The sequence below is a fragment of the Coregonus lavaretus genome (genome assembly GCF_964263955.1).
Source record: "Coregonus lavaretus genome assembly, chromosome: 14".
NCBI classification, from domain to species: Eukaryota; Metazoa; Chordata; class Actinopteri; order Salmoniformes; family Salmonidae; genus Coregonus; species Coregonus lavaretus.
Window position 1 is genome coordinate 16173715 of NC_140001.1, and position 105927 is coordinate 16279641.

The 105927-nt window shown below is 43.4% G+C and overlaps 4 protein-coding genes across 11 annotated transcripts; 2 read left to right on the plus strand and 2 right to left on the minus strand.

Annotated features, from left to right (window-relative positions):
• Positions 1-27546: 27546 nt before the first annotated feature.
• On the plus strand, positions 27547-34227 carry zfand5a (zinc finger, AN1-type domain 5a). 4 transcript variants are annotated; one of them, XM_084177249.1, is made up of 6 exons: positions 27547-27760; positions 30538-30705; positions 30899-30995; positions 31097-31182; positions 31833-31952; positions 32377-34227. In XM_084177249.1, exons 1-6 carry the CDS (start codon positions 27751-27753, stop codon positions 32523-32525), a joined length of 630 nt encoding a protein of 209 aa, XP_084033375.1. In that variant the 5' UTR covers positions 27547-27750; the 3' UTR covers positions 32526-34227. The 4 variants fall into 4 exon arrangements, with proteins under 4 accessions (XP_084033375.1, XP_084033376.1, XP_084033377.1 ...); XM_084177250.1 differs by having other exon boundaries at positions 27548-27760; positions 30541-30705; XM_084177251.1 differs by having other exon boundaries at positions 27551-27659; positions 30541-30705.
• Positions 34228-39441: 5214 nt separating this feature from the next.
• LOC311141790 (guanine deaminase-like) lies at positions 39442-67524 on the minus strand. The gene is made up of 14 exons (XM_084177248.1): positions 67315-67524; positions 64950-65038; positions 64664-64835; positions 61016-61103; positions 59434-59539; positions 51649-51676; positions 51328-51435; positions 51084-51191; positions 49104-49201; positions 48567-48634; positions 42835-42981; positions 42114-42235; positions 41860-41887; positions 39442-41616 (listed from the first exon to the last, which is right to left on the minus strand). Exons 1-14 carry the CDS (start codon positions 67441-67443, stop codon positions 41546-41548), a joined length of 1362 nt encoding a protein of 453 aa, XP_084033374.1. The 5' UTR covers positions 67444-67524; the 3' UTR covers positions 39442-41545.
• Positions 67525-71232: 3708 nt separating this feature from the next.
• Positions 71233-79070, minus strand: LOC311141167 (uncharacterized protein C9orf85 homolog). Of its 2 annotated transcripts, XR_014614202.1 has the most exons (5): positions 78896-79070; positions 78575-78681; positions 78159-78272; positions 72834-73409; positions 71233-71332 (listed from the first exon to the last, which is right to left on the minus strand). XR_014614202.1 is itself a non-coding variant. In XM_084176418.1 (4 exons), exons 1-4 carry the CDS (start codon positions 78995-78997, stop codon positions 73199-73201), a joined length of 534 nt encoding a protein of 177 aa, XP_084032544.1. In that variant the 5' UTR covers positions 78998-79070; the 3' UTR covers positions 71233-73198. The 2 variants fall into 2 exon arrangements, 1 of the variants encoding a protein (XP_084032544.1); XM_084176418.1 differs by having other exon boundaries at positions 71233-73409.
• Positions 79071-79376: 306 nt separating this feature from the next.
• Positions 79377-98216, plus strand: LOC311141379 (alpha/beta hydrolase domain-containing protein 17B-like). 4 transcript variants are annotated; one of them, XM_084176684.1, is made up of 5 exons: positions 79377-79774; positions 84832-85307; positions 95438-95617; positions 96378-96635; positions 96833-98216. In XM_084176684.1, exons 2-4 carry the CDS (start codon positions 84841-84843, stop codon positions 96601-96603), a joined length of 873 nt encoding a protein of 290 aa, XP_084032810.1. In that variant the 5' UTR covers positions 79377-79774; positions 84832-84840; the 3' UTR covers positions 96604-96635; positions 96833-98216. The 4 variants fall into 4 exon arrangements, with proteins under 4 accessions (XP_084032810.1, XP_084032811.1, XP_084032808.1 ...); XM_084176685.1 differs by having other exon boundaries at positions 79412-79774; positions 84829-85307; positions 96836-98216; XM_084176682.1 differs by having other exon boundaries at positions 79418-79774; positions 84829-85307.
• Positions 98217-105927: the final 7711 nt, after the last annotated feature.

Consider the following 105927-nt stretch of genomic DNA (forward strand, 5'->3'; position numbering starts at 1 on the left):
AATAAATAGATTAAAGTACTTTAAATAATGACAGAATATTGGAAACACTAACACAAAACACAACTCCTCAAAAGAGCCTACTTCCACAGGAGAGGAAGGAATAGAGAGTTGCAAGGGGAGGGGCTGGAGACAGGAGAGAGAAGGGGGGTGATTTAGGTTGATACAAACAATTATTGAGGGGGTTAGGACTGGGGATATCTGTATCATGTTTTGTGTGTACTAACATTTTAATGGTATTACTATTACCCATTTCATTACTATTACCTATTTCAGTTTTTAAACTAAAAATAATAAACCATTAACATTAAAAGCACTTTTTATACAAAATATTGGAGTCAGTAAGGTTTTAAATTACAATTAAGAATAAATAATAAAGTTCTTAAAACAAAAGTATAGATACAACAACATTGGCAAAAATGACAGATAAAGTAATTAAAGTGTTGAAATCCACCCTCGAGATAAATGGGGGAAAAGACGGGAAGGAATGGAAGAGGAGAGGAGAAAAGTTATACAAAGAATGGATAGCAGATGGATGGATAATGGCAATGAATGGAATCCCAGGGGAAGGAGAACCGAGGACAATACTGACAGCCCTGAAGAAGAGAACAGAGAAGGCAGTAAGTGAGTGGAAAGAGGAAGGAGAGCCCCTCAAAGGGAAGTCCAAAGACGCGATGGAGAAAGCCAGGTTAAAGGAGCGGATTGGTTTGGCTATGTTGGAGAAACTGAAGAAAATGTGGGAAGACAAAGCATCACCCAAGATAACAAATCGGTTGTATCCAGCCCTGCCATCGGCCCCACCACCGTATGAAAACCCTCCAAAAACAATGGCACCAGTGTTGGAACTGACTGGGCAGGTACAGTATCAGCAGAAAGACGGCGTGCTGCAGGATACATGGGTGGGTGAAGAAGAGGTGAATAGACGAAGAAGTGACATCGAACAGATGTTGAAAACCGCACGAGAGCTGAAAGAACAGATTTCTCAGCTGAGTAGACTGGAAAAAGAGGAAGAAGACTCAGAGAGAAGTACAGAGTACCGGGACTTGTGTCGAACCGGAGCAAGTGAGAGAGAGAATGAGGAAATAGGAGGTAGAAGTACTGCCAGTTCAACCATCTATGACAACAATGCCGAATTAAGAAAGGAACTGAAAGTACTGGAAAAGCAGGTGAGAGAAGACAGAAAGGAGCTGGCACTCACATCACTGCAAAGAACACCAGAGCCAAGGGGGGGCCATTGTATTGATTTGGGAGAAGAAGAGGAAGAGTATGAAGACGTAAAGCAGACAAAAATGCTCTATGGAGCTTTTCAAGGAGATATTTGGGATGAGGAAGGGCCTGCACAACGCACACGGGCCAAAACTCAAGGGAGAGGGGGTAACTGTGGGGGTCAGTACCCTCTGAGAGAAACAACAGGGGGAGCTTCAGTATACAAACCCTGGCCACACAGGGATGTGCAAACTCTGGTTGACAGTTTACCCCAGCCTGAAGAATCAGGACACAGGTGGGTGAAGGCTTTTGAGAGCCTTACTGCAGCAGATGAACTCACCATAGGGGATATGGTGGCAGTGATGAACAGGTGCATGGGAGATCATGAATGCAAAGAGATACTCATACAAGCAGGCCTGAGAGGAATAGTAGGAGCAGCAACTGGTTTTGATCGATACCGAACTGTCATATGGGATGCAGTTAGAAGGAAGTATCCCACTCAGGCAAGGCCAGATCTCATGAGAACACTGACGCTGAATGATGATGAAACCATACCAGCCTACATGAAGAGGGCAAAGTGCCTCTGGAGACAAGCATGGAATGAAGAGCCCACCAAAAATACAATGAGTCACCTCTTCCTTGCAAACTGCCTGGGGGGACTCCCAGACCAGGCCCGGGTAGAGTGTGAAAAGGTTGTGGCACTCACAGCAAAATCCATCCCAGAGTTCACAGAGATAGCCCAACATCATGTGGAGCGATGGAGGGAAGGCAAGAGGAAGGAGGAAGATGAACTAAAACAGCTACAGAAGAAAGTTTTGAAAAAACAACTAGCTGAAGACAAAACAGGCAAACAGATGGTTGTGACCAGTACCCCGAATCCACAGGGTGTGCCAGGTGTTGATCCAGCTGCAGCCGCGGCTGCTGCAGTAGTACAGGCAATGGCTGGGATGATGGCACCCCAGATGATGGCTCCTGTGGGGCCAAATGGGTATTTCTCTGTCGGGATGTACACAGAACCAGATTTACCCCAACATCCTGGCTACGTACCCCGTCACAGGAGGTGTTTCAACTGTGGCAAGGACGGACACATGGCTAGAGACTGTCGGTCACAACCCTCAAACTTCAAACAACCAAGAGGACGAGGTTATGGAGGACAGCAAGAAGTGGGTGGGCCCAGATACCCAGGTCAAAGGCCAACCTGGCAAGGCGCCCAACAATTCCAACCACGACACTTCCAACCAGCACCCCAATATCCTGGAGGGTCAAATATCCAGCCACAGCAACTACCCAACCCTGAAATGCTGCCAAGTATGTCATGGATGGGAATGCAACACCCCAACCAGGACCCCCAATGAAGCTGCCCAGAAACCCAATATAACCACACCACCAACATCTACTCATTTCCACCAGGGTTAGAACCGGTAGTGTTATGTTTAATTGGAGGAAGCTATTTGTGGTTGTTGTTTTTCAAATTGGGTTTTTCAAACAAAAAACAACACACCTAGTATGATGTTTATAAAGCCTTGTTGTTTCAATTTTGGGGGGTTTTCAGCAGGTCAAGGGTGATAGGTAGGATTAAATAATAACTACATATGAAGGAGAGGACAAAATACTTTTAAAAAAAAGATTAGAAATTGAGAGCTGAACATGTATGTGTGAAGATAATTTATTAACCACACCTGTATGTCAGAGGTTTTGTGCCCCACAGGTGAACTAAAGGAGAAGGTGACCCACTCTATCTAACCAGGAGACTGAAGCAGGCCTGGCGGGAAGGGCCCTACCAAGTACTGCCTTTGCCAGCAGAATAGCTGAGAGATCCATCTGGGTGCATGTCACTCACTGCAAAAAGGTAAACCCAGCTACACCTGACGAACAAACACAGAGTTAGGAGAAAGAACCGATCACCACTAGGGCTCGGGGTTGGCTCCTTAACGAAGATTCCCTTACCCTGTCTGATCATCCCTGTGTGAGTTCGATAGAAGATGAAGCAATGGGTTGGCCTCTGGCGTCTGACATGTTCTCAGGGCGAGGGTGGGGATTCACAGGTCTCCCGACGGTAGGTAGCTGTCTGATTGTGGGGGCCATATTCCTAACACACAGACCCTCCTGATCAGCCAGAAGTAGTAGGGAAAGGGGAAGTACTAGGGACTTTAGGGAAGGACATCACCATATGTATGTCACCATGTACATCCTGGGACTATGTAGTTGCTTATACCAAGCGGGGGGGGGGGGATATGTCAATCTCCATACACAGTTTAGGGACAGGTGTAGTATTGTGAAAGTAGGGAATTATCAGAAATGGCAGTGCGACCCATATAAGGGTAGGTACTGTTTGAAAGTCTGAATTATGCTAAAACAGATTACAGACCTGACAAGTGAGATATCCTCTTCAACTGGGGCACCCTATAGAGTAAACCTCTCTGAGGGAGGTAGTGAGACAGTGCAAACTATAGACCTGAAGGAAGTAGTACAGATGGAGACGGAGTAAATAGATTTTAACCTGTGGTTGGAATGGATTCAGTATACGGTCTAAAGAGGACTGTTGTACCTGTAGGACAGCCAAACCAGGGTTAACAACTACTCCGTTCCCCTTGACAGGCTTTAACTCTCTGTCAGGTTTATCCTCCATGCAAACCACCTGGGAATGTGGTGAAAGAGTCTTGTAGTAACTTGCACTATCTGTATCCCCCGATAGCAAAGTCATCCCGACCTGGGTTGCCTCAGTTTGAAATCACAGGGGATTCTAATTGTTTTTCTAGGACTAGTAAGATAGGATACAGGGTAGGGCCTCTTAGCTCCTGCTCCCACACAGAGAATATCACAACTAAAAGAGACCATGACTAATCTCTCCTCTTTGTTGCAGCCAGAGGATTTTAGGAACCAAAACCAGGCCCGTGCTGACATCTGATGGATGTGTGGTGATAACTGATTGTGAACTCACCTACATATGTAAACAATCAAACGTGTCAGAGACTGGTGAGTTGTCACGTAGAAAGTAGGACCTCCTCCCGGGATCCTTTGATGAAAGAATATATATATATTGATGGGATAGGAGTACCTCGAGGGGTTCCAGAACAATTCAAAGCTAGGAATCAGATCGCAGCTGGGTTTGAATCAAGTATTTTCTGGTGGTCAACAATTAATAAAAATGTAGATTGGATAAATTATATTTAATATAACTAGCAAAAGATTTATAAACCACACTCGTGATGCAATAAAGGGATTAGCTGAGCAGACAGCGGCAACTAGCTTAATGACATGGCAGAATAGAATAGCTTTAGATATGCTTTTGGCTGAGTGGGACGGGGTTTGTGTTCTGTTTGGATATATGTGCTGTACTTTCATCTCCAACAACACAGCACCGGACGGGTCCGTGACCAAAGCGCTTGAGGGACTCACCACGCTGGCGAACGAACTGGCTGAGAACTCTGGTATTGATAGCTCCATAAACGGTTGGTTTGATAACATATCTAGTAAATGGAAAACTATTGTTGTAACAATTCTGGGTGAAGTTATAGCTTCTATGGGTATACTTGTTCTTTGTGGATGTTGTCTTATTTCCTGTGTCTGAGGGTTGGTGAGAAAAGGAGATGGAGAAGATGGTTTCCAAACAGATGGTGAGATACGGCCCAATCCCGGACTCCGACCTAAGGAATGAAGGATATGACCTACCAGACTTGGAGGAGTGACACCCTAGAGGGTGTCTAAAGGGGGCCAAAATTTACTTCCCTGTTGGTGTTTTATGTTTTAATAATCTTATGTTTTGTGTTCTATTAATCCTGTGTTTTATGCTTTATTAATCAAGTTAACCATTGGGAATGTTTGTCTTTCCTTATGTGAAGGTTTGAAGTGCCTGGGTGACTTGTAGCCAACCGTTTGCAAGTTGGGTGTAGATGGAAGGACTGAGGGTTTTTATTTTTTAGTATCATTATGGCCTCTTAATAAAAGTGTGATTATTTTTGTTTGTATTGTATTTTAATGAGTGACACCCTAGAGGGTGTCAAAAGGGGGATTGTTGGGTTCTATTTTTCTCATAATTGGATCTGTATGTGATGAATAACTTAGAAGGAATGCATTAATGAGGAGCATAGGTTTGTACTATACTGATATAAATTGTTTCACATAACAGGCTGTGATTCATGTAAGGAACGTTAGGGGAAGGATAGATAAGACTTGTATTTCTCACAGATACGAACACTGCTTCTTTGTGATCTGTGAACCTTCCAAGGACATGGGTACTGCAAAATAAGTGCTGACTCTACAGGTTCAACTTATGCCTGGGAACGGTGGAGCGCCAAGGGGTGGAGCGCCAAGGGGTTAGGACTAACCCGTGCGCCAACGGATTGGCTGAGTAAAGTCTAAACCACACTCAGTCCTTTACTCTGATTGGCCAACAGAAGAGGTGGGAACTCTCTGTCAGAGTATTTGAGAAAGTACCTGTAAACAATGGTTTAGTTCTCTGTCTGCCCTGCGTGGTTTTTCAGTGAGCCCGTATACAAACCTTCATACTTATCATACATACATTTTGCATATAATAAATTTAGCTTGGATTGAATATCTCTTGATTATGTTTTCTCTTATTCCAATACCAGATTTGAATTACGCAATTTCTAACAGTACACATACATGTTATTCAATCATTGCACGTCAGCGAGCGTCTGCGTGGCCAGGAGCTAAAATAGGACTCGGTTCTATTTGTGACGCTTGACGCGCTGCAAGTCCTGCCTCTCCCATCTCCTCATTGGTTTTTAGGAGCATATCCCCACGTGGGTGATTGAAAGATGAACTGAGGTCCAGTTGGTGGTGGTAATGCATCTTAAAGTTGGTTGCCAACCGACATATAAAGTCCAAAGAAGAAGAAGAAGCCTGAAGGAAGCCTGAACTTGGTTTACTGTTTTATCTGTGGATTAATTGTTGGAGTTGAGGACCTTGTGCATTTCAGGTAAAATAACAACCCAATGTTTATATCCCAGGACAAATTAGTTAGCAACAGCTAGCTAGCTAGCTAAATTGCCATAAATGTTTAATGCTTTTCGACCTGTCCCCAAGTTAATATAGTTGGTTCAGAGTTCGTTTTGATATTTCAACCTGCGTGTCCTGATCTTGTCTGGTGTGGGAGGAAAAAATCGACATACGCGCTTGCGGTCTGGTCAGCATGTGAGGCCAATGGTGACTTTAAAACAGTTAGAGTTTAATGGCTTTGATAGGAGAAAACTGAGGATGGATAAACAACATTGTAGTTACTCCACAATACTAACCTAATTGACAGTGTGAAAAGAAGGAAGCCTGTACAAGGCACAAATACTGCAAACATTTTTGGCAAAGCAATTCACTTTTTTTCTTGAATACAAAGTGTTATGTTTGGGGCAAATCCAATACAACACATTACTGAGTACCACTCTCCATATTTTCAAGCATAGTGGTGGCTGCGTCATGTTATGGGTATGCTTGTAATCGTTAAGGATTGGGGAGTTTTTCAGGATAAAAAATTAATTGAATGGAGCTAAGCACAGGCAAAATCCTAGAGGAAAACCTGGTTCAGTCTGCTTTCCATCAGACACCGGGAGATGAATTCACCTATCAATAACCTAAAACACAAGGCTAAATCTACACTGGAGTTGCTTACCAAGAAGACAGTGAATGTTTCTGAGTGGCGAGTTACAGTTTTGACTTAAATTTGCTTGAAAATCTATGGAAAGACCTGAAAATGGTTGTCTAGCAATGATCAACAATCAATTTGACAGAGCTTGAAGAATTTTGAAAAGAATAATGGGCAAATGTTGCACAATCCAGGTGTGGAAAGCTCTTAGAGACTTACCCTGAAAGACCCACAGCTATAATCACTGCCAAAGGTATTTCGAACATGTATTGAATACTTATGTAAATGCATATTCAATAAATTTGCAAAAAAAACTACAAATATGTTTTCATTTTGTCATTATGGGGTAGGTATTGCGTGTAGATGGGTGACAACAAAATGGCTGTAACACAACCAAATGTGGAATAAGTCAAGGGGTATGAATACTTTCTGAAGGCACTGTATCTGATACTGTCTGGCCAAAAAGAGTATGGCATGTCAAACTATTTTTTGTCCAGACAGCATCAGGTACATGGGCTATATATAGTAAGACAGAGGGGCGCTGTTTCACTCGTTCGGATGCTTTCTCCAGTGAGATAGTTTCAGCCACTTGTGAATTGAAGGAAAGTTGGCGGGTGCACTGTTCGGATGCTGGAATTATTTTGATGAGCGTGTGAAGGTAACCTACTTTTTGAAGTGATTTGTTTGACAATCAGATGAAAACAGACTGGCCTCTGCCTGAGGCCTCCAAATCACTAAGTCTGCCCCTGACCATGTTCACCTGAGAGGCATTAACACATATAAAGTACAGTATACTGTATGAAAAATGTATGCACTCACTAACTGTAAGTCGCTCTGGATAAGAGCGTCTGCTAAATGACTCAAATGTAAATGTATACTTTCATTTACACCTATCAGACCTGGGTTCAAATACTATTTCAAATATCTCACATACATTCGAAGTAAGTCGTCAGATATATTTTATTTGAAAAGTTAAGTAGTGGCCTCCCGAGTGGCGCAGCGGTGTTCGATCCCAGGCTGTGTCACAGCCGGCCGTGACTGGGAGACCCATGAGGCGGCGTACAATTGGCCCAGCGTTGTCTGGGTTAGGGGAGTTTCCTTGTCCCATCGCGCTTTAGCGACTCCTTGTGGCAGGCCGGGCGCCTGCAAGCTGATTTCGGTCACCAGTTGTACGGTGTTTCCTCTGACACATTGGTGCGGCTGGCTTCCGGGTTAAGCGAGCAGTGTGTCAAGAAGCAGTGCGGCTTGGCAGGGTCGTGTGTCGGAGGACGCATGGCTCTCGACCTTTGCCTCTCCTGAGTCCGTACGGGAGTTGCAGTGATGGGACAAGACTGTAACTACCAATTGGGGAGAAAAAGGGTAACAAAAAAAAGAGAAGACAAGTAGTTTAATAATTGAATGTACAGTTGAAGTCGGAAGTTTACATACACTTAGGTTGGAATCATTAAAACTCGTTTTTTAACCACTCTACCAATTTCTTGTTAACAAGCTATAGTTTTGGCAAGATGGTTAGGACATCTACTCTGTGCATGACACAAGTAATTTTTCCAACAACTGTTTACAGACAGATTATTTCACTTAATTCACTGTATCACAATTCCAGTGGGTCAGAAGTTTACATACACTAAATTGACTGTGCCTTTAAACAGCTTGGAAAATTCCAGAAAATGATGTCATGGCTTTAGAAGCTTCTGATAGGCTAATTGACATAATTTGAGTCAATTGGAGGTGTACCTGTGGATGTATTTCAAGGCCTACCTTCAAACTCAGTGCCTCTTTGCTTGACATCATGGGAAAATCAAAAGAAATCAGCCAAGACCTCAGAAAAAAAATGGTAAACCTCCACAAGTCTGGTTCATCCTTGGGAGCAATTTCCAAATGCCTGAAGGTACCACGTTCATCTGTACAAACAATAGTAGGCAAGTATAAACACCATGGGACCACGCAGCCGTCATAGCGCTCAGGAAGGAGACGCGTTCTGTCTCCTAGAAATGAACGTACTTTGGTGCGAAAAGTGCAAATCAATCCCAGAACAACAGCAAAGGACCTTGTGAAAATGCTGTAGGAAACAGGTACAAAAGTATCTATATCCACAGTAAAACGAGTCCTATATCGACATAACCTGAAAGGCCGCTCAGCAAAGAAGAAGCCACTGCTCCAAAACCGCCATAAAAAAGCCAGACTACGGTTTGCAACTGCACATGGGGACAAAGATCGTACTTTTTGGAGAAATGTCCTCTGGTCTGATGAAACACAAATAGAACTGTTTGGCCATAATGACCATCGTTATGTTTGGCGGAAAAAGGGGGTGGCTTGCAAGCCGAAGAACACCATCCCAACCATGAAGCACGGGGGTGGCAGCATCATGCTGTGGGGGTGTTTTGCTGCAGGAGGGACTGGTGCACTTCACAAAATAGATGGCATCATGAGGAAGGAAAATTATGTGGATATATTGAAGCAACATCTCAAGATATCGCAATGGGTCTTCCAAACGGACAATGACCCCAAGCGTACTTCCAAAGTTGTGGCAAAATGGTTTAAGAACAACAAAGTCAAGGTATTGGAGTGGCCATCACAAAGCCCTGACTTCAATCCTATAGAAGATTTGTGGGCAGAACTGAAAAAGCGTGTGCAAACAAGAAGGCCTGCAAACCTGACTCAGTTACACCAGCTCTGTCAGGAGGAATGGGCCAAAAATCACCCAACTTATTGTGGGAAGCTTGTGGAAGGCTACCCGAAACGTTTGACCCAAGTTGAACAATTTAAAGGCAATGCTACCAAATACTAATTGAGTGTATGTAAACTTCTGACCCACTGGGAATGTGATGAAAGAAATAAAAGCTTAAATAAATCATTCCCTCTACTATTATTCTGACATTTCACATTCTTAAAATAAAGTGGTGATCCTAACTGACCTAAGACAGGGAATGTTTACTAGGATTAAATGTCAGGAATTGTGAAAAACGTGTTTAAAAGTATTTGGCTAAGGTGTATGTAAACTTCCGACTTCAACTGTATTTGAAATACTCAAATGCATTGAGTCAAGTACACTCTCATGCATTTAACCCAGGTATTTGACAATGCTGTCAAATACAATTTGGCAGACTATTTGGATTTTACAAATGACCATTCAAATACTTGTTTTGGGCTGTGTACTTGAAAATATTGAAATACACAGACATTTTTTTAAATACCAGATACTCAAATACACATGTATTTTAACCCAGGTCTGACACCTATAGAGCTCACCAGCTTGTAGTCCTAAAACCTGGAAATAAGTTGCCTCTGGTTCGTTCAGCCATTCCTATAGGAGAAATTAATGGGGAAAGAAAAGGGTTTTGGGATATACGCCGAAAATAAGGTCTGAGGTAAACACAGGCTTAGGAGATCTTACACAGTGAGGGAAAAAAGTATTTGATCCCCTGCTGATTTTGTACATTTGCCCACTGACAAAGAAATGATCAGTCTATAATTTTAATGGTAGGTTTATTTGAACAGTGAGAGACAGAATAACAACAACAAAATCCAGAAAAAAACGCATGTCAATAATGTTATAAATTGATTTGCATTTTAATGAGGGAAATAAGTATTTGACCCCTCTGCAAAACATGACTTAGTACTTGGTGGCAAAACCCTTGTTGGCAATCACAGAGGTCAGACGTTTCTTGTACTTGGCCACCAGGTTTGCACACATCTCAGGAGGGATTTTGTCACACTCCTCTTTGCAGATCTTTTCCAAGTCATTAAGGTTTCGAGGCTGACGTTTGGCAACTCGAACCTTCAGCTCCCTCCACAGATTTTCTATGGGATTAAGGTCTGGAGACTGGCTAGGCCACTCCAGGACCTTAATGTGCTTCTTCTTGAGCCACTCCTTTGTTGCCTTGGCCGTGTGTTTTGGGTCATTGTCATGCTGTAATACCCATCCACAACCCATTTTTCAATGCCCTGGCTGAGGGAAGGAGGTTCTCACCCAAGATTTGATGGTACATGGCCCCGTCCCTTTGATGCAGTGAAGTTGTCCTGTCCCCTTAGCAGAAAAACACCCCCAAAGCATAATGTTTCCACCTCCATGTTTGACGGTGGGGATGGTGTTCTTGGGGTTGTAGGCAGCATTCCTCCTCCTCCAAACACGGCGAGTTGAGTTGATGCCAAAGAGCTCGATTTTGGTCTCATCTGACCACAATACTTTCACCCAGTTCTTCTCTGAATTATTCAGATGTTCATTGGCAAACTTCAGACAGGCATGTATATGTACTTTCTTGAGCAGGGGGACCTTGCGGGCGCTGCAGGATTTCAGTCCTTCACGGCATAGTGTGTTACCAATTGTTTTCTTGAGATCATTGACAATATCCTCCCGTGTAGTTCTGGGCTGATTCCTCACCGTTCTCATGATCATTGCAACTCCACGAGGTGAGATCTTGCATGGAGCCCCAGGCCGAGGGAGATTGACAGTTATTTTGTGTTTCTTCCATTTGCGAATAATCGCACCAACTGTTGTCACCTTCTCACCAAGCTACTTGGCGATGGTCTTGTAGCCCATTCCAGCCTTGTGTAGGTCTACAATCTTGTCCCTGACATCCTTGGAGAGCTCTTTGGTATTGGCCATGGTGGAGAGTTTGGAATCTGATTGATTGATTGCTTCTGTGGACAGGTGTCTTTTATACAGGTAACAAGCTGAGATTAGGAGCACTCCCTTTAAGAGTGTGCTCCTAATCTCAGCTTGTTACCTGTATAACAGACACCTGGGAGCCAGAAATCTTTCTGATTGAGAGGGGGTCAAATACTTATTTCCCTCATTAAAATGCAAAACAATTTATAAATTTTTGACATGCGTTTTTCTTGATTTTGTTGTTGTTATTCTGTCTCTCCCTGTTCAAATAAACCTACCATTAAAATTATAGACTGATCATTTCTTTGTCAGTGGGCAAACTTACAAAATCAGCAGGGGATCAAATACTTTTTTCCCTCACTGTACGTTTTGTTCTATGAGATAATATCAGTCAGTTAACATGACCTTTACGAATTATGAAGCCTTTTTGTGATTTATGTGCTTTTTTTAATGACATAAATGCTTCAAAATGCACAAAAAGTGACGTTAGCTGATTCAAATGATCTCATAGCACAAAATGTATAATATCTCCTAAGCCTGTGTTTACCATAGACCTTATTTTTGGAATTTATCCAAAAACCCTAAAAAAACTCCATTCATTTTCCCATAGGCTTTGTCCAACAAACCATGGGGGAGTTAGTGCCTACAAAAATACACTATTGCTCTCTATACATGAATAAATTAATATACACTCAAACACAGAGACAAGCAGGAACATTTTGCATTAATAATTCAAATGGAACTGTAAACAGGCATTACCCAGGGATTATCACGAACAACTACCGGCTATAAACCAATCAGCATCCAGGATCCAAACAACCCGTTTTATAATTAGGCTAATTGTTTGCCAACATTTAATACAATGATTAACGACATGTTTTCATTAAAAACATTATTTTAATGAGTAAATATGTTTTATTTTTGAGGACCACTTTTAGGACCAATGAGAGTAGTAATCATACAGGTACTCAAGTCCTTATCACTACCATGTAGCTGTAGGCCACAGTTCCCATGGCAACCAGGAAGTAGGAGAGGGGCATGCAGAACTTGAGCCATCCAATGGCGCGCTGGCTTTTGAATTAGCCATAGAAGAGTACAGAATACTGGGCGTAGCCCTGGGACACACAAATATGATTCAGATTTCAATTAGTAGTAACAACTTCTCGACAACTTAAAAAACAAAGCACGCACACTGTGTGGCGCACACACACGAAGAGTCATGTTAGTGGTAACGTTTCACAGTGAACACATTACACAAGTGAAACATTTTTTGAATGACCCCCAAAGTCCCATAAGACAGCAAAGTATATGGCTTTGGCTTCCTCCGCTCTAGTGACAGTCTTTCTGGGCATGCTACCATACAGCCTGCCTATCAGAGACAGAAATAAATAAAGTTACAGTTACAGTATCTGTAGGTCCTTGAGGTGCTGCAAGAGCCTGGGGCCTCATTTATAAATAAATACAAAATATTAGTTTTTATACTAAATGTATGTGTATGATCAAATATGAGGAAATTTGGTTTATATCATGTCTACACCCAAGTGGTCCTCTGTACCTCAATTGGTAGAGCATGGCGCTTGTAATGCCAGGGTAGTGGGTTCGATCCCCGGGACCACCCATACGTAAAAATGTATGCACACATGACTAAGTTGCTTTGGATAAAAGTGTCTGCTAAATGGCATATTATTATAAGTCACACAAAAAACTGGCCCCAATTCTGAGTTGAAGATGAAGTGTGCTCTTACCTCTGGGACCAGGCCAAATGTCAGCTTCTTACCTGTGGCACCATGACCAGGCCAAATGTCAGCTTCTTACCTGTGGCACCATGACCAGGCCAAATGTCAGCTTCTTACCTGTGGCACCATGACCAGGCCAAACGTCAGCCCAAACAGGATAATGTTGATGCCATACATCCACCTCAGGAATATGAAGTAGGAGGCAACCGAGGAGCCAAAATGGCCTGTAGGTGGCACAAAAACACAGTCATGGTACTGTGTTTCTTCACACTGAGGAGAATGAGTTAAAGCAGGGGTTCACAGAGTGACTTACAAAGACTCCAAGGAGGTCGGCAAGAGGATTCTCAACAGTGATACCCAAATTAGGAGGGTGAAACAGGGGATAAATTAGGAGGGAAGTTGCAACAAAATGACATTCAGGGAGCCCAAACAAAACCTTGCAGGGACACCAAAGACAGGGAGAGGTAAGAGACATACTTACTCTCAATCTCTTTGATTTTCATCTCCCATGGAATGCAAGCAGTTTTTACGTTTTCAAAGTTACTGTTACCGGTACTGGTACTACTCAAATAACCATAATTATTTTTGCACCATACACCATGCTCTGGATTACTCTGTGCATCTCCAACATCCTAAACAAGCTCCCTGGTCCCTTCTTTTTCTCATATTTTTTCCTCTTCCCCTCGGCATCCCCATCCTCCTCTCCTACAACCTCAAAGAAAATCAAATCAAAGAAAATCAAACCTCCATCTCTTCTTGCGCCAGTTTTCTGGTCCTTTCATTCCTGGAATTCTTTGGATTTCTGCCAACCGTGTCATTCTTTACTTCATCCTACCTCTCATCCTCTCCTCCTCTCATCATCTCATCATCTCATCCTCTCAATCTCATCCTCTCATAATCTCATCCTCTCATCATCTCATCATCTTATCATCTCATCATCTAATTCTCTCATCCTCTTTCCCTTTCCTCTCCTTATCCTTCTTTTCTTCCTCTCCTCTCTTTCTGGTCTGTCCTCCAATTCCTTTCATTCTCTTCCTGCACTGGAAGCTCTTCTTGCTCCATTTCTTATTTTATTTTCTTTCTCTCCTTATCTTTTGCCCTCTCCTGCCTCTCATCATAGTCAATAACTGTGTCCTCTTCATAAAAACAGAGATCTGGCAGTCGTCTTTATAATATTATAATCAAACAATAATATTATAATCAAACAATAATATGAAATCAAACAATAGAAAACAGGAAACAAATTAATTGGTATCTCCTGCCACCTGGAGTTTCATTGAAAATAAATTCACTGCAGGAATAAGATGAAAGAGAGGGAAAAGTAGGACACATGATCCTAATGGGACAGTAGGCAAGATAGAGATGCCAGTAGGTGACAGATATCTACTGCGACTCCTGTCCATGTTGGTTACTTTACTTTATCCCTTCACATACCACGCACCCTAGCTCTCTCCCTCCCTTTCTTCCCTCCCTCCCTCTCTCTCTATCTTCTCCTCCCTACCTCCATTCCTCCCTACCTCTCTCTTTCTCCCTCCCTCTCTCTCAGATGCAGGCTGCTGTCAGATATAGTCTGGTGGTAATTGGGGACACAGGTCGTGAGAGGTGGACCGAGGAGTGCACAGTGTAGTGTGACAAGGGTTAGGCAATAAGAGTGGACAGCAGAGATGAGTGTTTCCTGACTTGGACACAATGCCACATGTCAACACCTTCAGCAGCCCCTCTCTAGTATTCCCTAGCCAACCCAGCCCCTGATAAAAGCTTGCATACATAGAAATAGAATGACTAGAAATGTATACGTTTGTGTAAACCAGAGGGATTGACATCTTTGCCAAATCAGGTGACCTTCACTGGTTCAGAAGAGGAGAGACTGGTTGGAATTCATTCGCAGTGTATCTTCATTACGACCAACACATCTCCCTGCACAGTGTTTCGTATTGAACTCCTGAGTGGCGCAGTGGTCTAAGGCACTGCATTGCAGTGCTAACTGTGCCACTAGAGATCCTGGTTCAAATCCAGGCTCTGTCGCAGCCGGCCGCGACCGGGAGACTCATGGGCGGAGCACAATTGGCCCAGCGTTGTCCAGGGTAGGGGAGGGAATGGCCGGCAGGGATGTAGCTCAGTTGATAGAGCATGGCGTTTGCAACGCCAGGGTTGTGTCACGGTTTCGGCCGAGGCTGCTCCTCCTCCTGGTTTGGGCAGGCTTCGGCGGTCGTCGTCCCCGGAGTACTAGCTGCCACCGATCTATGTTTCATGTTCGTTTGGTTTTGTCTTGATGTTGTACACCTGTGTCTTGTTAGTCCTCGTTAGTGTCCTATTTAGTTCTCGTTGTGTGTGTTTGTCTTTGTGTGTGATTGCTCTTCTGTTTCGTGTTGGAGCTACGTACTTCCCTCCAGTGTTTTGGAGAGGTTTTTCGCATCTGTTAGTGCGCCGTTTGATTTGACGCCTGTGTGCGCCGTTATTTCGCCTTCGGGCTTATTGTGCTTATTTTCTACGTGAATATTGCACTAAAGTCTTTTGGACTGAGCTTCTGCGTCCTGCGCTTGATTCATGCACCACACCCACCTTCAGCACCCCTTGACAGAATCACACACCAAAATGGAATCAGCAGGATCTGCAGTTACGCCTGAGTCGCTCGAGGAGCATGTTCGCGGCCAAGATGACCAGATACGACAACTGGGGACCGCTCTACAGGACGTCATCAACACCCTGCACCGATGGGAGGCCAGCGGGGTACCCACACCTCCACCTACCCTGCCAACCCCATCGGCCGGTCCACCAGTCCCAGGTCCGGAACCCAGGGGGATTCAGCTCTCGCTCCCGAGAGCGTATGACAGAACAGCTGCCGGGTGTCAGGGGTTCCTCCTGCAGGTGGAGCTCTACCTGGCCACTGTACACCCGGTGCCCTCGGGACACGAGAGCGTTTCCGCCCTCATCTCCTGTCTCACGGGCAAGGCGTTGGAGTGGGCTAACACCGAGTGGAGGAAGATGGACGCCAACACCATCTCCTACGCCGAGTTCCCCCGCAAAGCGGCGGGGGAGCGTCTAGTCCACCTGAGACAGGGGAGGAGGAGCGCACAGGCGTTTGCTCTAGAGTTCCGGACTCTAGCGGCGGACGCAGGGTGGAATGAACGGGCCCTCATCGACCATTTTCGATGTAGCCTACGGGAGGACGTTCAACGTGAGTTGGCCTGCAGGGATACCCATCTCACCTTCGACCAGTTGGTCGATATGTCCATCCGTCTGGACACCCTGCTGGCCACCCGTGGACGTCCCGAGGGGGGTCCGTCCATTCCGCCCTCCGGCACCTCCGAGCCGAGCCCTATGGAGCTCGGGGGTGCCGGCGCTAGAGAAAGGAGGAGGAGGAGCCCGAGGGGGCCTGTCTCCTGCACCAAGTGCGGTCGTGGAGGGCACACTGCGGCCAGGTGCTGGGGAGGGTTCTCCGGGGGAGAAGACAACAGGCCACGCACTGGGAGGGCCTCCCAGGTGAGTAGACGTCCCACTTACCCAGAGCTTTCTGTTGCGCACTTTTGTATACCTGTGTGTTTTCCACAGGTTGCACCTCATTCCCAGCATAAGGCGCTAGTAGATTCAGGCGCAGCTGGGAATTTTGTTGATCGGAAGTTTTGTTTAGATTTAGGGATCCCTCTCCTACCTGTTGACAAATCTTTTCCCGTTCATGCCTTAGATAGCCGCCCGTTGGGGTCGGGGTTGATTAGGGAGATCACAGCACCACTTAGGATGTGTGCGCAGGGGGGTCATGAAGAGACTATACAGCTGTATCTGATCGACTCTCCTGCGTACCCAGTGGTGCTGGGAATTCCCTGGTTAAGCACCCATAACCCTGCTATTTCGTGGCAACAGAGGGCTCTCGATGGGTGGTCTGCTCAGTGCGAGGGGCGATGTCTGGGTGTTTCCGTGGGGGCGACTTCGGTGGAAAGTCCAAACCAAGTGCCCGCACTGCACATTCCGCCTGAATATGGGGATTTAGCTCTTGTGTTTAGTAAAACTAGGGCGACGCAGTTGCCTCCTCATAGACAGGGGGATTGTGCGATTGATCTCCAGGCAGGAGCAGCGCTCCCACGGAGCCACGTGTATCCTTTGTCTCAAGAGGAGAGAAAAGCTATGGAGACTTACATAGCCGAATCTTTGAGACAGGGATACATTCGGCCCTCCACTTCTCCCGCCTCCTCGAGTTTCTTTTTTGTGAAGAAGAAAGATGGAGGGTTGCGCCCGTGCATTGATTACCGTGGTCTCAATCAGATTACTGTGAAATACAGTTATCCACTCCCTCTGATTGCGACCATGACAGAGTCATTGCATGGAGCACGGTTTTTCACAAAATTGGATCTCAGGAGCGCGTATAACTTGGTGCGCATTAGGGAGGGCGATGAATGGAAGACAGCGTTTAGTACCACGTCAGGTCATTTCGAATATCTCGTCATGCCATATGGGTTGATGAATGCTCCATCAGTCTTCCAATCCTTCGTAGATGACATTTTCCGGGATATGCAGGGACAAGGGGTGGTCGTGTACATTGATGACATTCTGGTGTACTCGTCTACCCGAGCCGAGCATATAACCCTGGTGCGTCGTGTATTGAGGAGGCTGTTGGAGCACGACCTATATGTCAAGGCAGAGAAATGTCTGTTTTTCCAGGAGTCGGTCTCCTTTTTGGGTTATCGGTTGTCCGCGTCAGGGGTGAGAATGGAGGTGGATCGTGTGTCCGCTGTGCGTAATTGGCAAACTCCAACCACTGTAAAAGAGGTGCAGCAGTTCTTGGGCTTTGCGAATTACTACCGGAGGTTTATCCGGGGTTTTGGACAGGTGGCAGCTCCCATCACGTCCCTTCTGAAAGGGGGTCCGGTGCGCCTGCAGTGGTCAGCTGATGCGGACAGGGCCTTTAGGAGACTGAAGGACCTGTTTACGTCGGCTCCGGTGCTGGCGCATCCGGATCCCGCATTACCCTTTCAGGTTGAGGCTGGTATAGGGGCCGTTCTCTCTCAACGGTCCGGCACGCCACCTAAACTCCGCCCCTGTGCTTTTTACTCAAAAAAGCTCAGCCCGGCGGAGCGTAACTATGACGTTGGGGACAGAGAGCTGTTAGCTGTAGTTCAAGCCCTTAAGGTGTGGAGGCATTGGCTTGAGGGGGCTCAACACCCTTTCCTCATTTTGACTGACCATCGGAACCTGGAGTACATCCGGGCAGCGAGGAGACTGAACCCTCGCCAGGCTCGATGGAGTATGTTTCTCACCAGGTTCGTATTTAAAATCACGTACATCCCTGGGTCCCAGAATGGTAAGGCAGATGCGCTGTCCCGGCGGTATGACACGGAGGAGAGGTCCGTTGAGCCTACTCCCATACTACCGGAGTCTTGCCTTGTGGCACCGGTGGTGTGGGAGGTCGATGCCGAAATCGTTCGAGCGTTGCGTACCGACCCCAGCCCTCCACAGTGTCCTGAGGGTCGGAAGTACGTTCCGCTCGAGATTCGGGATCGACTCATTTACTGGGCTCACACGTCACCCTCCTCTGGACATCCGGGTATTGGCCGGACAGTGCATTGCCTTAGCACTAAATACTGGTGGCCCACTTTGGCTAGGGATGTGAGGGTTTATGTCTCCTCCTGCTCGGTGTGCGCCCAGTGTAAGGCGCCCCGACATCTGCCCAGGGGTAAGTTACAACCCCTGCCCGTTCCACAACGACCATGGTCCCACCTCTCGGTGGATTTTGTGACAGACCTTCCCCTCTCTCAGGGGAATACCACCATCCTGGTCGTTGTGGACCGGTTCTCTAAGGCCTGTCGTCTTCTCCCTATGTCAGGTCTTCCTACTGCCCTACAGACCGCTGAGGCCCTATTTACCCACGTCTTCCGGCATTACGGGGTACCCGAGGATATAGTGTCTGATTGAGGCCCCCAGTTTACCTCCCGTGTTTGGAGAGCGTTCATGGAGCGTTTGGGGGTCTCGGTTAGCCTTACCTCAGGGTACCACCCGGAGAGTAACGGGCAGGTAGAACGTGTCAACCAGGATGTGGGTAGGTTTCTGAGGTCGTATTGCCAGGGCCGGCCGGAGGAGTGGGCACGGTACATTCCCTGGGCCGAGATGGCCCAGAACTCTCTCCGCCACTCCTCTACCAACCTAACCCCCTTCCAATGTATGTTAGGTTACCAGCCGGTTCTGGCACCTTGGCAGCAGAGCCAGATCGAGGCCCCTGCGGTGGATGATTGGATGAGGCGCTCGGAAGAGACGTGGAACGCTGCCCACGTCCACCTGCAGCGGGCCGTCCTTCGTCACAAGGCGAGCGCCGATCTCCACCGCAGTGAGGGGCCGGTGTACGCACCCGGAGATCGAGTCTGGCTCTCTACCAGAAACCTACCCCTCCGCCTGCCCTGCCGGAAGCTGGGTCGGCGGTTTGTGGGGCCCTTTAAAGTCCTGAGAAGATTGAACGAGGTGTGTTATAGGTTACATCTACCTGTTGAGTATAAGAATATTAACCCCTCGTTCCATGTGTCTCTTCTCAGGCCGGTGTTAGCTGGTCCACTCCAGGACAATGAGATAGGAGAGACTCCTCCGCCCCCACTGGACATCGAGGGGGCTCCGGCGTACACCGTTCGGTCCATCTTGGACTCAAGACGCCGGATGGGGGGTCTCCAGTATCTCGTGGAGTGGGAGGGGTACGGCCCGGAGGAGCGGTGCTGGGTGCCGCGGAGGGACATCCTAGACCCATCTCTCCTGTCGGAGTTCCACCGGGACCATCCCGCGCGCCCTGCTCCGCGTCCTCCTGGTCGTCCCCGAGGCCGGGGTCGGCGCACGGCTGGAGCCGCGCGTCAAGGGGGGGGTACTGTCACGATTTCGGCCGAGGCTGCTCCTCCTCCTGGTTCGGGCAGGCTTCGGCGGTCGTCGTCCCCGGAGTACTAGCTGCCACCGATCTATGTTTCATGTTCGTTTGGTTTTGTCTTGATGTTGTACACCTGTGTCTTGTTAGTCCTCGTTAGTGTCCTATTTAGTTCTCGTTGTGTGTGTTTGTCTTTGTGTGTGATTGCTCTTCTGTTTCGTGTTGGAGCTACGTACTTCCCTCCAGTGTTTTGGAGAGGTTTTTCGCACCTGTTAGTGCGCCGTTTGATTTGACGCCTGTGTGCGCCGTTATTTCGCCTTTGGGCTTATTGTGCTTATTTTCTACGTGAATATTGCACTAAAGTCTTTTGGACTGAGCTTCTGCGTCCTGCGCTTGATTCATGCACCACACCCACCTTCAGCACCCCTTGACAGGTTGTGGGTTTGATTCCCACGGGGGGCTAGTATAAAAAGATATGTATTCACTAACTGTAAGTCGCTCTGGATAAGAGCGTCTGCTAAATGACTAAAATGTAAATGTAAATGTATTGCATCCCTGTCCGTGACATCTCTGCAGACATTTTCAATTAAACAGTTGTACAGGGCAGGTAAGTCATTTTGTAGGCTTGAAGGATCCACTCACCTGCATCCTCCAAGCCAATGCTAACTGGGTTGAAGAGAAAAAGTGATTCAAAACCATTGTGTATTTCATGTGATATATTCATGGACATAAAGACGAGAATATATTTAAACAACTGAATCCATTGATAACATTACACCATTGCGTCCAGTCACATGTGCAGTGCTCCCAAAATTGACCTGTATCATTTTACCTGTCGCTTATTAATGACCTCAATAGGGGACAGGTAAAGTGAGGGCGGGGAGACAACATGAGGACCTCAAAGAAAGTAAACTAGAGGAGACGACTCAGGCCTGTATTCATAAAACATCTCAGAGTATAGGACCATCAGTAAATTACAAAATGTACATGGGACAATATCTTAAAAAGGTCAATAGCTCCAATTGTCAATGACTTAAAAACTTCAAATCAACTATAAATTGTAGAAATTCATATACAAATATTGAGACAAATAAAATATATATAAATATTGTCCTATTTGCATTGTGTAATTTATAGATGGCCCCTAACTATCCCCAGAGATAGGCCATCCAAAGTCAAACCAACTTTGCCACGGTTGCACACCAGACAGCTGAAGTTATTGGCTAAATAATTTGGCTAACTCTTCCTACCTGCGAACACACACAAAAGACACCCACACAAACCACACCCCCAAAACTAAGTCACGTTTGAATTCAGTCATGGCAGCTAGCATTTCTTAATGAACCAAATCCAAAACGAGGCCAAATCAGGAAGTGCAGTCACCCTTTAATACAGTATAAGTGAATTTGTCCAAATACTTATGAATTCTTCTAATGGGGGGACTAGATACATAAAGTACTTTGATTTCTAAACGGTAGAACAGATATGTATGAAAATATTCTCAAATAAAAGGTGACATGTAGTATCGCCTCATATGAAACATTTTTTTTTTATACTGGAGTATAGAGACACATTTAACATTTTAGCTTCACTGTCCAAATACCTATTGTGTTGAGTGTAGATATGATAGAACAAAGATCCTATCCTTGCACTTTGTATGTAACCTACTGTTTTGTGCTTTGTAAAATACACCTCTGGACCGTACTATGATGTTGCATGAGTATGTAGGCTAAATAGTTTGATGTATATTACTCTGGGTGGAGAGATTGTGTGCAGCTGAATTTAGCTACAAACATGGGGGAATCCATGTCAAGAGAGGTGAGCGAGGTCCTCAATGCAACCTGAGCCCTTTAACCCACAAAAAAAACCACGACCTGAGCCAAATACAAAACACACATACATACATGAACAAATATGAACAAATAGACTCATCATGATATGGATTGTGTGTGTGTGTGTGTGTGTGTGTGTGTGTTTGTGTGTGTGTAAGCGAGGGAGTGAAAAATGGTGAATCATTAGATCATATAAGCGGGTTTAGGAGGTAATGATCACTGCATAATGAATGTGGTAACTGACTCAAACAACATATTTCACACAGATTAACTGTCTGTTATCCGCATATATCTCATGACATGGGTCACAGTGGCAATAGAATCCATCACAAAGACAGAGAGTCAATACAAACCTGTCTGTTAAGTTTGAACATTGCACCTTAGTGAGATCAATTGAAAAACAAGATGCAGTCATCAGTGGACTGATTCAAAGTGTCAACAGATCTCTTACAGGGAACAGTTTGCCCTGTAGGCATTTTCCTAAACAGACACTGAAGTGTTTGTTGAGGAGATAACTCTCTTGGTTGGATTACAACCAGTCTAGTGTTTCTGAAAAATACATATCGATTCCTTAGTGGAGGGAAGAAAATGTTCCCATGTGCACAACTTTGAATTATCTTACTGACTTCCTCTTTCTTGAATAAACTTAAACAGAAAAAGGTGGTGTGAGGTATATACAGATTAAAAGAAAACAGGTTGGTGTTCATTAGGGCACACAACTGAAAACTTTGGAAACATTTTGCCATGGAAAATAAATGAGCATCCTCTTGGATATGTTAAGATTGTCCCTCCCTGTTTCTGTCCATTTTCTTCCTTTTGCTGCCTTTAAAGGAAAGTGTCGGGGCTGCTGCGTGAGTCTGTGTGTATGCCTGTGTTTCTTTGCGTGTTAGGGACCTCATAACCAGTGACCTTTCACTGTGGAATGCAGTGCTAAAGAGTTGTTGACACTAAACATGAAGACGCAGGGAGGGTTTCAGCCTGAGGCCAAACAAACTCTGCTGTTTGTTTCGGGACTTGTGATTTCACAAGAGAGAGAGAACGAGACATGTTAGTGTGTGGTGAGTAAGGCAGCGTCACAGGCGTAAGGGACAGGAACCGATAGTAAGAGGGCGGGATTAGAGATTGAGGGCTCTGATTGACAGCTCACACCCCGATGGAGGCGGAGCAGTACTCAGCAGACACAGACGCATGTGGCCAGCTCCATCTGCACGAGGAAGCAGCAACAAAGACCAGCCAGTCTGGAGAACAGAGGACATCTGCTGCACTCACAGATGCACACGCGTACACACACGCATACTCACTCCATAAGAATTCACTCAAATAAACATGTGAATACATGTAGCCTACCTGCACAATACCACACACAAAAAAGAGACACTATAATACTCTCACTTCATTTCACATGACTTTTATTATATTTCACTGAAATATACCTCAAATTACGGTGAACAAGCACACTCATATACCCAGTGCTGCTCCGTTGCTGGTCTTCCCCAAACTTGCCCCAGTGTAATATGATCATCGTTATTCCCCCAAACCTCCAGTCCTGGTGGTGAGTGTATGGGAGGGATGAGAGAAGGAACAGTAGGCAGTAGGCAGAAAGACTGAGGCTTTGGACCTTCTTGAAAACACCAGATAAACAATTTGATGAGTCACACTGATAAGTGGTGCCGAGTCAGCAATTCACATTCAGATACCATTTTATCTCTCTCTCTCCCCCTCCCTCCCTCCCTCTCTCTCTCTTTACTCCTCTCTCTTTCACAAGCACATGTACTCACTGGCTATCTCTCTCTCTCTCTCTCACTCTTACAAGCGCTCTCTTCTTTTCTATTGTCATAACAAGGAATGTCTCTTTTATTTTGTGCAAGAATAAAATAACTTGAATGGAAAATGCACTGGAGAACTCCTTAGCAGTGGTGGAAAAAGTACCCAATTGTCATACTTGAGTAAAAGTAAAGATACCTTAAAAGAAAATGACTCAAGTAAAAGTGAAAGTCACCCAGTAAAATTCTACATGAGTAAAAGTCTAAAAGTATTTGGTTTTGAAATGATTTATACTTTTACTTTTGATACTTAAGTATATTTTAGCGATTACATTTACTTTTGATACTTAAGTATCAAAAGTAAAAGTATAAATCATTTCAAATTCCTTATTTTAAGCAACCAAGACGGCACGATTTTCTTGTTTTTTAAATTTACGGATAGCCAGGGGCACACTTCAACAGTCAGACATGATTTACAAACTAAGCATTTGTGTTTAGTGAGTCTGCCAGATCTGCCAGGCAGTAGGGATGACCAGGGATGTTCTCTTGATAAGTGTGTGAATTAGACAATGTTCCTGTCCTGCTAAGCATTCAAAATGTAACGAGTATTTTGGGTGTCAGGGAAAATGTAAGGAGTAAAAAGTACATTATTTTCTTTAGGAATGTAGTGGACTAAAAGTAAAAGTTGTCAAAAATATAAATAGTAAAGTAAAGTACAGATACCCAAAAAAACTACTTAAGTAGAACTTTAAAGTATTTTTACTTAAGTACTTTACACCACTGCTCCTTAGTTATAAAAACCAAGCTCTCCCTCATAAGGCCAATGATCAAATGAACAGACCCCCTCTGTAATCTCATTAAACATATTGAACCCTGTCTGCACCTCCTTTAGTGTCCCCCCACCACCCATAATGCCTCTCAGACTGAGGCTACATAGTTTGTCTTGCGCAGTAAAGAGCTTACCGTGCACAACACAGCTTATGTAAATGGTTAAACTGCCATTTCACCAACCCCTTGATCAACAGTGTTATACACTGACGCTAGACACACAAGCAGTGTGTGTTTCAAATCAAATCAAATCAAATTTTATTGGTCACATGCGCCGAATACAACAGGTGCAGACATCACAGTGAAATGCTTACTTACAGCCCTTAACCAACAGTGCATTTATTTTTAACAAAAAAAGTAAAAATAAAACAACAACAAAAAAAGTGTTGAGAAAAAAAAGAGCAGAAGTAAAATAAAATAACAGTAGGGAGGCTATATATACAGGGGGGTACCGTTGCAGAGTCAATGTGCGGGGGCACCGGCTAGTTGAGGTAATATGTACATGTGGGTAGAGTTAAAGTGACTGTGTTTGTCTCCCTCTCTGTGTGTGTGAATAGAATAGAACTTGTATGTGTATTTTTAACATCATGCACTGAAAAACAGTAGGCCTATCACACTGTATACATAAACACATAGAGGACATTGACACACTCATTCATAGGACCACTGCTCTTCTCCTTTTCCCTTTTCCCCCTCTGTGTGTGTGTGTCTCTCTCTTTCTTTCCATCTATGTGTGTGTGTGTGTGTATTCCTATCTTAGCCCAGGGGCTGTACAGGCAGGCAGTTCCAGATACTGTACAAACACACACACAGACACACCTGTATGTTGCTGTTGTCATGGCAATGTTGTCAACCCACAGATTCTCACATGCCCCTGTCAAAATTGGGGGGATGGGATAGGATATTCTATACCTTACCCATTAACCTTCACATACAAAACCCCTCATAAATCACTTTTGAGGGTAAAAATATGTTCCTGCTTTCGCACTCTCAGGACTGAGCAAACGCAGATCTCACACCACAGGTGGCCCGGTGGTACCTTAATTGGGGAGGACGCGCTCTTAGAAAAGGCTGGAACGGAATTAACAGAATGGTATCGAACACATCGAGCACATGGTTTCCATGTGTTTGATACCATTCCATTGACTCCATTCCAGTCATTATTATGAGCCGTCCTCCCCTCAGCAGTCTCCTGTGTCTCACATGTACTGTATGTCCCAGGCACACACATAAACAGGGCTTGAGCACAAACATATTTTGTTTCATTGTCAGGGAATGGGAGACTCAGTGTACGGCACACAACATCACAACTGTATGATAAAGGCACATTATCAGTCTCCGTATTGGACCCAGTGGCACTTGAAAGGCTCTGTTGTGCCAAAAGCCAGAGAGGCAAAGTTTGTTTTTGTTTCCTAAACATGTTTTTTTTAAACTGTGTTGTCCCACAATATTGTTCATCTGATGTTCCTCGGCGTCTTGAAGCCCTCTCTCCTCTAGTAATGAGCAAATGAGCTCAGGCTGCAAATGAGCTATAGCAGTCCTTCCCAAGTTAATTGTTTCATGATGCAAATGACTTGTAAATACACCCAACTACTTACTGTTTACAGGGAGAATAAACTGTCAAATTCGGCTTTATACTTTACAATATGGCCAGGATGGTGCTTGTGTTTTTTTTTTTTTGTCTGTTCCCCTATTTATGCTGTTGGGTGGGGGTCTATTTGTGCTGATTCATCTATCAGTGTTTGTGTGTGTGTAACAGCTTGTGTGATGATAAGTCCTGGGAGAACACACTCCCCTCACCACAAATCTAGGAGTTCCAGCAAAGAGCACCTAACACAAACACACACACTCACACATGATATCCCACCCCAATGTTTATCTTCAGCCCAGGACGTTCTGTATGGTGAGAGAAGGAGTGAAGTTACGGACAAGGAGGGTGTGTAGCTCGCAGGTATACCCACAGGGCAAACACACTGACCCCATGTAGTCCCCTGTAGCTCAGTTGGTAGAGCATGGCGCTTGCAACGCCAGGGTTGTGGGTTCGTTTCCCACGGGGGGCCAGTATGAAAATGTATGCACTCACTAACTGTAAGAGCGACTGCTAAATGACTAAAATGTCAAATGTAATGTTCAAATACACATCCACTGAAACCACAAAAATGTTTTCAACATAAGGAGCAGAGTGGTAGGCCATGTAGTGTGTCTAATGCTGTTTTTGGTTTCTTTTTGTGTGCAGACTATAGGAACTTGATCTCCTTGTCAACATTATCTCACTCCACAATTACGTTTACTGTTACAACAGCACATACCAGACAAGTTTCTCATGAAAGAGCAGAGTCAGTAACTCCCGACAAACAGATGTGTGTGTGTCTGATGGGTATGTCACCCCTTGCCTTGTTTTGCTGTTCTTGATTCTTGACTGGGGTGTGGAGAGGAAACGATCCCATATTGCAACACAAACACACCTAGTGACGTTACGTCTGATACCGGAGTTCCGAGGAATGCTTCGAACTGGCTAAACTGTGTCGACTACTGCGAAGCAGTGTGTCGATGCCGGTATCACTTTATCAGAAGCACGTGATCAATGACGTCCGAAGCTTAGTTTTGTCGAACAACCATCTGATTGGTTTGGTATTGGTTTCCGTAGAAGACAAAAAAACAAGCTCCGGCATGTAGGACGTCATCTATAATAATTTGGCTTCTCTAAATTATTTTGACCAGCGTGTGCCACTAGCATACACTATGTTGACCAAAGCCTCGAGAATATAACCTATTTTCGACACAATTAGCTGGATAGCCTCAATGCTTCAGGAAGCTGTCTGTGGTGGACAAATAAATATGTGATATTCTCACAGAATAAACACACATATTTTATCACAAGCCTGTCAGCATTATGTTAATTACTCATTTAGACACATTCATTAATTAAGTTCATGGTATGGCTCGATAACCCACCCCCATAGACTGTCAGTTGGTGGATGACGAATGAATGTGCAATATACTCACCCCATGATGCTAGCCTAAGGCCAACCCTTTGTGAGACACGCGCGCCAGGGCTTCTCCGGTAGCCAATCACAGTACATTCTTTTCCCCGTGACGTCGAGAAAGCCACTAGAGGGTGGAGCGAGAGAAAGAAAGAGAAGGCATATCCTCGGTCAGTGAAAAGAGTGAGAAATACATTTTGGAGACAGGATTTGTTTCAAAAACGACTGCTCAACCAGACCATACATCTGTGTGATTCCGATCAAATTGTGCAGGTGAGAATCGAGATTTGAAACGGTGGGTTGTCGTGGTGTATGGTTGAAGACAGAAAAGGGACACCGACAATTGGATCAACATCAACGTAATATGGAATTTCGTAAGGATTTTTTTTTTATCGAATCAATTAACTTTATAAATGTGTGTATTGTGGAGGAGAGGGCCTATTTTATCATTGGTCGTTATCCTCTGTGCCTGGTAAACAAGGTCTAGCGAGCTAAAGTTGTCACCACCTCTTCACAAAAAATATCACAAGCCTTCGAACGTGATCAGTCTAGCTGGGCCAGGGGGGGAATAAGACCTGGGGGGTCGCTACAGTAGTAATCGAACGTTGTGATATCGGTTTTCTAGATTTGTTTTAAAAGTGTAAACTAGCGATATAATTTAAGCAAATGTTTCGTAGTTGTGCTTTGTCTAAAAATCGTTTACAATAATACGTTAACAGCTAGCTACCTAGCTAATTGCAATTACTAACCAAATTGATCGAATGAGTTGATTTTAAATGAGTTCCATGTTACATTTGAACGACAAATAAATGTTACGTTGAACACGACATTGAGTTTGGACGTTCTTTGTCTGGTTGCCTTGCTGATTAACGTTACCTTGCTAACAACATTATCTGCAAATAATCATTATAGGTCACTAGTAACGTTATGGGAGCTATCAAACGACGTCCAACAACAGGAAGAGATGATAGCAGAGAAAGAAAGAACAAGGGTCAAAACGCGGCTGATTTGATATCTAGCTAGCTACTTCACTAATCTAGTAACAATACATTGTGTGCGACAAAGATGGCTAGCTAGCACCATATTGCTTTTGGTCTCGGCAATGTTGCTTGTCAAGCTAGCTACCTGTTGTCTGATAGCACTTTTTAGCTGTACTGTAGCATGACTCGGTGATTTTGGGCCACATCAATGTATTTCAGTGTGTCCTTTTGGTAGTTGTTTGTTTCCTTAAGAGGTTGTTGGTTAATGTCACTGACCATGATATGACTCATTGGATAGCGTAGCCTGATAAAAATGTACAGATACTGCGTTTTGCCAGCTGGTGAACATCATGGAAGTGTTCCATGACGGTCGACCAAAATGAACAAGGCACTGCTCAGATTCAATTATCTGTAGGAGACCTTACTTGTTAGTTGTATTAGCTACATTTGAGGTAAAGCTAGGCAAATCTGTGCAGCCTTGGTTAGGTCTATCCTCGTGAGTAAAAAGCACATTGTGCCAAGCCAAGGGGTGTGATGAACTGTATGGTGGGCCCCGTGTAGCTCAGTTGGTAGAGCATGGCGCTTGCAACGCCATGGTTGTGGGTTCGTTTCCCACGGGGGGACAGTATGAAAAAAATATATGCACTCACTAACTGTAAGTCGCTCTGGATAAGAGCGTCTGCTAAATGACTAAAATATAAACTACAGACAGATTCATGCGTGTTTTGTTTCTGGCTGATTGCATTAATATGTTTGGTTCTGGCTGATTGCATTAATTGGTTGAAACAAATTAGCCTAGCTGGTGTTTGATTTAAAATATATAGTCGCTATTGGCTCTGAAGTGATCCACGCACGTGAAGGACTTTGATTGACATGTGGCCTCACTGACATTCTGTCGGAGAGCAGCAGGGTCTGACTGGCAGTAGAGCAAAATACTTACTACCTTTTGTCAGTTCAGTCAAAATAATGATGGCTTGCAAATGCTATTTATTTCTCTGTGAATAAGATGCGTGAGAGCGTTCGTGTTCCATGCATGCCCAGGTGGCAAATATAGATTGTCGAGCAGGTCACGATCATCCTATAGCTCGTGACATTCGAACATTTCCTCCAGTCAACGTCAACAATTTTGGTGCTTGCAAAGGACTTTGCTGTGCAGACACGTGATAAGGTGGAAGAGGCTTTTCTAAGGAAACCCTTGCGTGGTAGGCCACCTTGGTGAGGGGTTGGAGACTACAGTATACACTTGTGGTTAAGTGCAAAGGCCTGTCAGGCATATTGTTTGTCGATCGCAGGGCCATAATAACGCTGACCTCAGGACGTTCTGAGTAGGCTGCTGTGGCCCCTTCCAAGAGCATTTGACATGTTTGGGTATGACTACAATGGGATAAGCTCCTCGAGGGACAGGAGGTGTCAAGTGCCACCTGTTTAATTCATTTTGTTGTGAGAGATATCATAGAACTTTAATCTAATATTCCATTTGGTTTAATCAGTTTATTTCCCTGCAAAGTGTTGAAGCCTATTTAGTCTTGGGGAAGTCACCTGTTGTTTGTTACCTTGAGTGTCCTGGCGCATTCTGTTGATGTGCTCAGCTCCTGCCAAGGAGAACAAGTCTCAATTGTTCTTCTCACCATTTGTTCTCCTGTTTTCTTGTGCACAAAGAGGAATTTCAACAACAGTTTCTACATACATTTTTTGACTTCTAAATTAATGATATGTACCCATTGATTCTTGAAGACTTATAAATGCCTCATGAGATTAGTTCAACTGTCGTACTCCATCAGAACCCAAAGTATAACCTATGCATGTTTTATTCCAATGTTTGTAAACAAACACTGTATAGCCTCAACATGATTAAAACTAATTTTGATATCATGGATGGACAGACCTTGTATCCATAGCTCTGTCTTTGAATTTGAGTGATTACATTTCTCCAACTGCTTATTGCCCCTTTGATAGTATAATCCTTGCCTCGGGGGATGTCTTTTAGAATTTTTCCCTGTTTCTTTGCGAGTCTTAATGTTCCTTCCTGGTATGTTATTTTCACATATGTGCCCAACCACCACACTGACATTTAGTCACCTAGGTTTCACACACGCTGTCCCGTATGCACACATACAGACACGCTGTCACATTCCCCCACACTAACAAGATGCCTTGCTCCCATTTGTCAGCAGCGATGGCCCAAGAGACTAACCCGAGCCTGACGCCTGTGCTTTGTGCCACTGGCTGTGGTTTCTATGGAAACCCCAGGAACAACGGCATGTGCTCGGTCTGCTACAAGGAGCACCTGAACCGTCAGCAGAGTAGTGACCACGGCTTGAGCCAACTTAGCCCAATAGGTAAGTTCCTCCTCACCCTGTTTCTTACTCACAACACAAATCTACTCCAAACATCTACTCCGCTATATGTTGTCTGCTAAAATTAGCATACACGTTATGGGCCAGCTGCACTGTTGAGAGGAAACTGTTGAACCAAAAAGTATCTTCTCCCATCTGAGGTTGATGTTTTACTTTTGCTGTATCACATGAACAGTTGGTAGTCCTACCCCTGATGCCTCAGCCATCCAGCGACTAGAGGCCAGTCTAGCCAAAGTAGACCCTTCATCTGGCTCTGCTGCAGACATGGCTGGGTAAGGTGTGTGTGTCCGCATGTGATACAATGGATGTGTTATTACTTTTTTTTCTCTCTCATATCTCTAACTTATTTTTCTTTAAATCGCCTCCTCTGCAGAACTATTCAAGGCTCTCTTCCAGTGACTCAACAAATGACAGAGATGAGCATCTCAAGAGAGGATAAAGCAGATCCCCTAGAGCCTGGTAAAACACACACTTCTAGAGGGACACATTGCTCTGTTCGACCCACTTTAGCATTAGCGTATACACGGAGTGTACAAAACATTAACAAACCTTCCTAATATTGAGTAGCCCCCCCCCCACCCGTTTGCCCTCAGAACAGCCTCAATTTGTCTGGGCATGGACCATACAAGGTGTCAAAAGCGTTCCACAGGGATGCTGGCCCGTGTTCACTCTAACGCTTTCCACAGTTGTGTCAACTTGGCTGGATGTCCTTTGGGTGGTGGATCACCTACTACCATAGCCCGTTCAAAGGCACTTAAATATTTTGTCTTGCCCATTCACCCTCTGAATGGCACACATACACAATCCATGTCTCAAGGCTTAAAAATATTTTTTCCACCTGTCTCCTCCCCTTCATCTAAACTGATTTGAAGTGGATTTAACAAGTGACATCAATAAGGGATCATAGCTTTCACCTGGTCAGTTTTTCATGGAAAAAGCAGGTGTTCATAATGTTTTGTACACTCTGTGTATTTAGCTGCACCCTGACTTAAAGTCCTTGTATGTGAGTACTAAAACTGCCTCAGAAAAAAACACAGTAACACTTTTATTTGAATCTCCAGACTGAAAGAAGCGTATATTTAACAGTACTTTTCTGTTTTCTCCTTTAGTCGTGACTCAGCCTACTGCTTCTAGCCCTGCCACTGCCAGCGGTGACAAGGCTAAGGGAGACACCCCCAATCCCAAGAAGAATAGGTGCTTCATGTGCCGCAAGAAGGTGGGCCTAACAGGTGAGCATGCCATAGCAGAATGTGGTGCTTTTCCAAAGAAATGGGATGACAGGATTGCGCATTGTGTACGACGTAATGTCATTTTTGCTGAAGAGATTGGCCATGGTCCAGACCGCATACACTGCAGTCACACAAATTGACAATATTAATGGGGTTCCTGCAATGTAAAACACTACTTCCACATTTGTGATGGTCTCAGATCTTTACTAATGTATAAGTAGTGTCTTAACGTGGCAGGAACCCCATCAATATCACTTATTGATCTAATAATCTGCACAAGACAACTGCAATGTAGGCAATTTGGAATGTAACTGTATTATTCCTGTGTGTCTGGTCTTATTAACAGAGGTGAATTGTTATTGAGTTGGTGTTTGATTCCTACAGTGGTTCCCTTCTAATCTCTGACCTTTGAACTCTACCCCAGGGTTCGACTGTCGCTGTGGGAACCTGTTCTGCGGTCTCCATCGGTACTCCGACAAGCACAACTGTCCTTACGACTACAAGGCGGAGGCAGCTGCCAAGATCCGCAAGGAGAACCCTGTTGTGGTCGCTGACAAGATTCAGAGAATATAGGGTTAAGAACCATCCACACAAAGACTGAAGTATGATTGGACACTCGACATGAACATTGGCATGAGTGGCAAAAGGATATCGGACTCATTTTTAAAATCACAACCTTGAGAAAAGCAAAAGAGCCCCTGCCTGAGGGCGAGATGCATGAACGATCACCATTTGTCCTGTTTTTTTATTTCTATAATATATTATTTTGTTTCCGTTAGTTTTTCCTATGTCTTTGCCGATATTCTGTTTTTGTCTTTTAAAGAGAAGCCCAGGGTACCTGTCGAGGAGACGTAGTGATTGTTGCAGATGGATAGAAATGCCACAAATAGAGCCGACATGATCCCTCCCTCAACATGTCAGAGGCATGTCTGTTCTGCGTGACCTATTTCTATCTGGACGTTCCATCACAACGTTGTGCCCCACTGAATACAGCCCCTGAGCTGTTTGGCCACGTTGTTGCCAAATAGCCAACAGACATTTTGTCTAAAGTTATATGCACATGCAGTATCCCGACAAGTTCAGTTGTCTCCATTTCTACTTTCTGTTCACGTTAGTGTTGGTCGGGTCAGTTGTCCGAAAGGTATGACCGCTCGAACTGCAAAGCTGTTCCAAAATGCACATGGGCATTGTTTCAGACAAATTTCTGCGCGAACGCTTCCGCCACAGCGCTCTCTCACCGCAGCTACCCTAGCGTGCATGCAATTGCAAACATATTCATGGGAAAACAGCTGTTCACTAATTCATTGTGTTAAACACAAAAGGCTGTATGGCGGAGGGCTCTGTCTGTACAGTGTTGTACCCTCGCTGTCTTGCATGACAAAGACACGTAAGCCTCTCTGACCCGCCTACCTCACAGCAGCAGGACATGTTTCGCCTCATCACATTGTCAGTCGTCTTCTCTTATCACTTCATTATTGCCAGATGAGGGTTACCTCGATATGCCATTTTTAGGTAGCCAGGTCATTGGGCACCGTTTCGTTTTGATCAAGTGACCGACGCAGTCATTTTTACGTTCATTGTAAGAGGCGTGAGAACGGGGACAAAAACGCTTAATTAACCAACTATCATGTGGGACAGAACTTTTAGTCAAGGAGGTCCTAGACTGATCTTCATATCAGAATCTCCCAACTGGTCTCACGCGGAGGGTTGTGTGCACTGACCCTGGTGCAGTTCTCTGGGTGAGGCTTGGGCACTACCCGTCTGTGTTATCTGATATATGGGGGTATGAATGGGATAGAGCAACCCCATGCGGTTATCTAAAATAGGGTAAAATATCTGAATGAATTGGCATCACTAGTGCTAGGTCATTATTTTATCCTCAGATGTTGTTGTTTTTATATATATATATTAGCACATGTATTCAGTCGAGTTAGGGTCTGTGAGCCAGCCATGCTGTGTGTGTTAAGAGTGAGTTTGAGTGAGCACATGGTTGTCAGATTGTGTGTGCTCCCCCACCTTAGTCTGTGAAGCAATATGGGTTAAACAGCACAAGCTACAGGAGCATGTGTGACCTGTGTTGAACTTATTTTTGTCTCCTGTAGGGATGTGAGGTCTACTTTTTAAAAGAAAGTTATCCGTTTCAGTTTCCCCTTTTGATTGTTAGTTTATATGCAAATTTGTACAAAAAACACTTGATTTATGTATTACATATAATCTTGCTACACAGCATTACAGCAGCATTGTATCATGCAAATAAAGACTGTACAGAGAGACAGTACAAGGCCTGGTATCGGTGATTTGGATTACAGCTTCACTTGTTTTCAACGATGTAATTTGGATCATGACCCCACATGAGTGTATAGACATGCATCTCTTGTCTATTGCCCCTGTGAGCTCAACTTTGCTATAGCATTACAAGTAGAGGTTGGAGTGGTGGTTAACATAGTTTGGGTAAGGAAAAAGGATTGCCTGGGTAGAAGTAAAGGTGACTGTGGGCCAGGCAGACTGTTTGGAGGCACACTTCTTTCAAACGCATTGTTTTTTTTGCACACCTGTCATATGCTTGGGGGAGTGCGTCGGCAGATGGCGTCCCGCTGTCAGCTGCTCAGACAGCTGAGGCCGGGGAGAGCGAGAGGAAGACCGAGAAGAAGATGACGACATTACTACTCAGCTCAACTCCCTCTGGCCCACCCCCCCAGTACCTCAACGTCACCCCTCTGTCTGAGAATGGAGAGAAAAGAGGACAGCTGATGTGGGATGTGAGCAGGAGGATCAGGGAACCAATGTGTTCTGTTCAACCTGACCCAGGAACAGCTGGGGAGGTCCTGTAGCCTACCTCTGAGGGTTGGGACAGACACACATCTACATTTACGTCATTTAGCAGACGCTCTTATCCAGAGCGATATACCTCCCCACCCCCTGGCGGACCGCTAATGTCTTATGTGTCTGTTTCACTTGCCATGTGTTAGTGAGTGTGCATGTGTCTGGAAACCTGGCTCAGTGTATGACATCAGTGACATGTGGATTTGACATGAATGCGCCTAAGTCTACTGTGGGGAATTAGGAACACTGTACAAGGGGAGAGCTAGGGGAAGTACGGTAGGAAGGAGATTGTTTCTGAATTCCAAATCGACCTCTAGCCCCTACACCCGAGGCACTCCTGTAGATCTGAGAGGATTGGGTAAGCATTATGGTAATAGCTTCTTCCCTTTAGATTAGCTGGGTGGAAATGTCATATTGCTTCTATCTATACCATCCTCTCAGTTCTACATGAGGGTTTATGGGTTGGATTTTAATCCAGGGAGTGGGAGCAAGCGCCCGAGGAGGGCCATAGGGATAAGTGAGAGCGTTTTGAGGGGTCAGGGCGAGTTCACAGTGAACGTAGGGAATGGACGGGTTTGAGATTATGAAGGGTTGACCCGAGGTAGCATCACTAAACTCTCGGAGCGTAACCAGATTAGACCAGTCTGAGCCTGGTCCCAACGATGACACACTCTTAACATACAGAACACTAAACAGACACTGCTAGAAATAAATGCTCTACTATACAGAACACTCTAAACAAACACTCCTAGGAATACTTGCTCACCTTCCCATTCATCCTTTTGAACCTGTTCTACTTCTCCATCATCTCCCTTACGACAGGCGTCCCTCACTTTTGCCCAGAATGGATGGATAAAGAGGAGAGTGCGAGGGGAGAGGGAGACATGGGTTTGCAGGCATGCCATTGCCCTAGGTTTAACATTAGGTGTCAGTAGCCATCTAGGAAGCTTCCTTTAAGTCACTGGGAGAATCTCAATTGCATTCTCCTTGCCTCCTTCTAAAAACCCATTGGATGAGAAAGCCAGATGTCCCTCTCCTCTGACCTCCTCCAATGGGTTTTGGGAAGGAGGCGAAGAGAGAGGACGCGAGGAGTATGCAATTGAGATTCTCCCACTGAGATTATATGAGTGGTCACAGGATATTTGTGTCATTGTGAGAGTGAAGGAAGGGTAGAGGGAGAAAGAGGGGAAGATTGACAAAGGGTGTGCATGTAGGCTAATCAGTGGATGAATGATTGAAGAGTGTGTAAGCAGGGATGGGGAAAAAATAACTAATTGTGAAAGTCAAGTGTTGCATTAACATGATTAAAAGGTCAATCGTAGGTCCAGAGGTCACAGCTTTTGACTGACTGGGACATAAAGGAACGTGCTATTTGTCTTGGCATAGGGAAGATCTCAATTGCATACTCCTCGTCTCCTCAAAACCCATTGAATGAGAAATCCAGAGGTCCCGCCCCTCTGACCTTATCCTCCAATGGGTTTTGAGAAGGAGACGAGAAGAGAGGACACCAGGAGTATGCAATTGATATCTTCCTTAGTTTTACATTACTACCTTTGAAACTGGTAATCAGGGTTGGGGTGATTTCCCATTTCACATCTAGTCAATTCATGAAGTCCACTAAAATTCCAATTCTCTTCAATGCTTTTCAATGAAGAAAAATTGGAATTGGAGTCCAGTTTACTTTTTGAATTTAAATGGAATTGACCCCAACCCTGCTGGTAACCTTTTGGGGACAAGCGTTTGGGGATATTGTGATTAAGGACCTGCCTGGGGACACTTCAGACATTCCAGAAATTCATGGCAGCAGCGAGAGTCAGGTAATAAATCACCAAGTCGCCAACTTTAAAGGTGAAAAATATATTTGAATGTATTGTAAAGATTCAGTGCAGTATCGTCATTTTATTATTTAATTTCATACAAAACAAATGAGTCATTAAAAAGTTATGACAAAGCTATTCTGATATGTTTTTTATAACTCACTATAGTGATTAGTGAATATAATCTACAGTATATTTTACAACAGTAGTTCCCAAGCTTTTTCGGTTACTGTACCACCAACTGAATTTTGCTCTGCCCTGAGTACTCCTGAAGTACCCCCTCGTGTGCATTTTAACCGTAGGCCTATGGTCTCATGAGTCTTCTCAAGTACCTCCTGTGGATAGGCCAAGTACCCCTGGATGGGAACCACTGTTCTACAATATAACATAGAATGTGTGAATGAGGGTGCCCCCTCCTGGTAGCCTGTTAGATGTAACGCAAATCATGTCCAGGTGATAATGATACAACGTCGCCTCCTGGTGTCTATCCTCTGTAACTGCCTCATCTTGTCCAGGCTCACTGCCCAGCAGCCGCTCAGTTCCAGGCTGCTCAGACGCCTGCTGGCGGTCATCAGACTCGATGCCGTCTCCATGGAGACGTCACTGCGGACCAGGCTGAGGTGGCAAACAAGTGGTCAAATCATGTGCACATTTAGAAATTAACAGATATTGCAGCGTACACATACACAATCCCTTCCTGTTCCCGTGACAGACTCACTCAGCAAGTTAAAAGGGGCCCATGACGTATCTCAAGGAGTACTGGTCCATGTAGTTGTCGGCATTGTCTTTGACCCACACTTCCTTCATGTTCTCTGCCTGGTCATACCAAGGATAATCTCTGTAGACACAGCTGGGTCAATGGGGGAGGGTGACCATCATCCTCCTCCCATCTTCCTCGTCCTCAAATCTTCATCACTCCCCGTTTCTCAGCCCTGAGCTCAATCATGGCACAGAATAGAGACATCTCTAACTCTGCTGACTCAGGTGGTGTTTCGCTGATTCGACGATGTCGTCTAGAATAATGGCACTGTTGTGTCCTTGCAGGTATTGTAAAGATATGCTGTTGTTTACACAACACAAACAACTTTCAATAGCCTTACACATGACTTCATATGGACAAGTCCATAATAGAACACTTATCAGCTGTAGGCTACGTTGAAGCAACTTTTGACGTTAGGGCTATCGTTGCCAACAAACAGCACATTCATACAACAAACGCACAATTAAGTGATAATGCCAGAGAAGCCGGTGTTTGGAGGATATTGGCACATGTTGTTAGGCCTGAGACGAAGTCGAGGACGCTGTTGTTCAGAGGAGCTAGATAACAACACAGCTAACACAATCACTTCAAACTGAAGCTGGAAAGACTGCAAACTAGCTGATTCATGATTTCGACTGGCTGAGAAACGCTGCTTACCTGTCTGTCTTGTGAAATGTTCATTACTATGGGACAGCTGGAGATCGAATTTGAATATTGAAACAATGTTGCAAATGTCAGAGGTTTATATACATCTCAGCTGTTGAAAACTTAATGTTAGTCTAAAAGAAATGTGAGATAATGTCTAGATGCTTTTTATAGTGGAGATCAAGTTTATAAATTGCCTGGCTGGGCTGATGAGACAGTGGATTGCGAAGTAGGTCCGGAATATCTCTTATGGAAGGATGAAATAGTGATGAATTCATACTTCTTCATCCTTCCACAAGATATAGTCCCGACACAAATCTAGGGTTTCTATCCAAGCCGGCTGGTCGTTCGTTCTATCGGTTCAGTTGCAAGAGACGCGACCCAGTCGTTCAGTCTTTTTGTTCTGTATCTATGGACGTGACCCAGTCGTTCGTTCTAAATGTTCCATTGCCATACTGGCTGGCAACGTTATTTTCCTTTGCCTGCTAGCTAGCCAACTACGGCTAACTTACAGTCGCATCAAATAGTGCAACCAGAATAACAACAGTAGCTGCATTTGCATTTGTTTAAGCTGTTTTCTAGCTTTCATTTATTAAGATACATCATCCATAACAATGAGCTAATGATGGGTGATTTTGCCTGACATAGAAAATGTGCTCTCTCGTCAGGACACTGTTGTTCAGAGGAGCTAGCCACCAACAACACAGCTAACACAATCACTTCAAACTGAAGCTGGAAAGACTGCAAACTAGCTGCACTTTGTTTCATTTAACCTTTTTTCAATTTACATTTCTTTGTACTGTGTATATCCATAAAAATGATTCCAGCTGATTCATGATTTCGACTGGCTGAGAAACCCTGCCTGCCTGTCTCGTCCCGTTCATTACTATTGGACAGCTGGAGATCGAATTTGAATATTGAAACAATGTTGCAAATGTCGGAGAGACAGACAGCAAGGTTTATAAAAATCTCCGCTGTTGAAAACTAAATGTTAGTCTAAAAGAAATGTGAGATAACGTCAAGATGCTTTTTGTAGTGGAGTTCAAGTTTAAATTGTCTGGCTGGGCTGATGAGACAGTGGATTGCGCAGTCAGATGGAACAGAGTAAATAGGCATTTTAACGTCATAGATTTAGCCGGTGGTAACTTGTGGAATAGACACCGGCTGGAATGTTTTTAACCAATCAGCATTCAGGATTAGACCCACCTGTTGTATAAAACGGCAATAAACTGTTTATTTGTGGGTGTGAAATTCGAACCCGCTATCCTGGCATTGCAAGTGCCATGCTCTACCAACTGAGTTACAACTGAGCTACAGAGGACCACAGCCTCTCTGCAGGTGGGTCTGCGGGCATTGTATATTTTCATAGAATAAATTGTGTTATCATGTAGACTTATCAATAATGTGTTAAACGTTTTTAAAAAAGAGACACATTTAGACTTAAAATCATACAAATACTCTTTAATAAAATCTTTCTAAAATCTTTTCCCCCTTTTACTTTGTAGCTTTTGCTACAAAACTGAATGATCATAATCAACAAAGATACATTTTACATGTATTAGGCTCAGTATATTAGAATATGTCTCCTAAAGCTACATTGCAGGTTTTACATTTCAAAAAAATTTAAGCTGGACACATACAAAGCTACACATGAATTCAACATTTTCCTTGACTTTGAAATTTAAAAAAGGATCCAGGTGCATATGAAACAATGTGATAACTTAAAAGAAAAGAGTAACCTCCACACTGCTCTTGCTAGTATCACTTAACAGCACTACCATCTATTGAATTGTACTGTATGTAAGTACACTAGAGATTGAACACACATACAGTGGGGAAAAAAAGTATTTAGTCAGCCACCAATTGTGCAATTTCTCCCACTTAAAAAGATGAGAGAGGCCTGTAATTTTCATCATAGGTACACGTCAACTATGACAGACAAAATGAGGAAAAAAAATCCAGAAAATCACATTGTAGGATTTTTTATTAATTTATTGGCATATGATGGTGGAAAATAAGTATTTGGTCAATAACAAAAGTTTCTCAATACTTTGTTATATACCCTTTGTTGGCAATGACACAGGTCAAACGTTTTCTGTAAGTCTTCACAAGGTTTTCACACACTGTTGCTGGTATTTTGGCCCATTCCTCCATGCAGATCTCCTCTAGAGCAGTGATGTTTTGGGGCTGTCGCTGGGCAACACAGACTTTCAACTCCCTCCAAAGATTTTCTATGGGGTTGAGATCTGGAGACTGGCTAGGCCACTCCAGGACCTTGAAATGCTTCTTACGAAGCCACTCCTTCGTTGCCCGGGCGGTGTGTTTGGGATCATTGTCATGCTGAAAGACCCAGCCACGTTTCATCTTCAATGCCCTTGCTGATGGAAGGAGGGTTTCACTCAAAATCTCACGATACATGGCCCCATTCATTCTTTCCTTTACACGGATCAGTCGTCCTGGTCCCTTTGCAGAAAAACAGCCCCAAAGCATGATGTTTCCAACCCCATGCTTCACAGTAGGTATGGTGTTCTTTGGATGCAACTCAGCATTCTTTGTCCTCCAAACATGACGAGTTGAGTTTTTACCAAAAAGTTATATTTTGGTTTCATCTGACCATATGACATTCTCCCAATCCTCTTCTGGATCATCCAAATGCACTTCAGACGGGCCTGGACATGTACTGGCTTAAGCAGGGGGACACGTCTCGCACTGCAGGATTTGAGTCCCTGGCGGCGTAGTGTGTTACTGATGGTTGGCTTTGTTACTTTGGTCCCAGCTCTCTGCAGGTCATTCACTAGGTCCCCCCGTGTGGTTCTGGGATTTTTGCTCACCGTTCTTGTGATCATTTTGACCCCACGGGGTGAGATCTTGCGTGGAGCCCCAGATCGAGGGAGATTATCAGTGGTCTTGTATGTCTTCCATTTCCTAATAATTGCTCCCACAGTTGATTTCTTCAAACCAAGCTGCTTACCTATTGCAGATTCAGTCTTCCCAGCCTGGTGCAGGTCTACAATTTTGTTTTTGGTGTCCTTTGACAGCTCTTTGGTCTTGGCCATTGTGAAGTTTGGAGTGTGACTGTTTGAGGTTGTGGACAGGTGTATTTTATACTGATAACAAGTTCAAACAGGTGCCATTAATACAGGTAACGAGTGGAGGACAGAGGAGCCTCTGAAAGAAGAAGTTACAGGTCTGTGAGAGCCAGAAATCTTGCTTGTTTGTAGGTGACCAAATACTTATTTTCCACCATAATTTGCAAATAAATTCATTAAAAATCCTACAATGGGATTTTCTGGATTTTTTTTCCTCAATTTGTCTGTCATAGTTGACGTGTACCTATGATGAAAATTACAGGCCTCTCTCATCTTTTTAAGTGGGAGAACTTGCACAATTGGTGGCTGACTAAATACTTTTTTTCCCCACTGTACATACAGTAATAATAATCCCTCCAGTTGAATACATTTTCCAATCACCTCCTGTCATATTACAAAAGCAGTCAGGTAGACTGGTAGAGGGTACAGATTACAACAAGCCAGCAGCAAATCCCAAATCTATGGTCTGTCTACGAATGGGACCACTCGCTTCCCTGCCACGTACACCTCCGCAATGTTACGATCATCCCCTGAAGGAGAAAGGGGGAACAAAGATGGAACAAAATATCACATAAACATGCTTTAGTGACCTTACAACACTTAGCGACCTCATCAAGAGTTTAGGAAATCAAGGACCCAGGTTTGAGTCCGGGTCAGGGCTATCCCCGAATTCGCCACAATACTTTCATGGCACATCATAGCCCCAACCACCAAAGTCTGAATACATGTAACCTATTGTGTGAGAGAGACAGTAACAGAGATGAAACACTTACCCAAATTCAAGAACTTCTCCAGGAGCACCTGAAATCACATGTAGCCAAGATGAATGTCATGTTGGGGGAGTGAATCAGTCACTTCCTGAGTTGTGGACTAGAATCCTATAATTTGGATTGAAGTCTGATTCGAGTCACACATTTAATAAGTCCTGGTTTGACTTGGTTTAGATAGAATGACTCAACAAGTAACAGCTGTGATATTTCAACACCATTGAAGGCCAACAGGGGCAACATATTGCTCTGGTTCCTACCTTAGGCTCCTCCCCGTGATTGATTAGGTCAATGGGTCCTCCTGCTGCATCCGTATTCACTCGCAGAGCGTCAAAGTCTTTCCCCACCTCAAAGTTTCCTGTATGCTCATCCAGGGATAGGGCTACAAACCAAACAATCAATCCAGAGCTCAGAATAGCAATCAATTATTCATCATTTATCAATCAAGAAATCAATAAACAAATAAACCGTTGGGTGCATTAAAACATTTTTTGATTTTAGCGCAGTGGATATACCTGCACTGTCAAGGACATATTTCAGAAATGTCTCCTATGCATTTCATTGCAGTTTAGATGATTGCAAACAATCTTGTTTGCTTGACGTCACCCTGCAAGAGAATTTGTCCTATCAACGATGTAGCGATGCTGCAGCACAGGCGTTTTGAAAAGTAACTTTTGAGCGCATGCATCTGTATCAATTCATAGTTCATCATGTATCCGATCTTTCAAACTGATGATTGATGTATTGATTTAATGACGGTGATAACTCTGTAGCTCAGCTGGTAGAGCACGGCGCTTGTAACGCCAAGGTAGTGGGTTCGATCCCCGGGACCACAGATACACAAAAAAAAAAAAGAAAATGTATGCACGCATGACTGTAAGTCGCTTTGGATAAAAGCGTCTGCTAAATGGCATATTATTATTATATATTATAACGGCCCTTCCACCCCACCCCCATCACCCCTCCAGCCAAGTCTCCCACCTTGGCTGCCTCCCAGTGTGGCCAGTCTGAAGACCTCCTCGAAGGTGAGCGTGTGGTACTGGGTGTCCTGGATGGTCAAGGCTTTAGAGGTGTCCAGCGTTCTCCGCACAGCATCCAACATAGATGGAGAGTAGCCTCCTGCCACATCTACAAGGCCGGAAACATACACACGCACGGGTGCATACACAGATAAAAGCATGTACGTGTTAAAACAGAGACAATTGCAACAAATAAGCACTGTTTTAACATTCCAGTGTCAAGCCAGTTTGATACTAGAAATCGGCAACTTTCGTCTAGGTTTTGGGTTCTCTAATTGTATTTATTATGGATCCCCATTAGCTGCTGCCAAGGCAGCAGCTACTCTTCCTGGGGTCCAGCTAAATTAAAGCAGTTCATACAATTTAAAAAACATTTCAATACAGTTGAAGTCGGAAGTTTACATATACTTAGGTTGGAGTCATTAAAACTTGTTTTTCAACCACTCCACAAATGTCTTGTTAACAAACTATAGTTTTGGCAAGTCGGTTAGGACATCTACTTTGTGCATTGCAAAAGTAATTTTTTCAACAATTGTTTACAGACAATGACCCCAAGCATACTTCCAAAGTGGTGGCAAAATGGCTTAAGGACAACAAAGTCAAGGTATTGGAGTGGCCATCACAAAGCCCTGACCTCAATCCTATTGAAAATGTGTGGGCAGAACTGAAAAAGCGTGTGCGAGCAAGGAGGCCTACAAACCTGACTCAGTTACACCAGCTCTGTCAGGAGGAATGGGCCAAAATCCACCCAACTTATTGTGGGAAGCTTGTGGAAGGCTACCCGAAATGTTTGACCCAAGTTAAACAATTTAAAGGCAATGCTACCAAATACTAATTGAGTGTATGTAAACTTCTGACCCACTGGGAATGTGATGAAATAAATAAAAGCTTAAATAAAGAATTCTCTCTACTATTATTCTGACATTTCACATTCTTAAAATAAAGTGGTGATCCTAACTGACCTAAGAAAGGGAATTTTTACTAGGATTAAATGTCAGGAATTGTGAAAAACAGAGTTTAAATGTATTTGGCTAAGGTGTATGTAAACTTCCCACTTCAACTGTACATTCACAACACACTGTGTGCCCTCAGGCCCCAACTCCAGCTCTACCACATATCTACAGTACAAAATCCATGTGTACGTGTGTGTATAGTGAGTTTGTTATCGTGTGTGTATGCATGTGTCTGTGCCTATGTTTGTGTTGCTTCACAGTCCCCACTGTTCCATAAGGTGTTTTTTAATCTGTTTTTAATCAGTTACTTGATGTGGAATAGAGTTCCATATAGTCATGGCTCTATGTAGTACTGTGCACCTCCCATAGTCTGTTCTGGACTTGGGGACTGTGAAGAGACCTCTGGTGGCATGTCTTGTGGGGTATGCATGGGTGTCCGAGCTGTGTGCCAGTAGTTCAAACAGACAGCTCGGTGCATTCAACATGTCAATACCTCGCATAAATACAAGTAGTGATGAAGTCAATCTCTCCTCCACTTTGAGCCAGGAGAGATTGACATGCATATTATTAATATTAGCTCTATGTGTACATCCAAGGGCCAGCCGTGCTGCCCTGTCTGAGCCAATTGCAATTTTCCTAAGTCCTTTTTTGTGGCACCTGACCACACGACTGAACAGTAGTCCAGGTGTGACAAAACTAGGGCCTGTAGGACCTGCCTTGTTAATAGTGATGTTAAGAAGGTAGAACAGTGCTTTATTATGGACATGCATCTCCCCATCTTAGCTACTGTTGTATCAATATGTTTTGACCATGACACTTTACAATCCAGGGTTACTCCAAGCAGTTTAGTCACCTCAACTTGCTCAATTTCCACATTACAAGATTTAGTTGAGGTTTAGGGTTTAGTGAATGATTTGTCCCAAATACAATGCTTTTAGTTTTAGAAATATTTAGGACTAACTTATTCCTTGCCACCCACTCTGAAACTAACTGCAACTCTTTGTTATGTGTTGCAGTCATTTCAGTCGCTGTAGTAGCTGACATGTATAGTATTGAGTCATCCGCATACATAGACACTCTGGCTTTACTCAAAGCCAGTGGCATGTCATTAGTAAAGATTGAAAAAAGTAATGGGCCTATACAGCTGCCCTGGGGAATTCCTGATTCTACCAGGATTATGTTGGAGAGGCTTCCATTAAAGAACACCCTCTGTTCTTTTAGACAGGTAACTCTTTATCCACAATATAGCAGGGGGAGTAAAGCCATAACACATACAGTGGGGAAAAAAAGTATTTAGTCAGCCACCAATTGTGCAAGTTCTCCCACTTAAAAAGATGAGAGAGGCCTGTAATTTTCATCATAGGTACACGTCAACTATGACAGACAAAATTAGAAAAAAAAATCCAGAAAATCACATTGTAGGATTTTTAATGAATTTATTTGCAAATGATGGTGGAAAATAAGTATTTGGTCAATAACAAAAGTTTCTCAATACTTTGTTATATACCCTTTGTTGGCAATGACACAGGTCAAACGTTTTCTGTAAGTCTTCACAAGGTTTTCACACACTGTTGCTGGTTTTTTGGCCCATTCCTCCATGCAGATCTCCTCTAGAGCAGTGATGTTTTGGGGCTGTCGCTGGGCAACACGGACTTTCAACTCCCTCCAAAGATTTTCTATGGGGTTGAGATCTGGAGACTGGCTAGGCCACTCCAGGACCTTGAAATGCTTCTTACGAAGCCACTCCTTCGTTGCCCGGGCGGTGTGTTTGGGATCATTGTCATGCTGAAAGACCCAGCCACCTTTCATCTTCAATGCCCTTGCTGATGGAAGGAGGTTTTCACTCAAAATCTCACGATACATGGCCCCATTCATTCTTTCCTTTACATGGATCAGTCGTCCTGGTCCCTTTGCAGAAAAACAGCCCCAAAGCATGATGTTTCCACCCCCATGCTTCACAGTAGGTATGGTGTTCTTTGGATGCAACTCAGCATTCTTTGAGTTTTGACCAAAAAGTTATATTTTGGTTTCATCTGACCATATGACATTCTCCCAATCCTCTTCTGGATCATCCAAATGCACTCTAGCAAACTTCAGACGGGCCTGGACATGTACTGGCTTAAGCAGGGGGACACGTCTGGCACTGCAGGATTTGAGTCCCTGGCGGCGTAGTGTGTTACTGATGGTAGGCTTTGTTACTTTGGTCCCAGCTCTCTGTAGGTCATTCACTAGGTCCCCACGTGTGGTTCTGGGATTTTTGCTCACCGTTCTTGTGATCATTTTGACCCCACGGGGTAAGATGTTGCGTGGAGCCCCAGATCGAGGGAGATTATCAGTGGTCTTGTATGTCTTCCATTTCCTAATAATTGCTCCCACAGTTGATTTCTTAAAACCAAGCTGCTTACCTATTGCAGATTCAGTCTTCCCAGCCTGGTGCAGGTCTACAATTTTGTTTCTGGTGTCCTTTGACAGTTCTTTGGTCTTGGCCATAGTGGAGTTTGGAGTGTGACTGTTTGAGGTTGTGGACAGGTGTCTTTTATACTGATAACAAGTTCAAACAGGTGCCATTAATACAGGTAACGAGTGGAGGACAGATGAGCCTCTTAAAGAAGAAGTTACAGGTCTGTGAGAGCCAGAAATCTTGCTTGTTTGTAGGTGACCAAATACTTATTTTCCACCATAATTTGCAAATAAATTCATTAAAAATCCTACAATGTGATTTTCTGGATTTTTTTTTCTCAATTTGTCTGTCATAGTTGACGTGTACCTATGATGAAAATTACAGGCCTCTCTCATCTTTTTAAGTGGGAGAACTTGCACAATTGGTGGCTGACTAAATACTTTTTTTCCCCACTGTACGTTTTTCCAGCAGCAGACTATGATCAATAACGTCAAAAGCTGCACTGAAGTCTAACATAACAGGCCCCACAATCTTTTTATCATCAATTTATTATTTTTATTACCAATCATCAGTCATTTGTGTACGTGCTGTGCTTGTTGAATGTCCTTCTCTGTAAGCATGCTGAAAATTTGTTGTCAATTTGTTTACTGTAAAATAGCATTGTATCTGGTCCAATAGTTTAGTAAGGGTTGGTAACAGGCTGATTGGTCGGCTATTTGAGCCAGTAAAGGGGGCTTTACTATTTTTCGGTAGAGGAATTACTTTTGCTTCCCTCCAAGCCTGGGGGCACACACATTCTAGTAGGCTTAAATTGAAAATATGGCAAATAGGAGTGCCAATATCGTCCGCTATTATCCTCAGAAATAATTCATCCAAGTTGTCATTGTTGATAGACAACAATAATTTTTCCACCTCTTCAACACAGACTTTACGGAATTCAAAATTACAATGCTTGTCTTTCATAATTTGGTCAGATATACTTGGATGTGTAGCGTCAGCAATTGTTGCTGGCATGTCATGGCTAAGTTTGCTAATCTTGCAATGAAAAAATTCATTAAAGTAGTTGGCAATATCAGTTGGTTTTGTGATGAATGAGCCATCTGATTCAATGAATGATGGAGTTGAGTTTGCCTTTTTCCCCCAAAATGTAATTTAAGGTGCTCCAAAGCAATTTACTATCATTCTTTGTGTCATATTGTAGTTTCTTCTTCTTTTTATTCAGTTTAGTTACATGATGTCTCAATTTGCAATACGTTTGCCAATCGGTTGTGCAGCCAGACTTATTTGCCTTTCCTTTTGCCTCATCCCTCTCAACCATACCATTTTTCAATTCCTCATCAATCCACGGAGATTCAACAGTTTTTACAGTCATTTTCTTAATGGGTGCATGCTTATTAGGAACTGGAATAAGCCATTTCAAAAATGTGTCAAGTGCAGTGTCTGTTTGCTCCTCATTACACACCACGGACCAACATATATATGATTTACATCAACAACATAGGAATCACTTCAAAACTTATTGTATGACCTCTTATACACAATATTAGGCCCAGACTTTGGAACTTTGGTTTTCTTAGATATGGCTACTATATTGTGATTACTAGATCCAATGGATTTGGATACTGCTTTCAAACAAATCTCTGCAGAAATAGTAAAGATATGATCACTACATGTTGATGATTTCATTCCTGTACTGTTTGTAACTACCCTGGTAGGTTGACTGAATACCTGAACCAGGTTGCTGGCACTGGTTACAGTTTGAAGCTCTCTTGAGTGGGCAGCCTGATGAAAGCCAGTCAATATTTAAAATCACCCAGAAAGTATACCTCTCTATTGATATCACATACATTATCAAGAATTTCACACATTATCCAGATACTGACAGTTAGAACTTGGTGGTCTATAGCAGCTTCCCACCAGAATGGGCTTTAGGTGAGGCAGATGAACCTGTAGCCATATTACTTCAACAGTATTTAACATGAAAAAGAAAAACCTATTGGGATCATTCAAAATCATAATGAATGTAAAATACTCATTGTAAGAATATGAGAGTAGGCCTATATTTCATAAAACGTTTCATCAAAATAATATAATCTGTGCCATTTGAACAATACATCTTGAGATGCACTTGGACACATCATCAGATCATAGATTATATAACTCAATCACGATTGCCTTGATTTAGTTGCAAATTTCCAATATGGAAAGTTCAGGTATATTTCAACATTGTAATAGTTTTTTGGATACAGTACACATAGGCTAAAAAAAAACTATACAGAACACTGTGCTCTCAGGTAACAGGAAAAGTATATGTTTTGTAGTGTGTTGTCATGGACTCACCTGTGCCAAGCCCCAGCTTCACTTTGTGGTTCAGAACCCTGCGCACATCTAGCATACCACTGCACAACCTTGAGAGAGAAAAAAATGAGGGAAATGAGAGAGAATATGGACGGGTGAAACACCATGGCTGAGGATTTATAAATAAATCAGATTCTTATATTTGACCCTATCCAGTTAAGAACTCAGCAGTTATCCTAAATATCATATCAGCACTCAAGATAGCACACACACACAGACAGAGACAGAGAGAGAAAGACAGAGAGAGAAAATCAGAGTTATCCTCAGTGAACAAGTTTCAAATAGATACCAAACATGTATAATATAGCATTATTCTATCACTCATTCAATAGTCAGACCTCTGGATACTGTAACAGAGATACAATTTGGCCCCTCAGAGGTCGAAGGGCTGACTAAATCTTTGGCATTGTCCTTTGTCTTCCTTGTGCTCCTGGACAATTTGCCATGCAACTCCAGGTGTCAGAGAGCACATCAATTAGGGCCCAGCCTTTAGGTGGGGAAGAAGGAGAAAACACTTACGAGATGTTGGAATTGGGACAGTGAGCAACGGACGCCCCTGTCTCTCTGAACAGCTTCAGCTCTCCATCGGTCAGGTGACAACCATGAGCCATCACCGTCTGTGAACCATCATCATCATCAACAACAATATCATCATAATCATCCTTACTACCATTACCACATCATTACAGTGCATTGGGAAAGTATTCAGACCCCTTCACTTTTTCCACTTTGTTACATTAGACTTATTCTAAAATTGATTTAAAAAATAATTATCATCAATCTACACACACAATACCCCATAAGGACAAAGCGAAAAATAAGTTTAGAATTTTTTGCAAATGTATTTCAAATAAAAAACAGATATACCTTATTTACATAAGTATTCAGACCTCTCTGAATCAGAGGGGTTGGGTTAAATGCGGAAGACACATTTCAGTTGAATGCATTCAGTTGTACAACTGACTAGATATCCCCCTTTCCCATGAGACTCGAAATTGAGCTCAGGTGCGTCCTGTTTCCATTGATCATCCTTGAGATGTTTCTACAACTTGATTGGAGTCCACCTGTGGTAAATTATATTGATTGGACATGATTTGGAAAGGCACACACCTGTCTATATAAGGTCCCACAGCTGACAGTGCATGTCAGAGCAAAAACCAAGCCATGAGGTCGAAGGAATTGTCCGTAGAGCTCAGAGACAGGATTGTGTCTAGGCACAGATCTGGGGAAGGGTACAAAAACATTTCTGCAGCATTGAAGGTCCCCAACAACACTGTGGCCTCCATCATTCTTAAATGGAAGAAGTTTGGAACCACCAAGACTCTTCCTAGAGTTGGCTGCCCGACCAAACTGAGCAATCGGGGGAGAAGGGCCTTGGTCAGGAAGATAACCAAGAACCCGATGGTCACTCTGAGAGAGCTCCAGAGTTCCTCTGTGGAGATGGGAGAACCTACCAGAAGGACAACCATCTCTCCAGCACTCCACCAATCAGGCATTTATGGTAGAGTGGCCAGACGGAAGCCATTCCTCAGTAAAAGGCACATGACAGCCCGCTTGGAGTTTGCCAAACGGCACCTAAAGGACTCTCAGACCATGAGAAACAAGATTCTCTGGTCTGATGAAACCAAGATTGAACTCTTTGGCCTGAATGCCAAGCGTCACGTCTGGAGGAAACCAGGCACCGCTCATCACCTGGCCAATACCATCCCTACGGTGAAGCATGGTGGTGGCAGCATCATGCTGTGTGGATGTTTTTCAGCGACAGGGACTGGGAGACTAGTCAGGAAGGTGATCCTTGATGAATACCTGCTCTAGAACTCTTAGAATCTCAGACTGGGGCAAAGGTTCACCTTCCAACAGGACAACGACCCTAAGCACACAGCCAAGACAACTCAGGAGTGGCTTCGGAACAAGTCTCTGAATGTCCTTGAGTGGCCCAGCCAGGGCCCGGACTTGAACCTGATCGAACATCTCTGGAGAGACCTGAAAATAGCTGTGCAGCGACGCTCCCCATCCAACCTGACAGAGCTTGAGAGGATCTGCAGAGAAGAATGGGAGAAACTCCCCAAATACAGGTGTGCTAAACTTGTAGCGTCATACCCAAGAAGAGTCGAGGCTGTAATCGCTGCAAAAGGTGATTCAACAAAGTATTGAGTAAAGGGTCTGAATACTTATGTAAATGTGATCAGTTTATTTTTAATACATTTGCAATAACTTCTAAAAAACCTGTTTGTGCTTTGTCATTATGAGGTATTGTGTGTAGATTGATGATAAAAATAAAAATGTAAAGGCTGTAACGTAACAAAATGTGGAAAAAGTGAAGGGGTCTGAATACTTTCCGAATGCACTGTATAATCATCATTGTCATAATTATCACCACCACCAATATCATCATCATGATCCTTATCGCCACCACTATCATTAGCAATATTATGATCTTCATTATCCATGGAATGTCCTTGTGGTGAGGTTGTGTGTGCGTGCATGCGATGGGCTAACCTTGTCTGTGAGAAGGTTGTGTCTGTGGTAGACATCTGTGTAGGAGTCGTAGTCTGGGAACAGCTCCTTCACCAGCTTCACCTCCTCCTTCGTCTCACTGATGTGACTCTGGGGATCACAGAGAAGATCAATGAATTGTTTGAATGTTCAGGTGATTATCAATGTGTATGAAAGCAAGAGAGAGAGATGGAGAGTCAGAGATAAATACACTTGGTTGCCGTGACGACAGGCTAGCAAGGCTCACCTGGATGTGCAGGTGGTTGTTCTGGGCAATCTCTCCCAGGTGACCCAGCAAGGCGGAGGAGCAGGATGGGGCGAAGCGCGGGGTCACCACTGGCCTCACAAGGGGGTACTGCCCCAAACAAGACAGAAATACACCCAGTGAGAAACACCCTAAAAAGCTCCTTTTAAAGATTCTGATCACAAATGTTCCTGTGATATTTTGGTTTTGTATTGAGGGAATGGGATTCAATACCTACATGGGTTTGCCACTGACTTGTACATGTTCCCTTACATTCTATTAGGCTTAGAAACACCCTGTTCTAGCGAGGCAAAGGAGTCTTACCTTCTTCTTTAAGAGCTCACCAATGAACCTAGAGCAACACAAAACAATAAATCAACACGTTTTTTTTCCTTCTTCAGAAGAATGCTGTATTACCAGACACAACCAAGCAAAACACTCTTGACAGGAGTTGAGAGACTGCTGGGGTGTATTTATTAGTCGCACACCATAGCAAAATGTTGCACCGTAGCAAAATGTTGCACTGTAGCAAAATAGAAAAATGTTGCACCGTAGCAAAATGTTGCACTGTAGCAAAATAGAAAAATGTTGCACCATAGCAAAATACACTGCTCAAAAAAATAAAGGGAACACTTAAACAACACAATGTAACTCCAAGTCAATCACACTTCTGTGAAATCAAACTGTCCACTTAGGAAGCAACACTGATTGACAATAAATTTCACATGCTGTTGTGCAAATGGAATAGACAACAGGTGGAAATTATAGGCAATTAGCAAGACACCCCCAATAAAGAAGTGGTTCTGCAGGTGGTGACCACAGACCACTTCTCAGTTCCTATGCTTCCTGGCTGATGTTTTGGTCACTTTTGAATGCTGGCGGTGCTTTCACTCTAGTGGTAGCATGAGACGGAGTCTACAACCCACACAAGTGGCTCAGGTAGTGCAGCTCATCCAGGATGGCACATCAATGCAAGCTGTGGCAAGAAGGTTTGCTGTGTCTGTCAGCGTAGTGTCCAGAGCATGGAGGCGCTACCAGGAGACAGGCCAGTACATCAGGAGACGTGGAGGAGGCCGTAGGAGGGCAACAACCCAGCAGCAGGACCGCTACCTCTGCCTTTGTGCAAGGAGGAGCAGGAGGAGCACTGCCAGAGCCCTGCAAAATGACCTCCAGCAGGCCACAAATGTGCATGTGTCTGCTCAAACGGTCAGAAACAGACTCCATGAGGGTGGTATGAGGGCCCGACGTCCACAGGTGGGGGTTGTGCTTACAGCCCAACACCGTGCAGGACGTTTGGCATTTGCCAGAGAACACCAAGATTGGCAAATTCGCCACTGGCGCCCTGTGCTCTTCACAGATGAAAGCAGGTTCACACTGAGCACGTGACAGACGTGACAGAGTCTGGAGACGCCGTGGAGAACGTTCTGCTGCCTGCAACATCCTCCAGCATGACCGGTTTGGCGGTGGGTCAGTCATGGTGTGGGGTGGCATTTCTTTGGGGGGCCGCACAACCCTCCATGTGCTCGCCAGAGGTAGCCTGACTGCCATTAGGTACCAAGATGAGATCCTCAGACCCCTTGTGAGACCATATGCTGGTGAGGTTGGCCCTGGGTTCCTCCTAATGCAAGAAAATGCTAGACCTCATGTGGCTGGAGTGTGTCAGCAGTTCCTGCAAGAGGAAGGCATTGATGCTATGGACTGGTCCGCCCGTTCCCCAGACCTGAATCCAATTGAGCACATCTGGGACATCATGTCTCGCTCCATCCACCAACGCCACGTTGCACCACAGACTGTCCAGGAGTTGGCGGATGCTTTAGTCCAGGTCTGGGAGGAGATCCCACAGGAGACCATCCGCCACCTCATCAGGAGCATGCCCAGGCGTTGTAGGGAGGTCATACAGGCACGTGGAGGCCACACACACTACTGAGCCTCATTTTGACTTGTTTTAAGGACATTACATCAAAGTTGGATCAGCCTGTAGTGTGGTTTTCCACTTTAATTTTGAGGGTGACTCCAAATCCAGACCTCCATGGGTTGATCAATTTGATTTCCATTGATAATTTTTGTGTGATTTTCTTGTCAGCACATTCAACTATGTAAAGAAAAAAGTATTTAATAAGATTATTTCATTCATTCAGATCTAGGATGTGTTGTTTAAGTGTTCCCTTTATTTTTTTGAGCAGTGTAGAAACATTTTGCACTGTAGCAAAAAATGGTGCAACAGAAACCAATTACTCTAAAATGTCTTGTTTTTTAAATATACGAAAACATGTTTCTATTGGACAACTTCAGGTAGGTTCCTCCCCGTTTCGTTCTGTTTGGTTCCTGGGGGGGGGGGGGGAATTCCGACCCGAGTTAAGCGTGCGTAAATGGAACCTAATTCCGTTTTTATGAATTTAAGCATGAGAATATTCACCCGCTATTTGTTTGGGGTGGAGATCAAATAAATGAAGGTGTGGCGGAGGTGTGTCTACAGATACACCGTATTCTGACCTTTACTTAATTCCCTCATGAATCCCCAACCTTTACACACTATGAAACAATTAATAAGGTCTAGCAACCTGTCGGTTCCAAGTGGAACATCTACAGTGGGGGAAAAAAGTATTTAGTCAGCCACCAATTGTGCACATTCTCCCACTTAAAAAGATGAGAGAGGCCTGTAATTTTCATCATAGGTACACATCAACTATGACAGACAAATTTAGAAGAAAAAAATCCAGAAAATCACATTGTAGGATTTTTAATGAATTGATTTGCAAATTATGGTGGAAAATAAGTATTTGGTCACCTACAAACAAGCAAGATTTCTGGCTCTCACAGACCTGTAACTTCTTCTTTAAGAGGCTCCTCTGTCCTCCACTCGTTACCTGTATTAATGGCACCTGTTTGAACTTGTTATCAGTATAAAAGATACCTGTCCACAACCTCAAACAGTCACACTCCAAACTCCACTATGGCCAAGACCAAAGAGCTGTCAAAGGACACCAGAAACAAAATTGTAGACCTGCACCAGGCTGGGAAGACTGAATCTGCAATAGGTAAGCAGCTTGGTTTGAAGAAATCAACTGTGGGAGCAATTATTAGGAAATGGAAGACATACAAGACCACTGATAATCTCCCTCGATCTGGGGCTCCACGCAAGATCTCACCCCGTGGGGACAAAATGATCACAAGAACAGTGAGCAAAAATCCCAGAACCACACGGGGGGACCTAGTTAATGACCTGCAGAGAGCTGGGACCAAAGTAACAAAGCCTACCATCAGTAACACACTACGCCGCCAGGGACTCAAATCCTGCAGTGCCAGACGTGTCCCCCTGCTTAAGCCAGTACATGTCCAGGTCCGTCTGAAGTTTGCTAGAGTGCATTTGGATGATCCAGAAGAGGATTGGGAGAATGTCATATGGTCAGATGAAACCAAAATATAACTTTTTGGTAAAAACTCAACTCGTCGTGTTTGGAGGACAAAGAATGCTGAGTTGCATCCAAAGAACACCATACCTACTGTGAAGCATGGGGGTGGAAACATCATGCTTTGGGGCTGTTTTTCTGCAAAGGGACCAGGACGACTGATCCGTGTAAAGGAAAGAATGAATGGGGCCATGTATCGTGAGATTTTGAGTGAAAACCTCCTTCCATCAGCAAGGGCATTGAAGATGAAACGTGGCTGTGTCTTTCAGCATGACAATGATCCCAAACACACCGCCCGGGCAATGAAGGAGTGGCTTCGTAAGAAGCATTTCAAGGTCCTGGAGTGGCCTAGCCAGTCTCCAGATCTCAACCCCATAGAAAATCTTTGGAGGGAGTTGAAAGTCTGTGTTGCCCAGCGACAGCCCCAAAACATCACTGCTCTAGAGGAGATCTGCATGGAGGAATGGGCCAAAATAGCAGCAACAGTGTGTGAAAACCTTGTGAAGACTTACAGAAAACATTTGACCTGTGTCATTGCCAACAAAGGGTATATAACAAAGTATTGAGAAACTTTTGTTATTGACCAAATACTTATTTTCCACCATAATTTGCAAATAAATTCATTAAAAATCCTACAATGTGATTTTCTGGATTTTTCTTTCTCATTTTGTCTGTCATAGTTGACGTGTACCTATGATGAAAATTACAGGCCTCTCTCATCTTTTTAAGTGGGATAACTTGCACAATTGGTGGCTGACTAAATCCTTTTTTCCCCACTGTACTTTATTTTTTCTGATAGAAATAACACCATTCTCCATGCACTGCAATTTAACAAATTGATAAGATATATTGATAAGAGCTAGGTAAATGAGTAAGCTGTTTGGATTAGAGGATTGTAAATATAGATGACAATTGTTTTCGATCTATTTTACCGTATGATCGCTGGAGACAAATGTGAAACCAGACATATGGCAGCAAACTGAAGCATAACATATCACCTTTTCCACAGTGAAGTTTATGAAATGCAGGACTAATAACTAGGGAAGAAATGTGGAGACCCAAGCTACAGGCTTCTGTAGCCATACACAAATAACAGTATAGCGCCAAACCTACAGAGTTAATTTCTGATTTCTATAAAGTTTTAATTATATCATGTTAAATATTAGCCACTATTGGTAGCCACCGTCAGTTATACCCACATACATTTATAATTGTCACTGACTTCAATGTTAGTTTCCTTACATTTTGCATCATTCCATTACATCGTTAGTTTACCTTTCTTTCCTCTGTCATGATCGTGTGGTTGTTCTTGAGGATCGCTAGCTATAGTGGATCATATTAGTTAATTTGGGACATGTAGCCATTTGAATCATTATGGAATGCAGACTCATGTAAAGTCTAGAAAGAGCCAGCCATCTGACGCAATATGATAATGTTATTCTTGGTCATTGGTTGAATTTGCAGAAAAGGGCTTTGAGCATTCAAGAGAAGTGCACAAAATGTAGGCTTCCTGCACCTGCTTATATATAGAATAGAATACAATATCATAAAATGGAACAGAATAGAAACGTTTACCGTCCTCTTCCTCCAAGGAAATTATTTTCCACTACACCTTACAGTCTTGAGTCATGAGATAGAGTCAAAAGGCCATTGTGAGAGTCCATAAACTCTTCCTGTTCAAAGCTCCTGTTCTAATTCTTTAGATATTTATTATGTACAGTTGAAGTCGAAAGTTTACATACACCTTTGCCAAACACATTTAAACTCAGTTTTTCACAATTCCTGACATTTAATCCTAGTAAAAATGCCCTGTGTTGGGTCAGTTAGGATAACCACTTTATTTTAAGAATATGAAATGTCAGAATAATAGTAGAGAGAATTATTTATTTAAGCTTTTATATCTTTCATCACATTTCCAGTGGGTCAGAAGTTTACGTACACTCAATTAGTATTTGGTAGCATTGCCTTTAAATTGTTTAACTTGGGTCAAACGTTTCGGGTAGCCTACCACAAGCTTCCCACAATAAGTTGGATGAATTTTGGCCCATTCCTCCTGACAGAGCTGGTGTAACTGAGTCAGGTTTGTAGGCCTCCTTGCTCGCACACACTTTTTCAGTTCTGCCCACAAATGTTCTATAGGATTGAGGTCAGGGCTTTGTGATGGCCACTCCAATACCTTGACTTTGTTGTCCTTAAGCCATTTTGCCACAACTTTGAAAGTATGCTTGGGGTCATTGTCCATTTGGAAGGCCCATTTGCGACCAAGCTTTAACTTCCTGACTGATGTCTAGAGATGTTGCTTCAATATATCCACATCATTTTCCTTCTTCATGATGCCATCTATTTTGTGAAGTGCACCAGTCCGTCATGCAGCAAAGCATCCCCACAGCATGATGCTGTCACCCCGTGCTTCATGGTTGGGATGGTGTTCTTCAGCTTGCAAGCATGCCCCTTTTTCCTCCAAACATAACGATAATCATTATGGCCAAACAGTTCTATTTGTGTTTCATCAGACCAGAGGACATTTCTCAAAAAAGTACAATCTTTGTCCCCATGTGCAGTTGCAAAAAGTTGCCTGGCTTTTTTATGGCGGTTTTGGAGCAGTGGCTTCTTCCTTGCTGAGCGGCCTTTCAGGTTATGTCGATATAGGACACGTTTTACTGTGGATATAGATACTTTTGTACCTGTTTCCTCTAGCATCTTCACAAGGTCCTTTGCTGTTGTTCTGGGATTGATTTGCACTTTTCGCACCAAAGTACGTTCATCTCTAGGAGACAGAACGCGTCTCCTTCCTGAGCGGTATGAAGGCTGCGTGGTCCCATGGTGTTTATACTTGTGTACTATTGTTTGTACAGATGAACGTTGTACCTTCAGGCATTTGGAAATTGCTCCCAAGGATGAACCAGACTTGTGGAGGTCTACAAAAAAAAATTCTGAGGTCTTGTCTGATTTATTTAGATTTTCCCATGATGTCAAGCAAGTTTGAAGGTAGGCGTTATAATACATCCACAGGTACACCTCCAATTGACTCAAATTATGTCAATTAGCCTATCAGAAGCATCTAAAGCCATGATGATTTTCTGGAACGTTCCAAGCTGTTTAAAGGCACAGTCAACTTAGTGTATGTAAATGTCTGACCCACTGGAATTGTGATACAGTGAATTATAAGTGAAATAATCTGTCTGTAAACAATTGTTGGAAAAAGTACTTGTGTCATGCACAAAGTAGATGTCCTAACCGACTTTGTGGAGTGGTTGAAAAACAAGTTTTAATGACTCCAACCTAAGTGTATGTAAACTTCCGACTTCAACTGTACAGTCGTGGTCAAAAGTTTTGAGAATGACACAAATACAAATTTTCACAAAGTCTGCTGCCTCAGTTTTGATGAGGCAATTTGCATATACTCCAGAATGTCATGAAGAGTGAAAAGATGAACAAGGAGAGGAGGCAGCTTCGGAGGAAGTCATGACAGCAAAGTTGTCATCAAGTCAAAGGGTGGCTGCTTTGAAGAATCTCAAATAGAAAATATATTTTGATTTGTTTAACCCTTTTTTGGTTACTACATGAATCCATATGTGTTATTTCATAGTTCTGATGTCTTATTATTCTATAATGTAGAAAATAGTAAAAATAAAGAAAAACCCTTGAATTAATAGGTGTGTCCAAACGTTTGACTGGTACTGTCAAACCATCCTAATATACATACTACTGTACACAAGTGATAACTAAGTGGCTCGGGGAACAAAACATCAACATTTTGGGTCCATGGCCAGGAAACTCCCCAGACCTTAATCCCATTGAGAACTTGTGGTCGATCCTCAAGAGGCGGGTGGACAAACAAAAACCCACAAATTCTGACAAACTCCAAGCATTGATTATGCAAGAATGGGCTGCCATCAGTCAGGATGTGGCCCAGAAGTTAATTGACAGCATGCCAGGGCGGATTGCAGAGGTCTTGAAAAAGAAGGGTCATGTCACTAGCTGAGGTTAATGTGGTGCGGGAGTCAGGCGCAGGACACCGAAGCTTAGTCCAACAACGTTTACTAGTGCAAACCCAAGCACAATACAATGAACGGCCTCAAACAACAAACAGAGGCGAGCGATTACGCAGACTGTGCGTAAACTAACAAAACAATAAACAGAGAAAACACGCAGCACTAACGGACAGGCGAATAACAACACACAACCTAACCACTACAAAACAGGCAACTTATAGAACACATAATCAGACACAAACGGACACAGGTGCAATAGACAGACAAAAGCAATCAAACATAGAAACATTCAACGGTGGCAGCTAGTACTCCGGGGACGACGAACGCCGAAGCCTGCCCGAACAAGGAGGAGGAGCAGCCTCGGCAGAATCCGTGACAGGTCAACACTGCAAATATTGACTCTTTGCATAAACTTAATGTAATTGTCAATAAAAGCCTTTGACACTTATGGAATGCTTGTAATTATACTTCAGTATACCATAGTAACATCTGACAAAAATATCTCATAACACTGAAGCAGCGAACTTTGTGAAGACCAATACTTGTGTCATTCTTAAAACTTTTGACCACGACTGTATACAGCTTGCCCCCTCTCATATTTATTACCTACCTACCTGTTAGTTTCACCTTGTCCCCTCTCATATCTATTACCTACCTACCTGTTAGTTTCCCCTTGCCCCCTCTCATATCTATTACCTACCTACCTTTTAGTTTCCCCTTCGGACTCCTCTGGCGTCTCTTTGTAATGTGGGACAAAGTTGTTTGTGTCCATACACACCTTGCCCACAAGGGCACGCTGTCCAAAATCGTCTGCAATGACAAGAAACATTGGCAAAGGTCACCATATCGGTCAAATCACCTGTCAGGGCAGCTGCATTTGGTGTGATGAGTAGCACTTTGTCAAGACTGTATCAGACTGGAGTCATTAGTGACCTTTGTGATGTTAGTCACTAGGCTTCGTCAGCATCGTGGAATAACCTAAATAATAAACTAAAGCTAACAGTAGTCTATTGAACCAAAAGGCGGGTGCTGCAGAAAATGCTTTAACGTTGTGATGACACAATTCTGGTGTCCTCCCAAACTACAAACTCTGGACTATTTTTAGGAGGAGTGATGCAACCACCAAAGGATAAACATTCCAGGCATACAGTTAATGGATGAGAAAGTGACTAATTCTACTCACTCCTCCACATACAATATACCCTATGTTCATTTCTTGTTCTGAGCTGGTGTTCGTAAAAATAATTTTCATTACAGTGGGTAACCATAAAGACGGCATGCAGCAAATTAACAAAACGTTCACACTAGACTCCCCCAAGTGATGGCTCACACTGACATAAGAAGTTAAACATTGTCAACTACCTAACTACAAAGCATAGAGAATGTGTGCCAGAGGCTGGCCTAGCGGTCAAGACAGCCGCCTCCAGATCACTTGTATTGTATCCTCCTGCGACGAGGGTTAGAATCCCCACACCGCCATCTTTGATACTGTCTATCCCCTGCTATCAGTCTACCTACTTTCCTGTCTAAAGAAAAAATATGAAAACATACGAAAGAGGAGTGGAGTTCCATTCCCCTTTTAAACAAGAGACTGGGATTTATACAATTTTACATAACAACTTGCGCAGTGAAGGCATGTGGTCTAAGGCACTGCATCGCAGTGCTAGCTGTGCCAGTAGAGATCCTGGTTCGAATCCAGGCTCTGTCGTAGCTGGCCGCGACCGGGAGACCCATGGGGCGGTGCACAATTGGCCCAGCGTCGTCCAGGGTAGGGGAGGGAATGGCCAGCAGGGATGTACCTCAGTTGGTAGAGCATGGCGTTTGGAACGCCAGGGTTGTGGGTTCGATTCCCACGGGGGGTATGAAAAATAAAAAAATAATGTATGCACTCACTAACTGTAAGTCGCTCTGGATAAGAGTGTCTGCTAAATGACTAAAATAAATAATAATAAAATAATGTGTGTGTGTGTGTATATTCCAGGTACAGTTGTACACTTTGTGACTAAGGTTCATGTTTAGGTCCAGTTAGATAATGTCCTATACTATTTTACTATCTAACATGTCCTTCCCTTCCTCTCTCTATGTCTTTCTCATCAATTGTTATACTTACGTAATAAACACAAGAGTTATCCACAGGAGAGGAGACCACTGGAAACAGGTCAAAGTTCAAAGTACAACCACTCTGATTAAGATCACACAAATGTCTGGGCTAACTTTGACCTCGGCAAATGTGCAAGTGAGCAGTAGAGTGTGTGTGTGTGCACGTTTATGTGTGTGTTTTCTCACTTGCGATTTGGCCCAGCAGTAGAGAAGCGTCGGTGTGTATGGTGGCAAAGTAACAGGCCGTAGTCGTACCATTTCTCAGGGTTCTTTTCTGAAATAGACAAGTATTGCGTTAGTATTCAGACTCTTTTCAAATAGGGCCTGCTCATACATACCCATCTCTCACTGCAATGTCACCTGCCCAAGCCTACTGTGTGTAACAGTATCTGGATTTCAGATTTTCTATGCCAATGTCCCACTCCGTGAGCATTCCTTATGGTAGCCAAGGAAGCAACCTTAAAGATATAGGGCCGATTCCGACCCGAGTTAAGCACGAGTAAATGGAACGTAATTCCCTTTTATGCACTTCTCTCTCTGCGTATTCTGACCTTGAACTTAAGCATGAGAATATCATGCTATTCACCTGCTATTCGTTTTGGGTGGAGATCGAATAAATGAAGGTGTGGCGGAGGTGTGTCTACAGATACGCCGTATTCTGACTTTGACTTAATTCCCAAATAATTCCACCACCTTTACGCGCGAGGAAACCATGAATAAGGTCTAGCGAACCTACCGGTTCCAAGTGGAAACGCATCAACTTCATTTTTTCCAATAGAAATAACACTATTCTCCATGTTAAATATTAGCCACCATCAGTTTCGACCATCAGTAGGCCTAATAACAACTCATGTTCAACTGCCAATTCACTGTTAGTTCCCTTCAGTTGGTATAGACTACATTATCATTCCATTTAATGACATTGTTTAGTTTACCTTCATTTGCTTCCTCTATAAACGTCATCACAGCCGTGTGGTTGTTGCTGAGAATCATTAGTAACAGTTGATAATATTTTTAAAAAATGACATGTAGGCTAATTCAATCGTTATGGAGCGGAGCGCAGACTAAGCCCTAACAGTTTGAACCCGACAGAAGGCGTAGTACTTGTCATTACACAGTTCCATGGTTAGTGCAGGCAATAGACAAGGGTATAGCCTACTATTGTACACTAATCTTCCAACATTACCCTGGGTTAGAAAACTGAATGTGGCAATTTTCAGAATGAATCAAAACACTTTTCTTTCTTACGTGCGTAAAGGCTCTCCAGACCTGTTTTTTTATGATTCTTAAATACTTTCCTAACCCTAAATAATCTACAAGATCAGAGCATTTTTAAATCTACCAACTGGTGCTGAAACTGAGACAAATATGCATATATTTAGATGGATTTCTTTCATTGATCTCTAATATTCTGAACCCGTTCTCTCCATATATTCTAGTGAGTCTGTCGACAAACTTTAAACTAAAAGGTACAATGTATTTAAAGGGATGGCTTAAGATAAATGTACTATTGAATGAAAACTCCATGAGAAAATCTGTTGGCCAGTAAGTGGGAGGGTTTTCAGCAGTTGAATTACATATACAGTGGGGGGAAAAAGTATTTAGTCAGCCACCAATTGTGCAAGTTCTCCCACTTAAAAAGATGAGAGAGGCCTGTAATTTTCATCATAGGTACATGTCAACTATGACAGACAAAATGAGAAAAAAAATCCAGAAAATCACATTGTAGGATTTTTAATGAATTTATTTGCAAATTATGGTGGAAAATAAGTATTTGGTCAATAACAAAAGTTTCTCAATACTTTGTTATATACCCTTTGTTGGCAATGACACAGGTCAAACGTTTTCTGTAAGTCTTCACAAGGTTCACACACACTGTTGCTGGTATTTTGGCCCATTCCTCCATGCAGATCTCCTCTAGAGCAGTGATGTTTTGGGGCTGTCGCTGGGCAACACGGACTTTCAACTCCCTCCAAAGATTTTCTATGGGGTTGAGATCTGGAGACTGGCTAGGCCACTCCAGGACCTTGAAATGCTTCTTACGAAGCCACTCCTTCGTTGCCCGGGCGGTGTATTTGGGATCATTGTCATGCTGAAAGACCCAGCCACGTTTCATTTTCAATGCCCTTGCTGATGGAAGGAGGTTTTCACTCAAAATCTCACGATACATGGCCCCATTCATTCTTTCCTTTACACGGATCAGTTGTCCTGGTCCCTTTGCAGAAAAACAGCCCCAAAGCATGATGTTTCCACCCCCATGCTTCACAGTAGGTATGGTGTTCTTTGGATGCAACTCAGCATTCTTTGTCCTCCAAACACGACGAGTTGAGTTATTACCAAAAAGTTTTATTTTGGTTTCATCTGACATTCTCCCAATCTTCTTCTGGATCATCCAAATGCACTCTAGCAAACTTCAGACGGGCCTGGACATGTACTGGCTTAAGCAGGGGGACACGTCTCGCACTGCAGGATTTGAGTCCCTGGCGGCGTAGTGTGTTACTGATGGTAGGCTTTGTTACTTTGGTCCCAGCTCTCTGCAGGTCATTCACTAGGTCCCCCCGTGTGGTTCTGGGATTTTTGCTCACCGTTCTTGTGATCATTTTGACCCCACGGGGTGAGATGTTGCGTGGAGCCCCAGATCGAGGGAGATTATCAGTGGTCTTGTATGTCTTCCATTTCCTAATAATTGCTCCCACAGTTGATTTCTTCAAACCAAGCTGCTTACCTATTGCAGATTCAGTCTTCCCAGCCTGGTGCAGGTCTACAATTTTGTTTCTGGTGTCCTTTGACAGCTCTTTGGTCTTGGCCATAGTGGAGTTTGGAGTGTGACTGTTTGAGGTTGTGGACAGGTGTCTTTTATACTGATAACAAGTTCAAACAGGTGCCATTAATACAGGTAACGAGTGGAGGACAGAGGAGCCTCTTAAAGAAGAAGTTACAGGTCTGTGAGAGCCAGAAATCTTGCTTGTTTGTAGGTGACCAAATACTTATTTTCCACCATAATTTGCAAATAAATTCATTAAAAATCCTACAATGTGATTTTCTGGAGAAAAAAAATCTCAATTTGTCTGTCATAGTTGACGTGTACCTATGATGAAAATTACAGGCCTCTCTCATCTTTTTAAGTGGGAGAGCTTGCACAATTGGTGGCTGACTAAATACTTTTTTTCCCCACTGTATTTAGCGCGTGCATGGGAACCACTTCTGAAAAGCCTGTCACGCACCTTACTAAGAAGTGCGTAGGAAAGGCATGTGTAAGAAAGGCTTAATTTCCTAAATCGGAATCGGGCCCATAGTGCAGTAATAGTTTTTGCTTCACTGCAGGTTTGTTTAATAAGCTAAAACTTCACAAAAGTAAACTATCCCTTTATTAACCTTTAGTAAAAGGTCATAGCCGTTTGTTATTGGCCTTCCTTTGCCACGACATCCAACCAATTACAACACATTGGTGTTCCTCTCCCTGCCCAGCAGTGAATTCCGAAAAGTGAGAGAAAATGCCAAAGTTTGCTGCTCCTGCGTGTCCTTTGTCACTGCCATATTACCCTCTGCAACACAAGGCTTTAAAAATTATAACGTTAGTCTTACAAACATTTAAAATAGGAAATGGAGATAAGAATTGTCTAGGATCTTCTATGCTAATCTGAAATCTACTAGCGGGTCATGTTCATTCGGATGTGCAACGGCACACATTTTAAAACATTTTGTGAGTGTTTCTTATTAGACAAGTTCAGGTAGTCCCTGTTTCAGTTTGTTTTCTTGCATTTGGTGCATACTGAACAGGGCACTGATGACTTCTATGGGCTGAGGTGTGTTAGTGTGGCTCAGACAGCTCACCACGACATGGGTGTAGACATTGCAGGCGAAATCCAGGTCTTTGAAGCGGGCCTCCACTGGGAAGGTGTACATGTTGAGCCACTGTAGCAGGGGCAGGTCAAGGGCTGTGCCTGCATAGCTGTACTGAGATGCGTGGATGTGGGTGTCCACCATCCCTGGCATGAAGAACTCACTACAGACAACAAAATGGGCTTTAGGATAATAACTGGGGTGTGTTCTGTCACAAACAGATGTAGTGAATTATTTGGAATCAGTGTTACTCTCATAGAAAGGACTCGTCACTCACTGCTGACCAAGCTGTGTAACAGCCAACGCCTCAAAACCCCACTTCTGTGACAGACTGTCCACTTCCTTCCCACTCCCAATGAAAGCAATCTGTCAACATGAGAACCAACCAGAGACAAGGTCCTGATTAGAGCAACAGGGAGACAATCAGAGCCAGCTAGACTCAACAAGGTGATCAATTCATTTAAATATAATGTATCCATATATTGTTAAGTGAGCTACAGTGGGGACAAAAAGTATTTAGTCAGCCACCAATTGTGCAAGTTCTCCCACTTAAAAAGATGAGAGAGGCCTGTAATTTTAATCATAGGTACACGTCAACTATGACAGACAAAATGAGAAAAACAAATCCAGAAAATCACATTGTAGGATTTTTAATGAATTTATTTGCAAATTATGGTGGAAAATAAGTATTTGGTCAATAACAAAAGTTTCTCAATACTTTGTTATATACCCTTTGTTGGCAATGACACAGGTCAAACGTTTTCTGTAAGTCTTCACAAGGTTTTCACACACTGTTGCTGGTATTTTGGCCCATTCCTCCATGCAGATCTCCTCTAGAGCAGTGATGTTTTGGGGCTGTCGCTGGGCAACACGGACTTTCAACTCCCTCCAAAGATTTCTATGGGGTTGAGATCTGGAGACTGGCTAGGCCACTCCAGGACCTTGAAATGCTTCTTACGAAGCCACTCCTTCATTGCCCGGGCGGTGTGTTTGGGATCATTGTCATGCTGAAAGACCCAGCCACGTTTCATCTTCAATGCCCTTGCTGATGGAAGGAGGTTTTCACTCAAAATCTCATCATACATGGCCCCATTCATTCTTTCCTTTACACGGATCAGTCGTCCTGGTCCCTTTGCAGAAAAACAGCCCCAAAGCATGATGTTTCCACCCCCATGCTTCACAGTAGGTATGGTGTTCTTTGGATGCAACTCAGCATTCTTTGTCCTCCAAACACGACGAGTTGAGTTTTTACCAAAAAGTTATATTTTGGTTTCATCTGACCATATGACATTCTCCCAATCCTCTTCTGGATCATCCAAATGCACTCTAGCAAACTTCAGGCGGGCCTGGACATGTACTGGCTTAAGCAGGGGGACACGTCTCGCACTGCAGGATTTGAGTCCCTGGCGGCGTAGTGTGTTACTGATGGTAGGCTTTGTTACTTTGGTCCCAGCTCTCTGCAGGTCATTCACTAGGTCCCCCTGTGTGGTTCTGGGATTTTTGCTCACCGTTCTTGTGATCATTTTGACCCCACGGGGTGAGATCTTGCGTGGAGCCCCAGATCGAGGGAGATTATCAGTGGTCTTGTATGTCTTCAATTTCCTAATAATTGCTCCCACAGTTGATTTCTTCAAACCAAGCTGCTTACCTATTGCAGATTCAGTCTTCCCAGCCTGGTGCAGGTCTACAATTTTGTTTCTGGTGTCCTTTGACAGCTCTTTGGTCTTGGCCATAGTGGAGTTTGGAGTGTGACTGTTTGAGGTTGTGGACAGGTGTCTTTTATACTGATAACAAGTTCAAACAGGTGCCATTAATACAGGTAACGAGTGGAGGACAGAGGAGCCTCTTAAATAAGAAGTTACAGGTCTGTGAGAGCAAGAAATCTTGCTTGTTTGTAGGTGACCAAATACTTATTTTCCACCATAATTTGCAAATAAATTCATTAAAAATCCTACAATGTGATTTTCTGGATTTTTTTTCCTCCATTTGTCTGTCATAGTTGCCTTGTACCTATGATGAAAATTACAGGCCTCTCTCATCTTTTTAAGTGGGAGAACTTGCACAATTGGTGGCTGACTAAATACTTTTTTTCCCCACTGTATTGTAACACATCAGGTGCAATTAAGAAAGGCATCAGATTACACATCTTGCATCACATGCATGACAAAGCAATATATTGCTACACAGTCTGACTACATTTCACAACTTTTGTGACAGTTGTCACGGAATAACCCTAGTTCTACTCGAGTTACACGCCACACAATTTTAACGGATCAAATGAAACTGGTTTGTCTTCTTTTGAAGTAAATGTTATTTGTGTAGGCCACACAAAAAAAAAAACGAATAAAATGTTGGCTTGGGGGAATTTTTTTGTTTGCCAAGGTTTGTCATTACAGTATTTTGAAAATATTTACCGAGCCTATGCATGTTTGTAAAATGTATAGACTCCGGCAACAAATAAATAATGGATAAAAGAGTAGAAAAACATGTAAGTGTACTATGCCTATGTAAAGTAGGGTAATCAAGTTTAAAATGCAACGTTTTTAGGCCTACATAGGCCTATTTCTAAATTAATTGAAATAATGTATGATGCTCGTAAGAGATATTAAAATACTGTTTCACAACTTCCTTCTGTGACAGACCTTCCCCTCCGTGTCCACTCCCAGTAGCCTATCCTCCAGAATTTCCACGGCTTTGTGATAGGTGGAGTGCACAAATGTCCCCCTGTAGACGTGCGCAATTCCCACAGCGGATTCGTTGAAGCTCGTCATCTCTGTACAGGTCAAAGAGCAGGGACCGGCAGTTTGATTATAGAAATTAATCACGTTACGATTTTATCCTCGGCGAGGATAGTGGGCGGTTATCTGCGCACCAATTGGCGCGACTCCACCTGTAGGCACAGTGGGACTGGCCAATAAGCGTGCGCCCGCATGGACAGCAATAGCAGGTTTTTTTTTCCACATATTGAGGGAGTTTGATTAAGTGCACCGGGCTATGGCCCGTGTCGTGAATGGACAAAAGCGGTGAGGGAGGAGCGCCTTTCTCAAATCGAACAGTATAGGCTAATCAGCGCCACTCGGTCATGTTTTCAACAAGGTAGCATGATGCATCTTTCAGAAATGTACATCTCTTTTTCATAAAATATGTTAGCATTTTCAAACTAGTTTTCATTGGAAAGGCAGATTAAGTGGTTTAATTTGCATGTGAACACAAAATCCTACTCATACTCTACAGAACTTTTGTTTTGAGCCGATTTCGCAGTCCAAAACGGGACACCTGGGAGGCAAGCCAGTTCCAAAACGAACGCAATCAACGCGTCGCCAAGATGTAGTCTATCTTTACAATAAACAACTCCTTGTACAATGAGGGTATTAAGCTATTACACACTCCCAAATCTACATCTAGCCTACAACTAGCTAGCCTACATCGCAATAAGTTGTTAAGGCACAAGTCTTGTTCAAATTGTGTTGATTGTAAAATAATGGAACTTCTATGCAATTGTTGTTATTATTAGTTTATAGTAGGGTTATCAAAATAGGTTCTTGTGCATGAGCAATGGTGCATTACTCATTTTCGTACGATAGTTTCGCTCTCCAGTCTCTATAAGCAATTTTTGGCATAGCCTAGACGTGTTCTCCAAGGACTGCTTAGACATGGTGAGAGGAGAGTATATATAGGCTTACCTCCCTCCCTGCTAGGGACTCGATTTTTTGTTTTTTACACAATTGTAAATGAGAGGGAAGGTATACAAATATCTTGAAAAATATTCACCACCTTTGTTGCGGAAAGCCTAAATTAGTTATTTAGTCAAGTTTGCTTACCAAATAACTTGCATCATGGATTCCAGCTGTGTGTAGTACTAGGTGTTAACATGATTTTTAAATAGGCGTATACCTCCATAATCAACCACAAAGACCAAGGAGCTTTTCCAATGGCTTAGGAAGGGCACCGAATGATATGTGGTAAAGACACTGAATATTCTGTTAAATTGTCAAGTTACTAATTAAATGCCAACTCTGAAAAACATCACAATAGTATCCACTTGGTTGCAGAAGGATATCACTTATAACTGCCTCATGAATTAAGTTAATATGACTAACCCCATCATTTAGTTAATATGACTAACCCCATCATAACCTAAAATGTAAAGTTATTTTAATAATGTTAGCAAAATAAAATATATTGCTTCAAAATATGGTTGAAACTATCAAGAGATTGGTAGGATGCTAATGACTAATAGTACTTGATATATATATATATTTTTTTACATTTCTTAGTCATTTTAGCAGACGCTCTTATCCAGAGCGACTTACAGGAGAAATCAGGGGTTAAGTGCCTTGCTCAAGGGCACAGACAGATTTTTCACCTAGTCGACTCGGGGATTAGAACCAGCGACCTTTCGGTTACTGGCACAAAGCTCTTAACCACTAAGCTACCTGCCGATATGATATGGCCCAATAGGTCATGTAAATTGGCCAACATCTTCAAATGAAATGAACCAAAAGACAATCATATTTAGCAACTTCTATGTCATAATCCAGACAATTTCAAACAAGTTGCTGGTTCAGCACTAAAGCTCACTGCTTCAACACTGAATCTCCCTGGGCATTCCAAGTGAGTTTGGCCCAAAGTTTGTTTTGTATCGTCCAGAAATTAAATTCATAGAAAGTTTCTTTGGGGAGGGGTGTTTGGCATACATTTTAAATCTGCATCCAAAATAATTATTGAGAAAAAATAATAAAAGTAGCAGAGAGCACTAAAAATGTGAGATACTTGGAGTCAGCCTGCTGGAAGTGGTTGGTGGGGGGGGTTGCTGAAATAAATACATTTGCACAACCTACAGATGACTATATGGGTCCACTAATACTGGACTATTAAAAGGCCCAGTGTACTACTTTTGTGAAAAAAATACATTTATTTTTCACATTCTGATTTCAGGGGGTGCTGGAGCACCCTCAGCACCCCTACTTCCCGCAGCTATGCTTGGAGTTTAAAATACTGTCTAAAAATAAACAAAATCAAAAAAGGGTACTGTTAAGTTCAACAATAAGAAACAAAAAAAAGATCACTCCAGAGTGAAAAAGGGATCTAACAAATGAGCCACTGACAACCAAAACGAAGCGGGTGTGGTTTTAAAACGGGTTCTGAAAGGCATCCATTGGTGTGCCTTACTCACAGGGTGCTGGCCAAGCAAACTCAAGTAGGGTCTTAACAAACCCCCACCATGGACGCCCACTAGATCTGCATAATAGACGAACTAAAGAAGAAAAAAAAAAGAAAAAAACAATTTAGGGAGTAAAAACAAAACGTGGAGCAAGCCAAACAGAGGAAACAAGATCAAACTTAGAGGAAGAGCTAAACAGCCATGTAGCTCTTCAAACATCTCTCATGCCAACTGAAGCATGGGCTGTGCAGCTCTTGAATATCACCTGTGCCAGCATAGGTGAAACTAATGAGGCAACAGGTGCAACACATCCTGACCAACTAGGATGATTCCAATCAGCGTGCGTCCACACCTAAATAAAACCAACCTTGAAATCAAAAATGAAAAACAAAGCCTGTAACAGTTAATGTAAATAAAATAGTATTCTTAATTTAAACACTACTCATATTTCAAAGCACATGCACACTACGGTTTCAATTGACAGCAAGACAGCCTTTGCAGCATTTACAGACTAATCATTGTAGTGTTTTAAAGCAGACCGTGCTCGAGGAAGGACTGCATTTGCATATTAGACTTTCAAGGCAAGGAAACAGTTTTGTTATTTGGGTCAACTGTCCCTTTAAGTTAGACAGAGCACGTCACTGGACTTTCGATCATGTGTTTTCGATTACGTGTGTTTGAATAAGCAGAACAAACGCATGTGAGCATTACCAAAAGGCACTAAAAACCTGCTCTAAGATCATCAATGAATTGTGTTAATAGCATGATAACAAGTTAGCATGACTCACATGGTCCACTTAGCCTTGTAGCGCTGAAAGGGACAGAACTGAGAGAAGACGATGTCCCACCATGGCAAAGAGATGAAATAATTATCTATAAACAGAGCTACACTGAGTATACCAAACATTAGGAAAACCTTCCTAATGTTGGGTTTCATCCCCTCCACTCCCTTACCCTCAGAACAGCCTCAATTCATCAGGGCATGGACTCTACAAGGTGTCGAAAGCGTTTCATAGGGATGCTGGCCCATGTTGACTCAAATGCTTCCCAAAGTGGTGTAAAGTTGCCTGGATGTCCTTCGGGTGGTGGATCATTCTTGATACACACGGGAAACTTTTGAGCGTGAAAAACCCAGCAGTGTTGCAGTTCTTGACATAAACCGGTGCACCTGGCACCTACTACCAGCCCCCGTTCAAAGGCACTTACATTTTCTATCTTGATCATTCACCCCCTGACTGTCACACATACACAATCTTTGTCTCAATTTTCTCAAGGCTTAAAAATCCTTATTTAACCTGTCTCCTTCCCTTTATCTACACTGATTGAAGTGAATTTAACAAGTGACATCAATAAGGGATCATATCTTTCACCTGGTCAGTGTCATGGAAAAAGCAGGTGTTCTTAATGTTTTATTACACAAAATACACCTTCACTGTCAGAATCAATCTCAAAACTTTTGTGGGGACATACAGTGCATTTGGAAAGTATTCAGACCCCTTTACTTTTTCCTTCATTGTTACATTTACAGCCTTATTCTAAAATGGATTAAATACATTTTATCCCTCAATCTCCACACAATACCCCATAATGACAAAGCGAAAACAGGTTTAGAAATGTTTGCACAAAAAATAAAAATATAAATAAGAGATACCTTATTTACATAAGCATTCTGACCCTTTGCTATGAGACTCAAAATTGAGATCAGGTTCATCCTGTTTTCATAGATCATCCTTGATGTTTCTACAACTTGATTGGAGTCCACCTGTGGTAAATTCAATTGATTGGACATGATTTGGAAAGGCACACACCTGTCTATATAAGGTCCCACAGTTGACAGTGCATGTCAGAGCAAAATCCAACCCATGAGGTCGAAGGAATTGTCCGTAGAGCTCCGAGACAGGATTGTGTCTAGGCACAGATCTGGGGAAGGGTACCAAAACATTTCTGCAGCATTGAAGGTCCCGAAAGAACACAGTGGCCTCCATCATTCTTAAATGGAAGAAGTTTGGAACCACCAAGAGCTGGCCGCCCGGCCAAACTGAGCAATCGGCGGAGAAGGGCCTTGGTCAGGGAGGTGACCAAGAACCCAGTGGTCATTCTGACAGAGCTCCAGAGTTCCTCTGTGGAGATGGGAAAACCTTCCAGAAGGACAACCATCTCTGCAGCACTCCACAAATCAGGCCTTTATGGTAGAGTGGCACTCCTTAGTAAAAGGCACATGACAGCCCGCTTGGAGTTTGCCAAAAGGCACCTAAAGGACTCTGACCATGAGAAACAAGATTCTCTTGTCTGACGAAACCAAGATCGAACTCTTTGGCCTGAATGCCAAGCGTCACGTCTGAAGGAAACCAGGCACCATGCCTACCGTGAAGCATGGTGGTGGCAGCATGCTGTGGGGATGTTTTCCAGCAGCAGGGACTAGTCAGGATCGAGGGATAGATGAACGGAGCAAAGTACAGAGAGATCCATTAAGAAAACCTGATCCAGAGCGCTCAGGACCTCAGACTGTGGCGAAGGTTACCCTTCCAACAGGACATCGATCCAAAGCACACCGCTTCGGGACAAGTCTCTGAATGTCCTTGAGTAGCTCAGCCAGAGCCCGATCGAACATCTCTGGAGAGCCCTGAAAATAGCAGTGCAGCAATGCTCCCCATCCAACCTGACAGAGCTTGAGAGGATCTGCAGAGAATGGGAGAAACTCCCTAAATACAGGTGTGCCAAGCTTGTAGCGTCATACCCAAGAAGACTCAAGGCTGTAATCGCGGCCAAAGGTGCTTCAACAAAGTACTGAGTAAAGGGTCTGAATACTTATGTAAATGAGATATTCTAAAAACCTGTTTGTGCTTTGTCATTATGGGGTATTGTGTGTAGATTGATGAGGGGGGGAAATGACTTAATCCATTTTAGAATAAGGCTGTAACGTAACAAAATGTGGAAAAAGTGAAGGAGACTGAATACTTTCCGAATGCACTGTATGTGTACGTGTGTGTGTATTACTATATTTATATACACTGGATATATTTTTTCAATGAGAAAAGCTGCGGGGTCACTATAATGAATTTATCACAGTAATGCTTGTCAATTGTCCTTCAAACACGACAGGATAACGCTTCCTTAAAGCTATCAAAACAGAACAAAATTGATGTCTCATAGGATTTATTATAAAACAGTTAATTGAAAGTGGGCTTGTCCATTTAAATGTCCCAACACCAAATATAAGTAGGCTATTGTATTTTAGAGTGGTGAAATCTACTGTGGAGGCTTCTATGCAAAAGTATGTATAATCACAGAGGATAAGTATATTAATCCATTTCAATGAATACAGGAGAGGTACAGTTAGGGTGATCTTGGTTTAGCTGTCTTTAGTCTTTGAAACTAACATGTGCCACGTCAGGGATAGGGACCTTGCCTCCTGCCTTCTCAAGACCCGAGTCACTGGGAAAGTCCTCATAGTCACTGCTCAAATCGCCAAAGTCATTGTCATTGTCAAACTCATCTAAGTCCTTCTTCCTCCGAGTGCGTCCGGTCTTCTTTTGATTGGGGTCTTCCTCCTCTTCCTCCTTTGTGTTAACCCTATAGGTGGAAGCGGAATGAAAAAAATAATCATGAAAAATTGAACCCTTTGATCTTTACAACCTGAAAGTACTAGTGCCCAACAGCACACGTGGTTATTCAGAGACACAAAAACCTATTGAACTAGTAGTGGATACGGGGATAATTGTAACACTTAATACAAACAACTTCAATTTGTCTGCTACAAATTGATATAGTTATCATTTTGTCTCAAACAGAATGCATGATTTTGTCTCAAACAAGGACAGTTACAGTATGTTTCAATTGACCCCGTGGTCAGGGTCAGTTGTAAGTGTTTGTGGTAAAATTTAGCATAATTATTTTTTTAATGACTATAATTAACACATGCATTTCAAGAATGAATGCATTTTTATTGAACATAAGAAAATTTAAAAAATTGCTGAGCGTGGCACAGTGACTTGACTCTTCACATGACTTTGCAACTAAATTGAGCATGTGCACAGTGAATCACATGATTCTAGCTAGTTCCTGATTGGAGATATTGAAACTGACAGTTATTTCCCTGGTCTTCCCTATGCACTCGTGTTATTATTAGGGATTACTAATAGGTTACATTTATAAGCACTGACATTTTCAAACTAAGATGTGTTCATGTCAAGTGCAGTGAAATATATTTTTAGTTGTTTAGCAGACGCTCTTATCCAGAGCGACTTACAGGAGCAATTAGGGTTAAGTGCCTTGCTCAAGGGCACAAACAGATTTTTTACCTAGTCGGCTCGGGAATTAGAACCAGCGATCTTTCGGTTACTGGCACAACGCTCTTAACCACTAAACTACCTGACGCCCAATTTCTATATGTTAAGGACCTTGAAATGGATTTGTTGTAAGAAATGTGCTATAGACATGTAAATAACATTTCATTTGATCCAGATTTAAAGTGCTAACATGAGTACTCAAAATAATTTTCATGAGAGTACTTGAACAAAGGGGTATCACCACTGAAGGCCATTTAAAGTTACCAGAATTTGCGCACTTGCAACACACACATTTCATAATAATTTGAATAAAGCAGTGGAGAGCAGTATAATTATGTGGGGCAGGTCTCTCATGCCTTTATTATAATATGATTTAGACATAGAGCTAATCTCGAGGTAAGAAAACATTTAAGACTGTGGTAAACATTCTTTTTAAACTCAAATCAAATCAAATTTTATTGGTCACATGCGCCGAATACAACAGGTGCAGACATTACAGTGAAATGCTTACTTACAGCCCTTAACCAACAGTGCATTTATTTTAAACAAAAAAGTAAGAATAAAACAACAACAAAAAAGTGTTGAGAAAAAAAGAGCAGAAGTAAAATAAAGTGACAGTAGGGAGGCTATATATACAGTAAAATAAAGTGACAGTAGGGAGGCTATATATACAGGGGGGTACCGTTGCATAGTCAATGTGCGGGGGCACCGGCTAGTTGAGGTAGTTGAGGTAATATGTACATGTGGGTAGAGTTAAAGTGACTATGCATAAATACTTAACAGAGTAGCAGCAGCGTAAAAAGGATGGGGTGGGGGGGCAGTGCAAATAGTCCGGGTAGCCCTTGAACATGCTATACCGAACAAAAATATAAACGCAACATGTAAAGTGTTGGTCCCATGTTTCATGAGCTGAAATAAAAGATCCCAGAAATGTTCCATAAACACAAAAACCTTCTCTCAAATTTTGGACCTCCACATCTGGCTTATTCACCTGCGGGATCGTCTGAGACCAGCCACCCGGACAGCTGATGAAACTGTGGGTTTGCACAACCGAAGAATTACTACACAAATTTCCTTCTCAGGGAAGCTCATGTGCGTGCTCGTTGTCCTCACCAGGGTCTTGACTTGACTGCAGTTTGGCGTCGTAACCAACTTCAGTGGTCAAATGCTCACCTTCGATGGCCACTGGCACGCTGGAGAAGTGTGCTCTTCACGGATTAATCCCGGTTTCAACTGTACCGGGCAGATGGCAGACAGCGTGTATGTGAACAAGAGTGCCCCAGTGGGGTTATAGTATGGGCAGGCATAAGCTACGGACAACGAACACAATTGCATTTTATAGATGGCAATTTGAATGCACAGACACACCGTAACGAGACCCTGAGGCCCATTGTCGTGCCATTCATCCGCCGCCATCACCTCATGTTTCAGCATGATAATACACGGCCTCATGTTACAAGGATCTGTACACAATTCCTGGAAGCTGAAAATGTCCCAGTTCTTCCATGGCCTGCATACTCACCAGACATTGAGCATGTTTGGAATGCTCTGGATCAACGTGTACGACAGCGTGTTCCAGTTCCCGCCAAAATCCAGCAACTTCGTACAGCCATTGAAGAGGAGTGGGACAACATTCCACAATCAACAGCCTGATCAACTCCATGCGAAGGAGATGTGTCGCGCTGCATGAGGCAAATGGTGGTCACCCCAGATACTGACTGGTTTTCTGATCCACGCCCCTACCTTATTTTTAAGGTATATGTAACCAACAGATGCATATCTGTATTCCCAGTCATGTGAAATCCATAGATTAGGGTTTAATGAATTTATTTAAATTGACTGATTTCCTTATATGAACTGTAACTCAGTAAAATCTTTGACATTTTTGCATGTTGCGTTTATGTTTTTGTTCAGTGTAGTTACCATTTCTTGAATCCAAAAGGACAGTGTTATGCAGTATTTTGATAGCGGTCATTCAAAACAACAAATTACATGCTAAATGAGAACATAGTTATTATTTAGCTTACTAGCCGCCGAAATTGTCGCAACCCCTATTACTAGCCTGTTCAACCTCTCTTTTGTAACGTCTGAGATCCCCAGAGATTGGAAAGCTGCCGCGGTCATCCCCCTCTTCAAAGGGGGTGACACTCTAGATCCAAACTGTTACAGACCCATATCCATCCTGCCCTGCCTTTCAAAAGTTTTTGAAAGCCAAGTTAACAAACAGATCACCGACCATTTCGAATCCCACCGTACCTTCTCCTCCGCTATGCAATCCGGTTTCCGAGCTGGTCATGGGTGCACTTCAGCCACGCTCAAGGTCCTAAACGATATTATAACCGCGATCGATAATAGACAGTACTGTGCAGCCGTTTTCATTGACCTGGCCAAGGCTTTCGACTCTGTCAACCACCGCATTCTTATTGGCAGACTAAATAGCCTTGGTTTCTCAAATGACTGCCTCGCCTGGTTCACCAACTACTTCTCAGATAGAGTTCAATGTGTCAAATCGGAGGGCCTGTTGTCTGGACCTATGGCAGTCTCTATGGGGGTGCCACAGGGTTCAATTCTTGGGCCGACTCTTTTCTCTGTGTATATCAATGATGTCGCTCTTGCTGCTGGTGACTCTCAGATCCACCTCTACGCAGACGACACCATTTTGTATACATCTGGCCCTTCATTGGACACTGTGTTAACAAACCTCCAAACGAGCTTCAATGTCATACAACACTCCTTCAGTAGCCTCCAACTGCTCTTAAACACTAGTAAAACTAAATGCATGCTCTTCAACCGAACGCTGCTTGCACCCGCCCACCCGACTAGAATCACTACTCTCGACGGGTCTGACCTAGAGTATGTGGACAACTACAAATACCTAGGTGTCTGGTTAGACTGTAAACTCTCCTTCCAGACTCACATTAAGAATCTCCAATCCAAAGTTAAATCCAGAATCGGTTTCCTATTTCGCAACAAAGCCTCCTTCACTCATGCTGCCAAACATGCCCTCGTAAAACTGACTATCCTACCGATCCTTGACTTCGGCGATGTCATTTACAAAATAGCCTCCAACACTCTACTCAGCAAATTGGATGTAGTCTATCACAGTGCCATCCGTTTTGTCTCCAAAGCCCCATATACTACCCACCACTGTGACCTGTACGCTCTTGTTGGCTGGTCCTCACTACATATTCGTCGCCAAACCCACTGGCTCCAGGCCATCTATAAATCACTGCTAGGCAAATCCCCGCCTTATCTTAGCTCATTGGTCACCATAGCAACACCCACCCGTAGTATGCGCTCCAGCAGGTATATCTCACTGGTCATCCCCAAAGCCAACACCTCCTTTGGCCGCCATTCCTTCCAGTTCTCTGCTGCCAATGACTGGAACGAATTGCAAAAATCTCTGAAGCTGGAGACACTTATCTCCCTCACTAACTTTAAGCATCAGTTGTCAGAGCACCTTACCGATCACTGCACCTGTACACAGCCCATCTGAAATTAGCCCGCCCAACTACCTCATCCCTATATTGTGATTTATTTTGCTCATTTGTACCCCAGTATCTCTATTTGCACATCATTTCTTGCACATCTATCATCCCAGTGTTAATACTAATTATAATTATTTTGCACTATAGCTTATTTATTGCCTTACCTCCATAACTTGCTACATTTGCACACACTGTATATATATATATATATTTTTTTTTTTTCTGTTGTATTTTTGACTTTGTTTTGTTTTACCCCATATGTAACTCTGTGTTGTTGTTTTTATCGCACTGCTTTGCTTTATCTTGGCCAGGTCGCAGTTGTAAATGAGAACTTGTTCTCAACTGGCTTACCTGGTTAAATAGAGGTGAAATAAAAAATAAAATAAAAAAATTACAATGAACAAGGTAAATGTGGACTATTTGTTTTCACCCAGTAGACGGCAGTAGAAACAGACATCACTGTTTCCAAGCAACATCTCTGCCAGCTTAGCACACTGCTTGTGGGCATTAGACTCACACATACACCATAGTGTAGGAACACTCACGGAATGACGATGTCCTCTTTCTTCCCACACTTGGCACAAAGCTCCAGCTTCAGGGCACAGGGTTTACAAATGACGTGATACGCATCCTTCACGGTCTTCTGAGAACATTTCACACTGAAACACACAGAAACACCCCCTGAATACCCATGTCCTCCACCCCTTCCCTAGCCAACATTTCACCCATTCAAATCCAAAAAAGCTTCCCTTGATAAATCTAAAATGTAAAACATAATCAACTGTAAAAATGACGGCGAGCTTTGTCGGGCTAGATAAGTGGGATAAATGCATGCACCTGAGTACATCCTACCTCTATTTGGCTCACTATTGGATCATTAATCATTAATATGCCACTTAGCAAACGTTTTTATCTCAAACGACACTGAGTGCATACATTTTCAGCGTGTGTGTGTACTCACCATGTTCGAGGTTGGGTGAGGGATTTGTATTTGTTGTACTTGACTTTCCACTCAATAACTTCCTTGCAGCGTTGGCACAATCCGTTGTGGACCTTTGAGTTTGCTATCTGCAACAACATCAGCACCAGATTTACACAGGGAAAAGTAAAACAGACCTACAATCAGCCCAGCATTATCCATACGTATGGTAGACATAGTTGCCAGACAGAATGAATCCAAATGGTTCGCTAGCTAGCCAACTGTTTTGCTAACGCACTGCCATCATGTCTTGTAATGAAGCAAGGCGCTATGTAACGTTAGCCAGCCAGTCATAGACCGTACCTTCACTTGAACACTTGCTCCATATTTGTCGTTCTTGTAAGCAGTCGTGTTTTGGTGCTTCTGTCCTCGTGAGCGAGATGCGTTGCCTTTTTGAGAACTCATTTTGATATAAACAGAACTAGCGCTTGAGCTCACATACCACAACACATGGCATGACAAAATAACCCGGAAGAATATGCCTCGTCATGAGTGACGTCGAATAAAGAGCTACAATTTAACTTTACAAAATCAGTGGTATCAGCGTTTAATAGCATAAAAATCCAGACGCGAATATATTATTGCTCTAATTGAAATATCGTATTTACACTTTCTCTTTTAGATAACGCATTTCCCTTATCCCATTCCGCAAAAAATGTAAATAATTACGTCATTCTATACCGGAAGAGGTAACGCCTTGAGCAATCTGATTGGCCTCTGTTAGAAAATAGTCGTTTCTAATTGGCTTTCTTATAAGCCAATTCAATCATACGGGCGTCACTACGGGGTTCGATGTTTATTTGTTCCGTTTCCCGAAGAGAAGATAGTCTTCGAGCAACAGTGGGCTAGCTACAAGGCTTGAACCTGTGACTGAAGTCAACATTATATAGCATATTTGTTTTACATACGTCTTGTGGAGGCAATTAAGTGAATATCCGGACCACATGGACAAGACTGAGTGTCAAGCAGTTGGAGCTTGGTTTGGGTAGACTGTAGTCGTGTGTAAGCCCCGTCAAGAAGATACATAGCTACCCTGCTAACCAGAGTGGACGAAGGGATATTCGAGTCAACCTGCCTGGTTAACGCTAGCTACTTGTACGCGTTATCTGTCTACGGCAGCTAGCTAGCTAAGTTACTCGCCAGAATAATCGAAATACTAACTACAATTCGCAACGTTACCAGGTATGTGTGTGAACCTCTTCGGGTAGCCTAGCTAGCTAGTATCAAAGCTTTTCTATTGACTCTATTAGCTCGCTAATAACGTAAATTATTGGCTGTTAGGAAATAGTTATCTTTCGTTTAAGGGGAAGGAGTTCTCTACTCAGAAGTGTTTGCTGTACCTTTGCCGAACACTTTACTTTTCAGTCATCATAGGCTGGCAAGGTGGTCCGACGATTTATTTTTGCTAATGTTAATATAATCGCTACGAAGCAATTCTGTCAAGCACCTCGGACTAGAAAGATTAATCAGGCGGTATATACCAATTAATTGTGTATTACAGCCTGATTAATCAGACTACTCCTTGACAGGCATTGATAAACCTTCAGTGCCATTGTAAACTAACGTTATAGCTAAATGTATCAGGATGTCTATAGCCAGGCCTTTTGGATAGTCTCTAAAACAAACCCTCGCTGATGTGTAACGTTATGGGGTCCTCAAGAATCTGAATTGCTTTTATAGATGGGTTGGCTGACAACCTCATGAAAAAGATGTGCTAGCTTCCATGGGGCAGAACTCAGCCTGTTGTGATTCTGGATGGCCAGATTGCTTGCAAGAATGACAAGAAAAGTGGGTGCGAGGGGATGTGCTGTGGGATTATTTTATATACTCTTTGCCCTAGGAGAGAAAGTCAGCTTTGGCAGTGTGGAGAGCCTCCTTGACACGGAAGAGCAGTTTCGGTTGAGTCAACAGTCTTGAAGCCTGACTGGTTAGGGTCAAGAAGATCGTTCTGAGAGAGTTGGTCAGAGACAGCATGCTTAAGTGTTTTGGAAAGAAAATAAGTGACATCAGAGGGGTTAAGTGTTGGTTTTTTGAGGAGCGACTTGGGCCATTTTGAAGAAAGAGGGGACGCAGCCAGTGGTCAGAGATGAGTTGATGAGGGAAGTGAGGAATGGGAGAATGTCTCCAGACATGGTCTAGAGGAGGGGATGGGGTCGAGCGGGCAGGTTGTCGGACGGCCGGACCTCACTAGTCGCAGGATTTCATCTGGAGAGAGAGGGGAGAAAGAGGTCAAGGCGTAAGGTTTGTTCTGTGTGAGTAGGACCAGTGGACTCAATAGGCTGAGTGAATGAGGAGGGGATGTCGCCAACCTTCTTTTCAAAGTTGACAAAGTTGTCCGCATAGAGGGAGTAGGGAGGGGGTAGAGGATTAAGGAGGGAGGAGAATGTGGAAAATAGTTTCCTAGGGTTCGAGGCAGAAGCTTGTCATTTAGAGTGATAGAAAGTGGCTTTAGCAGCGGATACAGAGGAAGGGAAGGTAGAGAGGAGGGAGTGAAAGGATGATAGGTCCACCGTAACTTTAGTTTTCCTCAATTATCGCTCAGCTCCCCGCAGCCCTGTTCTGTAAGCTTGCAATGAGTCACTCAGCCACGGAGCAGGAGGGGAGGGGACAGTGCAAGTCATAGGATGCGGAAAGGGAGTATAATAGGGTCGAGGAGGCAGAATAAGGAGGGAGAAGGATTTAGCAGAAGGGAGAGATGATAGGGAAAGGGGGATACCTATTCAGTTGTACAACTGTATGCATTCAACTGAAATGTGTCTTCCGCATTTAACCCAACCCCTCTGAATCAGAGAGGTGCGGGGAGCTGCCTTAATCAACATCCACGTCTTTGGTGCCCGGGGAACAGTGGGTTAACTGCCTTGCTCATGGACAAAACAACATACTTTTATCTTGTCAGATCTGGGATTCGACCCAGCAACCTTTCGGTTCATAAAGGATAAAGAGGAAAGGGGAGTGGGAGCGAAGATTGCGATGGCGCATGACCATCTGAGTGGCTAGGGTTGGAGAATGAGACAGAAAAGGAAACAATTTAGTGATCTGAGACCTGAAGGGGGGTTGCCGTGAGATTAGTAGGCGAACAGCCTCGAGTAGAGATGAGGTCAAGTGTATTGCCTGCCTTGAGTGGGAAGGGACTAGGAAAGGGTGAGGTCAAAAGAGGCAAGGAGGGGAAAGAAAGAGATGAAAATAAATTAATCGAAGGGAGACATCGGGAGGTTGAAGTCGCCCAGTACGAAGAGCAGTGAGCCGTTGTCAGGAAATGAGCTTATTAAGCTCATTAAGGAACTCTAAGGGCACTTGGTGGGTGATAGATGACAACAATGTTAAGCTTGAGTGGAGAAAATAGAAAACCTATGCTTAGGAGAAATGAGCAGCCCTGTGCCACCACCGCAACGAACAGATGCTCTCAGACTATGAGAGAGACCTAGTCCGATGAAGAGAGAGCAGCTGGAGTAGCAGTGTTCTCTAGGGTGGTTAATATCTCAGTCAGGGCCAAAAAGTCTAGGGACTGAAGGGCAGCATAGGCTAAGATGAACTCTGTGTTCTTGACCACAGATAGGCCGTTCCGAACGCTGCCAGAGACCAGGAATTCCACATGGGTTGTGCGCGCAGGGTACACTAAATTAGAAGGGTTGCAGCCAAGGGGTGGGGAGCGTCTGTAAAGCCTACAGGGAGAGGAGCGAACTGGGATAGAAAACACACACATAGTTGCCAAAGCTACAAACGAGCAAAATTAGCAGAACCGTCTTTGTTTCAGCGACGGTCTTAGTTTTGACGACTAGACAGCCGCTGACACTGATTACCAAAACCACAACAGTCACAAATTGCCCTGCCCCTTAATCCTGGTTGATGTGTCAACGATCAACAGCAAGTTATGTGCAGTCATTAGTTCACACACCAAGGCAGCACTTAAAGTAGATGGCCCTAGCTAGCAAAAAGACAGTACTATACTAGCGGTCAAAAGTTTTAGAACACCTACTCACTCAAGGGTTTTTCTCTATTTTCTACATTTTTACATTTCTACAGTGAAGACATCAAAACTATGAAATAACACATATGGAATCATGTAGTAACCCAAAAAGTGTTAAACAAATCAAAATATATGTTATATTTGAGATTCTTCAAATAGCCATCTTCACCTGTAGTCTCCCGAGTGGCGCAGTGGTCTAAGGCACTGCATCGCAGTGCTAGCTGTGCCACTAGAGATCCTGGTTCGAATCCAGGCTCTGTCGTAGCCGGCCGCGACCGGGAGACCCATGGGGCGGCGCACAATTGGCCCAGCGTCGTCCAGGGTAGGGGAGGGAATGGCCGGCAGGGATGTTTGTAGAGCATGGCGTTTGCAACGCCAGGGTTGTGGGTTCGATTCCCACGGGGGGCCAGTATGATTTTTTTTAAAATATATATATATATATATATATATATATATAAAATGTATGCACTCACTAACTGTAAGTCGCTCTGGATAAGAGCATCTGCTAAATGACTAAAATGTAAATGTATACCACGTCTCACAAAGACACGGCGGTTGGAACCAAAAATCTCAAATTTGGACTCCAGACCAAAGGACATATTTTCACCGGTCTGATGTCCATTGCTCGTGTTTCTTGGCACAAGCAAGTCTCTTCTTCTTATTGGTGTCCTTTTAGTAGTGGTTTATTTGCAGCAATTCGACCATGAAGGCCTGATTCACACAGTCTCCTCTGAACAGTTGATGTTGAGATGAGTCTGTTACTTGAACTCTGTGAAGTGTTTATTTGGGCTGCAATTTCTGAGGCTGGTAACTCTTATGAACTTATTCTCTGCAGCGGAGGTAACTCTGGGTCTTCCATTCCTGTGTCGGTCCTCATGAGAGCCAGTTTCATCATAGTGCTTGATGGCTTTTGCGACTGCAAACTTTCAAAGTTCTTGACATTTTCCGTATTGACTGACCTTCATGTCTTAAAGTAATGATGGACTGAGCTGTTCTTGCCATAATATGGACTTGGTCTTTTACCAAATAGGGCTATCTTCTGTATACCACCCCTACCTTGTCACAACACAACTGATTGGCTCAAACGCATTAAGAAGGAAAGAAATTCCACAAATTAACTTTTAAGAAGGCACACCTGTTAATTGAAATGCATTCCAGGTGACTACCTCATGAAGCTGGTTGAGAGAATGCCAAGAGTGTGCAAAGTTGTCATCAAGGCAAAGGGTGGCTATTTGAAGAATCTCAAATATAAAATATATTTTGATTTGTTTAACACTTTCTTGGTTACTACATGATTCCATATGTGTTATTTCATAGTTTTGATGTCTTCACTATTATTCTCCAATGTAGAAAATAGTAAAAAAAATAAAGAAAAACCCATGAATGAATAGGTGTTCTAAAACTTTTGACCGGTAGTGTAGACACAACAGATTAAGACAAAAAATTATACTTATTACTCCTGGAGATATCAGGAGTCCTCTAGCTATAGAATGAAGCATTATATAGAAATGGACAGAGTTGAGGATTGACACTTTGAGGCAGACAGAATAAATGCTCATCAGTGCTATAACTATCGAATGATCTCGGGGCTAAGGGAGGCCATGCAGAAGGGAATCGATAGTGCATGTAAAACAAGCTTTGTGTTAAGGGCACACAGCTCATGTGCATTTCCCACTTACCCATATGTCAGACAAGGTGGGTAGAGAGCTTTGAGAATCGCTGCACACCAGCCTAGTAACCTAAACACAGTAAGGCTATTTTATAGCTTTTTCTCATTTTACTCAAGAGGTCGACTTGATTCCCAGGGTTCGCAGAAGCACAAATACATTTTTAGCCTCAATGTGTTTAGATAAGACTCTATATCTGTTAAGGGGTTTCTGTCTAAGCGGAGGTGAAGTCTGGTTACAGGCTTTAACATATGTGGCTCACAGTCTGTTGGTCTGTTTGTGGGAGGCATGCATCAGTGGTCGAGACTGCCGTGAGTCACAGCTGTGTGGCGGTGTCTGAGCATATCTTTGAAAATGGCTGTCAATAACTGGGGTGTGCTGGAAATTAGACAATTAACCTAACCACACATACAGACCACACACAAACACACACATACCTTAAACCCTCTTTCATTTGTCCTCAGTCTTGGTGAGATCAATCTAATGTAGGCTAGTGAATGTGCCATGACAATAATACCCCATTAGTAATAGTGAATGGTAAGTAAAGTATGGAAATGGTAGTGAATGGTAATGATGTCTCCTCTCATTCCCCCTTCCCCCAGCAGTGTTTGAGGATGAACCACCTGTCCCTGAGTGAGCTGTGCTGCCTGTTCTGCTGCCCTCCATGCCCCAGCAAGATCACCTCCAAGCTGGCCTTCCTGCCCCCGGAGCCCACCTACACCCTCATGTGTGACGAGAGCGGCAGCCGCTGGACCTTGCACCTGTCTGAGCGGGCAGACTGGCAATACTCGGCGCGTGAGAAGGACGCCATCGAGTGCTTCATGACGCGCACTTCACGCGGCAACCGCATCGCGTGCATGTTTGTGCGCTGCTCGCCCAGCGCCCGCTTCACACTCCTCTTCTCACACGGCAATGCAGTGGATCTGGGCCAGATGAGCAGCTTCTACATCGGCCTGGGCTCACGCATCAACTGCAACGTCTTCTCCTACGACTACTCAGGCTACGGGGCCAGCTCGGGGAAACCCTCTGAGAAGAACCTGTACGCTGATGTGGACGCCGCCTGGCATGCCCTCAGGACACGGTAAGTAAGGGGACGAGTGAGTGAGGGAGGGCGGATGTGGTAGGTGATGGTGGAGGAGTGAGATGGCAAAGAAGTGGCTGTCTGTGACGTTGATGTGTCCTACCAAGAGTTGTTGACTATCTTTCCACCTAAAGCTCGATCCATGGCTTAAACGTCTTTAGTTGGAAAGCGAGGTGGAGACAGCATTTATTTTTCGTTACATTGAATGATGTGTTCGAAAATGTGTAGGCTAGGGGCTTTCTCCTCCACCCTCTACCCGGCCGCCCCCAAGGCAATGGTTTTCTGTTCATCAGTTCCTCTCGCCATCCCTCTGGCCCTCCATCCATCTATCAATGAATCGATCCCCACGTAACCTCTAGTCTCCAACACTCCCCTCTCACTCCCCTCTCGCTTCTCTCAACCTCTCTTCCTCCCTTTGTCCTCTATGACCTCCCCCTCTCCCGTTTTATTTTCTCTTGCTAGCATTTACTGGCAGCTCTGCTCTGGGTCCCAGGTGGGGTCCCATACCAACACAGACACACACACACACACACACACACTTCCCTCTGTGGATTATGTGGTTAATTTGCACAGGGTTGACTACCAATGCCTTCCCCTCTGTCCTGTCCTTCATTCTCAGCTGTCTTTTATGAGTGTGTCCGAGCGTATGCGATGATAGGCTACATATTGTTTATGCACAGTTTTGGGGGGAATAAAAGTTCATCCAGACTTATTTCCTGAATTATGACAACAAATCAAAGCAACAAACAAATGAGTCAGAGAATGGAAGGACCATCCAAAGACAAACAGGAAGAGAGTAACACAGTGCCACTCTGGCCCAAATTGCCCACCGTGATGACATTGACTAGAACAAGTGGTCTTCCATATAAGGTCTGGGAGTAAAGTTAAACAGGAAACGATTACCATACAGGGACTAGCAAGCATACAGCAGGACATACTGTAGCTGGGGCTGAGAAACCCATATGTGTGGTTGTCCTGCAAATCTCACATCCTTTTGACTGTAGCCATTCTCTTCTGTTGCTACACATATTACCTGTGTGTGTGTGTGCTTTGTGTGCCATTTTCCTCTCGTCTTAGCCTACTTGTTCCTTCTCCAGCTGTACACACACACACACACACACAAGAAACAACCACAGTCCTGTGGAAACGCACACACACACTGTCACCCGTGACCGGCTCAGAAAATCAGCTTTAAAATGTAATTACGTCAAAGCACAACAGAATCAGGCTTGATTGAATTATCCTCCATGTGGTGGGGGTGGGGTTAGAGAGAGATGGAATGGGGGTGGGGTTAGAGAGAGATGGAATGGGGGTGGGGTTAGAGAGAGATGGAATGGGGGTGGGGTTAGAGAGAGATGGAATGGGGGTGGGGTTAGAGAGAGATGGAAGAGTAGGAGAAAAAACATTAACATCTTCTGATGATTTCATTGGATTGTAAATTACACAATCCTTTTATTGCTATGGTAGCCAACAGTTTTTGTTTCTTGGACACACTGACCTGATTTCTCTCTCTTGCTTCAGTCCTCCTCTCTTCCCCCCTTTTGTCCTCTATGACCTCCCCCTCTGCCCTGCTTTTGAAATCTGATTCATATGCTGCACACTGCTTTCTGTTTGAAGCTGCGACTGTCTCTGTTGCCAATAAATTGATATCGAGCGATAATTCCACTGACGGATATTCAATACATAGGGTGAAAAAAGTTCATCTCAAACTTCTCTGGACACTTGCAGCCATTCTCATGATGTGCCATTATTGTCACAATGTAAGAAATCAACATTTGAAGAATATTTCATGGACAGTAGTTTTTTTGGATAGTAATGTATGAGAACTCGGTGTGAAAAAATTTGACTTTCATTTCCCTGCTGTAAAACAGTATATCGACAGATATATCTGTATCGGTAAGTTTTGTCCCCCAAAAATCGGAATCCGTATCGGACCCAAAAAACGCATATCGGTCGTGCTCTAGCTTTTGGTGTGTGTCTGGGTCATCTATAAAAAAAAATATATATATATATATATGGGGGTTTTCTCATGATTTCTCATGGCCCATCATATAGGCTAGCTACCTGTTAACTAACTGAGGAAGGTTTCAAGTTAATGTCACATGCGCAAGTACAGTGAAATGCTTTTCTTACAAACTCAAACTCAACAAACCCTACAATGCAATAATAAATAACAAGGTAATACTAGAAAAAACACACAAGAAATATGAAGAACACAAAGACTTACTGTTGGAATGGAATATGATTGCGGAGTGATTTAATAATGTGATGTGGCTAATACCCCTACAAATCATCTGGGATAGACAATCTGGACCCTTTCTTTCTAAAACTAGCCGCCGAAATTGTCGCAACCCCTATTACTAGCCTGTTCAACCTCTCTTTCGTAACGTCTGAGATCCCCAGAGATTGGAAAGCTGCCGCGGTCATCCCCCTCTTCAAAGGGGGTGACACTCTAGATCCAAACTGTTACAGACCCATATCCATCCTGCCCTGCCTTTCAAAAGTTTTTGAAAGCCAAGTCAACAAACAGATCACCGACCATTTCGAATCCCACCGTACCTTCTCCGCTATGCAATCCGGTTTCCGAGCTGGTCATGGGTGCACTTCAGCCACGCTCAAGGTCCTAAACGATATTATAACCGCGATCGATAATAGACAGTACTGTGCAGCCGTTTTCATTGACCTGGCCAAGGCTTTCGACTCTGTCAACCACCGCATTCTTATTGGCAGACTAAATAGCCTTGGTTTCTCAAATGACTGCCTCGCCTGGTTCACCAACTACTTCTCAGATAGAGTTCAATGTGTCAAATCGGAGGGCCTGTTGTCTGGACCTATGGCAGTCTCTATGGGGGTGCCACAGGGTTCAATTCTTGGGCCGACTCTTTTCTCTGTGTATATCAATGACGTCGCTCTTGCTGCTGGTGACTCTCAGATCCACCTCTACGCAGACGTAGAGGTGGACATTTTGTATACATCTGGCCCTTCATTGGACACTGTGTTAACAAACCTCCAAACGAGCTTCAATTCCATACAACACTCCTTCAGTAGCCTCCAACTGCTCTTAAACACTAGTAAAACTAAATGCATGCTCTTCAACCGAACGCTGCTTGCACCCGCCCACCCGACTAGAATCACTACTCTCGACGGGTCTGACCTAGAGTATGTGGACAACTACAAATATCTAGGTGTCTGGTTAGACTGTAAACTCTCCTTCCAGACTCACATTAAGAATCTCCAATCCAAAGTTAAATCTAGAATCGGTTTCCTATTTCGCAACAAAGCCTCCTTCACTCATGCTGCCAAACATGCCCTCGTAAAACTGACTATCCTACCGATCCTTGACTTCGGCGATGTCATTTACAAAATAGCCTCCAACACTCTACTCAGCAAATTGGATGTTGTCTATCACAGTGCCATCCGTTTTGTCTCCAAAGCCCCATATAATACCCACCACTGTGACCTGTACGCTCTTGTTGGCTGGTCCTCACTACATATTCGTCGCCAAACCCACTGGCTCCAGGCCATCTATAAATCACTGCTAGGCAAATCCCCGCCTTATCTTAGCTCATTGGTCACCATAGCAACACCCACCCGTAGTCTGCGCTCCAGCGGGTATATCTCACTGGTCATCCCCAAAGCCAACACCTCCTTTGGCCGCAATTCCTTCCAGTTCTCTGCTGCCAATGACTGGAACAAATTGCAAAAATCTCTGAAGCTGGAGACACTTATCTCCCTCACTAACTTTAAGCATCAGTTGTCAGAGCACCTTACCGATCACTGCACCTGTACACAGCCCATCTGAAATTAGCCCGCCCAACTACCTCATCCCTATATTGTGATTTATTTTGCTCATTTGTACCCCAGTATCTCTATTTGCACATCATCTCTTGCACATCTATCATTCCAGTGTTAATACTAATTGTAATTATTTTGCACTATAGCCTATTTTATTGCCTTACCTCCATAACTTGCTAAATTTGCACACTGTATATTATATGTATTTCTGTTGTATTTTTGACTTTGTTTTGTTTTACCCCATATGTAACTCTGTGTTGTTGTTTTTATCGCACTGCTTTGCTTTATCTTGGCCAGGTCGCAGTTGTAAATGAGAACTTGTTCTCAACTGGTTTACCTGGTTAAATAAAGGTGAAATATAAAAATAAAATACAGTCGGCCTAAATTACAAATACAGGAACTAGCCCTATATATTGAAGTTATCATGGACTCTCAGTTCTTGCGTCCAAAGATTCATTTTATGTAGGCTAGCCTATTTGAGAATAGTTACATTTCTACAAGCCCATCCCTCCGCTTTTGACCCAGTGGCAGAACTGCTTTAGACTGAAAAAACGAATTAAGGATTGTTGTGGCTTTAACTGTGGCTTTGGGTGGGTTGTCTGGATTTGCATGGCTGCACCACCATTAGCTATTAGGGGTGTTTTGTGTTTGCCACTTCAGTGTAGCTCCATAGATAAGGATTAAATATTCAGGAAGCCAATATTGAACTGAACATCACAATCTGGCTTATGGCTTCAGACAGTAATGTGACACTGATCAGCAGAGCTTTCTCTCTGGCAGTGTTAAACTGCACATGAGTGAGGAGTAGTCACTGCCGGTTTCCATGCCTGAAGGCTATGATAGTTTGGACGTCTGTGGGACAGACAGCTCCTCTTTGCATTGCAAATTCCATAACAGATCTCATTAAGTATGAAGAATGAAGCAGCATCAACAGTTAAAGCACTGGCATCCCATCTACCAGCGTGGGCTCCCATTGGTCAGAACCAGAGAAGAGAACCGTGAGACAGCACAACATGGGTGGTGGGGTTTGTAGTCCATGTTGATTGACAATAGCCTAATATACACTATCAGGCGAGACGAGGCTGTGCTACTTTTAATTTGGCCCAAGGCTTAGTATAGCCTCGCTCTGTGCCCGATTCGGGTGCTTCAAACCCTGCACGTTTTCAACTGGCCAGTGCTTGGTGTCTCCAACATCACATAGCATTCCACCCCAAATCTATGCCAGGTTCTGGCGCACTGTCACCCATCCACTGGTAATCCAAAGATCCATGTAATTTCTGTCCCATAATTGCCAAACTGACTGACACCCTCAAGGTAGAAGCTGACCCTAATGGCAGATCCAAGATCATCCCACCCTTCCCACAAGCCTTATTCGTAACCATAAAGAGGGCAAAAAGACACAGACCTCAGATCAGCGCAATGGGGAACTTTACCTCCACCTTGCTGCCTCTTAGCCATGCCACTGCCAGACCCAATTATCAATGCAACATGTGATCTTATTCTCCATTCTACAGGGAGCCCTGGCCTCCTTTATTTAACAGTCAGATGGTTAATCTTGGTCCTGTGTTTCACTGCCCTGTGTTTGACTTGAATTCCAGTTGCCTGTCAAATGTCAATCATCTGATCACAACGATGCAAACAGTCACACAACTAAACTCACTGGGTTCAAACAGACACAGGTATGATAGACTTGACTCACTACATGAGTGTGTTTTGCCTGTGGTTGACTACAGGTCATAGCCTATATGAGATGAGATGTGTGTGGCATGTGTGTGCTTGTGTGAAAGAAAGCTGTGGGCCTACTGACTTTGAACGTGAATTAACTTGTTTCTATTTATCATATCAAAAAGCTCTCTCTCCATGTCTCCCCTTTAGCATCCTGCCGCTGTCTGTTTTATGTAAGTGTGTTCCTCATGCAAATTAAATGAGGGCTGGCGATAGGGCTGTGGTGGTCATGAAATTTTGTCAGCCGGTTATTGTCATGCAAAAGTCTGCCGGTATCACGGTAATTGACCCTTAATTAACATAAACATGTTTAGCATCTCCAGGCCTCCACGCATACAAGCCAGGTACAAGCCGTTGATGCACGGCTTTGGAACGTTTACATTTTAAAAAGTCTAATATACACCATCATAATAAATCCATGATTTATTTTAGGCAGGTCTAAAGAAATCAGTATTAAAAAATAAATAAAAAATAGTTTTCTGCCATGTGTAATATGCGGTAGGCTATGTATTGTATAACGAGACAATCCTTATTTTAATCTTTTTTTTTTTTCGGGCTTGGGCTCATATATAGGCCTATGCTAATGCATAAGCTCTAATATGCATATGGATGTTTTGAATTAGTCATCACCTTAGAAAGTGCTGTCCATTTTAGTTGTTAGGCTTTGAAACAACATGTTTTTCACTCCGTTTCAACCTGTTGTTGAACTTGTTCTTCAAATTGATCAATCACATTGAGGTGAGTTTTAAAAGCAAGATACTGTTTTGATGAGAATTGTTTGATGTGATTTTCAATTGCATTTGAATTGATTTCAGAGAGGAAAATGGCACACAAAGCACAAGAACAGAGCAGCCTCCACACACACACACAGCTGGAAAGACTATGAAGGACTTTGTGTGTGTTCCTATGTTCTGGTGCAGGGTGAGGTCCTGTCTTACCTGAGTGTTCAGGTGACTCAGTCATGAGTCAGCAGGTGTGTCCCACACTGTCAGCAGACAGCTTTGACCGAACACACACACACTTTATTGGTACATACAGTTGAAGTCGGAAGTTTACATACACCTTAGCCAAATACATTTAAGTTTTTCACAATTCCTGACATTTAATCCTAGTTCAGCCCCGTGTAGCTCGGCTGGTAGAGCATGGCGCTTGCAACGCCAGGGTTGTAGGTTAGTTTCCCACAAAATGTATGCACCCACTAACTGTAAGTCGCTCTGGATAAGAGCGTCTGCTAAATGACTAAAATGTAAATGTAGCACAAATTCCCTGTCTTAGGTCAGTTAGGATCACCACTTTATTTTATGAATGTGAAATGTCAGAATAATAGTAGAGAGAATTATTTATTTCAGCTTTTATTTCTTTCATCACATTCCCAGTGGGTCAGAAATTTACATACACTCAATTAGTATTTCGTTGCATTGCCTTTAAATTGCTTAACTTGGGTCAAACTTTTCGGGTAGCCTTCCACAAGCTTCCCACAATAAGTTGGGTGAATTTTGGCCCATTCCTCCTGACAGAGCTGGTGTAACTGAGTCAGGTTTGTAGGTCTCCTTGCTCGCACACGCTTTTTCAGTTCTGCCCACACATTTTCTATAGGATTGAGGTCAGGGCTTTGTGATGGCAACTCCAATACCTTGACTTTGTTGTCCTTAAGCCATTTTGCCACCACTTTGGAAGTATGCTTGGAGTCATTGTCCATTTGGAAGACCCATTTGCAACCAAGCTTTAACTTCCTGACTGATGTCTTGAGATGTTGCTTCAATATATCCACATCATTTTCCTTCCTCATGATGCCATCTATTTTGTGAAGTGCGCCAGACCCTCCTACAGCAAAGCACCCCCACAGCATGATGCTGCCACCCCGTGCTTCACGATTGGGATGGTGTTCCTCGGCTTGCAAGCAACCCCCTTTTTCCTCCAAACATAACGATGGTCATTATGGCCAAACAGTTCAATTTTTGTTTAATCAGACCAGAGGACATTTCTCCAAAAAGTACGATCTTTGTCCCCATGTACAGTTGCAAACCGTAGTCTGGCTTTTTTATGGCGGTTTTGGGGCAGTGGCTTCTTCCTTGCTGAGCGGCCTTTCAGGTTATGTTGATATAGGACTCGTTTTACTGTGGATATAGATACTTTTGTACCTGATTCCTCCAGCAGCTTCACAAGGTCCTTTGCTGTTGTTCTGGGATTGATTTGCACTTTTCGCACCAAAGTACGTTCATCTCTAAGAGACAGAACACGTCTCCTTCCTGAGCGGTATGACGTCTGCATGGTCCCATGGTGTTTATACTTGCGTACTATTGTTTGTACAGATGAATGTGGTACCTTCAGGCGTTTGGAAATTGCTCCCAAGGATGAGCCAGAGTTGTGGAGGTCTACACATTTTTTTCTGAGGTCTTGGCTGATTTCTTTTGATTTTCCCATGATGTCAAGCAAAGAGGCACTGGGTTTGACGAAACTATAGTTTGTTAACAAGAAATTTGTGGAGTGGTTGAAAAACGAGTTTTAATGACTCCAACCTAAGTGTATGTTAACTTCCGACTTTAACTGTATATGGCAGGGTATAGGGCGTACAGCCAGTATCAGTGTTATTGCATTGAGGCCCATAACCAGGGAGGGAGAAGGGAGGGAGGGAGTGGGGGAGGGTATTTCTGGAACTAAAAGGGTTGGGTTTTGTCAGTGGAAGCCTGCTGTCGCTGTGAGGGCTGTCCACTCCTATAGAATAGTGCTGTTTCATTTTCTTTTCACTTGGCCATGTTCCAGCAGTCAATCCTTCCAAGTCTAATATTGACTGGTAGCCTAGCAACAGATTTCCAATGAGGTTTCAGACGGAGACCCACTGCAGCCTCTGCCTCAGGAAGTGAAAACAACAAACTTCCTGATCAATCATATTATTGATTGGAGACTAAATGAAGGTCCCTTCAGCCAGCAGCAAACACACACGTAGCCTAGATCGCACGCACGCACGCAGCCTAGATCGCACGCACGCAGCCTAGATCGCACGCACGCAGCCTAGATCGCACGCACGCAGCCTAGATCGCACGCACGCAGCCTAGATCGCACGCACGCAGCCTAGATCGCACGCACGCAGCCTAGATCGCACGCACGCACGCAGCCTAGATCGCACGCACGCGCGCAGCCTAGATCGCACGCACCATAGTGGTGATGGCAGCCAACACAGTAAGTCATTTGTAATGTCATTTGGTATGGGTATGGGGCTACACAATGGCAGCACTGTCCTCAGAGTCATAGTGAGTGTAGCCACTCGATCTTCAGTTCCGATTGACATGACTGGGGGCAGGAGAGAGAGCAGCTATTAACGTACGTAGCACCATGTCCTCTTCAGTAAAAAATATGACCCAGTATAGAACACAAAGAACACGAGACCTAATTATCTTATAGCCTAGCTGCTTCCCCCTTGACCTCTATTGACAGTGGTTCTGTTTCTCTCTCCCCCTCTCTCTCTCTCTCTCTCTCTCTCTCTCTCTCTCTCTCTGTCTCTCTCTGTCTCTCTCTCTCTCTCTCTCTCTCTGTCTGTCTCTGTCTCTCTCTCTCTCTCTCTCTGCCTGCATTATAGATTGGATTGGACTCAGGGAATACATTTATGATTGGGTAGTGGAGAGCTTGTGTAACCATGGAGCGTGCTCAGGGAGGTGAAGTGAGTTCATGCCCTAAGTTGGCCTGGTAACACACACACACAAAGTCACTTGCATTCATATCACCTGATCCACTAGTGTTACAGTCCCTGACTGTACTTTATATCATATGTTTTACATTAACTGTTGTTATAAACATTACACACGGTGTGTTTTGACAACCTTTTGATATCTTAGGTTTTGGCCAGCCTGTTATAGCCTGGCTAGCCTGTCATTAGATGCATTTGATATAGGCTAAAGATTAAATCCAGGCCTACTGTTTCACTGTTTATGTGGGAATGCTGGTGCTCAGAACAGTTGCCTGCAAAGAAGAGGCTGAATTAAAAATTCCTCACCCACATTTCAGGATTCTAGTTCTTAATATAGGCTAGTTCCAATGGGCACTGTGCGCCTATTAAGTCCACTCTGTCATCAGAAGGTTTTGACCTATTGGGACCTCCTGTGAGCCTCCACCCATCATATGTCTTGTACAGTCCAGGCTAGGTTAGGCTAGGTAGAACTGGTGGTGTTTGTGTGATAAGTCCTGCAGCGGTTTAGAGCCGGGGAAGTCAGCTGACTGGCTGTGTTGGTCACATTCTCCATAATCAGCAGTGGAATGCCTTTCTCGCTCTCTTCTCCTCTCTTTTTCTATCTGTATCTCTCTTTTTCTTTGGTCTTCTGCTTGTCCCACCACACCCCTTATTGACATGTCAATGCTCCCACACCGACTGATCCTAGACTTCCGCTCCCTCCTGACTACTGAACCTCTGACCTGAGTGGGGTGACTGGGTCATGTTAATAGAGACTGACTGAATAACTGTGACTATGTCATCATCATCCTTATCTTGACTAGGTCTACATTCTTATCATCGACATCCTACCTTGTCATGGTCCTTACTCATGGTATCAGGAAATTGATGCTGTGTAGCTGATGATAATGTTTAACCTGAGAGTGTTCTGTGTCTCTGCCCCCAGGTACGGTATTAGGCCAGAGACCGTGATCGTGTATGGTCAGAGTATCGGTACAGTCCCTTCCGTGGACCTGGCGGCACGCTACGAGAGCGCCGCGGTCGTCCTGCACTCCCCCCTCACCTCTGGCATGAGAGTGGCCTTCCCAGACACCAAGAAAACCTACTGCTTTGATGCCTTCCCCAAGTGAGTGACACACACACAGCATAAAGCAGTCATGTTTGAGTCACTCTGAACTCAAATGCTCCATCTGGTGGTCCTTGGTTACTGCCAGGTTATGGAGAATCGTAGGACTGTGACTGTCATGGAATTTTGGATGACGGTTATTGGTCAGCCAAATGACTGTGGTCACCATTATAACCCTTCAAATAACCTTTGGAAATGTGCGTATTTTCTCATCTCCTCCACTCCTGACTGCATGTGCTGCCATAGAAATGGAATGAATAGAACAGGTGTCCCCATTCAAGTCAATGATGGCATAATGGGTGGACTGGTGGCCATTGCGAGTGTACCCATAGAGCAAAGCAGGAAGTGTACCCATCAATATGTGCTGTGATATGTTGATTCAACTCAATTGACATTACAAAAAATACATTCCATTGCATGAGCCTACTACATTACCATGGAAATTATTGCAACACAATACCAGGCGGCCATTGCGATTGTACCCATTAATTTTATTTTTTTAGATGGCCATTTTATTTTCATAACTGTTGGTTATACAGTAATTGTGCCAGCCCTAGAGAATTGCGCTGTTGACAAGTCTAAAAGGGTAAACTGCCTGCTGTTGAAATGACCACATTGGGTTATTTTAAATCCTGTTCCTGTCATCTGTTTCATCATTGCTTGGAAATTATACTTGCCTAACACTTCCCTTCCTCTTTCCTCTGTGTTCCGTCCCTCGTGCGTGGTGCATCCGTCCATCTAAACTCGCCTTGCCTCAAAGTATTGACAAGATCTCCAAGGTGACGTCTCCAGTGCTGGTGATTCACGGGACAGAGGATGAGGTGATTGACTTTTCCCACGGCCTGGCGCTGTACGAGCGCTGCCAGAGGCCCGTGGAGCCCCTGTGGGTGGAGGGCGCCGGCCACAACGATGTCGAGCTCTATGGACAGTACCTGGAGCGCTTGAAACAGTTTGTGGCCCATGAGCTCGTCAACTTGTCAACTTGACTTCCCCCCTCAGTCACTCACCTGCTGCAACTGTGAGCTTTTGAAATACCATCCTTTTTTAAATATTTTTTTAATATATAATTTGAAATTGCGCATGTGTCTGTGAGTGTGTGGGAGAGTTGGATGGACAGATATGTGCTCAAGGGGATTATGTGTGTTTTGTGCATAGAAGAGCAGTGGAGGTGGGATTCTGTGTGTGTGTGTGTGTCACATATTTTCTGCCTTTCAGAAGAATGCGGTCCTGGTCCATTGTAAGGACTTTTGAGCATATCTGAGAGGTTTGTGTGGAGCAGCCATGCTGGATGGAAGACTGGACTGCCACTCATCCCAGTCCATCTTGACTAAGGAGCCAAGTCTTATTCAATGTGGTCAACATGGATATTTTGTTGTTATTGTGTATTTGTTTATTTTTTTAATATATAAAGTTTGCATGTATCACGTGACTGGGAACTGTACGAGACAACTCTGATATTTAAGATAGAAGTGCCAGTGTTGCCAAAAGTTCAGCATATTGAAGAAAATGGCACGCAACTATATTGTAGAAATATCTCCAGTTGTATAAATGTACAGTTTTTTTGTTGTTGTTATTACTATGTTGTTTTTCATGTATTCTTTTAGTAAAGCTACTACGACTCCATTGTAGTATGAAGAAAGATGTGTTTTTCAGACCACAGTGACATGCTGGATAGTTCCAATTAAAGATGTATAATGTACATGTAACATTAATAATAATGCTTATTTACCAATTCAGAGGAATAGTATTTCTAGATATTTCTTTTGTATACAAACTGCCTGTACACCTGGTAGCTCTTAATCAAGCTATGTAATAAAGAGTCATGCCACTGATGCTGTTAGAAAGCATAGAAAAACAGTGTAAGTCATTAATGCTTGATTGGGAAATGTTTTGATGACAGCTTTGTTTTACCGAGGACACAACTGGACGCTTTCTTCTTTTTTGCACACTTTTGGCTTTTGTCTTAACTCTTATGATATCTGATGGACTGCATGGTATTTCGGCGCCTTTGTTTACTTTGAGAAACACTATTAATGCTGAACAAGGTGAAACATTTACCAATCACATACTTTATTGTATTAGTAGGGCACTGACTAAGCCTATAGAAGCAGATGTTAAGCGCTACTGCATGCTATGATAGGCTAGTGTTTTCTTACTTTTAGCTGGGTAAATGCTGTCTAGCTTAAGCCCATGGGTGCTACTGAAAACCTCCAGGTCTGATTGGTACAGTCTGATTAACTGAAATATTTGGATTGGTTGTTGATGTTACTAGAGTAATCAATAATTGTTAGGATTGGTTGTTAGATAGTACTAATACTTCCATCCATTTTGACTTTATAAATAATGTTTGTACTGGACATTTGTATTTCTTTCACTAACCTCTGTAATATCTAAATGTAAGTTATTATTAGTACTTTAACTGTTCATATGAGAATTAGGCATCCATCTGTGGTGAGACCATTTTGAATTATTCCGATGACTGTTGAACTCTATCTGGTCACCCAGATCGATGTAATTTATTATTTTCTAAGAAGTTTCATTACTGAAGGAAATTATATAACATGATCTTGATAATAGTTATAATAAAATGGATATAGACAATAAAAACGAAACAAAAAATACGCCTGATCTTTTTTGCTTGTGTACTGAATGGGTAGAGGGCAAGTTCAAGTTTCAACTTTATTGTCCCAGAGGGCAATTGGTTTTTCAGCATAGGAGCATAAATAACATTGAACATATAGAATCCACATGGATCACAATGACACAGTTCTAGGTAATACAATGGGTTAGTCCATCAAGTCATAGGGCTGACAGCCATCAATAGAAATATATACAGTAGGCTTCTAGTGATTGACATTAGCAGCAGTACAAAAGTATAGCAAGCAAAAGTTGCCTAATAAGTGAAGTGCTCTGTGCATTCTTAGATCATCTCGTGAACAAAAATCAACAATGTACTAACAAAAACATCAACGTCATCATCATCCTCATCATCCCTAGCCTACCTCCTCTTCCCTGTATTCAAAAGGGCAATGGCCATGGGGTAAAGGAGTGCTTGTGCCTGTTAGTCTTAACAGTTGGGAATCTAAACTGGGAGCCAGACCTGGAACTCATGGTGTAGGGGGGTGGGCACAGTCAGACAGCATGGATTCTGCCTTCCTCACCACTTGTGTTGTACAGATCAGACAGACTACTCTGCTGGACACCTGTGATCTTACTGCCCACTTTCACTATTTCTAGCTAGTGCATAAAATAAAATTTTAAAACACTCTATGTACAACTTATAAAAGTGTCATCAAGGACCTCTCTACCTGGAACTTTGCCAGTTACCTGAGACAGAAAAAGGTGTTGCTAGCCCTTCTTACACGTGTCAGTGTTACGCTCAAAGTTATCAATAATTTGTGCCAAAATACTTGTCGTTGTCTACAGTGTCTACTTTCTGGCCCTTGATGATAGTGTTCTGAGGGGCAGGGTGTTGACGCCTGAAATCAATACACATACAGTTGAAGTCGGAAGTTTACATACACTTAGGTTGGAGTCATTAAAACTCGTTTTTCAACCACTCCACAAATTTCTTGTTAACAAACTATAGTTTTGGCAAATCTACTTTGTGCATGACACAAGTAATTTTTCCAACAATTGTTTACAGACAGATTATTTCACTTATAATTCACTGTATCACAATTCCAGTGGTTCAGAAGTTTACATACAGTCGTGGTCAAAGTTGAGAATTATACAAATACTAATTTTCACAAAGTCTGCTGCCTCAGTTTTGATGATGGCAATTTGCATATACTCCATGTCATGAAGAGTGATAAGATGAATTGCAATTAATTGCAAAGTCCCTCTTTGCCATGAAAATGAACTTAATCCCCAAAAAACATTTCCACTGCATTTCAGCCATGCCACAAAAGGACCAGCTGCCATCATGTCAGTGATTCTCTCGTTAACACAGGTGAGAGTGTTGACGAGGACAAGGCTGGAGATCACTCTGTCATGCTGATTGAGTTAGAATAACAGACTAGAAGCTTTAAAAAAAGGGTGGTGCTTGAAATCATTGTTCTTCCTCTGTTAACCATGGTTACCTGCAAGGATACACGTGCCGTCATCATTGCTTTGCACAAAAAGGGCTTCACAGGCAAGGATATTGCTGCTAGTAAGATTGCACCTAAATCAACCATTTATCGGATCATCAAGAACTTCAAGGAGAGAGGTTCAATTGTTGTGAAGAAGGCGTCAGGGCGTCCAAGAAAGTCCAGCAAGTGCCAGGACCGTCTCCTAAAGTTGATTCAGCTGCGGGATCGGGGCACCACCAGTGCAGAGCTTGCTCAGGAATGGCAGCAGGCAGGTGTGAGTGCATCTGCACGCACAGTGAGGCGAAGACTTTTGGAGGATGGCCTGGTGTCAAGAAGGGCAGCAAAGAAGCCACTTCTATCCAGGAAAAACATCAGGGACAGACTGATATTCTGCAAAAGGTACAGGGATTGGACTGCTGAGGACTGGAGTAAAGTCATTTTCTCTGATGAATCCCCTTTCCGATTGTTTGGGGCATCCGGAAAACACCTTTTCCAGAGAAGACAAGGTGAGCGCTACCATCAGTCCTGTGTCATGCCAACAGTAAAGCATCCTGAGACCATTCATGTGTGGGGTTGCTTCTCAGCCAAGGGAGTGGGCTCACTCACAATTTTGCCTAAGAACACAGCCATGAATAAAGAATGGTACCAACACATCCTCTGAGAGCAACTTCTCCCAACCATCCAAGTACGGTTTGGTGACGACCAATGCCTTTTCCAGCATGATGGAGCACCTTGCCATAAGGCAAAAGTGATAACTAAGTGGCTCGGGGAAAAAAACATCGACATTTTGGGTCCATGGCCAGGAAACTCCCCAGACCTTAATCCCATTGAGAACTTGTGGTCGATCCTCAAGTGGCGGGTGGACAAACAAAAACCCACAAATTCTGACAAACTCCAAGCATTGATTATGCAAGAATGGGCTGCCATCAGTCAGGATGTGGCCCAGAAGTTAATTGAGAGCATGCCAGGGTGGATTGCAGAGGTCTTGAAAAAGAAGGGTTGTCAAGGCGTCAGTGTAATGCGGTAGGACGAAGTCAGGCGCAGGACACAGGTCTAATAGAAAAACTTACTTTACTCGTAGGTATCTTAATGAACATACCTCCACGCAGGGAGGAACAAACCCACTCACATACGACAACCAAAACATGAACAAACACGCATAACACACAGTGTGAGCCAGAGGGTTAAATAGGGAAGACATAATTACATGATGGGAAACAGGTGAGACTAATACAGACAAAACAAGTAGAACATACAGTGAGGGAAAAAAGTTTTTGATCCCCTGCTGATTTTGTACGTTTGCCCACTGACAAGGAAATGATCAGTCTATAATTTTAATGGTAGGTTTATTTGAACAGTGAGAGACAGAATAACAACAAAAAAATCCAGAAAAACGCATGTCAAAAATGATATAAATTGATTTGCATTTTAATGAGGGAAATAAGTATTTGACCCCCTCTCAATCAGAAAGATTTCTGGCTCCCAGGTGTCTTTTATACAGGTAACGAGCTGAGATTAGGAGCACACTCTTAAAGGGAGTGCTCCTAATCTCAGCTTGTTACTTGTATAAAAGACACCTGTCCACAGAAGCAATCAATCAATCAGATTCCAAACTCTCCACCATGGCCAAGACCAAAGAGCTCTCCAAGGATGTCAGGGACAAGATTGTAGACCTACACAAGGCTGGAATGGGCTACAAGACCATTGCCAAGCAGCTTGGTGAGAAGGTGACAACAGTTGGTGCGATTATTCACAAATGGAAGAAACACAAAATAACTGTCAATCTCCCTCGGCCTGGGGCTCCATGCAAGATCTCACCTCGTGAAGTTGCAATGATCATGAGAATGGTGAGGAATCATCCCAGAACTACACGGGAGGATCTTGTCAATGATCTCAAGGCAGCTGGGACCATAGTCACCAAGAAAACAATTGGTAACACACTACGCCGTGTAGGACTGAAATCCTGCAGTGCCCGCAAGGTCCCCCTGCTCAAGAAAGTACATATACAGGCCTGTCTGAAGTTTGCCAATGAACATCTGAATGATTCAGAGGAGAACTGGGTGAAAGTGTTGTGGTCAGATGAGACCAAAATGGAGCTCTTTGGCATCAACTCAACTCGCCGTGTTTGGAGGAGGAGGAATGCTGCCTATGACCCCAAGAACACCATCCCCACCGTCAAACATGGAGGTGGAAACATTATGCTTTGGGGGTGTTTTTCTGCTAAGGGTACAGGACAACTTCACCGCATCAAAGGGACGATGGACGGGGCCATGTACTGTCAAATCTTGGGTGAGAACCTCCTTCCCTCAGCCAGGGCATTGAAAATGGGTCGGGGATGGGTATTCCAGCATGACAATGACCCAAAACACACGGCCAAGGCAACAAAGAAGTGGCTCAAGAAGAAGCACATTAAGGTCCTGGAGTGGCCTAGCCAGTCTCCAGACCTTAATCCCATAGAAAATCTGTGGAGGGAGCTGAAGGTTCGAGTTGCCAAACGTCACCCTCGAAACCTTAATGACTTGGAGAAGATCTGCAAAGAGGAGTGGGACAAAATCCCTCCTGAGATGTGTGCAAACCTGGTGGCCAACTACAAGAAACGTTTGACCTCTGTGATTGCCAACAAGGGTTTTGCCACCAAGTACTAAGTCATGTTTTGCAGAGGGGTCAAATACTTATTTCCCTCATTAAAATGCAAATCAATTTATAACATTTTTGACATGCGTTTTTCTGGATTTTGTTGTTGTTATTCTGTCTCTCACTGTTCAAATAAACCTACCATTTAAATTATAGACTGATCATGTCTTTGTCAGTGGGCAAACGTATAAAATCAGCAGGGGATCAAAAACTTTTTTCCCTCACTGTAGAAACATGGATCGGAAGCAGCTAGTACTCCGGTGCCGACAAACGCAGAAGCCTCCCTGAGCAAGGAGGAGGGGCACCCTCGGCTGAATTCGTGACAAGGGTCAACACTGCAAATATTGACTCTCTGCATAAACGTAATGTAATTGTCAATAAAAGCCTTTGACACTTATGGAATGCTTGTAATTATACTTCAGTATAGCATAGTAACATCTGACAAAAATATCTCATAACACTGAAGCAGCGAACTTTGTGAAGACCAATACTGGTGTCATTCTCAAAACTTTTGACCACGACTGTACACTAAGTTGACTGTGCCTTTAAACAGCTTGGCTTTAGAAGCTTCTGATAGGCTAATTGACATAATTTGAGTCAATTGGAGGTGTACCTGTGGATGTATTTCAAGGCCTACCTTCAAACTCAGTGCCTCTTTGCTTGACATCATGGGAAAATCGAAAGAAATCAGCCAAGACCTCTGAAAAAAATGTATAGACCTCCACAAGTCTGGTTCATCCTTGGCAGCAATTTCCAAACGCCTGAAGGTACCACGTTCATCTGTACAAACAATAGTACGCAAGTATAAACACCATGGGACCACGCAGCTGTCATACCGCTCAGGAAGGAGACGCGTTCTGTCTCCTAGAGATGAACGTACTTTGGTGCGAGAAGTGCAAATCAATCCCAGAACAACAGCAAAGGACCTTGTGAAGATGCTGGAGGAAACAGGTACAAAAGTATCTACAGTGGGGAAAAAAGTATTTAGTCAGCCACCAATTGTGCAAGTTCTCCCACTTAAAAAGATGAGAGAGGCCTGTAATTTTCATCATAGGTACACGTCAACTATGACAGACAAAATGAGAATTTTTTTCTCCAGAAAATCACATTGTAGGATTTTTAATGAATTTATTTGCAAATTATGGTGGAAAATAAGTATTTGGTCAATAACAAAAGTTTCTCAATACTTTGTTATATACCCTTTGTTGGCAATGACACAGGTCAAACGTTTTCTGTAAGTCTTCACAAGGTTTTCACACACTGTTGCTGGTATTTTGGCCCATTCCTCCATGCAGATCTCCTCTAGAGCAGTGATGTTTTGGGGCTGTCGCTGGGCAACACGGACTTTCAACTCCCTCCAAAGATTTTCTATGGGGTTGAGATCTGGAGACTGGCTAGGCCACTCCAGGACCTTGAAATGCTTCTTACGAAGCCACTCCTTCGTTGCCCGGGCGGTGTGTTTGGGATCATTGTCATGCTGAAAGACCCAGCCACGTTTCATCTTCAATGCCCTTGCTGATGGAAGGAGGTTTTCACTCAAAATCTCACGATACATGGCCCCATTCATTCTTTCCTTTACACGGATCAGTCGTCCTGGTCCCTTTGCAGAAAAACTGCCCCAAAGCATGATATTTCCACCCCCATGCTTCACAGTAGGTATGGTGTTCTTTGGATGCAACTCAGCATTCTTTGTCCTCCAAACACGACGAGTTGAGTTTTTACCAAAAAGTTATATTTTGGTTTCATCTGACCATATGACATTCTCCCAATCCTCTTCTGGATCATCCAAATGCACTCTAGCAAACTTCAGACGGGCCTGGACATGTACTGGCTTAAGCAGGGGGACACGTCTTGCACTGCAGGATTTGAGTCCCTGGCGGCGTAGTGTGTTACTGATGGTAGGCTTTGTTACTTTGCTCCCAGCTCTCTGCAGGTCATTCACTAGGTCCCCCCGTGTGGTTCTGGGATTTTTGCTCATCGTTCTTGTGATCATTTTGACCCCACGGGGTGAGATCTTGCGTGGAGCCCCAGATCGAGGGAGATTATCAGTGGTCTTGTATGTCTTCCATTTCCTAATAATTGCTCCCACAGTTGATTTCTTCAAACCAAGCTGCTTACCTATTGCAGATTCAGTCTTCCCAGCCTGGTGCAGGTCTACAATTTTGTTTCTGGTGTCCTTTGACAGCTCTTTGGTCTTGGCCATAGTGGAGTTTGGAGTGTGACTGTTTGAGGTTGTGGACAGGTGTCTTTTATACTGATAACAAGTTCAAACAGGTGCCATTAATACAGGTAACAAGTGGAGGACAGAGGAGCCTCTTAAAGAAGAAGTTACAGGTCTGTGAGAGCCAGAAATCTTGCTTGTTTGTAGGTGACCAAATACTTATTTTCCACCATAATTTGCAAATAAATTCATAAAAAATCCTACAATGTGATTTTCTGGAATTTCTTTTCTTATTTTGTCTGTCATAGTTGACGTGTACCTATGATGAAAATTACAGGCCTCTCTCATCTTTTTACGTGGGAGAACTTGCACAATTGGTGGCTGACTAAATACTTTTTTCCCCCACTGTATCAGGACATTTACCCAGGAGTCATTCCTGTCAGTTGTGTGCTGTTGATAGCACATGGTGCTTGCAATGCCAGGGTTGTGGGTTCGACTCCCACGGGGGAGCAGTACAAAAAAGAATGAAAATGTATGCACTCACTACTGTAAGTTACTCTGGATGAGAGCATCTGCTACATGACTAAAATGTACTCTTGCATGCGTGAATTTTTCACTACATTCGTGTTAGTAGTGGGATGGCGAGTGAGGCCATAGCAGAGGCATGTACACTTGATGTGAGGGACTTGGTTTAGAGAAGTGTAGGGACAAGATAGCACCTGAAGGAAGGGGGTAGTGTAGCGACCTTAACGCAACACCTAGCAACCTTGTCAATGGGTTTGGATCTCTTGGCATAATGGCTAAGGTATTGGGTTGACAGTCGGACCTGAGTTTGAATCCCGGTCGATGGGTTACCTCCGAATACATCGCTACATTTATTTATATATTTTTATTTCACCTTTATTTAACCAGGTAAACCAGTTGAGAACAAGTTCTCATTTACAACTGCGACCTGGCCAAGATAAAGCAAAGCAGTGCGATAAAAAACAACAACACAGAGTTACATATGGGGTAAACAAAACATAAAGTCTAAAATACAACAGAAAATATATATACAGTGTGTGCAAATGTAGCAAGTTATGGAGGTAAGGCAATAAATAGGCCATAGTGCAAAATAATTACAATTGAGTATTAACACTGGAATGATAGATATGCAAGAGATGATGTGCAAATAGAGATACTGGGGTGCAAATGAGCAAAAATAAATAACAATATGGGGATGAGGTAGTTGGGTGGGCTAATTTCAGATGGGCTGTGTACAGGTGCAGTGATCAGTAAGGTGCTCTGACAACTGATGCTTAAAGTTAGTGAGGGAGATAAGAGTCTCCAGCTTCAGAGATTTTTGCAGTTCGTTCCAGTCATTGGCAGCAGAGAACTGGAAGGAATGGCGGCCAAAGGAGGTGTTGGCTTTGGGGATGACCAGTGAGATATACCTGCTGGAG

Excerpts from the sequence above, each read along its gene's own strand:
- LOC311141379 (XM_084176684.1), top strand. The coding sequence starts at position 84,841 with ATGAACCACCTGTCCCTGAGTGAGCTGTGCTGCCTGTTCTGCTGCCCT. Across the intron at positions 85,308-95,437 it reads TGGCATGCCCTCAGGACACG|GTACGGTATTAGGCCAGAGA; the intron begins GTAAGTAAGGGG and ends CTCTGCCCCCAG. Across the intron at positions 95,618-96,377 it reads TGCTTTGATGCCTTCCCCAA|TATTGACAAGATCTCCAAGG; the intron begins GTGAGTGACACA and ends CTTGCCTCAAAG.
- LOC311141790 (XM_084177248.1), bottom strand. The coding sequence starts at position 67,443 with ATGACGAGCTTCAACGAATCCGCTGTGGGAATTGCGCACGTCTACAGG. Across the intron at positions 49,202-51,083 it reads ACAACCTTCTCACAGACAAG|ACGGTGATGGCTCATGGTTG; the intron begins GTTAGCCCATCG and ends GATGGTTCACAG. Across the intron at positions 41,888-42,113 it reads ATCACGGGGAGGAGCCTAAG|GTGCTCCTGGAGAAGTTCTT; the intron begins GTAGGAACCAGA and ends ATGTGATTTCAG.
- zfand5a (XM_084177249.1), top strand. Across the intron at positions 30,706-30,898 it reads GAGCCAACTTAGCCCAATAG|TTGGTAGTCCTACCCCTGAT; the intron begins GTAAGTTCCTCC and ends TCACATGAACAG. Across the intron at positions 31,953-32,376 it reads CAAGAAGGTGGGCCTAACAG|GGTTCGACTGTCGCTGTGGG; the intron begins GTGAGCATGCCA and ends ACTCTACCCCAG.
- LOC311141167 (XM_084176418.1), bottom strand. The coding sequence starts at position 78,997 with ATGAGTTCTCAAAAAGGCAACGCATCTCGCTCACGAGGACAGAAGCAC. Across the intron at positions 78,682-78,895 it reads GAGCAAGTGTTCAAGTGAAG|ATAGCAAACTCAAAGGTCCA; the intron begins GTACGGTCTATG and ends ATGTTGTTGCAG. Across the intron at positions 78,273-78,574 it reads CTCACCCAACCTCGAACATG|TGTGAAATGTTCTCAGAAGA; the intron begins GTGAGTACACAC and ends TGTGTGTTTCAG.